The sequence below is a fragment of the Rhodamnia argentea genome, chromosome 3 (assembly GCF_020921035.1).
Source record: "Rhodamnia argentea isolate NSW1041297 chromosome 3, ASM2092103v1, whole genome shotgun sequence".
Taxonomy (NCBI): Eukaryota; Viridiplantae; Streptophyta; class Magnoliopsida; order Myrtales; family Myrtaceae; genus Rhodamnia; species Rhodamnia argentea.
In genome coordinates, this window is record NC_063152.1 from 23607226 (window position 1) to 23748723 (window position 141498).

The 141498-nt window shown below is 39.4% G+C and overlaps 12 protein-coding genes and 1 long non-coding RNA gene across 23 annotated transcripts; 6 read left to right on the forward strand and 7 right to left on the reverse strand.

Moving 5' to 3' along the window:
- Positions 1–3614: 3614 nt before the first annotated feature.
- On the forward strand, positions 3615–4983 carry LOC115728754 (E3 ubiquitin-protein ligase ATL4). Its single transcript, XM_030659127.2, has 2 exons — positions 3615–4643; positions 4727–4983. Exon 1 carries the CDS (start codon positions 3629–3631, stop codon positions 4637–4639), a length of 1011 nt encoding a protein of 336 aa, XP_030514987.1. The 5' UTR covers positions 3615–3628; the 3' UTR covers positions 4640–4643; positions 4727–4983.
- A 1610-nt stretch (positions 4984–6593) lies between these two features.
- On the reverse strand, positions 6594–9497 carry LOC125314411. The gene is made up of 2 exons (XM_048276542.1): positions 9376–9497; positions 6594–7287 (listed from the first exon to the last, which is right to left on the reverse strand). The coding sequence occupies exons 1-2, from the start codon at positions 9464–9466 to the stop codon at positions 6704–6706; spliced, it is 675 nt and encodes a 224-aa protein (XP_048132499.1). The 5' UTR covers positions 9467–9497; the 3' UTR covers positions 6594–6703.
- Positions 9498–12544: 3047 nt separating this feature from the next.
- On the reverse strand, positions 12545–16869 carry LOC115728756 (acyl carrier protein 1, mitochondrial). Its single transcript, XM_030659131.2, has 2 exons — positions 16590–16869; positions 12545–12962 (listed from the first exon to the last, which is right to left on the reverse strand). The coding sequence occupies exons 1-2, from the start codon at positions 16797–16799 to the stop codon at positions 12786–12788; spliced, it is 387 nt and encodes a 128-aa protein (XP_030514991.1). The 5' UTR covers positions 16800–16869; the 3' UTR covers positions 12545–12785.
- A 2106-nt stretch (positions 16870–18975) lies between these two features.
- LOC115728753 (probable purine permease 11) lies at positions 18976–38485 on the forward strand. Of its 4 annotated transcripts, none has more exons than XM_030659125.2 (4): positions 18976–19142; positions 21406–21486; positions 22686–23740; positions 23774–24054. In XM_030659125.2, exons 2-4 carry the CDS (start codon positions 21411–21413, stop codon positions 23810–23812), a joined length of 1170 nt encoding a protein of 389 aa, XP_030514985.1. In that variant the 5' UTR covers positions 18976–19142; positions 21406–21410; the 3' UTR covers positions 23813–24054. The 4 variants fall into 4 exon arrangements, 3 of the variants coding, with proteins under 3 accessions (XP_030514985.1, XP_048132497.1, XP_048132498.1); XR_007197909.1 differs by adding an exon at positions 38457–38485 and having other exon boundaries at positions 18978–19142; positions 22686–23930; XM_048276540.1 differs by having other exon boundaries at positions 18978–19142; positions 22686–24054.
- On the reverse strand, positions 33274–34668 carry LOC115728758. Its single transcript, XM_030659135.2, has one exon. It carries the CDS (start codon positions 34545–34547, stop codon positions 33549–33551), a length of 999 nt encoding a protein of 332 aa, XP_030514995.1. The 5' UTR covers positions 34548–34668; the 3' UTR covers positions 33274–33548.
- On the forward strand, positions 38033–49163 carry LOC115728757 (probable rRNA-processing protein EBP2 homolog). Of its 3 annotated transcripts, XM_030659132.2 has the most exons (3): positions 38034–38202; positions 47836–47878; positions 48012–49163. In XM_030659132.2, exon 3 carries the CDS (start codon positions 48021–48023, stop codon positions 48939–48941), a length of 921 nt encoding a protein of 306 aa, XP_030514992.1. In that variant the 5' UTR covers positions 38034–38202; positions 47836–47878; positions 48012–48020; the 3' UTR covers positions 48942–49163. The 3 variants fall into 3 exon arrangements, with proteins under 3 accessions (XP_030514993.1, XP_030514992.1, XP_030514994.1); XM_030659133.2 differs by lacking the exon at positions 47836–47878 and having other exon boundaries at positions 38033–38261; XM_030659134.2 differs by lacking the exons at positions 38034–38202; positions 47836–47878 and adding an exon at positions 38430–38537 and having other exon boundaries at positions 48165–49163.
- Positions 49164–54877: 5714 nt separating this feature from the next.
- LOC115729154 (NAD-dependent malic enzyme 62 kDa isoform, mitochondrial) lies at positions 54878–75258 on the forward strand. The gene is made up of 19 exons (XM_030659612.2): positions 54878–55265; positions 55995–56091; positions 58282–58400; positions 60181–60348; positions 61341–61469; positions 62182–62242; positions 63850–63953; positions 64044–64127; positions 65240–65346; positions 67127–67238; positions 68547–68660; positions 69125–69190; positions 72008–72080; positions 72173–72259; positions 73369–73423; positions 73593–73664; positions 74023–74085; positions 74208–74322; positions 74804–75258. Exons 1-19 carry the CDS (start codon positions 55092–55094, stop codon positions 74876–74878), a joined length of 1875 nt encoding a protein of 624 aa, XP_030515472.2. The 5' UTR covers positions 54878–55091; the 3' UTR covers positions 74879–75258.
- Positions 69803–71110, reverse strand: LOC115729091. The gene is made up of 2 exons (XR_004013913.2): positions 70683–71110; positions 69803–70631 (listed from the first exon to the last, which is right to left on the reverse strand). It is a non-coding gene; the product is annotated as an uncharacterized LOC115729091 (long non-coding RNA).
- A 1187-nt stretch (positions 75259–76445) lies between the features above and the next one.
- Positions 76446–79869, reverse strand: LOC115729089 (phosphatidylinositol N-acetylglucosaminyltransferase subunit P). 4 transcript variants are annotated; one of them, XM_030659537.2, is made up of 5 exons: positions 79739–79869; positions 78356–78590; positions 77519–77591; positions 77024–77142; positions 76446–76780 (listed from the first exon to the last, which is right to left on the reverse strand). In XM_030659537.2, exons 2-5 carry the CDS (start codon positions 78567–78569, stop codon positions 76662–76664), a joined length of 525 nt encoding a protein of 174 aa, XP_030515397.1. In that variant the 5' UTR covers positions 78570–78590; positions 79739–79869; the 3' UTR covers positions 76446–76661. The 4 variants fall into 4 exon arrangements, with proteins under 4 accessions (XP_030515397.1, XP_048132647.1, XP_030515398.1 ...); XM_048276690.1 differs by having other exon boundaries at positions 78356–78563; positions 79739–79863; XM_030659538.2 differs by having other exon boundaries at positions 78356–78563; positions 79775–79826.
- A 6268-nt stretch (positions 79870–86137) lies between these two features.
- LOC115729092 (endoglucanase 12-like) lies at positions 86138–89522 on the forward strand. Its single transcript, XM_030659540.2, has 6 exons — positions 86138–86359; positions 87195–87608; positions 88100–88186; positions 88406–88558; positions 88714–88995; positions 89184–89522. Exons 1-6 carry the CDS (start codon positions 86138–86140, stop codon positions 89499–89501), a joined length of 1476 nt encoding a protein of 491 aa, XP_030515400.1. The 3' UTR covers positions 89502–89522.
- A 22015-nt stretch (positions 89523–111537) lies between these two features.
- LOC115729340 (putative ABC transporter C family member 15) lies at positions 111538–120910 on the forward strand. Of its 2 annotated transcripts, none has more exons than XM_030659877.2 (11): positions 111538–111544; positions 113951–116301; positions 116426–116512; positions 116704–117354; positions 118012–118176; positions 118352–118646; positions 118920–119134; positions 119298–119603; positions 119910–119973; positions 120053–120292; positions 120398–120910. In XM_030659877.2, coding segments are annotated over exons 1-11 (4503 nt in total). In that variant the 5' UTR covers positions 111538–111543; the 3' UTR covers positions 120526–120910. The 2 variants fall into 2 exon arrangements, with proteins under 2 accessions (XP_030515737.2, XP_030515736.2); XM_030659876.2 differs by lacking the exon at positions 111538–111544 and adding an exon at positions 113317–113358.
- Positions 120911–123374: 2464 nt separating this feature from the next.
- LOC115729342 (ribose-phosphate pyrophosphokinase 1) lies at positions 123375–130237 on the reverse strand. The gene is made up of 9 exons (XM_030659880.2): positions 129944–130237; positions 129543–129719; positions 128784–129032; positions 128558–128701; positions 127842–128009; positions 126142–126211; positions 125701–125782; positions 124206–124365; positions 123375–123750 (listed from the first exon to the last, which is right to left on the reverse strand). The coding sequence occupies exons 1-9, from the start codon at positions 130052–130054 to the stop codon at positions 123712–123714; spliced, it is 1200 nt and encodes a 399-aa protein (XP_030515740.2). The 5' UTR covers positions 130055–130237; the 3' UTR covers positions 123375–123711.
- A 3864-nt stretch (positions 130238–134101) lies between these two features.
- LOC115729341 (protein NRT1/ PTR FAMILY 7.2-like) lies at positions 134102–138902 on the reverse strand. 2 transcript variants are annotated; one of them, XM_048276588.1, is made up of 7 exons: positions 138753–138902; positions 137115–137244; positions 136308–136525; positions 135274–135836; positions 134266–135148; positions 134175–134215; positions 134102–134136 (listed from the first exon to the last, which is right to left on the reverse strand). In XM_048276588.1, the coding sequence occupies exons 1-6, from the start codon at positions 138783–138785 to the stop codon at positions 134207–134209; spliced, it is 1836 nt and encodes a 611-aa protein (XP_048132545.1). In that variant the 5' UTR covers positions 138786–138902; the 3' UTR covers positions 134102–134136; positions 134175–134206. The 2 variants fall into 2 exon arrangements, with proteins under 2 accessions (XP_048132545.1, XP_030515739.2); XM_030659879.2 differs by lacking the exons at positions 134102–134136; positions 134175–134215 and having other exon boundaries at positions 134222–135148.
- Positions 138903–141498: the final 2596 nt, after the last annotated feature.

Here is a 141498-nt window from a genome sequence, read left to right on the forward strand (position 1 = left end):
ACCCTTAACTGAAAGTTTCTTCGTGACCATTCAACGTTTTACCATTATTGCCTTTGCCAGAGGGTACAACGGCGAGTGGCGGCAGCGACAACGAGGTGTTGGTGTGACTGCTCATGATTTTCTAGGCTAATTCTCTAGAAAAGCACCAACTTCAGGTTCGGTGACGATTATGGCCGGAACTAATTTTTGTCTCGGAAAAAATCATCAACTTTAACTCGAGTCCCAAATCCGGCCCCCCTTAACTTAGAACAAATAGTTGTCCAACGTGGCAATTCCAAGTTGTCAATAAATCCACGTAGCTTGCCGACGTGGATTTAAAGCACTATTCATATCTTCTTAGCGCGAAATCCCAAGTTGTTCGTCCCCTTCACCTCAGTGAGACAACGAATCTGCCAAGCTCAAGACTAGAGCCTTTTATTTATTTATTTTTTTTTTGGAACAAGCCCCACCCCCCGAAGCTTCAAAACAGTAAGGCAAGGTTTTTTTCAAAGATATTATTTTGAGGAAATTGTTGCTAAGCGCCGATGATGCTGTGGCCACATCGATGATGAACAGTGACATAAGTGAAAAAAAAAAAAAAAAGACAAGGAGAAAACTTGGCTTATTATTTCGAAACTTTAGGGGAGGGCTTGGGCTTGCATCCAAAAAAAAACCTCTAGTCTTGAGGTTGGTGAATCTCGTCATAGCATCTCCATATTTCTGGGAAACGAGACAAAGTTGAGACTACAATGAGAGAGAGAGAGAACTAAAAAGAGATTTTGAGAGGACAACAATGTGTTTGCCCCTAGAGATGTTTGTACTTATGGAGGGAGAGAGACAGGTCCATCATGTGATGTACAGACATTGAGACTGAGGACGGTCCCTTTGGCACATTGCGTGAACTCTTGTTTTTCACTTTTTTTTCTTGTAGTTTCCTGCTAATTACCTAGTGGAAAATGATGTCTTAATTGACTCTAATACTTAAAGACCGGAGCCTTCCGTGCGTGTCTTGGATCAGCCATAACACAATGTGAATTTCAATTTTTCTGCATCGTTGGGAGAAAGGGGATTTTATGATCCATGTGCTTTTTAGCTCGCGTCTTGAACTGGCCAATGAGATTAGTGTTCTTGAGACGAGGATTTACTTATTTAAGGTGAGCTTACTTGAATGGACGCGTAAAAAAAAAAAATTAGGGTTGGTATCATGGAAGAACTCCAAATCGGTACACATGATAAATTTACCCTCAAACTAATTTTTAGGTAGCCAAAAATTTTAAACTTGTGCACATGTAACAAATTTATTCAAAACTAATTTTTAGGTCACCAAGAACCCCAAATCGGTGAACGCGCGACATGTTTACCCTCTATTAGCTTTCGTCAATTTTGCCGTGAAATTGCTGAAATGGACGACATGTGATAATAAGTAAGTTGACCCGACAAGTCCACGTGAAAATCTAGAAGATCAACAGATTGATTTTCAAGCATATTTAAGCGGGACCTTCCACTTGGTTCATAAAAGCCTAATGATTAGAAGATTGTTGCCTTTCCTTCGCCAAAAAGCACGTGAGAACAAATAGATTTCCCATTTTACTTGCCAGGTCAACTGAGTTATCCTCACGGGTTATCAAACTCAACAAATAGATATCTCTCTCATTGTAGTCTTTTTTGTCCGATTCGATCTTGAGTTATGCGTTTATTAATTGCAAATTCTTACCTTTGTAAATGTTGTCCCCACCTTCATGGCACACGGAGGGAGAGAAGAGAGGAGAGACAGTCTGGCCAAAGGTCGGCAAGGATCATTGGACATGATCCATCTTGCCGTTCCCTCTCGGAATTTTAATCTTTTTTCTTAGGATTTTCAAACTAATTATTTTCTTAACATCCGCATCAACAATGAGTTAAACGAGCACGCTGACGACGTCGCATTAACATGATCCATCGCGTCGATACCTTCGTTCTTACATCGAAACCTAAATATAAATTTAAAAAAAAAAAGGGGGGATCAATATGTCGAAAAAAAATAAATGATTTTACTCGTTTTATTTATGTTCTAAAAAGATTCAAGTCAAGTCAAGGATACCTCTATCGATCTTCAATTGGTCGTTGTAGGACGGTTCGAAATAATACAACACCTAACCGTCGCAAAAGTAGGGACCCTGCTTTATGTCTTTTGGAGTTAACAGGACTAAACGTAGGGCACGATTTGAGGCTGGGCAGCATCATTATGCGCAGCTCAAATTACGACATCAGCTAAAAAATAAAATAAAAAAACAGCCGATGTCCTAAGATCAAAAGGAGGAGCTGAAGTTTCACCATCCTAGCACACCGACAGATAGGCCGAATTGGGGTGGAAAGTTTCGGATATAGGTCCCAAGGTGGAGCCGTTTTCTCAAGACTGCACGTAATTCCCCGAATGTTTACATCGATGGTTTAGAAAATTCATTATCCAATCGGAGTTTCAGGCGCCGGCATGCCTGTAACTTTATTTATTTTGGCAACTCTACTATATTCCGTCGGTAGTAGACGAGAGTTTCTATTTGAGGATCGTAGGCGTCAAAACTATTTCACACCAAAAGCGTGGGCATAATGTCCTGTCAAAATGACTTCTGACAAGAGAACGTTCCTGTAGAATATTAGGCGTCGATCAAAATCATTTCGCTCGACTCTAGCTAAAAGCAAAAGGGCATGAAGAAAAGTACAGCATCGGAGGCGAGTTACGCTAACGAGTCGGAGCTCGCTCGATTAGAAATCTCGCCTCAGTCTCCAAATCAATCGATCGCGTGCATCGCCGGAATCATTGATTTGCCTGGAGGGAATTTTGGTGCCGATTTCCAGTTCGAGAGTTTCGCGGACAAATTGAATCGAAGTGAAGATGTAACGAACTCGAGCGTTCGGAATTTCCTTTTTATGCAATTTTTTTTTTCCTTCCTTTTTTTTTTGGGGGCGGGGGAATGTCGATTTTATGAGATGTGATGTGTTGCCTGTAGGTTCGACAACGAGAACAAACTTTTACCTCGTCTGGACTCAAGTCATGAAAGAAACATGTCTGTCGCACCATCTCGCGGTCGCGAAGGGAAAAAAGGAAAAAGAGAATGCACGGACGATCCCTTGTTTTGTCTCCTTCTCTCTCTCTCTCTCTCTCTTTCTCTTTCTCGGCGACGCGGGGACGAGGAGAGAAGGTTGTGGTGCCACGTGCGCCACTCAGCGCACGTTAGCCAGCCCGTCCCCGCCTTCATTCATTTTTCCATCTCCCTCTCTCCCTGTGCAATTCACAGGCGCTTCGAATTTGCTTAGCTGCATTTACTCTCCCTCCCTCTCTCGTTCAACTCGCAACCACAGAGCCATTTATTAGAGCTCTCTCGGAATTCTCTCCTTCGACATCTCATCGTCACCGGGAATTATTGCGCCGCCGCCTCCTCCTCCTCCTCCGCCATAACCTCCGCTGCGCGGGGGCGCTCTCGGCGACAGCTCTCCGTCCTCTCTCCTACGCTCCGTCGCGTGCCACTCACGTGATCCTCCCCCTCCTCTCCTCTCCTCTCTTTCCCATTGCTGTCGTCGTCGTCGTTGTATGTTCATATATATCTCTCTCTCACTCTCGTACAACTGACCTCCTCTCCCTCCCTCTGTATCTCTCCCCCTCTAGAATAAGATGTCCACAGGGCCGCCGTTTTTCCTCAGCGACGAGACGCGCTCTCCTTCGCCGCCATCTCCTCCTTCGCTGGCCAACCTGAGCCCGAGCATCATCATCACGCTCATGGTCCTCTCCGTCACCATCATCGTCACCACCTGCGTCTGCCTCCTCTTCCGTCACCTACATCGCCTCCCCCTCCCTCCCTGCCTCCTCCACCGCCACCCCTCCCCCTCCTCTCCTCCTCTCCCCACCTCCGCTCCTCCTCCTCCTCCTCCTCTTCATCAGGACACCGCCCATAGCGACTCCTTCATCGACTCGCTCCCTCTCTTCTCCTTCTCCTCGGTGACGCGCCGCTCCTCCGGGGCCGCCGACGGCGACTGCGCTGTCTGCCTCTGCAAGTTCAAGCAGCACGACCTGCTCCGGTTGCTTCCCCTGTGCTGCCACGCCTTCCACGCTGAGTGCATCGACACGTGGCTCCAGGCTAACCGCACGTGCCCCCTCTGCCGATCCAACGTCCACGCCTGCGAGGCCGACCTCGAGGCCCTGCTCCAAGCGTCGGCGAGGATCAACTCCGGCGATGGCGGAGGATCAGGGAGCTTCAGGCTCGAGATCGGCTCCGTGAGCCGGGGCCGATCCTCCGTCGACGGCGGCGGAGTCGAGTCGCGGCGGTCCTACTCCATCGGCTCCTTCGACTACGTCGTGGAAGCGGACTCAGAGGTCGCGGTCGCCGGCGATCGGCGGCACCGGAGGAGCCTCTCGGACAAGGAGGACGGCGCGGCCCAGCCGGCCTTCGGTGTGGACGAGAGCCTCGCCGCGGACGTCGCCGCAGGGAGGAGCTGGCTCGGAGAGTACATGGATCGGCTCTCGGCGACGCTCTCTTCGCGGACCGCATCCTTCCGGAGCTCGAGGAGGTTCTTCACGGGCAGCAGCCGCCGGAGCGAGGTCTCCGGCGTCGGCGAGTGGGACCTGGAGGCGAGCCGTGTGGGCGAAGAAATCAGCGAGCTCTTCCGATGGGTCTCAGGGGTGTAACCGGTGAGACGGGATTAACACACACAGACCAATCGCACTTGCTACGTGCCACTCACTTTTTGCTGACGTCACTCCCACCTCACTCGGAGCTCATGTAGCAAAACCGGGCGCGGCGATAGCAGAAACGGAGCCAGAGGGGCTCGTGACTCACGCGAGCTCCGCCCCTATCGCCGGGGGACCAATTAATTCTTTTTTTAAATATTTTTTCTTGTCAATATGACTCTCCTTTTTTTTCCCTCTATAAAAATTTCCTACGAAGGGCCGAGATCCACTCCCTGTAGAGTTCGGACGGCCGAGATCAGATATAGAAGACATGACGTGGCACTACTTACTGTCGCTGGAATTTGCTAGAGGTAAATGAAGGACAACAGCGGTGACCATTAATGGATATGATGGGCGCGCGCAACGGGATAGGTCACCAACCACTTAATAACAAGAAGGGTGCAAAATTGATTGACAATACCAAAAACCGCACGGCCCCAATTTAATTCCGTAATTAAGATTCTGTCCTGTTTCTTTAACACCTTTTTTTTTTTTTTTGGGCAATTGGGTCCCTGCCCTCTATGTTATCTTCTATTTTCGGGCTAATCTGGTGAATATAGAAGGAATTGAAATTGGAATTGGAATTGAAATTGCTAGATGCCGTCATGAGGAGAGGGAGAGGGAGATGGGGTTGTTTAATTAGGATTTTTCTCGATTTGTTCAACAAAACGAAACCGAATTGGCACGAATTTAGGTCACCACGTCTGCTTCGAGGGTGATCGGGACACCTGTACTCTCACTTGCTCGAGGCTTGTTAGTTATGATTCTATCTACTGAATCTAAAATGCTGCATCAAAAACGGCAAACGGAACTCTAATTAAAAATAAAAATAAATCCATTTTACGCGTGACATGGAACATCGGTGCGAAACACGGGCCCAAACGTTGCGGATCGGTTCGTTCTTACACGCAAATTGTCTTATCGTGCCGTGTCGTCTTTGTGGTTTCAGTCTATACTGGGATTGAAGGGGAGGAGGAAGAAGACGCCTCCTTGCATGAGTCTTTTTAACTCTTGGGCAGTTTTCCATCAAACGATCGAAACTCCGAGCGAGTCACGGGATTCACCCCCGGGCATTGTCTGCTTCGGATCCTCCGCTGCTTTCCGCTTTTTAATAACCGAAAGAAGGTTCCGACCGACAAAAAGGGAAAAATAACCGAAAGAAGGAAACGAGGAAAGAAAGAGAGGAAAAAACGCGCGAGCTTGCTTGTGATGCCTCTCGACGAGATCTCGTCATGCTATTGGTTCCGAATTTGAATCCAAGGTCGACGGGTAGTCCAAAAAAATAGGCTGTCCAAACTTGCGGATGAACAGTTCAATTAGTCACGGACCGGGGATCGGAGAAGTTCTCGTTTTATCGTCGATTCGAAGTTCCTCGGTGCATCCGGCCAATGTCTTCCCGGTTCAATGGATTCACCGTTGGTCGAATGGCGTTACGGTCCTTGGTTCTTAGCACAGGAATTGGAACGCGGGCGCGGGTGCGGGTGCCTCCGTCTTTTTATGTCCAAGGATTTCACGTATTGTGCTCGGGTTTGGCTGGCGTGCCGATATCTTGTTTGGTATGCCGGGTTGCCCCCAAGAATGCGTATGGAGGGAGGGCCGAGGTTTCGCAGGCTTCCTTCCTTCCTCACAAAGGAAAGCCTTGTGTTTGGTCGGTCCCGGACTGGTGATGTGGGGCGCTAATGCAGGAGTGCTTCTCGTAAGTCCACCCGGGGACCATGCGAAGACACAGCTTTTGTTCTCGACTTCGAGTTCTCCCGAAACAGTTAGGACGAAGATGATGCCTCTATAATTAGACAAGAAGTCCGGAACCCTAAATTAGACAGTGGCTCAATCATCAGCTAGCTGCAAATTCTCAAGGATAAGATCTGGAGTTTGTCGCTTGTCCCTTTTATCTGTCCATCTCAAGATCAGGTAACATTGAAGTGCAAAATCTATTCTGTCCCTTTGATAACAAAATTCGTGCATTCTCTTCTCGGGCGCTCCACATTGCTGTCTGTAAGTAGAGAATACAAGGCATTAGCATTACAAATGCAACAAAAGAATGCACAAACAGTAGAGCGTCATCATTAAAGTGTTCTTCAGCATTGCGGTTCTCTTCAGACCGCCGCTGCAAGGATTGCTACTCCCGCTGAAGCAGCCCTTCTTTTGTTTGATCCCGACGCCTTGATCTTCGAGAACAAACGTGGAATTCACATGGTCGCTGCTGAACAAGACGCACCAGAAGAAGGGGCCTTTGTGAGCCCCGACTAAGCCGACTCCGACCTCTGTGTGCGACTTGTTTCTCAGGAGAGAGAGGCTCATCTTGTCTTTCACTAGAACCTGTGAGAAGGCCAGCGACGGCTCGAGGTACTTGGAATGGCAACCCACGATTTGACCGGTTAGGGTACCGAAAGTCGGTAGCTCGACGCCACAATTCGGAGCAAATATCTCGGTGAAGTCGTCTTCTGGTACTTTGCAGTGCGGAATGTTGTTAGTGCAGTTTCCCTTGCATAGCTCGATGTATTGCAAGGCCATGCACCCTATACCCGGGCTGTCATTCAGTGCTGGAAGCTTGAGGGCCGTCCTGTTCTTGTTGATCATGTCCACAAGATCATTCGCTGGGTTTCCTGCTGGATCTCCACCGTTAGAAAACTGTGAAAGACATATGCCTACGCCCTAACGGCACAAGCTTGATAATATAAAGTTCTTTGTCTATCTTCCAGTGTAGTCGTTCATTTTGCTAGAGCAACATATGGACTTTTGGTATCACCTGCACAATCACCCAACTTCAAACCTTATGTAGCTTTTGTTTTTTGTTTGGCGAAATCCTGAACAAAATCAATACGTTGAATAGCTCTTTCCCTTCGTCTTATACTACTTCAAAGTACACGACATCGTCTGAGTCAATCAATAGTTGTATATTGTCCATACTAAACCACTCACAGATTTTCAGTAATAATGCATGTATGTGCTTTCATGAGATCATTGGAACAACATGTGCTTTTACATACGTGCAATGAAGCAGATAGAAGGAAGTCTTGACTACTTACGGAAGTTCCCATATAAGAAGAGATGCTTTCCAACTGGGTCATGCATTTAGACTGATGCAGAGATATAAAATTCAGTTTTTACTTTTCTAAGATGCTTTCCAACATGTTAGAGATGAGCAATTCTAACCATCCCGCAAATTAATTCTATCTAATAACTAATCTAGAAATGAGCACATGATCTAATCCATGTCCATCTGAAACACTACAGGTGCTGCTTTAGCAATGCTCTGGTCGCCGTGATCGGCCATCGAAGATTTATTCTGTCACCAATCCCCAATCCTCGTTCAGGTACTTATGCCCTGACCTACTCACCAAGTTCATAAACCTTGGTAGCTTCCGGTCAAATATCAGATTCCTCTACTTAATCCTTCGCCAAACGGCAAATGTCGAGAAAATAACAGAAAGCAAATAGCAAATTGTCTCAATGTCCAAGTGCTTAGGGGGAAAAAGGATGCAGGAGGTTTCACTTTTTGAAAATGGAGGCAAGCCTCAAGAGTCGCCTGTGGACGACAACTAAAATCCTTATCAACTTGAGTAGCCTAACATTTGAGGGACGACTTATCGACTTGAGTAGCCTAACATTTGAGGGCCAGCGGACGACAACTAAAATCCTTGTCGATTTGAGTAGCCTAACATTTGAGGATCATGTTCTCTTATCTTAAAACAGAGAAGATGAACAATTAATCAAAAATAATCATGGCTTGTTTGCTTTTGGGATGAATAGAGATTAAATGATCCCTAAAGCCACTTTCAACTGATCTCGGAAGCTGCATCTGATGCAACTTGGGATATAGATCAGATATAGAGCTATAAAGCTTGTCCATCCATGGTGGTGAACTACATAGGTCATTGTTTATGAGAATGAATCTCTTGACCAGTGAAGAAAAGTAAGTGTAGACAATATGTAATACAACTCCGTCTCTTCAGACGTGGCATATTCATCTACGCAACACCAAAACGCCAAGGACAATTGATTTGAGTATATTCACCCTCCCCATTCATGCTAGATTCTTTACAACAGTTTCCGTAAGATTAACTTCTTGAAAGGTCGTTGGCAGTCCTAGAAAAGGCCCTGACTTACAACCAGCAACTCCGAAAAGCGAAGCTGCTCTCCACCGTCCACAATAGTTAAATAGATAGTGCCCGCAGAAGGCTACTTGCTGAAGCATCCTCACTGTTTATTTTCGGTTGAAAGTATTTCTATTTTTTCCACGACAAAAAGCACATTTTTACTCTTTATTTGCATATTGGGCACCAGTGGACATACTAGAGCTGTGTCTCCTGTCTCCTCAGATGGCGAAAATGAAGAAATCAAACTTTCCATAGCAATTGACAAAACAGGTTCACACCTTTTTACTGGAAAAACCAATTACTTTGGTTATGCCGCCAAGACAACACTATCAGGATACTACCCTTTTACTTACTCCCAAGAACGAGTTCCGTTGCCGACCCCAATTACATTGGAGTATAACTGAGCGTATGCACTTTTATAACCCATCGTATTCCTACGCACAATCTACTCACATCATCTTCACAATCACGCCAGTACAAAGCAACGGAGGCAATTCATCGGAGCATCAAGCCCAATTGGCCGATAGGCAAAGTCGAAAGAACGCCACGACAGAATCCATTAAACGTGCGATGGTAACAAAGGGGGAAGCTCACCGTGATTCTTGGAGCAGACCAGAGCCGCGGCGAGCAGCGAATGACAAAGCACAGCCCACGCGCCCGCACCGCGACTCGGCTTCATCGCCATCTTCCGCCCCCACAAAAAAAACTCGTCCGGATCAACAAAAAGGGCGGGAGTGAAGTGGAGGTGATGCAGGGGGAAAAAAGGCGAAGAAAGAGGAAACCCTAGAGCTTGAGAGAGAAAATGTAAAAGGGGGTTCGATCCCAACTCATATTCAAAGAAACAGAGCGAAAGGTGAGGATTTGATTAGGGTTTGTTTACATTGTTGGATTGCATTACAGGACATGATTGAATGATTGAGCTTCTTTGTTGCAGAGGTCCGGAAAGTGGAGGAGGGAAGGTGGTCCCTACTAGCCGTTAAGAGGGGAAGGAAGAAATTGCTGGACGCTTTTCCGACCTCCTTTTTGTCCGAAAGGGAAGGAAAAATGGAGCGAATTCCGAGGTTTGAAAAATTGCCGGGTGGGGCCCACGACAAGGCCCGACATTCATTTGACTGCCCAAAATAATCCAATGTTGGACGGCAAAGAGGTGTCCTCGTCGGCACTACTTTGGAAAGGATAATTGATTCTCGGATTTCCGAATTTCAATATAATCTCTTAACTATAGTTCAAAATTTGATATTTAATATTGTTTCTAAAATTTTTATCCTGAATTTTTTTAGACATACTCAATTTAGTCGCTAGACCGTATGAAAATATTGAAAAAAAAAATTGTCCTTAAACTTGAATTAGTGGAAGGAACAATCCAGAGATAAAATTAAAAATATACCGAAAGTTAGAGGATCACATTAAGTAAATTTAAAGTTCAAAGAATTCATTACACATGGGCTAAAGTTCATGAATCATTTGTGTTCTTATCCTATTAGAAAATTGAATATCTTCTTACTAAGAATATTAAATAAGGCATTCGAATGCTCGTTATTAAACACTTTTACCGCCATGACGTGCAACAATCATTGTTTTGGAAATGGAATATTTTCTTATTGAAATGTTAAATAAGTGTCTCGACTACTTCTTATCAAGAACATTTTTGTATCGCGGTGTCTTATGTGAACTTCCCGCTACTGAATTGTCGAGGTGGCATCCTGAACGTGGACGAATAGACGATGTAGCTTGCGCGCATTTAGCTTTGTATCTACCTTTCATCAACAGGATTATTTGATTCTTGGAGTACAGACAATTTCGACGTAAAAACTCGATTTTTCCTCGTGGATAAATGAAATCACAAGTTATAACCGTGGGATTTTCATGCTGTCAATATCCACTATATTAGGAATGATCTGTTTGGTGTTGTTTGGGAACTAGGATTTAATGAGAATACTGGAAATTTGGGTAAAAAATAATGAGAATTCTAAAATCTTTGTGAGTATGGAAATGACGGTAAATCTAAAAATTACCGGAAACCCATGTCGCACGCGTACAAGTCGTGCGTATTCGCAGGTGTAGAATTCGATGTGATGCAATGAGAAGCAATATGGTGTTCGTGAATTGAATGGACATGTAAAATTTGACATGGGCTGATGCGTATTGGAAACACGACAATCTACGCATTCATACTTGCAACAGGAGAATCAAGTTGTTCTTCGCATCTTGTTGAGCTTCTATTTGGTGTGACACTTGATGATGTTCGTTTTGGTACTTCACACGTCCGATTTGGGTTGAGATTCCTTCTCACAAAATTCCATTGATCGATAGAATGAATGTGGCAAACACTGGCCTCAACCATCTATAACTGGTGTACAGTCGAACAGTCCTCGAATGCCCTCGAATGCCTCAACTCATCTCTCTCTCTTCAAGCTTAAGGGAAAAACATAAAAAGAAGAAACTCAGCTACATAAGTGTGTGCGTGTATACCCACACACACACACAACAAGGTCGAAAAACTAGCCAAACGGGAACATATTACAAAAAGACTAGCAAACTTCAGAGTGACTTGTCCAATTGGAAAGGTAAAAAGTAGTCCATGGCTCACCGTTCCCCACCTCTATCGCCAAAGTGTGTTCCTCTTGCATTTCGTAACACCAACTAGGAAGTGATGACTTTTTGTCTAACTGAAGGTGATGGTGTACCTGTCCAGTCGCCCTTTGGTGCTTGAGAGTAAGATGAAGACGAACACATGTTGAATTGAGTATCACAATGCATCCTTGGTTTTCGGATACTAAATCCAGAAGCGAAAAAACCAAAAACTTCTCGAAATGGTTTCTTCAGCCCAAGAAAAAAAAGAGCTAAACCAACGGAAAGTGAGTCATCCTAAGCTTTTAAACACAAAGGAGTGAACATTTCAATAGAACTCAAGATGTTGATTCGCTATCATCATAATAGCGGATGCAGAAGGCTCGAGTTTTGACAGGGCTCATCTCGTGAGACATGATGGGCAGCTTCAAAACTCGAACCTTAAGCAGCATCATACACAAGATTCCGGAGTCTCCTTTGCCACATCCTTTAAAGTGGTTTAACATGGTGGTTCCTTATAACTTCACAAGCACACAACCACTTTATGAAAGGACATGACAATGCAGCGCTTGGGCAAAATATAAAACGGAAGCACAACTAGTAAAACACATTTACGAACGAAAAGAGATACGAAACAATAAAACACACGCAAAGCCATTTTGATGTCATGTTTTTAGCTTCCCATCCCTCCCATTTTGCTCAATTAGTTTTGCAGCCAGCTCAAAGAATCCAAGAATAGACACAGAAACGATAATGCAGTGCAAAATGGGCTATCCATTAGGTTGTGTTAACCACACCAATCCAGCAGTCACCCTCAACGGATGGGAAATCTATGCAAATAAAGAAAAAGATCTACACACTCACAAATATATGGCACGAGGAAGAATTTGATTACAAAAATCAACTCCAAACACATACGATATCCATTCAATCATTAATGTCAACTTTTTAGCTTCCTATCCCTCCAATTTTGCTCAATTAGTTTTGCAGCCAGCTCAAAGAATCCAGGAACCGACACAGAAACGATAATGCAGTGCAAAATGGGCTCTGCATTAGGTTGTGCTAACCATACCAATCCAGCAGTTACCCTCAACTGATGGGAAAGCTATGCAAATAAAGAAAAAGATCTAACATTTGCTTTTATCATGCAAGTACATTCACATGCAAGCTAAAAGGAAAGTATAAGCCAATCTAAAATTGCAAGTGCAGACAAATGATTAAGTTATTCATCATCATCAATTTCCTGTGAAAGATTGATAGTTTGCACAAAGGCAAAAAGAGGATTTTAGTTCCTAGGTGGCTAATCTTTTATCACAAAAGTTGAGATTATTTTCCATCCAGTCCTTCACCTTCAAAACAAAGCAAGCAAAGAGGAAGCTGAGCAGCTCATTGTCTACACGATACAGGATAGCCAAAAGATGCATCAGCTCGAATTAACCAGCCATAGGATGATTGTAGATGTACTCAATAGCAAGACGACAGGAGTCAATTTTATCAGCTTCCAAATCTGGGATTTCGAGCTTAAACTCTTCTTCCAGTGCCATTACAATCTCTACGTTGTCCAAGCTATCCAGACCCAAATCATTCTGGAAATGAACATCAGGAGACACCTGCAAAGACAGAGAGAATCCCGTCTTATGAAATCCTTGCCAATTTGCAATGTCACTCTTTAATTAATCATCACACGAGATTGGCAGAGCTAAATGTTCTACATACAGCCAACACTTCTACTTTTGTACAGGATTTTCCAGTTGTGCTTTGGCACCCTTTTGGTGCCCCAAAATAACAGTTTTGTATGGAGAAGAGGAAGATAGTAATCAAGCACAAAACCTCCTTAATAAGAGGATACAAACAAGTAACTTCACCTCAATAGTGTGCTCGAGCTCCACCATCAATTTATATTAGGAAGCAAATATAGTGATAACACAGAAATTGAAAGCACTCAAGGAAATGAGAAACATGAACATATGTTTCTCATAAAGAAATAAAAAGGAGGGGAAAAGAAAGAGATAGATAACGAATACATATCATCAGCAGCAATACATGAGTATTGAAAGATGAAAATCAACTAACATTCACCAAAAATAGAGTTGTGACAAAAGAAATTAGAAAGCCAATTGCAATGGAATCAATCAGAGACTCTCGAATTCCATGTGTAAATCCTTTTCAGAAATCAGCCAGACATATTTCAGAAGCTGATGGCAAAAAGCTGATCTTTGCATTTTCAGTGGAACTCCAACATCTTTCAAATAGCAAATCATACACATATTTGTGGATTGTAACTTTTGAATTTTCCATTTCTCACTCAACGACGGCTCGTGCGAGTAGGAAACAGAAAATATCTATTCTAGTTCTACCCCTTGGAAATACAAATGATTATCCATTAGAACTGGTCTTATTCAAAATTCCCGGAAGCACCAATCTGTACTAATGTAGTTTAAGGGACATCCAGTCCAACATTCTATACATTTGAAATTTAGGCTCTTTCCTCTTCCTCATTTTAGTTCTTCCTGTGGTTTCTCTTGTATCCAGTGTGTAAGTATGAAAAATTTTACTTTTACTGACAGATCTCGCATAAAGAAAGAGGGAAATTTCTACCAAAATGCCATCTCCAAGGAACAGGAAAAACAGGTGATTTTTTCAATTGCTGGACAGTTGATATAATTAAGGCTGAGTCATTAATGTCCAGCACGACAGAGACCTCTGGAACTTTGATAAAAACGTAAAAAAAATAAAGAAGCAAGTCATGCTGCTGGTCTTTAACGCAGAGATTCTTGACATTAATGTTATCATGGGTGAGAAAAACAGCACCATAAGAAAGGAGGAAACTAGCTGTACAAGTATTGGAAGGGGAAGCACTCAGCCCCTCTTTAGTTTGAACACACAGATACAGAGGAAAACTAACTTCAGATCACAAATAGTAGCCAGAAGCGCCAAGTATGCTTAAGATGAGATTTACGATTCTATAAAGATAATCACGACAGATCTGTCTGTTTCTGCTTGTTTACCATAATTGCAATAAACTTCATCACTGAAGGCAATCGCCAAGAAAGCTTATCATGGGCCAAAAGAATTGCTTGGTTGGGTTTGCATTGGGACAAGCACAGTCTTTGAAGAAGTGAAGCAAGATGACCATATGTACCAGGTCCAATGGTCAACATATTTGGGGGTTGCCATAGTTGCAAGAGCTTACACTATGCGGGAAAACGTTTGACTGTTCCTACAAATAATTTTGGGTGCCTGCAAATTAATATCTTTTGGTTAGGATTTCAACTTGAGCATTCTCCTGCCAAAAGTGAACCAGAGAACGTGTTAAACTGAAAACAATGATTCCCTCATCAGCTTCTTGCAGGAGCTTGAATTTCACTAGTAAGAAGGAGGAAAGATCTGAAGGACATTAATGACGGAATGCACTTGAGATGTATGTGGAAAAAATGTTTCATCGACATGCAAAAGATACCAAGAACTCATCATTCCCTCCTTATTGTATTATAAGAGTTAATCCTCTAGAAGCAAAAGGCATATTGACCATTATAAAAGCGCAAAAAAAGAGCACATAAAGACTCTACAGCAATGTACACACATGAAGAATATCCTCTTTATTCAACTTATAAAACCTGCAATGCCAATCCATTCCAAAACAGCAAAAAAATTGACAGATGTTAATGCGGTGCAACTAGCCATGGCTTCTCACAGAGCACAATACCCTGCTAATGTCTCATCAGCCTTCTTGCAATCAAGATGCATGAAAAGGAAAGTTTCTAATGCAAGTTTCTGAGATGGGGCTCAGATATTTTGGGGGAAACATGAAATTTTTAGGCTGATTGCATAAACTCACTATCTTATGGCCCCCTTTTCTTTTTAAGGTCATCTGAGATAAGGAGCCTTATCATGTTGATCCCCAGAAAAGCAAAACAACCTAAGGAATGAATCAATTGAGAAGAGGATTTAAGTCAATAGATTTCATAAGCATACAACATTGCCACCAAGTCTTAAGTATTTCATTTGTCTGATTTGTCTGACCTAGTATAATTAATCAGTAGCAATGGAAAGGCTTCACTTTCGATCAATCTATCTCCAACCATGTCCTTCATGACCTCTCTTTATCTAGCTAGAGGAAACAGCCAACTATTGGGTCTGAAAGAAGCATTCCAACACCTCAACTCATGCCAATGAAGTGGCATTGCATTCTCCTGGATGACGTTGCACTGCATAACAGAAGTTATAAAACAATCTGAAGCCTCTGTTCACACAATACCACCCCTCCCTCCATTGTCCCTCCTCCTATACACACCCAAGAGAATAAAGAGCATTGACAATTCCCCCGGAAGCTCTCTGCTGCATGATGCAACTGTTCTGAATATCATTTCACACGCTACCCCTCTCTTTCCCATGAGACAAAGAGGACGAAATAATCCTAGTTTGCGGGAAAAAAATTCCACATTTGTTATGCAATTATTTCTGCGAGCATACCCAGACTTTGTCACCCCAAGGCTACGTTCTAGAGTAGCTTTCCCTATGAAGTATCAAGCGGGATCAGAATAAAGGGATGCCTACCAACTGACTCCCAAAATGCTACCGAGGAAAAAAAACTACCCTTGCAGGACTTTGGAGACAAGATCAATAATCCAGCTTCAGCCAAAAAGCTACCTGTAGAGGCTGTTCAAACAATCATCACATGAGGGAACCTTGTCAACAAAAACCTATTCTTTTCTCCAAAATTGCTTTCATGGGAAATTACTTCTTGAGATTTCTGGTGAAAAAATTATTTCTCCCTGAGTAGTATATCTCAAAAGTAATTTGAAGGAACGAAATGACGTCCTCACCTATAATTCACACAAAAAGCAAAACAAAAACACCAAAGACACGGCAGATTTTTCAAATTCGCCACGAAAATAGTAAACTTTCGAACCCCCCCAAAATTCAATAACATTCTACTTATCTACCGAGATGGCAATGATAATGAAAAATGCAGCTCCTCCAAGCTAAGAATTGAATCGCAGCCTCACCGAGATTGAGAGAACCAAAAAAGAATTACACCACAGTATTCGCCTGCAACATCTTAGGCATCAGAAGGCAATGCGAATTAGCCAACCTCTAAATATAACCCAGGTCAAATAGCTCCATTCACTCGAAGAGTGACAGAAAGCTGACGAAACAATCGAACGTGACCTCAACCCAATCGCTGCAGAAGAAATCAAGCTATCGCGAAAGCGCAGGCGAGAACGAGAGCTGACCGTGGCGGGATCGACTTTGGGGAAGCTCTTGACGACGGCGAGGACTCTCTCGGCGACCTCCTCCTTGGTGAGATGGTCGTCGCCGTGCGACGACATGGACCGGGACGCGGAGCTTCCGAGGAGACTCCATTCCCGCGATCTCGGGCCGGCTAGGGTTTGGGCTCGCGCGGGGAGGCGGATGTGGCGGAGAATCGCAGCTCTCATTGCCATCTCTCTCTCTCTCTCTCTCGCTCTCTCTCTCTCTCTGTGTGACGGCAGAGGATGGAGGAGGCAAGCGTAGTAGGATGCTGCAGCAGGAGAAAAAAAAAATTTCGAAAATAATTTATTTTTCTTTATAAGAATTACTTGAGACGATCCTACCAAAAAAAAAATCATAAACATATTTTACCGATACCAATTCAGCCTTAAATCTTTCAATCGTATCAACTGAACCTTAAATATTTTCGTATTGATACTAATTGAGCCCCCAATCAATTTAGGCCGGGAATTAGGATATTAACGGTTTTATGTGATACGAAGATACGAACGACGCTAATGTAAATATTTTTTTTATAATTTTTTATTTTTTTGGTTAAAATTTTTCCCCACCAAAAATCAAACGAATCAAATAACTTTTCCTCTTCGACCCAAAAAAAATAATAATAATAATAACTTTTCCTCATCAACCCAAAAAAAAAATAATAATAATAACTCGTCCTCACTTGGGTGAATTTTTAACTCGATTAAATATTTTAAATCAGAAATAGTGAAATTTATCAAGCACATTAAAAATTGAAACTTAAGCATTTTAATAGAAGTTACCGATGTTAGGTCTGCTTTCAGTATAATTTTTTTCTAACATTTATGATTGAATGATTGTCATATTTGTTTGGAGCTAGCTTCGTAATCGAATTCTCCCGCGTGCCATTTATTTGCGAGTGGGTAAATAATTTCTTACACGTGCAGTGGACCTAGTAAAAATTCTTAATTAAATTTAATAAATTTAAATAATACTAACTGATTTTTGGTTAGAAGACTCGATTAAGAGCTTGCTTTTTTAAGCAAAAGAAAAAAGAACGCGATTTTTCCATTTCTTGCCAAAATATAAATTATTATTCAGATTTCCAAAAATTATGACCTATGTGAATCTCCGGATCGGCATTTAAATCTTGAGAAAGTTTCGGGTGTCGTGGATTTAGAAAAAAAAAAGTCAAGCTGCATGAATTGTAAATTTTCTATTAAATAAAATGTAATAAGTAATGAACGATTTATTGTCTAATCAGCTACTTCGTGTGTCTTTTGACCCCAAAAAAAAAAATGCTTGTGTCTGAAATTTTCCAATTAAGCAAAAAGTAAATACTCTTAATTTGTTCCGGAAGGGAGGGGCTACCAATTTATATAATAAATTATTTGGTCCGCACTTTGCACGGTTAATAACTACACTAACATAAAGATTGAAGCATATGAAAATAGATTTGACTAATTGAATTAGCCTAATACAGTTAAAATATAAACCTTTGATGAATAGGAGGGCAGAAAGACACTCTGTTTCAATAAGTTGGGGAAGAATAAAGGGACAACATTGTTGTATATTGACCTATATTATTTAGAAAAATAGTGGTTTTGATCTGCTCATAGATACCGTTAAAACCTTCATTTCTAAACATAGAGCAGTCGATTATGACACGCCAATTATTTTCTACTCTGATTATTAACTTCTCCCAGGACTGAAGCAACAAGATTTATAAGTCACAAATTCTTGCATGGAATTGTAAATTAATTTATTTTGTTGTATTCTTTGTTAGATAGCTTGAAGGAAAACAAGCTTGTCAAGCGAAATTCAAAAACAAGAAATCGAATGTATAAAACGATGGAGAAATTATCTCTAAAAAATCCATGTTTATTTAATTCAATTCCATTGTGAATTCACATCAATCTCAATAACTATTCATAACGAATTTATTAAGTGAATTTATTTCAATAATAACTATCGGTGTAATCACTTAGACTACTAGTCGGTTGCATTCAAAATAACCTACGTTGTTTAAAATTTTGTTGCAAGAAGTTTTTTTTTTTTTCTTTTTTATGTAACAAGGTGATCCGGCAAGTTTTCGCGCTCGTCGACTAGTTTACCTTTTCAAGAGGGTGTCGCGTGGCAGTTGTGCATGCAAAAATATGATGTAAAGTTTCACTTGATAAACATAACCATTTAAATTTTTCTTAATTTTGGTTTTAGCTATTTGCAGTAGATTGTTGACAAATCATTCGAGATGTCGTCAAGCCCCTTTTAAACATCTTAAATTAGTGGAAAGCAAAGCAAAAAGTCCAAAGCTCAGGGGCATTCAGGGCAATTATCCCAAAGTCGAAGGGCACGGATTGCAATTTTCCGGGAAACCTGTGAAGGACAATAAGGGCGAGTAGGAAGATCGCGAGGTTCCCGCTAAAGGGAACCAGACGCTTCACCTGACGTCACCCAGGGGTCGAGATTCTGCCGTGGTCGACCTATGCTATAACGACCGAGCTCGCCGCCGCCGCCGCCAGCCTCTGTGTTCATCGCCCTCGCTCCTGCGGGAGGTAAGAGCATCGTCTTCATTTACCTGCGTTTCTCTGCTTTTTGCTTCCACTACGTAGAGAATGAACGGTCGCGACGCTTCTGGGGTTTGTTTAGGCGCGGTCAACGAGAACGCACCTTCCATTTAGTGGGGTTTTGGAATCCTGTGGGCCGATTTCGATCTGGGTTTTCATTTGTCTGATGTAAATTTGTTTCTCGTGGACGAAATTGGTGCATAGGATCGTCTTCGGAGCGAGAATGGACCTTAGTTACGTTGCTGTCGCCGATTGAACGGAAGAGTTTTGGACGAGTAACGGGCTTTTTCTTAGTTTACACGTAGACGGAGCTGTTACAAGGGATTGCGTTGGTTTATACGAACGCCCGTTGTTTCTTCTGATAGTTGCTGAACGTACTTTTAAGAAGACATTGTTTCAAGCCCATGATGTGGAGATTTGCTCTTCCCTATCACCAGTTGCTGATACTTGTTGTGAATTGTGACTAGTCATGGCTTTTCTCTGAAACATGATATACGCAGAAGACCATGGTCTAATATTCAACAATGTGGACTCATTCTTGTTGCACATCCATGATTTAGTCCCGGTCAGTTAACTAGCCTTTTGGTTTTCTTATCAAATTTTGAACATGCAGCAAAAAGTATCTGCACAGCTTCCTAAATTGTACGATGAGTCTAATTCTCGATCAATGTGAAGGGAAATTTGTCTCAGCCAGAGCCAGTTAATTAGGTTTCTGGTTTATTTTGTCAAATGTCGCACATGCAGCCAAAAGTTTCTGCATGGCTTCCTAAATAGTAAGTTTAAGCTTAGTATATGATCCAAATCACTGTTGAGAGGCGTTCCTCTCGTCTTGGAAACTACTGCTTTGCCTGCTTTTTTCTGGGAGATTAGGAATCTTCTGCTAGTGTTGTATTCATAAGTAATTGGGGACTAAGGAAGTGAGCTAAAGCAATGTGGTTTTTGAGATTTTTGCGATTATGATGACGTCTTTGAACAAGTCTCAATCGAGACTGTGGAATTTGGGTAGTAAATTTGTAGTTGCTTTTCTCTGTGAAGCTCATACTTTTCTCCTTCAAGCGATGTAGAGCCCTCCGTCCCCTCAAACTAAAAAAGAGGTGATGTAGAGCCAAAGTCTCATCCTAAAATTGTAATGAAGCCTTTCAAATATGATGGGGCATTGTCCTGAATTATTCAGGCTATGGGCTTGCTGCAAGGATGGATGACGAATTAACTGTCGAGAGCTATCGTGCGTTCAAACTTGCAACAAATTCTTGCTGGTCTAAACATTTAGAACCGAGGAAGTTGGTGTCTGCTAAGGTTTGATGTGAGAGGCAGAGTAGGGTTGTTTTTTGTGGTCATGGTTTCAAAGTGGGGTCAGGTTAAGCTTATTATGATGGAAGGATCTGTGTTCAGCACTTTGTATGTTGAAGACAGTGCTGAGGATCCACTTTAATTGCATTTTTGAAGGAAAAAATCAAATAATGATCTGGAAATTAAAAGTCCTGTGGGATTTGGTCCTAGGCCCTTTCATGAGGATTACTGAAGGGAATTGATAAGTGAAAGCAGGGCAATATATTGTTAATTGTTCGTTGTTCTCATGAGGTTATGGTCCCCTAGTATATTACCAGATTGGAGAGCAAGATAACTTTTTGTAAACAATGCAGTTTCTTTGAAGCTAGTTTGTGTGAATTTTTTGAGCCAAATTTTACAGCCTTCTCCTTTTGGTGTGTTATAAGGGGTGGAAGAACTCATCCTGAAAAGCGAGCTTGCCAAGACCCAATCCATTTTAAGCCCCATATATCTCCTTAGTTGCCCAATGTGGGACTTTTTCCCCGCATCATCCTCCCCCTCTTCAGGATTCTGTGACCGCACAGAATGGCCCTGAGGACGTAGCCTCGAGCCCCCACCAGGAGTCTGCAGCCCGAGGATAAACTGCCGGAAGGTGGGCGGCCAAGGAGTGGGTTTGATACCATGTTGATGCGTTACAAGGGGTGGAAGAACTCATCCCAAAAAGCTAAGTTGTCAAGAGAGGGAATCCAACTTTTATAAGCCGCAGAATATCTCCTTAGTTGCTCAATGTGAGACCTTTGCCGGCATCACCTTTAGTGTATTTGCCTGTGATTATGTGACTTGTTTTAACAACTATGCATATGTTTGACTTTTGGTCCTAAATCTAAAGACTGAGAAAAGTAGAAGTACCTAAAACAAAAACATAATGAATTTTTAAAATTTAGTATTATAGACCTTTTCTTTTTTCTTATTTTCCTTTCAGATTCCATGGAATTTTCTGCAAGTATTCAAAAAGCATTTTCAACAGCGGAAGTCACTGGCGGAGGATATTCAGAAGTTAGAGGTACCAAGTGCCAAAATAGTGAAGTCCTCTTAAGGAAATTAGTTCAAGTTTACCATGGAAAACACAGTGTGAAGGCATGCCGTCGCTTGCTATCCCATATCCTCTTTAGATCTCTTATCTATTCTAATAGACAGAAAAAGTTCGTGTACATGTGAATTACGGTATTACAGGGCATGGAAGTTCTTTTTGTGACGCAGATGAAGATTAGCTCATGCATGTCCAATGACCAGTTTCCAAAAAATATGAAGGGAAAATCAATTCTGGGAACTGGAAATCAGTGTTTTCTGTGCTGTTCATGGATATCGTGATTTCTAAAAGTGTTACAAAGTTTCATTTTTGTAGAAAGTTTAAGGGAATATGTATGAGTGCATGAATATTTTTAAAAACTGATTTTTCCTTTTAAGATAATCTATTGGGCTCAAATTTACGTTGACTATAATGATTTGCCGACATTTCTGTGGACATCTTCGTAGTCTTCACAACACTTTCGGACGTTATTAATTTCCCTAGGTCGTTTATACATTTTAGTGGAGAATCTTTTATCCCCATGTACAAGCTCCATAATCTGTTAGTTTATATGCCAATCCTGAACTTACCATTAACAAATATATCTAATCATCAATACTATCGGAAACTTCTGTCAACATGATACAGCTATACGAAATGGTATTGGGGGATTGGCTTCTATATTCAAGACTTATAAACTATGGGCAGTCATTTCCTTCAGTGGATTCAATTTAAGGAACCAATTTCAAGAATACAGATTCATCTAGTTGCTTGGATTTTCCTCTCGAAAGTTCTCTGGGCTTCTGGGTGTTTTCATTAAGTCGGTCCCCAAGTATTGTTGATTGACTTCCTTTTGGAATTTTTGTAAACTTGACATTCTATGGACTATCTAGCTTACATTATCATAGGCTGCTGCAAAAACTGAACCGTGTCTTTCAATTTTCACATATTTCCATTTGTGCACAATCTTTTCACTTGGGGATTATGTGATTCTAAATTTTGTATTCTATATAACTAGTGGGATATATTGTACTTCAGATGGTAGTGATGGGATCTACATCTAGATCTCCTGTATTTTCAATCTTAATTTCTGTGGAGAAGCCAAACAATATTTTTATGTTACGAATAGTGCGTCAAGTAAGACGTTCGTGTCATTTGTTTGCTGTTTAATACATGTTATTGTTCGTTGTCAGATCGCGAGGAACCAATCATGAGTGATGATGGACCACTCACTAATGAACTACATTTATCAAAGCTTGGACGCTCGCAGTGGTGGATTTTAGTCCTCGTCAATATTTTCTTCCTCATCGCAGGACAAGCTGCTGCTGTTCTTCTCGGAAGATTTTACTATGATCAGGGTGGAAATAGTAAATGGTTGGCAACACTTGTTCAGACCGCTGCTTTTCCAATCCTTTTCATCCCATTATACCTTATACCATCATCACAGAAGGCTTCAGCTTCTCCTAGTCCACCTTCTTTCAGAATTCTTGCCTCGGTCTACTTCTTCCTAGGAGTGCTCCTAGCTGGGGATAACATGTTATACTCCACAGGCCTATTATACCTCTCTGCCTCTACATACTCCCTTATCTGTGCTACCCAGTTGGCATTTAATGCAATTTTCTCGTATTTCTTGAACTCTCAGAAGTTTACTGCGCTCATTCTGAACTCTGTGGTTGTTCTTTCTTTATCTGCGGCCCTCATCGGTGTCAATGATCATTCCGAGGGACCATCTGGAGTTTCTAAGTGGAAGTATATCATTGGCTTCTCATGCACCCTTGGAGCTTCTGCAATCTACTCTCTTTTGCTTTCCCTCATGCAACTCTCTTTCCAGAAGGTCCTTAAGAAGGAAACGTTCTCAGTAGTTTTGGAGATGCAGATATGGACATCCCTGGTTGCTACCTGTGTTTCTGTTTTGGCTCTATTTGCGAGTGGGGAATGGAAGACCCTGCATGGAGAGATGGAGAGTTTTGGAGAGGGAAGAGCTTCTTATGTGCTGACTCTGGTTTTCACAGCCGTGTGTTGGCAGGTCTGTTCAGTGGGTGTTGTGGGATTGATATTCATCGTGTCTTCTCTGTTTTCCAATGTCATCAGTACTGTTGGTTTGGCCGTTACTCCAGTTGCTTCAGTGATAGTTTTTCACGACAAGATGAACGGTGTCAAGGTGATTGCCATGCTTCTGGCTCTTTGGGGTTTCGCATCCTACATATATCAAAACTACCTCGATGATTCTAAAGCAAGGAGAATGCAGCGCAACGTGGATGGAACTCGTAATGATTCTGTCTGCAACGTGGACGAAACTCGTAATGATTCTGTGTGCTGATTGTTTTCCTGTTGATTGATCTTGTAAATAACTCTTCAAGTATTGGGATGGTTCCTCATTACTGCTAGTGAATTGTGGTTGGCAACGTTCTTGGATTCGAGCATTTTTGTTTCATTCTGTAATTCTGCTATTTTCTGCACCTCACAGTGGGCTCTCATTCCTCTTGGCAAGATTGCCCAGTTGTATTATCTTTAGGGACCTTATGAGTTATGTAAACAATTGGATGGGACGGTTGATATTAAGAGACACGAAGAGCTGGCGATTCACGTTTCGAGAGAACCTTTTGTGCAAACGATATATCTACACTCAATTGACCTGAAGCAGCTTTTGTTTCTCTAATGGTGTAGGCAAGTAATAGAGGCATATGGAACGTTTTTATATGGTTTAAGTACTAATTTAAACATGTTCAAAAGTTCAGGGATCACATTGAATAAATTAAAACTTCAAGGGTCACGTTGAACAAATTAAAACTTCAGGGATCATGTTGCACAGTACGTTAAAATTCAGGTGTTATTGGTATAATTATCCCTTTTTAGTCTAATTGCCATTCTTGTGCAAATTGATGGTTGGAGGACTGAAGAACATGCATCGATATAGCAATCCAAGATGGGCAAAGCGTCTGCTTATCCGCAGATCGCCTACGTTCGGTTCTTACTTCATATATTTTTGCTTCTGCTGAAAATTTTGATGTGGGCTCTCGGTGTGAAAGTGAAATTTCGGGCGGAGTAATGTTCCTGTGGCGCTTTAAGAGTACCTAAAAGTTTTCTAGCGATTCATTGCATCGGAAAAATTATTTAAAAAGTCACAAGCCCGTTATACGGATACTAATTCAGTCATAAATTTTTCAATTTGACCAATGTCCTAAACTTTTTGATAATTTATCAATTTAAACCTTATGGGGAAATTGATCGGAATTCGCTGAAGTGGACGGCAATCGTTTTATGTGGCATGGCCGGCATAACTAGTTGGGTCAAGTCACATCAAACTTTTAATGTGGGAGTTAGGACGAAGCCAAGACTCATGGAAAGATTACAGAACAATTAATGAAGGGAGGATATGGAGCTTAGAAAATCTGTGCGGCCTAACAATTCGATTTATTTATACTCACGATAAACAATTGGGTCAAGTTACAAGAAAATAATTCCTTCAGAATTATATAATACAAATTATGGCTGTCAAAAATACCTAAATCAGACCCAACCGAAACGAAAATTTCGTATCTTTTATAGTAGGGTTCCTTCTGATTCAGATAATGGTTAAAAAGAAAGGTGCAAAAGCAATTCCGATCGTGACCGAACTGAATCTAAGCATTTTAAACCATACATTATTCTTCCTCCCGGAGAGCACCCTCCAAAAAAGTCTCGTTCACCGTCACTTTTTGCGCATTGACCCAAACCGACCCGACCCGAGCCGTGTTTTGGGCTTGGGCTCTAGACCATTCAAATCTCAAGCACCGCATGTTCGGGTCGGTTCGGATGCCGTGGGAGTCGGAACTGTCGACACCCCTGGTCACTAACGCAGATCGCTTGCCTTCGATTGGAATAGTGCAATAAAGCTGGGCTATGGTTTTCGACCTTAGTGTCAGATAGAATTCTCCAGCAAATTCCTTATGTGTAGTTATGTTTGTCGTTGGATTGCTTCAATCATTGGTTGAAGGGACTCGGGTAGTAATTAATGATTGCAGTGCCAGCTACTTGAATTAATGTTGTATTTAAGGTGGTTTTTGGGTCCAATATTCAAGCATCAGAGACTAATTAGGTGTCGCTAGTTCAGTCGTGTGGGAATGTGACGTCCATCTTTGGTTCAAGGAGGTCATGGCTGTCTTGATCAGGTTTGAAATCTACATGCAATGCGGCATTACAATCTTTCAGTGGTTATCGAGAAGTTCCCATGTAGAATTTTGATCCAGTCGATTATGTCGATCCGGCCTCAAGAAACATTGCATAAATTACTAGTATTGGTATCAATTTAATCATAAATTTTTTACATTGGCACCGATTCGGTCTATCCGACCAAATTGGATGAAAACCACTGACGTGGACTCCGTGCATCTTATGTGGTATGGCCCAGCAATGACATTGACATTTTCTAAATAATACTTCAATGATTCTTTTTGTTTTTCTTTTTTATTATTAATTTATTTTACTTTGTTCTTTTTTTTGCCCTTTTCATTTGGCTAGTGAGGGCCAACAACCCCTCACCCAGGGCCTTCGCGGTCCTGCTGACCACAGGCATGGTGCCCCTCGCCCAGGTTTGAAGAGGGCCATCACAACTCCATCGGCCACGAGAGAGATGGCCCTTGCTGAGTAGGTGGCGACCCTCACCGGTCAAAATGAGAGGGAAATAAAAAGAAATAAAAAATAAAGAAAATAAAAAAGGAAGTCTAAAAAAAAATATTAGATTTTATTTAAAAATATCCACATCAGAACCGATCATGCCAAATAAAATTCCCAATGTCTACCGCAACGATTACGAGCAAAATTGGTACATATGCAATAGGTTGAAGGTCGAAAAATTGTGAAAAAAAGTCCTAAATCTATTACACTTCTGCTAATTCAATTCTAAATTTTTTACATTCCTGCCAATTCAGTCCTAAATATATATTTTTTTGTCAATTCATTCCATTCGACCAACTTTGGCTAGTTGACGCTGAAGTAGACGCTAGAGTTTACGTAGACAATTTTTAATAATATTTTATGATTTTTTTCTTTCTTTTCTTTCTCTTTTCTTTTTCTTTCTTCTACCTCCAACCGGCGAGATCAACCAACTTTCAGCGTCGCGCCACCCAAAATTGGTCGGATGGACTGAATTGGCAAAACAAAAATTTAGGAATGAATTAGTTTAAACGTAAAAGGTTTAAGACCGAGGAACAAGGACATTGAGATCCAACATGAACCTGTTCGAGTCGGGAGCAGTTGATCATTTTGATGCATACAAGTATTTTTATTGGAACGTTGACACATAATTAATAGAATACTTAAAGTATCTCCATTGTCCAATAAAATAATCTTGCCAGTATTGGTATAAGTGATCTTTCCAAACGTAAAAGGTTTAAGATTTTTTTGACAATTTTTTCGGCTTAGAGTTTTTTTGATACTTTTTACTCATTCTCAATTTCATCAAAATACTCCGACCGAAAAAAAAAAAAATCATCAAAATGCACTACTAACACAGTAGTGCACCACGATCTCCTCCGTCCACCACGTCATCCGTCGAATGAAGCCATCCAATTGTCTTTTTTCGGACATTGCTTCCTCGTGTCGCGAATCGGGCAATAGTCCAATCCACTAACACATGTTCAATCCGGCACATGGGCTAAAGGAAGAGTATCCAGTCATGACACACACCTCAACTTCCGTTTCAAGCGTTCAAGGATTCATCCCATCCTTGTTTTCCCCATTTAAAATCATTGCGAGCGTGCTCGGGAGTCGGTAGTGAAAGGTAAATGAAAAGACGGTGAACCAGTCATGACAACCCAAAGTCAAACTTTTCGTTCGTTCACCTTCCGAACAAAGGCTAATTTGGATATTTTTAACTTTTAATTCGTTCGATGCGGTACGTACGTACGCAATTCTTTTTGTTTGATCGGAACAGGGGAGGAAGTCGACCGCAAGCCCTCGAGCTATTGCGAGATATGCAATTTAGTCCCTGAAATTTCAATTTATTCAATCCAGTCTGCAAATTTTTCGTAACAAAGTCGGATCTCGATTTTCTTTTTGGATACGAAGCGAGGGAGCCGGGCATGGTGCACTAAAACGGCACACCTACCCACTTAAATCTGTACATGAATATGGTGGATGCTGTCTCACTGCCTCATTTTATTTCTTGCATTAGATCTACCCACCACAAGAAGAACAAAAAAAAAAAAATCAAAAGTTCGGTACCCCTGCATTAAAACTCCTTACTCTTAACGACCCACCAACCTTTTGAATTGTGTGGGTGAGGGGTGGTGGCAGAGAGGCCGCCATTTGCTCCGCCACCAGGACGTGGCGGCGCCGGGATGCGCCACCGACAGGGGAGGAGGGGGGGAAAAGAATAATTCAACAGCCCATTAAATGAGGCCATGTGATGATGGTGAATGTTGCTCTCTAGTTTGAAGACTTTCACAAAAGAATGAGGTCCTCTCTTTCTCGACGTATTATGCGAGATCTATTCATGTTTACGGCAAGGAAAGCCATCCAATCGGTCTTAAACTTATTGTACGACGACGTAGATTGTTTGCTCTTAATTTAGAATCATTTCCATGCTGGAGCATGGTGAAGTTTTCAGCCCTAGTTTTCCTATCTCGTTAAAGCGTTGTTGCTACTCCCCGTTAAAAGATTTTTAGCCCATTAGCCCATGTACGACAGTTTAACAACTTAGCCGATGCCGCCTCTTCCCATTCGGGTATCACTACTGATTTTAGTGCGCTGAAAAAGAAGTGGTTTGATTCAACACTGGCATCATAGCAAATTGAGTTTGTTTGGCTTTTTATCCATGGTCAATCTCCTAATTGCTGCTATGAATCACAGGGTCAAAGTTTGAACTCGCGATGTCAATTCATTTCTAAATTTATCGATTTTTGCTAATTCAATCCTAAACCTTCACGCGAAAACCCAATGTAGTCCTTCCAGTCAGTTTTCACGAAAATCACAACGTGGCGGTTTGCCACATAGGACGGCTGGCGATGATTAGGTCGCCACGTAAGCAATTTATAACGAAAATTAGCCGAAATGACTTCCTTGGAACTTCGTACAAAGGCTTAGGACTAAATTGGTAAAAACCGAAAAGTTCAAGACCAAAGCGGTATCCGTACAGTAAGTCCATGACCGATCGGGTGATTTTCCTCATAAGCGACTCATGCCGAAACAGTTGTCGAAAACTCCGAAAGATGTCGTAGCCTCGAAACTTTACACGGGATCGTCGACAGTCGTCCGAAATTTCAAGCTATCAAAAGAAAGCGCAGCTTAATATGTAAAAAAAACTCTAAAAAAAATAGCTAAGGGGCGCAATCATAATTAAGCAAGAGGGTTGGTTGTCTGTCTAATTAGACTCCACAATTAACTCACTCCACAATTAACTCTATATGCTAAGAGAGCGTGTGCAGTTGACCTTAATCATTTCGAAATCACAAGACATTTTGTTTTAGTAAGGTTCAACAACTATGCATGTAACATATGTTTAGAAACTTCAATATTCCGCCTTAATTGCAGCATTACTTAGTACGACATTTATACTCTTCCATACCTCATCATTTAAAATAAAATACGCCCTTCATTTGTATATTTATATCAATAGAAATTCAAACTGGTGAAGAGAAATCTCAAACCGGGCGAAGTTGACCCCGAGGGGGTACGATGATGATGATGATGATGGTAAGATCGTGTTCTTTAACAATACGTTTCCATCATTCGACACGACCACACCGCGACATGAAGGAACGAGAGAATCCATGCTGCAAAATGGAGGATTAGAGAGAGAGAGAGAGAGAGAGAGAAGGCAATCGGTTTGAGAAGAAACGACAGAACAATTTGCAAAAAATCGAAGCGTATGCTGCCGGTGTAAAGAAAATTTCAGAGAAACGGCTTCGTCCATCTTTAATTGTTTTTTTTTTTTTTGTCAGGTTCTATACTATCCTATTTTATTTTACAAGCCACACTATATGCGACATGTGCTGTGTGTAGGTTACGAAATCCTTCTTCCTCACTCAGGCATCCCCACTCCTAACCCCCCGAGAAGGTGGGGAATCGAACCCTCCACCCCCCTTCTTAAATGGAAAGACCAACCTTAATTAGATGATTATAATTGTCCGCTTTCTTGAATCAACGGTGTATGACTGAGAAGGTGGGAAATCGAACCCTCTACCCCTTCTTAAATGGAAAGACCAACCTTGATTGGATGATTATAATTGTCCGCTTTCTTGAACCAACGGTGTATGAGATCGCTCGCGTAGGAACAATTTCCCACCGGCCATATTCAGAATACTTTCGAGTTCGTAAACGGGGATGTCTCCTAGACGTTACATCATAGTTGGGAGGTGTGATGAAGTCAAAAAAATTTAGTTAAATCTGACAACCAACTTCACATGGGGCCACCTTAGCCATCTTTGGCAATTGCGAGGGTTGCAAGAGAACTTTGGAGAGAGGAATTCTCTCTCTCTGTCTCTCTCCATTTCGCCCTCGATGATCCTTTGGTTCGAGCAAGGCTCGATCACCCTTTGCTAGAGCTCCGACAAGTTTGTACCGACCCCGACTGAAGATTGGGCAGCGTGGCAGCTCCAATGCCCGATAAAAGCGAGATGACCAAATTGCAAAAACGCCGTGAGCTAGGAGGATTATAGCTAAATCCGATCCCTATATAGACATTTTCGAAAATCCAGTGGACGGGCGGATGCATATGTAAACGACCCTATGTGAGACACAGGAATGCCATCAGACGGCAATAACTTCTACAACATACTAAATCCGTTCTCAAGATGTGTAAGTCCTTATGACTTTCGTAGCCCCGAGAATAATATCTTAGGGCCTGCATGGTAACCATTCTCATTCTCCGATTCTCATTACGATCCGGAAAAACCGATTCTGGTTCAAATGAATTTTTTGATTCTATTCTTGAATGAGTTTTAGAGAATCAGAACGTATTTGATAACTGCACAAAATTTATGTTTCAAAAAAGTGATTCTTTCCCTATTTTTTTCATTTAAGTCAAATAACTATGCGGTTAATTCATAAAATTTCATCCTAAATTAAAGAATAATTTTCAATGCACACTCAAATAATTTAAAATACATTATTTTTTAGCATGTCATGAATGAAATACAAATTTTAATATATGATGTTTAAAGTTCTTTAAATGTTGCGTTTTCTAAATACATAGAAACATCTTGTGACGTATGGCTACCAGTATGCATGTTGGATGCTCTCATTCTCTGTAATATTCTTTGTAGGAGAGTGAAATCTATAAAATTTATGAAATTTAGGCCCAACTTTAAGAAAATAAGGTCAAACTAGCATAATCTAAGCTTTTTCTATTTTTTAGGATTTTCTAAATTTTTTGTTATTTTTTTAAAAAAATTATTTTTTATTTTATTTTATTTTATTTTTATTAGGTAGAGGGGAAAAAATGACGAGAAAATTACAAGGAAAAAGTAAGAGATGTGAGACTTCATTACGTTTACTATTTTCAAAAGTCATTCTTTTTCCGGAAGCAACTTTTTTTTGCTTCTGGATTTTACTCTAAAACGATTTCGATTCTCCAAAACTGATTACGGGAACAGAATCAGAATCAGAATTATTTATGTTACCAAACGGCATTCTCATTTTTTTACTGTTCGGAATGAGAATTAGAGAATGAGAATGGTTACCATGCAGGCCCTTAGAGTTTTCGTTGCGAGTGCTTTCGGAACAATCCCGTTAAAAATTCGAAACACGTTGAGAATGATTAGCGTATCGAGAATTGCCATTCGGTTAACAAACCAACCTATCGGGGACCATAAAAGGAACCACGGTGAGGATCCCCAATTTTTCCAAATCGAGCGCATCGAGGAACCTTGAAAAAGGCTCTCGGTCAAAGCGGACAACGATGGAGGGAGGAGGGGGGGAAAAAGACGCAGCAAAATCGACGCCCGAGGCTTGAAATCTAATCCAATCCCCATTATCTGGGAGGAAAACATGAAATCCCCCCTCTCTCAAGAACTGTTCCCCCGACATCTATTTTCCTAATCTCCTAGACCAGTCTTTTTCTAAACATCGTTCTCCCCGAACAAAAAAAAACAAGGCTGCAAGAAAAACAAAACGGAAAATTCAAAATTCAAAAGAGCAAGAGGGCATCTCTCGTGGAAGACAACTTTACAGCAAACCCCACATGGTTAACGGTCGAGACAAGTCTAATAATTCATGCAGTCTGATTCATGCAAAATCAAGTCCAAACGACTCTCACCCGTGGAATAGGCACGGTTAAATATGGGAATGAGCATGATTCTAAAGTAAAATTGAGAGAACCAGAGAATCGAACTGGTGAAAACATGATACGTTTCAAATTTCAAGATATGCAAAGCATGTTTCGGGATTCAAAAATTAGAAAATAGATTTTAAAAGACGGGTTTCAGGTTCCATCTCCCGAAACGTGAAAACGAACTCGAAATTTGGAACGAGTATTTGTATTTTTCTTGTTCTATATTTTCGCGCGATCCCATGGTATTCTATGGCTTTTGATGATGAATGTGTAATTTGGAACCATTAGTCCGAACTTCCATTTTCGGCTATATGCATGACCGATGCTTTTACTTTGTCGATATTTCATATTCTTCATGTGTCTAAACATGATTTATGATCAATGAATTGTAAAAATGAGGTGATAATTCACTACAATCGTTCAATTAAGAATACGAGTGAAATCTGAATAAACCCTAAAGCAAATCTTAAAACCTATGTTAGAGTAAATTTTAGGTTCTAGAGTACCTCGGGAAAAAAATCGATTTCTATGGGTGCTTGAAACTCAAAACCGCTCAGCCCCAATTAAACGGCACAAACCTACGACATCCACGGGGGGGCCCCAGCCCGTGAGCGAAGCGTGACGTGCGCGCTGCGCAGCGGGACTCGGCACGGCGACAATAAATGGTGAAAGCCTCAAGTCCTCCGGCCATCATTATGACTCAAGTCCCTCACTGGTGACCGTTAGAAGGGCAAACCCAAAAAGGACGACGATCCATGAAAAAAAGAAAAAAAAAAAGAAAGCAATTCAACGTGATGGGAGCGCATCGACTACTCCCCACCCAAGCTGCAGAGCCTACCTTAAATTCGTGGGCCCCTCCCCTTCCTCCTCCCTCCATTGACGACAATAAATGGACGGCTCCGATGCTGCCCACCCTCACCGACCCCGAACCCCACCACCACAACTCCGATCAAAAGGCCTTCCAACCACCGTCGCCCACCCTCCTTTAAAGTGGCAAGCAGCATCATCCGGACGTTGCTTCCCCCCTAAGATGTGTCGCTCTTCCCATCACCAATTTAAAAAAAAAAGACCACTGAAATTCATACCCCCATAGTCTTCGTTTCTTCAATCATAAAAAAGCACGATATGCAGAAATTATCGAACGAAAGGAAAAAAACATTATGGTTTTAGCAAATGGCTTTCGATTTTTTTTTTTTTTTTTTGGTCAGAAATTGAATCATCCCTCTATGTAATTTAACGAGTGGGGATTTGCTATTCGGAAACTGAATCGGGGGATCACCTGACACGTGTCCGCCGCCACTTGTTGCCAAGTGTCCCTCGACGGCTTTTCGATGATATTCTGAACGACAGCAACAATGTCAACAGGATGCAGAATTGACGCGACCACCACGTTCCGACAGTAAAATTCACCAGGACTAGAGTCTAGAGCAAGAACATCCGTGTGTACGAAAAAAATTAAATACGCAGGAGAAAAGAAAAATGGGTGAAATCTATTAGTTTTTGTATACCTCGTACATGTCATATCGTAAAGGAAGCAAGAGAAAAAGAAGAGGGCAAAATAGAGAAATCATCACGCCAAGGAGCAGTGTAGCTAAGCCGGTAATGGAACGATCACTGTACATGAGGTAAGGGCAAATCCCCAAGTATTGCCGTTGTGTGAAAACTGAGCATTTATGCAAGACGGGGGTAAAGGGTAAAAGATTCTCAATCCAACCGGTGTTGAAAACGCAGTAGAAACTCGGGGTCAGAAATCACCGCCGCTGTCGGAGGGGTCAACGTCAACGCCGCGGCCGGACGACGCGTCCTAACGCTTGGGGTTGACCCTCCCGAAGTCCGCGAGCTTCCGGGACCGGTTGCCGCGGTACGACGCCGCCGTCGACAGGTGCGGGTGCGCCGGGCCCCTGATTTCGCCGGAGTACCCCGTCTCCGGCTGGAACCCGCACTTCTGGTGGTTCCACTGCCGCGCGGGGCTCGGCCTCACCAGCGGGCTCAGGCAGAAGCTCAGCCCGGAGACGTTCCTCGAGTGCAGCCCCGTCCGCGCCCGAAGCGGCGGCCCGGCGGGCGGGGTTCTCCGCGGCCCGCGAGACGACTCCGACGCGTATCCGCTCCCTAGCGGCGATCGGTTCTCGCGGTCCTCGTCGTCGGACTCCTCTCCTCGCTCCGGCGACATCCCGCGGTTCGATACCGGGCGAGGCCGCCGGGATTCGAAGGCGGAGACGCTGTCTTCCGCGGAGAATCCTCGAGGCTGGCTCTTCCCGCGGCGGTGGAGGAACGAGAACCACGACGACGAGGCCGGCGTCGCCCGGCACGAATCCCGATGGCCTCTGTGGCCAGGATCCGAATCCGAAGAGAATCGGGGACCCAATTCGGAATCGAACTTCTCCGATCTGGACTTGCTGAAAAGGATGGCGAGCAAGGAGAACTTGCCTCGCTTCTTCTTGCGCGGCTCGCTCGGGACGAAGCCTCCCACGGCGTCGCTGTACCTGTAAGCCGGCCCTACTTGCGGAGTGCTGTAGAAGCGGTGGTGGCCGCCTCCGCCGCCGCCGCGAGCGCACACGGCGGCATCGGACTTCCGGTGGCTGATGTAGGGGGAGACGGAGTGGGGGAACGCCTGATGCGGCGGGGGCTGCGGGTCGGGTTCCAGGCGATCGTCGGCTGCGCAAGGGCGGGCGCGGGGGCGGGCGTGGCTCAGGGCCTCGGCTTGGGCCTGGGCGGCGATGAGGGCGAAGAGGCGCTCCCGGAGGCAGGTGGCGCAGACGCCGACGGCGCTGCTCAGGTCGACGGGGTGCTTCTTACACTTCATTCCTCGCTCGATCCCCACGCTGACATGCGGTCGCTTCTAGAAGCTTCTGCGTTTCGCCATCGCCTGTGCAAACCACCGCGAGCTTCGTCCTCCGAAACGAAAACGAACGTTTGAGAGCGAGCGAGAGAGAAAGAGATACTTTATGGACTTTGTGCTGTCTCTGCCTGTTGGGGGTGGTACTGGTGGCACCTTCTTGATTTAATTGTAGAGAGAGAGAGAGAGAGAGAGAATTTTTTTTTTTTTGGAGCAAGAAAGATTAGTCGCATCATGGTTATTTTTACTTTATAAATTATTTAATACATTTCGACATATGCGCTAATTCAAAACTCATTCCCGTTATTCAATTTGGCTATACCCATCGAATTCGATCGGTTTGAGATCCTTCCTCGCATTCGAGCAGTGAATTCGATTCAGAACTGCACTCTCTCGTAAGCTGTCAATTGTCTTAGTCGATATGTCTTAAAAAAAAAAAAAAAGATGTATTTCGAGTTCACTAACAAGTTGGTGGCTAGCCCCTTTTTCTGAATTTAGGTCCGGTTGAATTTTCGCGAGCATTCGTCGAGTTAGCTTAGTAACTTCTCTTTAGCTTGGCGAGTGAAATTTGAATTTGAAAGCTAAATATGGAAGCATTTAGCAAATGGGTCTACTTTATTTACTTTGAAAATTAATTGAATGATGTCGATCCTAGGTTGAACGATGATTTTTGTTATTTATTTGTTTTGTTTTTTTCTTTTGGTGGCAAGTTGACGATGTGACTTTTGTGCGTTGACTTTCTCTTTCGGTTTAGTGGAGTTTGAGGATGATTGCATGACCCCAGCAATAAACAAAGATAAGATTTCTTACCTAAAACAAGCCTTGCTTTCATCAGGTTTTCCTGCCTTTGCCTTCCCTTCTCATTTTTTTTTGTTTTTGCCCAATCGGGGGCTCTCACTTTTAGTTATTTACAACTAAGGACGTCGTCGAAACGCCTTGGCGACTCTCAAAACCAGAACGAAATCTATAACGTTTATGAAGATTAAAGCGACTCTAATAAATGGGATCGCATCTAAAAAAAATTTCGTATGTCCGATACTAAATCTACGCCGACGCTAAATACTAAAAGCATAAGGGAAAAGTAAAAAAAAAAAAAAAAAGTTGCTTCATAATTTTATGGATGGATTACTTGCAGCATAAAATATCTATCGATTCTTGAAATCGGGACGTGATTTTCTTACGCTCGTCCACTCAATTTGCTAGAATTTGTACGTAAATACCATTTCGAAGCCAAAATGGAGTAATAAGCAGCTTAGAGTTAAAAATGGAAAATTATATTCTCAAATGGGCACGAGTACCACCCTCATTATATTGTATAATGAGGGTTGGAGAGGTTTTCACTTTTCACAGATATCTTTTGAATTATTACGACGATTAGACCTCGGGACCAATAAAGTGCCATACTAATCTCATGGCCTAAGACGAGAAAAGTAATTTTTTTTTTCTAATAGTTGATGGTGGGGAGAATAGAATTGCTTTCGTAGATTTGATGCTTGGCATGGAAGACGGTTCTTTGGCCACTTTAATTATGCATGCATTAGGTTATGTCATTTTCTCTGTTGCGTGGAGTTGGAAAGTTTATTGCCGTGCTTATTAGCAAGGGTGTTGATGGTTCGGTTCGGTTCGGTTCGGTTCGATTTTTGGAAAGTCAAATCGAACCGAACCATTAGGGTGTAAACTTGAACTAAACCGAATCTCACCTTAAACCAAATATGAACTGAACCAAAAATTCGATTCGGTTTGATTCAGTTCGATTTTTATTCTTCAAAATTTTTATTTTTATTTCTTTTCTTTTCTTTTTTCCTTTTTGGTTCTAATTCGACAAAGCTGTCAGGACCCCTCGTCGAGGTTGGCAAGGATGTCGCGGCCCTCGTTGTGGCCGACGAGGGTAACGTCTCTTGCCTAGGCCCTTGCCGGCCAAATCGAGGACTGCGATCCCTCGCCCACGGCCAAAGCGAGGGCCTAGGTGAGACTAAAAAAGAATAAGAGAAAAGAAAATAAAGAAAAATAAAAAATAAAAACGAATGGTTATTTTGAAGATTTTTTATGTGTTTTAGTTAACCGAACTAGAAAAAAAAAGTGGTTATTATTCGGTTACCTGAAGCTAAAATTGAACCGAACTGAAATGCCTAACTGAAATGCATAAATTTTCAGTTCAGTTTGATTTCATTTTTCAATTCGATTTTGATACCCCCTACTTATTAGTATTGTCGGACCAAACTTAAACCTAGATATAGGGCGACTTGAAAATAAAAAATAAAGAGCTTTTATAAATTAGTGATTCTATTGGGATAACCGGATCAAATCATCGCGGAGCGCAGCCATATCTCTCAACCATCAATCGATTAAGCAAACGAACGCCATCAAAGGCATTGTGTTAGTGAGAAAATCAAATCGGCAATGTTTTGAAACCGGGCTCTAACTAGTCGCCCATGGTGGATGGGCCGATCGGATTGAAGTTGAAATGCCTAAGCACGATCTCACCATGAGGTCGCAAGTCGAATGAGTTGACGCATTGGATGTGAGTTGCAAAAGAAAGAAAAGAAAAATTACATCCATTATGTTATCTCAAGATAAGAACCCCGACAGGGGTTTCTTATATAGACATTCTTAGTGAATTTTTTTTAGGCTTATGAATAGAAAAAACGGTTTTTCGTAGTTTTTATCGAAGAAAATCATCGTCTCTTCCACTCTCAAATGCCTACGTATGGTGATCAAGCACAATTTAATTAACTCTTTTTTTTTTCAATGATATTTGAAATAAATACGTAAGGAGTTTTTCGCACCCGAAAACCCTATTTATAGAAAAATAATGTACTAATCATTACGGACATCGTTTGTTTATTTTCGGGTTGTACATTAGTATAACAAAAGCATTTGATTTTGACTTTCACTTTGGATTTCTTATTTTTCGCAAATCTCGCGACGCACATGCTTTGCTTAAATCCCAATTTTTTCTTTTGACAATATTTAAATGTTAACTTGCACATTTGTACGTAATTTTTTCATACATTTTTACGTTTTGAGCGTTGTTTTATATTTTAGTGGGGAAGTGAGAAAATTTCTTTGTCACTTCGGCGAACCTCTTCTGAGGGCTTATTGAACACCTTAATAGAGAAATTTTATTGTTTTCAACTCATTGTCAATTTAGATTTTTAGTGCGAGTATCTTCGGAACACTTGTTAATCATATCTAACGAATAAATCATATTTTTATTGGTAATGTACTTGTAATACGAGATGGATTAACGAATGAATATTTTTATTGTTAATGTGCCTTGAAAATGGAAAATTTTAATTTTTGTGGGTATTTAACAACCCCAATAAAATCCATAATTACAAAATAATAGTCTCGTTCTAAAATCCGAAGTGAGAAAATAAAATCCTAAACCCCAACATACCATCTCTATTTTAACCTGGCCCTTAGCCTGTCTCTCCGTCTCTCTTCTCTCCTTTAGCTCGCTGGCAAAGTCGGCAACCCTCGCCGCCATCGTCGGTCCTCTCTTGGTCTCCGACTCGCTCGCTCAGCAACCCAGTTCGCCTCCGCCGGTACCACTCCTCTCTCTAGCCCCGCAACGACCTGGCTCCGCTTCTCTCGTTTTGTTGCAGCTCGCCGACTCCGAGTCGCTACTAATCTTTGCCACCGCCGCACCTAGCTCTCCCATTTGCCGGCGGAACCGAGGTGAGTCTCGTCCCCATTCTGCTCGTGTGCTTGTCTGTTGCATAGGAAACCGTTGGAGAAGAATTGGTGGGAAGTGAGATTTCTGACCGCGCGTCCTGATCGAAAGTGGTTGCATTTATCTTTCTCGATAGTTGTGTTGGATGGCCATAAATCGAGAGAGACTGGGTATTTGATGAGGACGATATGCCGGAGGAGGAAATGAATGATCTCGATGATGAAGCTTCTGATTTTGAACCAGAATCAGACGCAGAAGAAGAAGATGTGAAGTTGCCCGAGGCTAAGGAAAACGTCATATACGACGGAGAAGGTATAATGGATAAGCTAACTAATGGCTTTACCGGGCGTGCCAAAAAATGTTGCGTCGGAAATGTCTGCGATGAAAGGTCTCTCGCCAAAAAGGGTAGAGCCTTCGAATTTATTCTTTAAACGGGTTCTTGTGACGATTTCAGACATGAAGTAAAGTAAATGGCAAAGAATAAACAGGATGATAAATATAAAATGCGATAAAAGGTAAGGGCAAGTAAGATAAAATTGTGGAGTAAAAAATAAGTGCTTTTATTGATGATTGATAGGTGTAAAGCCTGTCTCCAACTACATATAGCCTAGTAAAAAGTATAACCTTATGTTGCAGTTACTGTTGTGCACTTTATCCCTAAATTTTCCGACTGGCTTCAGCAACTACTCTTATTATCCTTTTACCGATTTAAAAGTGTTGACTTATTTGCTCCGTGTAACTATCGGTGTGATATACTGATTTTATAGTGTCATCAACGTTTTACTTAATTGGGATCGGTTTGCCGTGCTTTCGGCTACCATCACGTGTTTCTTCATGGGCTTCTATACGAAATGACATTTTCATGGGTTTTATAACCATTTAAGGCCCGGGCCAATTTTCGGTGTCAACACATGCCCAATAAAATACATTAAAAATATAATAATAATAATGGTCTCGTTATAAAATCTAAAGTGAGAAAGTGAAACCCTAAACCCCAAAATACCTTCTCTCTTCTAACCTCGGCCTCAGTCTGTCTCTCGGTCTCTCTTTTCTCCTCTAGCTTGCTGACAAAGTCGGTAACCCTTGTTGCCATCGTCGGTCCTATCTCGGTCTCCACTTAGTTTACTATAATTTGTACATAAGAACTTCGAAATCGAGCAATAATTACCTTAGCGATAAAAATGAAAAATTATATTCTCAAAATGGGAATGAGTACCACTTCTTCAATGTGCTCAACAATTTAATGTTGATAGCCAAAAAAATTTCATGACGAGTGTAAACCTTGGGACAAATGAAGTGCTTAGCCTCTTTAATCTCCGATTAATCATGCTTAACCAGAGATTCCGGTTTCGATCCCCAGTGGAATCGCCAAGTCTGTCGCGACCCACCTCGTCATAGGATGGAGTTGAGGGATGATTATCGGTTTCTATGGATCCGTGGTGATCCGTAAGTTGATTTGGACTATCCCAAGTTCTCACTTTGCGCGACAACGGGATTTAAATCGGTGTCGACCTTTGGTGCATGGTCGGGTGGCATGTGCATAAATGTACATGCTTCGAAGTCTCCACCAATCTTTGGAGAAGGTAGATTGGAAACCTTGTCGGCCATTGGGAGAAGTCGTACGACTCATATGGAATCAGAAATTTGGGAATGGGGACATAGCTGCGCCAATCTTGCCATCGACGTCCTTTACGTATCTAAGTGGAATTATTTTCCTAACTATGGATTTCATGTAGACGATTTGAGATGAAGAAAGCTTTAGAACCTAAGAGTTCATGCAGATGAGAATATCTAGTTATCAACCACAATCGGTAAAAATAAGTACACAAATCAAGGATCCAAACACAGAGATAAAACACATGAATGCAATACATGACATCCCTAGTGAAGCTCTAATGGCTTAGAGAAGAGGTGTTTGGAGCTTGAAAAGTGTTTAGAATAGATTTGGAGGCCATTTGCCCATAAGGGGCAAAATGGTTATTTTCAAAAGATTTAGGAGGATTTAGAGACAATTTACTCATGAGGGAAAAAATTCGCATTTTCGAAAAAGATTTGGCCAATTGAATATGCTCATTTCCTAATTTTTGAGATTTTTTTTTATAGATTTTTGGAATTTTTGGAACGATTTGCCCATGAGGGGATAAATCATTATTTTAGGAAAAATCGGAAGGTAAAATCACCAAAAATAGGATTAGCCAATTAAAATGACCCATTTCTTAATTTTGATATTTTTTTGGAAATTTTAGGATTTTTTAGAATGATTTGCCCATGAGGGTCAAAATCATTATTTTAGGAAGAATCAGAATGCAAAATCACAAAAAATAGGATTAGCCACTTAAAATTTCCTAATTTCCTAATTTTTGAGATTTTTCGGGAATTTTTAGGATTTTTCGAGACCATTTGCCTAAAAGGGGCGAAATTGTTATTTTTTGAAAGAATAAGAGCGTAAAATCATCAAAAATAGGATTGACCAATTGAAATGACCCATTTCCTACTATTTGGGATTTTTTTTTTCAGAATTTTTGAGTTTTTTCTAATTTTTTTCCAAAATTTTGTAATTCTTTTATGAAATTTCTATTTTTTTAATCATTTCATGATTTTTTTTATTTTAGAATTTTTTAAAAAATATAATCCAGACCGAGTTGGGTTGACCTAGCCCACACCTCACGGGCGCCCGGGTCGGTCTACGACAAAAACGATGTAGTTTTTGTGTTTTTTTATTTGAATTTTTGAATTTTTTATTCATTTTTATTATTTTCCTGCCCATTTAAGCTAAAGTCCCAGATGTGCCACATAGACAGATATCAGCCGTTGGATTGGAAGGGATTTTGAATTTAAAAAAAAAATATTTAACTACTGAGATCGTTACGCGTGCCCAACCTTGAGTCACACGATCACAAAATGAATTTTTATTTTCAAAAATCAATTTTAATTTTGAAAAATGATTTTTATTTCTAAAAATTCCAGATCTCGATGCGTGGCACATTGCACCGTCGATCTGGATTTTATTTTTATCTTCAAAAAATCATTTTTTATTTCTAAAAAACATTTTTATTTCTCAAAAAATCCAGGATCACGCCATGTGATCAAATCGCGGCCATTGATTTGGTTTTATTATTTTATTTTATATATGTTTCATTATCCCGACGTGGCGCCTACGTGTACGCCACGTGCGGGCCATGTGGATGGCTTCGCTTAAGAAGATGAACAGTGACCAATGACTGCCGACAGTTACTGTTCCGGGCAAAAAAAATCTTGCGACCTTGCCGGAAAAAACCAAAAATCACCTAAATGAGCCGCTTTTTTTTTTTTTAATCTAATTGAACCTAATCTGCATGACTAACATCCCTATGCCTAAATCTATCCATTAGAGGTCTTGCAAGCTCCCCGCAGCCACCGGTGACTCCGGCCAAAAATGCAGATTTCGGCGAGCAGATTTGTCCTCGTTTTTAGCCGTTTATTCTTTGATTTCTAGCTATGAATCAGTAAGGTTTTGAGACTTACCTGAACAGTTTTGACCGTTATTAGCCGTTCACCGAAGTTCAACGGGTCGCGGCTCTGGAGAGGTGACCGATCTCTCGATTTCAACGTAAATCAATGCACCAAAAGACAAAAGACTAGGCTTGGCACGATCGAAATCTTTCCAAGCCAAAATATCACAGCAATGCAGGACAAAAATGGAACTCTGGACTGAACTTTTTCCGCTGGCGGCACGGCGATGACGGCAGCAGGTCTGGCTCCTCTCTCTCACTTACTCTCGCTCGTAGTCGAAGTATTTCTCTGAAAACTGAATAACCTCCCCTCCAAAACCGACCCCTCAGATTTCTTTGTTTTTCATTCCCTCCGTAACAGATTTTTTTTTGCCGTTGAAACCATTATGCACGCCGGTCCAGGACAGCTAGATGTCGCACGAGTTCGTCGGAAATTCAAAATTGCTTCCAAAGATCGGCTTCAAGTGTTGCACAAATCTGCCCCGTTCTTGCGTGCGCGCAAAGAAGAAATCTGGGAAGCGTTTCTGTGTGTCTTCTCGGGTTGACCGGGTCGAGTTGACCGGACCCGGTCGACCCGGTTTCTCATTTTTAGCTCAATTCAGTGTCAGTCTGACCAATTTTCACAAATTAAAGCTGGAATTTGGACTCAACAGCATATGTATTATCTAGGAATGACAAATTTGAATCAAATTGGTTTATTTTAATATAAAACTCCCAATTTTCTATTTTGACCCAATTAACGAAATTGTGCAATTGAGGTCCAAAAAGACAAAATCAGACCAAACCAACCTCACCATCGTGTTCAGAATGTCTAAGAACCTAGGAGTAGTGGTTTAGATTTGAATGAAATTCTCTAAAAATTGACTAATTACACTTAGAGCGAAATTCGGGGACTAAATTGAAAATAAAAAGTGCAATTAAGTCCTTTTTGCTAAAATTGCTCAATTTCATGCACAAATGGACTGAAATGCAATATAAGGCATTATAGCCAAATATCATGACTTGAAAAATGTGAAAATGGAGAATAAAATGACTCAAAATGTAATTTTTTGACTCAATTTGAGTTTATGTCTATGAAGACTTTTGTAACTCCGAATTGAATTCTCTAAGTTTTAAAGGGCCAAAATGAAAAGGGAATTAAAATAAAAATGTTAGCTATTTTTCCATATTCTTACCGTCAAGAATTCTATTTTTTTTGTTGTTGTAAATTTTAGGTATTTTTCTAATATATGAAAAACATTAAAAAATGCGAAAAGACCAATAATTATTTTTGCTTCAAAATTGGTTCCTTAGGCTTGGCCAATGCTTCCAATGTTGATTTTGAACTTTCATGAATTTTTATGGATTTTAATGATTTTTCTAAAGAAAAACCGATTAAGATTAAAAATCATGTGTCAACAACGTGTCAACTTTTGAGGGTTGATCCGTGCAGCTACTAAGGCTTCTTAGGATCGTTGGAGCACACCTAAATTTTGACTAATCTTTGCATAAAAATTAGAACTAATTTTAGTTCTAAATAAAAGTCATCTCGCATAATTTTTTTACATTGTATTGACATGTAATTGGACAGGCATAACATTTGAGCTTAATTTAACAGGCGTTTTGATTAGACATGGGATGAAAAATGCACCAAGAAGATTTGAACTTGAAAGAAATATTTTCTTAGAGACTAGATTGCAAATACTTAAAACCTTAGGACTCGTATTACAAATACTAAGAACTTTAGGGATCAAAATGCAAATACTTAAAATTTGAGGGTCTATTTTACAAATACCAAGAGAAGGGAAGATTGAGAAGGGAAGATGGTGAAGAGGAGATGGAGAAGGGAAGATGGTAAAGAGATGATGGAGAAATTTGGCTATAAAAGAGAGAGTTTTTGAGAAAGATGAGAGTTTTGGAGGATAAAAAATTTAGAGAGCTCTTGAGAGGAGTTTTAAAGGAGAAAAATTTGGAGAGTTTTTAAAAGGAATTTTCATAGAGGAAAAGAGAATTCTTGAGGAAAATCAGAGGAGAAAATTCGAGAGTAAAGAAAAGAACGTCGGTCGAGCACCATGTTCGACAAATTTCGACATATGCTTTGTCTCTTGCCATCCAGCAACACCGTTGTTTGCCATCTCCGGTGACTTGCCACGGTCGTCCAGCTCTGAAATGCCAAAGCGAAACTACAACTTGCCCTTGTGTAAGATTTCAAGCAATAGAAGGTAGTTTTCTCTACTTCGATATATAAAGATGTAATCGTTTGATTTGAACGTTTGCTTGTTCATTTTGTGCACGTCGCATATCCCAAAATTTAGCATCAAGTAATAAATTGTACGTTAATTTGTCTTGTAAATATTTGTGATAGACTACATCTTCTTCTTTTTAAAAAAAATCATCGCATGTATTGCGCAAATTTTAATTCTTTACATCCTCATAAGAAAAAAAAAACCCAGAAAATTGCATTTTTGACCTTTAAGTAGAATTCATCAAATTTGCCAAATTGAACCTTTTTTTTTCTCATAAAAATGGTAACAAAAGGGCATTAATTAAAAAATAATGTAACCAAGTCCCCGGACTCTTAATCTCTAGTTAGTATGAATAAAATAGTTCTCTCGCTCGCGACCTAAAAAAAGGAGTTTCTAATTTTAGGTTAATGGATTACCGGATTAATTAATTAGATTAATTAACCTAGTTTGAGCTCTCCCAAGCTTTACCAAATTGCAACTTATGGTTCAGGTGATTATCATGCAACGTATTTTGAATTGAGAGACGCCACTAATCATTTACGGTAGGTCGATTAGAAACCTAAATAAAATATCGGAAGAGCTATTTTATTTCTACGAACCAGAGATTAAGAGTCCAATGACTTGGTTACATTAATTTTTTAATTAATGCCCTTTCGGTACCTTTTTTATGAGAAAAAAAAGGTTCAATTTGGCAAATTTGATGAATTCTACTTGAAGATCAAAGATGCAATTTTTTGGGTTTTTCTTCTTATGAGGATGTAAAGAATTAAAATTTGCGTAATACATGCCATGGATGATTTTTTTTTTTTAAAGAAGAAGATGTAGTCTATCACAACTATTTACAAGACAAATTAACGTACAATTTATTACATGATGTTAAATTTTGGGATATGCGACGTGCACAAAATGAACAAGTAAACGTTCAAATCAAACGATTACATCTTTACAGATCGAGGTAGAGAAAACTACTTTCCATTGCTTGAAATCTTACACATGCGCAAGTTGTAGATTCGCCTTGGCGTTCCGGAGCCGGACGACCGTGGCTAGTCACCGGAGATGGCAAGCAACGGTGTTGCTGGATGGCGAGAGGCAAAACATATGCCGAGATTTGTCGAAAATAGTGCTCGATCGACGTTCTTTTCTTTATTCTCGAATTTTCTCCTCTGATTTTCCTCAAGAATTCTCATTTCTTCTATGAAAATTCCTTTTAAAAACTCTCCAAATTTTTCTCTTTTAAAACTCCTCTCAAGAGCTCTCTAAATTTTTTATCCCCCAAAACTCTCATCTTTCTCAATAACTCTCCCTCTCTTATAGCAAAATTTCTCCATCCTCTCTTCACCATCTTCTCTTCTCCATCTCCTCTTCTCCATCTCCTCTTCATCATCTTCCATTCTCCATCTCCTCTTCACCATCTTTCTTTCTCCATCTCCTCTTCATCATCTTCCTTTCTCTATCTTCTCTTCTCCATCTTCCATTCTTTTGGTATTTGCAAAATAGATCCTCAAACTTCAAGCATTTGCATTTTGGTCGTTGGAGTTCTTAGTATTTGCAATACAGTCCCCGATGTTCTAAATATTTATAATCCAGTCATTGAGAAAATATTTCTTTCAAGTCCAAATCTTCTTGGTGCATTTTTCACCCCATGTCTAGTTCAAAAGCCTGTTAAATTAAGCTCAAATGTTATGCCTGTCCAATTATATGCCAATGCAATGTAAAATAAATATGCGAGATGATTTTTGTTTAAAACTAAAATTAGTTCTAATTTTTATGCAAAGATTAGTTAAAATTTAAGTGTCAACAAGCTCTAAGCCTTTCTCGGGAATTGCTTGCTTGTAGTGTGCTCTTTCGTTGGATGATCCAAATAAGGGGAGGACACCTTTATTTATACTAAATGGCATCTCATTACAGCTGTTGATCATCTTTGGGTCTAATGGCTAATATTGCATCTCCTCATCTACTCAACTACCGACGTTAAAGACGAAATTATAGTATCGCTCGCCCCTAAAAATACTTTAGACTACTCAAAAAACCCTAAATGGCAAGACACTTTAAGTCTTGAGGTTTATTCGGGCCATGTGGTCGGGCTGTTGCATCACGAAAACCTTGATCCATGACACATGCATTAGGTTATGTCCTTTTCTCTTTTGCACGGGGTTCGGAATGTTATTGCCGTGCTTATTAGTATCATTGGACCTATCTTGAACCTAGAGATACCCACCAAAAGAAAAAAAAGATACTTGAAAACATACATTGGAAGAGCATTTATGAAAGAGCGACACTATTAGGATGATTGGATCAAATCGTCACGGAGCAACACCGTATCTCTCAAACATGGATTGATTAAGCGAACGACCACCATCGAGGGTGTTTTGTTGGCAAGAAAATTGAACCAGCAATGTCGAAACGAGATTCCAATCAGTTGCCCTTTGTGGACCGGCCGATCGGATCGAAGTCGGAATGCCTAAGCACAACCTCAGCATGAGGTCACAAGTTGAATGCAAACTCTAGGTATCGAGATCCGCCGTTGTGGGCAACGTTGCCAATGGCCGCTACTGTCCCCATCAGTAGCGGGTGGCCTCCCCCCCTCTCTCTCTCTCTTTTTTACCTCCGTTTAGTTTTCTTGATTTCTCGTTCGTTTCTTTCCAATAGTAATCGTTCGTTAATTTGAAATTTGTTCAACTAAAATGAGTTCGAAATGGGTAATTGTCCCAACCCGTTGAAACCCAGCCACGTCGTTTTAAAGCTCTGGTCTTTGAAATCCATTTTGGCCCATTCTTTAAATTATAGGCGATTCATTTTATCATTCGGCCCATTAGTTATGAGTTGCAAAAAGATTTCTATATCCATTTCATCGCCTCTAGATAAGGATTCTGAAAATGGATTTTGATATATATATTTTTCATGTTTTTATTATTATTATTTAGGATTGTGGAAATCGAGAGCAGATTTCGTAGTTTTCATAGAAGAAAATTATCGACCACCCTCACATGCGCACGTGTAGTGATCAAGCACTGTCTAATTAACATTCATTTCTATCAATGATGTTTATAATAGATTGGTAACGAATTTTTTGCACCCAGAAACCCCATGTATACAAGAACAATGTGCCGATCATCGAGACATCGGTCTATTTATTTTTAGATTGTACCTTCCTTGTGATGCTTACGTATAAACAAAAGCATTTGATTTATTTATTTAATCTTTTATTTTCTAGAAATCCCGCGGTGCACGCACTTTGCTTGAAACCCCCAAAATTCTTTACAATACTTAAATATTGCCTCGCATATTTATATGTAGTTTTTCATAGGTTTTTGTAATTGCGCGACATTTTAGATTCCAGTGGAAAAGTAAGAAAATTATCTTTTGACTTGTGCAACGAACCTCTTTCAAGAGACTCATTGAACATCTCGACGGGAAGATTCAGTCGTTTTCAATACATTGCCATTTTAGATTTTCAGTGCCAGTATTTTCGGGACAATTGTTAATTATATTTAGTAAAGAAGTAGTTTTTGTTGTTAATGCACTAATTGTGTGTACCACCAGATAGAAAGTGCTTTGAAAATGGGAGATTTTTATTGTTTTGGGTACATAACAAGCCCAAAAAAAAAAAAAAAATACAGGCTATGAAAATGGAAATTTCGTTTATAATTTTTTGCGTATTTAACAAGCCCAACAAAATACATAATGAAAAAAACAAAAATAATAGTTTCGTTCTAAAATCTGAAGCGAGAAAGTGAAACCCTAAACCCCAGCGAGCCCTTCTGGTCTCTCTTCTCTCCTCTAGCTCGCGTCGGCGACCCGGCTTCGCTTCTCTCGTTTTTCGTTGCAGCTCGCGGTGCTCCGAGTCGCCGCTAATCTTTGCCGCCGCCGCCGCGCCTTGCTCGCCCATCCGCCGGCGAAACCGAGGTGAGTCTCGTTTCCCCTTCTGCGCTTGCGCTTGTCTGCAGCATAGGAAACCGCTAGAGAAGAATTGGTGGGAAGCTGAGTTTTCTGACCGCGCCTTCTGATCGAAAGTCGTTGCATTTATCTTTCTTGATAGTTGTGTTGGATGGCGATAAATCCGATAGACACCGGCGTATTTGATGAGGACGATATGCCGGAGGATGAAGTGAATGATCTTGGTGATGAAGCTTCTGATTCTGAATCACAGTCAGAATCAGACGCAGAAGGAGAAGATGTGAAGTTGCCCGAGGCTAAGGCAAACGCGATATACGATAGAGACGGTATTATGGATAAGCTCGGAGACATGAGCTGGCCGCAGGATGTGCCCTGGATTCACAGGCTTTCCGTCGATGTCGATCGCGGGCAAGAGCAAGAGGTCGACGTGAATGACGATCTCGCCCGGGAGCTCTCTTTCTATACGCAGGCGCTCGAGGGGACGAGGGAAGCCTATGAAAAGCTCCACTCGATGGGCCTGCCCTTTCTCAGGCCTTCGGACTATTACGCCGAGATGGTGAAGACCGATTCTCACATGGAGAAGGTGAAGGGCAGGCTTTTGGCTGAGAAGAGGAAGATGGAGGAGGCAGACGAGAGAAAGAAGGCGAGGGAGGCTAAGAAGCTGGCGAAAGAGGTTCAAGCCCAGAAGCAGAAAGAGAGAGCTAAGCAGAAGAAAGGGGAGATTGAGGCTGTGAAGAAGTGGAGGAAGCAGAGGCAACAGAGTGGATTCTCGGGAGGGGATAAGGACGGCGATCTGCCTTTTGATTTCGAAGATGGGAAGACTTTTGAGAGGACGGGGAAGAAGAGGCCCGGTGTGGCTCCTGGAGATCGATCCGGAGGGAAATCGAGGCAAGGTGGCGTCAAGGGAAGGAAGGGAATGGACAAGAAGATGAAGAAGAGGGAAACGCGAGACTCCAAATTCGGGTTTGGGGGGAAGAAAGGCATGAAGAAGCAGAACACTGCCAAGACTACCGATGACTTGAGGGGCTTCAAACAAAGTGATACCTCAGGAAATAAGAAAAGGAAGAGGTGATTGCGTTCTGGTATCATTCTGTTCTAGGGGGTCAATACGGGAAGCATATGCAAGACAACTGTGGTAGGGGAATGCTTTTTGAAAGCTCGGAGCATATGTTTTGTAGGGCGCTCGTACTTAAGCTGCTGATGCAGTATAAGAAGTTTGGTTTCACTTTCACTCACTTGATTTGATTATGTAGAACATAGCCTTCTCTATGTGAGTTAGTACTGTTTTTACTCATTTGTGCCGTACTTTTTGCGTGGTTAGCCATTAAAGTATTATGCTCTTTGGCTCAGCTTGATCGTAGTTGTTTTAGCCTTTATCTCTATGGGCTACTTGCTGATGTCCCCTTTTGCCAAGGTTGCTGGACATTATCTCTGAGAAGTAACCTGCACTTCAAGTTCTTTGTGTGCTCACTTCTCGAATCAGCTGCAGACTCCTATCGAGCTCCTCCTTTGCATTTCCCCCTGGTTTGAGCCGTCAATGATGGATTTGGATGTTGCTTATTGTGGGGATTCAAGCTAATGATTTTAAGACACGACCATACTTCGATTGACCTTTTCATGGTTGTTGCTATACCTCCTAGAGGTGGAAAGATTTTGGTTTACCAGGCAAAATGTGATCTGCTGACCACTTTCATCTACTTCCTTGCATCATTCCTTGATGTTCTCTCATTCGCAGTTACGCCGTCTTCTTAACGAGCATCGAGCCTATACGGAAGCCTCTGATCAGTTGGACAGGTGAGCTCGTCATTGTCTTCTATGTTTGAATTGATCTTATGCTTTTGCATTGCATACAGATGCTGGGTTATTTATCTGACTGGCTGGGCATCTATTAAAAACCTGAAAGTAGATTGAAAATCTCAAGCAGAGCTTGTTCCCTCTTGGATGATGAAGCTTTTAAACCTTGCCTTCTCACGTTGGATCTTGATTCTCATCAGATGGGAATCATATGTATAGAAAATGTATGAAAATGTATGAGCAGTTATTTGGTTTGGCTGCTCTTTTAGCCTCCAAAAAGGAGTTGCTTAAGCATAGATGTTTGGTCATTTAGAGTTGTTGCCAATGGTATTGCTCAGGATGATTTGTACCTCGTCAGGATGATGCATCCTTGTTGCTCGGGTGACCCATACTAGACGCGGCCGGTTCGGTGGAACCGCCGGTTCCGGTTCGGGAACCGGCGGTTCCGGTTCCACGAAAAGGTGGAACCGGAACCGGCCGTGAAAAATGGCGGTTCGGGCGGTTCGGGCGGTTCCGGCGGTTCGGGCGGTTCCGGGCCGGTTCGGGCGGTTCGGTCTTCCGGGCCGGTTCCGGTTCGGAACCGCCGGTTCATTCCGATTCATTTTTAATAATAATTTTTAAAATAATAAATAATATAATAAATATAATAAATTATAAATTATAAAATACAATTAAATTGTACATTGTAATAAAATATGGGAAAAAAAAAAAGAAGGAATGGGCTTGAACTTAATGAATTATCATTAAGCGACCTACATATCTTCTTGGGGATAGAAGAATCAAAGCCCATGTAGTTCTTTTTACCTTTGAGAACCCCAACTTACCTCATCGTCAATCGTCACTACCCGTTGTGGTACCCGTGGCGGTGGTATCTCCAACATCATCGCTAAAAAATTCGTGTTCACGATCTAACTCTTGGTGTCGATATTTCGCCCTCGTCCAATCGCCGACACAAGCTTGAGCTTCCACGAGTCCGGGCTTAATCTTGAACGGCGAGAGTCCAAAATTAATCCTCCGGAACTAAATGCTTGTTCAACCGCAACCGTTGAAGAAGGGGTTGTTAATATTTGACGAGCGATGAGGGCGAGAACCGGATACTCGATTTGGTGACTCTTCCACCACTTCGGGATTTCGAAATCGTACTATGTTACGCATCACGAAACTCAAATTGAGTGGTTAAATATTTTTCTAATTCGGAAATATTACCTGTTGCCCCTTTTTTTTTTTTGCCTACTCTTAAGCATATTATACCCTCTACTAAGTGAACTACCACCTTCGCTACGTGAGGCAAGTAGATTGTAAAGATCCGAATCACTTAAACCATATCTACTACAAAATTCTCCATATAATGCTACTATAGATTCTTTAACATGTCCTAATATATTTAAAATATCTATTGAATCATCCAAATGTAAACAATCATGATAATACACATTCAAATAATCTTGTAAACCGTCTAATTTAATACGTGGATCAAAAACAATACCAACTAAATAGACAAGAGGAATTTGCAAATAATAATGCAACCATTTTTCTCGCATTACTAAAATAGTTTGACCTAATTCGGTATCTTTTTCATATTCACTAAAAACACTACTAATATTAATACACTCTATTAAAAATAAATGCGTTGTAGGATAATAAATACCAGATAAAGTCTTAGTAGCATCATTAAAAATTTTCAAAATATCTAAAATTTTCTTGCAAACGTCCCAATGTTGAGGAAGTAAAGTAATTTCGGGAATATTTTGTGAAATAAACATACATAATAAATCTTTATATTCAAAAGTTTGCCGAAGCAACTCGTACGTAGAATTCCAACGAGTCGGAATATCTTTTGGAAATCTTCTTGGCCTTCTCCCATTTTGTTTACAAAATTTTCCCCATGATTTCATACATTGGGGACGACTCCATAAAAATTTAATTGCACTTTTTATTGGGGCGAGAGAAGTGTCAAGAGTTCGTAAACCATTTTGTACACATAAATTTAAAACATGACAAGCACATCTAATGTGAAAAAATTGTCCGCCAAAAGTGGGTTTGCAAATATTTTCTAATTCGGGAATAGAAGCGGTATTTGCGGCGGCATTATCAAAACCAATTGAAAATACTTTATTTATTAAATTATATTCTTCTAAAACTTGCCTAATTATTCTATAAATATTATGAGCCGAATGGCTTTCATAAAAAACTCGGAATGCAATAAGTCTTTTTTGAATCATTCAATTGTCATCTATCCAATGACACGTGACACCCATATAAGAATGAATTTGCCAAGGATCACTCCAAATATCGCTACCTATATGCACACGTCCATTGAATTCCGCAAAAAATTTTGCTAAAGATTTTTTTCCTTTTTTATAAAGATGAAAAACTTCCCGTTTAAGAGTATTTTTTGGAATAGTTGGCGCTTGAACCAACGCAAGTATTTATCAAATATTTCATATTAAAATTTTCACCAAGGTATTAAACGGAGCATGATCAAGGGCAACATATTCACCTAATGTTTGTTTATAAAGTGCTTCGGTGAAACGAAATAAAGGATGAGGCTTAGAAGTGGCGTACCCGGAAATTTGTTGTTGCGTATTGTCGATCCCCGCTTGCGTTGGATGTTTTTTTCGTCAAATGCCGACGGAATGTTCCGTAACCGTCTCCTTTCGTGAATTTATAAGTTTGCGAACAATATTTACATTTTACATTATACTTACCTTCGACTTCATCACGTACCTTGTCGAAGTGTAGCCACAAGTCCGATGTATTATCTCGGCCCTTCCGTTCCGGCTCATTTGCCGTTGACGTTTCTTCGACACCGGTGGGGGAGGATGAAGACTTTCTTGTGTTGGGATGTGCTCGACGTTCGGAATCGGGACATAGTTGATATTATCGTCGTCGTCTTCCCAACTTGCATACTCACGAGGATCGTATTCATGAAAGGGATAGTCGGAATCTCCCATAGCCATCTTGCCCTTGTCGGCATTTCGCTTCCACTTGCCATTTTTTGAGAGAATTGATCGGGATTGAGAGAATTGGGAGAATTTGAACGATTTGAGAGGATTTCGGAGAGAATTCGAGAGATTGTTCGGAGAATTTGTGACAAAAATGAAAGGGGAAGCATATGTATTTATAGGCAAGAATCATTTTTTTTTATTATTTTTTTTAAAAAAAAAGAAAAGCAACGGCCCAAAGCGGGCGCGGCCGCTGGGGGCCGGGGCGAGAGCCCAAGGGCTCTCTCGCCCCCGGGCCCACCATCTTTTTTTTTTTTTTTTTTTTTTTGCGGTTCGGAACCGCCCGGAACCGCCGGTTCCCGCGTTTCCGGAACCGTGGGCCCGGTCAACGGGCCGGTCAACAGGCCGGTTCCGGGCCGGTCAACGGGCCGGTTCCGGGCCCACGGGCCCAAATGGCACTCACTAACCCATACTGCTCAAGGTATGCTAGTTGTTTGGACAGCTGAGGCCCTCTTGGGTTCGTGAAATGTCTTCAATTTCACTTTTGCCATCGAAAATTAAAAACGGAAAATGAAGGTTATCTACTCAATTAATTGATGTTAGTAAGTTGATTATCAGCAATTAATGTCTTTCAGTTGGTGGTTTGGAAGAGAACTACTGTTTTTTACTTGCACTTTCTGATCTTCAAAAAGAATGATAGGCCAAGTACCGAAGAAATTTTCTGACAAAAAAAAAAGTGCCAAAGAAATGCACAATCTTTTTACCATATCGACATATTTTAACACAAACCTTTTAAACATACAAAAAAAGGGCAAAAGTGTCCAAAAGGTTCCAAATTTATTGTATTGGTATCAATTCAATTTTGAACCCTTTTTTTATGTGTCAATTCGGTCCTAAAACTTTTGAATCGATGTCAATTCGGTTATAAACTTTTTATTGACGTCAATTTAATCCTAAACTTTTTATGTTGGTACCAATTGAGTCAATCCGATCAATTTTGATCGAAAATCGCTGATGTAGACGTCGATTGTTCTACTTGGCAAGGTTAGCATTGATGTTGATATTTTTTAATATTTTTTTAATTATTTTTAATATTTTTTTAAAATTATTTAGAATATTTAGAAATATTGAAATAACGTAGAATAATTAACGTTCACGTTAGTGATTTTTGAATAAAATTATCCAAATTAACTCAATTGTTATAAATGCAAAATGTTGAGAATTAAATTGGCATAAATTCAAAAGCTTAGGACTGAATTGACATTAATAAAAAGATTTAGAACTGAATTTGTATAGATTTAAAAAATTTTAGGGCTGATTGGTATTAAAAATTTTTTTTGATTGGATTGATATTAATATAATAAATTTAAGATTTTTTGGACACTTTTTCCAACGAAAAATGGCACGAATCTTTACCAATGGAAAAGATTTTTCCGATGCGTTCGGTCTCGTTATCTTGTCCACGTGTCAGCACAGGCTTAGCTGACTTTTACTGTTGCTGACGGCTAATGAGTACGGTTTTAGCTCCAAGTACAGTCAACTGCCATCTTTATATCCGAGTGGATGGGCTCAAGCCGCTCAACTCAAGATTCGCAAACATTCGTAAACTTGTCAGGACAATATAATGCCATATATGTCAAAACGCTTTAGAATATCTTTTAGGATTTTTAATGCGGTTATCTTTTAGCTTTTACATTTTTTCGATTTTCGTTTATTTTGTAAAAAATAAATAATTAAGAAATGTTTTGCTAAAAATAATTACTTGTATCATTTGAAATAATTAATCAATGAATGGTGTATATATTATCGACAACAATTTTTTATTTAAATATTTTCGTAAATAATAAAATTATTTATCATTTATTCATTTTTATAAGTAGCACGAGTGATTGTTTTTCAGAAAAGTATTTTCTAAATATTTGACTTTTCGTGAAACAGGAGAAACTTAAAAGAGGATTTTATTGTCTACCATCTCGGCATGCTGGCGACGGACGCTCGTGTAGGGTCACAGGCCAATAGGAAACGGAGAGCAGCGTGCGATCACAATCACATGATCGGCGGCTCTGGCCGATTCGATTCGAGTGAACCCGGGTCGAGACAAGCCCGGCCCGCATCGAATAGCCTAGCCCCCACTCCCGAGGGAAAAAAAAAGTGGAGAAGATCCCATGTCGAAACGAGAGAAAGCAAATATCCCCTCGGGAGTTTCCTCGTTGGACCATGCAGGTGCAGCAACGGCAATTTTTTATCCTCCCACTCCCAAAAGTTTGACTTTGACCCAACCAAGAAAGGAAACCAAAACGGAAGGGATCAATCGAGTCATCGACCACCATGGCGCCACCAATCACGGACCTTCTTCTTGCTCCGTTCCTACTTCACTCCATCCACTGTCACTCCTCCTGAGCTGAAGTCGCCCCCTCTCTCTCTCTCTCTCTACGATCTCTCCCGATCTCCGTCTAGAATCTCCTTCTTCTCGACCACGCGCGATGCCGAACCCGTCGGGCCAGATCAGGGCGTCCTCGTCGCTGATCGGGCGGCTGCTGCTGCTCCGGCGTGGAGCCGCGAGCCCCGCCCGATGCTTCACCACGACGGAGGGGCACCGCCCGACCATGGTCCACAAGCGCAGCCTCGACATCCTCCACGATCCCTGGTTCAATAAGGTAATCTCTGATTTGTTACTTCTTTCGGCGATCGATCCTAGAGCGCTTGGGGCCGAGATGATGCGCCGAAGGAGTTGGTGTTAGCGCAGGTCGGATTATGTGGAGCTTGAAATCGCTGGAACGCAGTGTTTGGTGGCGTCTTCATGTTCTGTGCGTTTGTAAAACCGAAATTACTCCTGTTGTCCTTGTTCATGAAGAAATGTTCAGCAAGCAGTTTAGTTTTTGGTCGTTCTGATGGACTGTTCTCCTTCCTCTGCTTAGTTTTTAGTATCATGTTAAGGCCTATAGTGTGGGCGACTGCTAAAATTCAACTACAGACACGGATTTGTTAATTGGATGGTCAGGGAGCTGTAGTTACTCCAAATTCCATTTTGATGATGATTGTATGCTCTTACAATTGTAAGGTTTTCCATCCAAGGTTTAAATTCTAGTTGCTTGGTTTTTTCGAGTAAACCGATAATCGGATGTCCTGTGGCACTGCCAGGATGCTGAAATTCAACAATTTACGAATCTGTTATTCAGATGGTCAGCTGGAGTGGCAATTACTCAAATCTTCTTGTAGATAATAAATTTTGCTTTACATTTTTAAGGTTTGGCTTGGAGGGGTTAAATTTTTGTTCTTTAGGTTTTCCAAGTAAATAATTGCATCAGCATTTATATATTTTCTACATTCTAGGTTGATTTCATGATTGGAGTTGGTATTATGACTGACCCATTTTGCATTTATAGGGGACAGCATTCTCTATGACAGAGCGAGATCGTCTTGATCTTCGGGGTCTTCTCCCTCCCAACGTTATGTCTTCCGAGCAGCAAATTGAACGCTTTAGTATGTTCGGTTACTTTCGTTTCCCTTTCAGAAACTGCTTTCATTCATTTAATTTTGTAAACATTTGTCGCTGTACCTCTGTCTCATAAAACCAGATTTTCATCTCTCAAGTTACTTTGATATTCAATTTTTCTGCTGGGTGTTTCACTTATATAATGCAAATTAGATGAGAATGCCATCTTCAGTAGAACCTGATGATTTAACAAATTATGCCTGGTAGACAGTCCAATAGTAGATTGGACACTGTTATATCTGACCTACTAAAAGCCGCATTACATATTGGCTCTCTCCTGTCAGTTTTATTGAGAATATCTGTAGAATGTAGACGATCCAAAAGTATAACGAGGCTAGTGGAGCATATTCTACTTGTTTATGACTTTTATTACCGTGCTGAATGCTTCTCCTTGTTGTTAGTGCAATTATGTTGGGATCGTGTTAATTTTAGCTGTCGATGGTACTAGCTTCGAGGAAATCTGTTCTCTAGGTGAACATATAAGCAATCTGTAGTTTCTTGTGCTTTTTCCTACATTTCCTGATAGGACTTATTTATCTAATTTCAAAATCTGTTATACCGCAAATGTATAATATAAAAAGTTTGCTGCTCACCAAAGTTAGGGGCTGTTTATGCTTATGCAATTGAGGCTTCTCAGGCTTAATGATCCTCAAAGGCAAAGTAACCCTCTATGTGGAAGCTTAAGATGTTGACTTCAGATGGGTGTTATGTTATGTTGCATGTACATGGAGGAGATGCTTAAGGACCGAAGTGTCTAGGCCCTGTCATAAATGAAATAATGCATATAGCTTCACAACAAGCCTGTTTGCTCCAAGCAGCTGTTTTGTGGAAATTATATCAACATGGCAAGATCACCTATTTTGTCTGAGCAACTCTAATAAAAGAGGTTTCGCGCACATCCTTATAGATTCTGCTTCATTCACCATCCACTGTAAAAGCACAAGAGGTCCGCTTCATCACTGAGTTCGTGGCTTGATGACTTTGTGAAAGATACCAAGGCTATTTTCTCCAATCAGTATTTGTGGTGGATATCAGATCCCCATGGCAAGATTACCTTTTTGTCTGAGAAAATAAAATAAAAACCTTTTGGGAACATCCTTTTAGATTCTACTTCATTCACTCTCGAGCACAAGAGTTCCACTTCAGCACTGAGTTCTTGGCTTTTTGACTACATGGAAGATATGAACTTTGCTTTAATACCTATTATTCTCTTAATACTGGAATCTCCTTGTGGGAAGCAGTTTCTTACATGTTCTACTTAAATTCTTGAGAAAGTAAGCTTTATTGACTAATTAAGAATGAAGATATAGTTGATTGGAGGATAGTGAAAATGAGCCATATCGGAGCATTGATTATAATTTTAAATGTGCACTGATGATTTTCGCTATTATAATAGCCTTTCTGATTGAATAACTCTTCCCCGAAATCCAGACTGTCAATTCTCAATTCCATTTTACCAGCACTTCAACCATAGATGCTTTTTTGAACCCCCCCAAAAAAAAAAAAAAAAAAACGCACACAGAGGCTTGTTTAAGCGGATTGATGAGATTTCCAACGGTCTGAATTGTGGATGGGACAAAAGTGGCAAAAAGTTTTGGCTGTAAAGCTGGAGTTTCAGGCATGATGACTATGTATATTCCACTTTGCTTCTGGGCTTGTCTAAGAGATAAGTGCGGTGCCATAGAGATCGTAAAGCTAGAAAACATTTTCTACCTTGAGAAATTGAATGTTGGGTGGATTAAATTCTGCAATACATTGTTTGAAAACATATATGCTTGTATTCCATATTGGTACATTGAAATGGCTATTCATTCATTTCTGGTTATTAACTGGATTGAAATCTCTGATGTAGTGGTGAACATAACCTTGAGTTCCTTGCTTATACTTTGGATGGGATGTTCTAGCTGCAATGTAATGATCTTGGCAAAAAATTCCATAGCTTGAGTTATGGAAATTGGGAGTAGAGTATTGGAGAGGCTCTTCATTAGTTTGGCGTCCCCAGTAATGTAGCTGGCTTGATAAGGTGGATAGATAACTGTGTAAACCATCTAGAAATATTAGTTTAAGTCATTTAGCTTAAGGTTAGCAAGTCTTACTGTAATTGGATGTTACATTTTTCCAGCACGTGGTTTGCTTATGTTACAGTGCCACATTAATTGAAAACTGTCCATCAACAGTGGTTGATTTGAAGAGGCTCGAAGTGCAAGCAAGAGATGGACCAGGGGATCCAAATGCTCTGGCAAAGTGGCGCATTCTTAACAGACTACACGACAGAAATGAGACAATGTACTTTCAGGTGATTTAATACTGGATTGTCTATGTCACAATGTTGGTGTTTGATGTGACATATATTCACTTTCTTCCTGCCTTGTAAATATTGCACCTTCTATTTGACAAAATGTATAGATGATTAGTGGTAGATGAAGGAGGATTAGCCAAACTAAACAGGGCACTGTGTATGTGCGTGTTTTGGGGGGTGGGGTGGCGTGGGGGGGGGGAGAGTTGGGGAGGGAAGTCTTATCATGACTTTGTATTATAGAGTTACTGGGTCATTACAGATTAATCTAAAGAGAGGTCTCAGCCTTGAGTTTAGTGCTTTTATGTGACTAGATTTGTACAGTTGGCATATGAAAAGACATTGTGAAATCTTAAGCATGAACTGACTGTTCCTTTGATGACGAAGCTTAAGCCTTGCAGTCTCACTTTGAATCTTGACCCTATTAGATTGATGTCACATCTTGTGTATATAGTATAACTTGATTGGTGCTCTTTAGCCTCCAAAAAGGAGTTGTTTCGATAGATATTGGTAGTCTTTATCATGGCATTGTCCAAGGTATTGCATCTAATCAGGATCATGCATTATTGAATTGATGGTACAGTGCTCAGGTGAACAAGGTATTCAAGTGACCCTTCATTTTCCTCAATTGACCACCTTTTGGCCACATTCCTTGTTCTTGATTAGAACTGTAAACTTCTCTACGAAATTCCCCTTCCATGGAAATTGCTAACAAGAAGGAAATTAGCAATAGTAGTTGTCGTGTTCCTGCCAAAATATTATCCTAGTTTAGAAAAAACTATGAAATGGATATATGTGGAATATATGTATCAATAATTCATATTATGGAAGTTTCAAGTGGTTAGGATTAAAAAAAGTTTAATTGCGTTCGTTGTCGCAAGATTTAGATTAAGCAAAAAGCAAAAAGTAAAAATCTATCTGGACATGCCTTTAGCTCTTTGGCCATGTCTCCAACTTGGTTTTAGCATCTAGTAACACACCTTATGGATCTATCATCTGGGTTTTCTATCGGTGATTTGGCCTGTTGATGGTTAGAAGGACCTATTTTCCACTGTCGAATGCATAATAGATTTTGGTTACTAAAGCTAGAGACTGTTTCTAGATATACCTTGTTTGTGGTCTTCTTTCCACCATTGAGCAAAGATGGTTAAAGCATTCAGTTGATCATCTAAATGCTGGCTAACTTCCACTCATGAGGCAATTTTCTCTCCTATCATTGAGTAGGCATTGTCATGTTCCTGGGAAATTGTTGATACTCTTTGTCTAAGCCTTAACACTGCAACCAATTTATTAATTGTGTATCTTCCGCTGAAAATTTTTACTGGATTTTTCCATAATTAGTTAATTTTCATTGTTCTTTCCTTTTTGCTTGAAGAGGCTGGTACTGATAGCAGGGACGAGCTCCATTGTACAGATTATTCCAAGTATGGAAAATTAGCGTGATTGCATATGTATGATGTCCATTTATGGCTTTCACTGGATGTTAAATGAATTCCAGGGTTAAGAACAATCATTGAATTGACAACTTGTCAAGGTACTCCACCTCAAATAAGGTTTCAGTGCATCTCACTGCTTTGGTTTAGAGCATCCAATTTAGTGGTCCTAGTCTAACTTGGTCTAGTACTTTAAATTATATTACTCTCTAATAAAATACTCCCTTTAAGCTATTTTGCTCTACTACCTTGTCAGCTTACATTTTTCAAATAGAATTTGACACAGGTGAAGACACTCTGTGAGACTCTGCTTAGACTGACGATCTAGCAACATACTCTTCAAACAGGTTTTAATTGCAAATATTAAGGAATATGCACCTATCGTGTATACGCCCACTGTTGGTCTTGTTTGCCAAAATTATGGTGGCTTGTTTAGACGGCCAAGGGGAATGTACTTCAGTGCTGCTGATCGGGGTGAAATGATGTCGATGGTTTACAACTGGCCAGCTGAGCAGGTCTGTGGCATCTTCTAATCATTCTGTGGATATTCTTTTCATTCACTATTATAAGTCAATATTGCCTAGCGGTCACTTATTCATAGGTCATGTCTCAGCCCCATCTCTTTGAAAAATGTCACATTGTCTTTGCCCAACTCGTTTTATGGCTCTCTTGCTGTTGCCATATGGAAATTGCACTATCATGGAGTAATCTGCACAAGTAGGTTTATTAAAGTTATGATATTATCTACTATACTTTTCCTGAATGTACTTTTATACATTAGCGCGCTCTCTCTCTCTTCATAAGCTATAACGCAGAGACCTTAAGACTCAGAAATAATCATGAGAATATAGAACTGTTGTTATGACACCCAAGGTTCCACTCCCACACGGTATTTCCTTCTCTTATTTGTAGGAGTTAGTCCATGTGGATTCGGGATGAGTAGTCGCTGACCTCCACTTTATCAATCCTATATCACCTTTTGCACCTTTTCTTTGAAAAGGTGCTTTCTTATGATCAAGAATCGAAAAATGAAGTTAGAAATGAATCTCAGATGTACATATAGTTCTTGTGATGAAGAAAAAAGAATGAAGTACAAATGAAGCTCAGATGTACATAATTGTTACAAATGAATCTCAGATGTACATAATTGTTACAAATGAATCTCAGATGTACATAAAGCATTTTTATGTTGATGCAGATTAGGGGTGAGTAGTCGCAGTGGTATTAGAGCCGGACCTCCACTTGATCAATCCTATATCACTTTTGGATGTTTTCTTTGAAAAGGTTTTAACCTTTGTCGGGCTTTCTTGTGATCAAGAATCACAGATTGAAGTTAAAAATGAATCTCAGATGTACATGAAGAGTTTTTATGTTCCTTCATGCTGTAATTGGGTACATAGATCAGTATTTACTTTTCTTTCATGTTATTTTTTTGAGACGCTTGGCTTTTATCAGGTTAAATAGGGTAATGTCACCACTACGAGTGCTAAAAAGGTCCTTTATGCAGGTTGACATGATTGTTGTCACAGATGGGAGCAGAATATTGGGTCTTGGAGATCTTGGAGTTCAGGGAATTGCAATTGCAATAGGGAAGCTAGATCTGTATGTTGCTGCTGCTGGAATAAACCCTCAAAGGGTATGTGCATACTGCTTCCATGCCCAAGATAAAAAATATTACTTCTGACTCTAAATTAGCACTATTCACCTAAGCAAAGAGAAAAAGCTGGATTTAAGACACACATCTCATCCTTAAGAATATTCTAGTTTAGGCTTATGAGACTCTTGGTTTTATTAGGGTTAAGTGGGGTAATATCACCACTATAGTGGTAAAAAGGTCCTTTGCGAGCAGAATATTGGGTCGTCCTTCAAAATACCATTGTTAGGTTTTTGAGATCTGGGTTTTTATCAGGTGAAACGGGGTAAATATCACAACTATGCGGTAATATCACAACTACAAGTGCTAGAAAGGTTCTTTATGCAAAGCAGAATATTGGGTCTTGGAGATCCAATATTCATCCTTCAGAATCTTTCCAACTCTGATTTTTCTTGAGAAAAGATTAGTGACCCTCTTGTTAGTCTGTTGCAAATGTGCTCTCTTAGAATGCAAGATGTATGATTAATTTGTGTATTCTTTCTTTCAAGGAATCGAAAATTGATGACTCCAGCCAAAGTCATGGCATTCGTTTGGAGAGCTTGAATCGCCATCTTTTTGCTTTAATGTAGTTTTCAAGGTTTACTGTTAATAGTTAATATTCCAAATTAACATGTTAACTGACCGCTTTACATGATGAACTGGGTGAGATTTCATGCTTGACAATTAGCCTTTTGACATTCTTTTCGGACTGCAGGTACTTCCTGTAATGATTGATGTTGGAACCAATAATGAGAAGCTTCTTAAAGATCCATTGTGTAAGTCTGTTGTCACTTCACTGGATCTTTATAGAATATGATTGATAAATTAAAAAATTATTATTCACGCTGCAAGATGTTGCTAGTTCTCAATAAAAATCTTATTTGTTTCCAAAAGATCATGCAGCTCTTCTGCTAGACTTATCCTGAATCATTCATCATTATGCTTTAATGTTTTATTGTCATGCTTTGTCAATGTGGGAGAAGATCGTGCTGGTGCAGTTGTGACTAGTATATTTCATGTAGATAAAGCATTAAATAAGTGACATGAGGTTCCCTTGTAGGATAAGCATTCAATGTAATGAAAGAAGTTAGATTAAGCAAACTGGCTTCTTACTGTTGAGATGAAGAGAAAAGCTCCCATGTGAATTCTTTGATGCTGTTGTTGAGACAGTGAGTGAGCATAATTTGTCTGCAGAATCTATTTCCTTGGTTCCCTTGTAGGATAAGCATTCAATGTAATGAAAGAAGTTAGATTAAGCAAACTGGCTTCTTACTGTTGAGATGAAGAGAAAAGCTCCCATGTGAATTCTTTGATGCTGTTGTTGAGACAGTGAGTGAGCATAATTTGTCTGCAGAATCTATTTCCTTGGGTAACTATGATTCAGACTTGTTTTCCTAGTCGTTTGAGAGAAAAGCTGACATTGGCTTATTTAATCCTTGGGGAAGATATGCTGCTTTTAGTTTTGGTAGTATTTATTTTACTACTGAGGTTCAATTGTGAAGAATGACAGCATATATCAGGATGAAGCAAGTAGATATGAGACGATGAAAATAAGTTCTTGCAGCGAATTATCTCCTGTTGAGCTGCCTTGGTTTTTTTTTTTTTTGCAAGGGCAAACAAAATTCTATAAATAAAGGTACTGAGGTGGGTATTGCCCTACAAATAACAACTTTAGCGGGGAAGTTGCCCTTATACAGAAAATTAGGTGCAAAAGAGACCATCTCAGTCTTTTGCTATAATGGCGTGTAGAGAATGCATGTTACAACATGAGTCCCAAGGGCATCCAATTTCCCTGATTACCAAATAAGTAAATAAATAAATAAAATTGAAGACCCTTCCATTTCTGTCTGGGATTTTAATTATTAACTTGGACACTTAATTCCTCCATAAGTATAAAATCATACAATGCATTGTCTAGGATTATGGTTTTTACTAACAAGAAAGATATGTGGATTGTTTCCGGACATTGTGCATGATGCTCAATATTGACCTATTTAGACGGCTCCATGTCTGAAGCTCTGGCTGAAGTTGCATATTTTATTGAACTATGTGCTTTTTTCTTTTTGAAGCTTACTAGATTTTAACTATTCTTTTTTTTTTTTGTTGCTGCAAATTCTGAAGCTTGCAGAAAACAGTTTGAGCAGATTGACACATTTTATGATTGGCCAAGAAAAAAATTTATATGCATTTTGTATGTGGTTTCCTAGTCTGTACATATGCATGGTCACTTCATCTTATTTGATATTATCTTCAATTGTTTTTCTGTCAACTAATTTTGGTTACCTCCTTTTGGATTTCTGCTTCTGTATTCAAGTACATGTATATTTTTGGTTCAGTTTCCATGTGAAGAACCGGCTTGTTTACTTTTGTTTTATTAAAATAGACTTGGGCCTCCAACAGCATCGTCTTGATGGTGATGAATATATCGCGGTAATTGATGAATTTATGGAAGCAGTGTTTACTCGCTGGCCCAATGTCGTTGTACAGGTACTAAATGTACTTATCCAAACATATAGAAGCTAGTGAAAGAAACAACCTCATTATAATTTCTTTCTGAAGAAATAAATCTTCATGTAGTTTGAAGATTTTCAAAGCAAGTGGGCTTTCAAGTTATTGCAGCGTTACCGATGCTCCTACAGAATGTTCAACGATGATGTCCAGGTATTTCACCACTCCTTATCTGTATAGTCACGGTGCTCAAATCACCTTGGTCCATATATCGAAAGGATATTAAATATTGGATTGCAATCTTATTCTGCTTAATATATGTGCTCAATAAATGACAAACTCCAAATTAAAATGGCACTGAGAAATCTGGAGGCTGAGTCATGCTTGTGCATGGTCACCGGGGTGAAGTTAGTTTGCAAAAGCTTGTCCAGTCGAGCATTTACTCTGGCTCCTCTTTTTACTATTCCATGTGCCTGATGGGGACGATTAAGTTCTGTTGGATTTTAATTATTTGTCCTTTGTGCCACCAATTGGTGAGGAGCTTCCAGAAGGATTTAGAGAGCACAAGTTTGATGTCTATTTAAAGACGGCACGATTTGGAGCTTGGGAATAGTTTCTGATTATTTTTCCTGATCATTCCCTTCCTTCTTGTAATTAAAAGTTTTCCTACTTTGCTGGCGCTCCCACTCTATCTAATTTTGTTGCACAATGCATTTTCTGGTCTATATGGGATAATCTTATTTGTGAGAAAGAGATACTGGTTCTCCTTTTTTTGTGGATCATGAGTTTAAAGAGGAAGGGACTCAAGAAAGCTTGGGAAGTTTATGCACTGATATCGAGCAGGTGAAAGAGTGTGACTTCATCATATTGGTCACATGCTTTAGGCCAATGAGTTAAACCAAAAGAAAGGCTGATGTAAGATAAGAATGGCATTAAAGGGTCGCAAGATATTATTGAAAAGGAGCTGCAGGTCAAGTGAAATCTGTGGGTCTTAAGGTAGCGCTTGGAGAAAGGAAATATCACCTCTGTAATGAGAAACAAGCTCAGTTAGGTAAAAACTTAAGAAGAGCACCAGTACTTTGCCCTATGGAATACCTTGGTTGACCGTTCAGTTCAAGTACAGTAAAATGTAGACTCAACTAATTTCCATTTGACATTTTCTCTGTAACTATTCCCAATTATTGTGATTCACATTTACAGCCTGCTTCTATGCAAAGTTAGAAAAGATATGCATTGATTCCTGTGCCTGGGCATCTTTTCTACTTTGCTGTTGGGACCCACTTCCATCCTTGCTTATTATAGCCTCGAGAAAAATGTAATGGCAGGGAACAGCAGGAGTTGCACTTGCTGGTCTTTTAGGAGCAGTTAGAGCTCAAGGAAGGCCAATGATTGACTTTCCAAAAATGAAAATTGTCGTTGCTGGTGCTGGAAGGTCAGTCCCACCGCTTTTCTGAGTTTTCACACATCAGGACTGTCTGACCTTGGATGCAACAGTATATATACGGGTTCTGTTGAGTGTTACGAAATATAATTCTTCTTTTCAAGGGATTGCTAATGAGGAAAGTGCAGTAATTTCTTGAATAATAAGAACATAAAAACATCCAGAATCCATTTTCATGGTTCATGAAATGTTGCTCAATAAGTGCCATGAGGGCTCTTGTTGACATTGTCCTGTGTATTTTAGTGGCGGTTTGTATCTCCATTCTGCAAACTGTGAGATTCTGAAGTTTGGTTTTCCCTTACTTTTTTTTATGAAAATAACTGATCTTCATCTTGGCTCTTAGAAATTCCAGTAGGGACCAGTAACTTCTGTAGTTTTGTGCAGAAGCGACTTTTCTAGTGTGTTAATGGTGAAGTGGCTATAATTACTTAAGCCAGCAGCCGGTTCACAAGCTCACAAATAACGTTCTTTAGTGTTTGAACTTCCTATGAATGGCTCTCAAAGCACTCAGCACCCCTGGAGCAATATACAATCGAATTTAAGAAAGGGATGTATGCATCATAAGTACTAAAACTCATACCCAAGTGCAATGAAGTCCTAAAACTTTCAAATCTTGCAATTGAGTCCCAGAACTTGCATAATGTATGTCCATTAAGTCCATTAATTTGTGCAATCATGTAACTCCATTTAAGTCCGTTAATTTTAGATGACCAGAAAACCTGATGCGAATTATTGTATTATTTTCTCTATCCTAAGGTCTATTTTTAAGGACATATTTCTTGTTTCGGTACTCAATGCTCTTTTGTTATCGAGTTAGTGGAATTGGGAGTCTTATTGCTCTCTCTTTCAGGTGGAAAGCTAAGAAAAGGGACCATATTTCACTTGAATCAGCTTCTCATATTCTCTTATTTTGGAGGGTTTCACTACTTTCCTGAATCTATTTTGCTAATATCTTTTACTTCTTGAATATCTTGAAAGTTGAGCATGCACGCAGAAATCATCCGGTAACCCACCAGGACTGGTTAATAGATTTGACAGAAAAACGATGACGTTTTGGGATAACTGTAATTAGTGCACTGAGAGGGAGGGAGGATCTATGTTCTCTTGGAATTAGTGTCAACGACATTTCAATGTTTTTGAGAGTTTCTAATTGAAAAGCTATGAGAGAAAGAGGAAGGAGAAAACAGAGTGAGAGGTAGAGGGGTTGAGCAATGATAGCAGCTGCTGAGCCACGAGCCATGCTCTTCCAATGGACCTATGCTAATGTTTGGATGGCCACTGCTGTTGTGCAACCCATCACCATCTTTCAAATTAGCAATAGATCATTTGAAAGTTCTAGCAATTCATTGCACTTCACATGTAGGGATTTGACCATCAAATGCACTTATCCCATCAAAGAAATGCTTAAGGAGAGTGTCAAACTTGAAAATCGAGGAGAAGATACAAACTTGTTAAGTCATTTGTTGGATTCCGGTACTATTTTCTTTTGCACATTGGTACTATGCTGGACATTTTACTTACATTCTCAACACTATTCTTGTTCATTAGCTAAATAATCTACCAACCTTTCTGGCGACATAAAATCTTTTGCAATCTTTGAGCTGCTAACTTTTTTTGGGCGGTTATCTTTTGTATTCATGGCCATTGTGGTTAGGCCTTTGCTCAATGTGAATACTGATGCTTCTTGTAGATATACACACATTAGAATTCTTAAAAAAGAGACTTTTGCTGCATGTTTAACATAAGTTATCAAATTGTCATGCTGTTGCAGCGCTGGAATAGGTGTTCTCAATGCTGCTAGAAAAACCATGGCAAGGATGTTGGGAAATAATGAAACTGCTTTTGACAGTGCAAGTAGTCAATTTTGGGTGGTTGATGCCAAGGTTAGTGGTTGCATTTATCTGTGCAATATTGGAATTTGATATTTCTGGACAAGGCCACAGTTACAATTCTTCATATAGAAATTGACAATTGAAAAAATGGGGCCTGAAAATCTACGGCAACAAATAAATGATAGTTTGACAGGTCTTGTTTGGCAGAGTCTGTGCGCTATTTAGCAGATGATAGATTACTTCTGCGATAGTCATTCTATTATGAGGGTAGAAATAAATTTATAGCAGTTAGTTACACTTTTTATAGAAAAATCTTTTGGCTTATTATGAATGATTGGCTATAAGATCATGGAAATGTAAATTATCCTTAAATAATGAAGAGATAACACAAAAAATTCATTCATTTGATCTTGCAACTGGATATTGGTAAGAAAAAATGCAAGATATACACCTATTTATTCCTTTTCACGGTTTCTTGCAATTTGATCACGGAGTGTATTAGGGCATCAATGCCATATATATGTGCTTAGTTTAATACATTGTTCTCCATTCATCTTAGGAGCATTTTCATCATGGAGAATGCAGTTTATGTACCCTAATGGCTATGAAACCTCTTAAGATATTGTAATTAGATTTAGCTGACATTGTAGACTGAATTGTGAAGTAGATGTTATTACTGATAGAAAACTAGTATTTGTAAATGTGAGAAACGTAGGGAGCTTTCTCACTATTTCTTAACCTGGTACATGAATGTTGAAAGTAAAGCATGCACTCACATCATTTAGTATTAACAATTTGGATCAGAATTTTCAGTTTACTTAGCAAGCATCTAGGTTTTTCACTATAGCCCTGTGAAGTTCCCCTTCTCTTTCCATGGCTTCTTTACGGTATACATCATAAAGTTGTGGAATGTAAACTCACACAGATGTTCTTGCTCCAGATAACAAGGCTTAATAATGCATGCTTAATTTGCTACCCAGAGAAATGTCGACCTATTTAATCTGACTAGACATATCTATGCTGATCTAAGAATTTTTATTTTTATATATTTATATTTATTTTTATATTATTATTATTTCTTTTCTCTCAATCGGTTTTGCTTTTATTTTATTTATTTTTGGGTTTATCGACCGCCGGCCCTAACTAGTTTGGGATAAAAGTGATGTTGATGTTGATGTTGATGTTGATGTTGTATATTTACTTTCTCAACTTTTTGGTTCTTTGCTTCTGGTTTTTGTATTATTTTTATATCCATTAATTACTCGTTGCAGAATGACTGCTTCACTGATAATTGTTATAGCATTATTGGTGAATGCATCTTTATCTCCGATTTGACTTTTCTCTTCTATGCACATGTAGGGTCTAATCACGGAGGATCGTGAGAATATTGATCCAGAGGCTAGGCCATTTGCAAGAAAGGTTAAAGAAGCTAATCGTCAAGGTTTGAGGGAAGGCGCATCCCTTGTAGAAGTGGTTTGTATCAGTTTACTTTCTTTATTTGTACAATAAGCATGATAGACCATGTTGAAGTTTTATCTGCTCTTTACATCCTCACAATGATGTTCAGATTATTCTCCATTCAAAAGTTCGTCCTTTGTGCTTTATCTTTCGTTGAAATTATCCTTTGTCCTGGCACTTCTTGTTATCTTTGACATGCCTGGAAGATGATTGAGATTGATCAATGGAGGGTATCGTGCAAGATCACCCTCATTGTATCTTTCAGGGCCAACTTTGCTTTCCTGTTGGAGATTTCCTACTTCCTGCCAAAGTTCTTTGTCAACGACGTCCTTAAACGTTACTGGAGATTGTCTATCATAAAGATTGCAATTCTGATTTTTATACATATGGATTTTTCCTTCATGAAAATATCTATTTTTTGACAATTAACTTGGATTTTAGTGTCTTCTCAAGATCCTGGGTACCTTTGTGCTTGCCAGGTGCGAGAAGTCAAGCCTGATGTGCTACTTGGATTATCTGCAGTTGGGGGCCTTTTTTTGAAAGAGGTACGTAACTTTTTGCCTTATAGATTAGTTGCCCAGGTTTATGAGGTTGGTATGTCTTGAATTAACATAGGGGAGTTCGACTAGAACCTCCTAGAACAAAAACTTTTTTAACCAGCGAAGAAGCTGTTAGTTTTACAAACATGCACTGGCTGACTGCATGGTAGTGGGGTGCAATTTTGGTGGGCCCATACCTCCTATTTACTAGTTGTTCCCTTGAAGTTTACTAAGTGTATCTGATTTTCTTATTATGTGGAAATTTTGAGTGCAATACCTGGACCTAAAATTCTGGGCCTGCCATTGCAAACACGATAGGTTGTTCTCTTCCTGTGGATGGAAGGTACTGTCAATCAGTAGGCGAGAACTTTATTAATTAAAAGAAAAGTATGATACTATGCGCTAAAAAGGTCATGTAAAAGCTTATACCCTGCATTAACCTGCTGTTCATGGTAAATTCTTCTCAACCAGTTCCGTTGGTACAAAAAATCTGCTGAAGCAGTTCCTGTGGGTACAAAGTCGGGACATAATATTCAAGAAAATTAGAGATCGTTGACTGAGTTTCTAACACTTTTGTCAGATAAATTTGGCTGTATCAAGTCGTCTTCTTCATTTTTCAAAGACAAGGGCCGAGAAGATTGCAGTCCTCTCAATTTGTATTTATTTGGTTGACTGTGTATATAGAAGTTGGATGTATTTTGCATGGGTGAACTCATGAGAGAAGATCCAAGGTCTTTCTTGGGATGCTGGAGCTGTCTGTAGTGTTTTAGTTAAAGTTCAACAATAAATTTATGCATCATATGATTTCCTATAGCTGAAAGGTTCATTTGACCACTTTAGAATTTGAGTGGACTGTCTCTTAGACTCAATTTCCCAGCATTTTATGGCTGACCTTTACTGCCTACACTTCACGATCCAAATCAACTGTCCAAAACATGGGTTATCTTTCAAAAGTGGAAATTGGCCTGATACACGTTGCTTCTTTCAGGCTTTTAAGTATATTCTGGAAACTTCCGCCTATTCTTCTGTTTGTTATCTGCCTCGAAAGGGCTTTTCCTGCTGCCATCAATTTTGATTGTCTATATGTATCTAGTAGAAGGACATTTACTTTGTTTGAAAAGACTACAACCAGTAAGGGACCACAAAGTTGAAAAGATGATGTATCCATTAGATCTGTGGCAGACCCAAGATTTGCAAGAAGTGGGGGCAGATTATGACTAAGTAAAGGGTTTCTATGATACACACGATTGATGGAAACTCTTTCATGCATGAGCGGTGTGAATCAGAATTAGAAGTCTCACATATCTGATTTAAGCAAGTACTTGTTCAGTTGTCTCGCATTAACACCAGTTACAGAGAGAAACTTTTCATCATCATCCTGAATCGAACTTGTGTTTCGATTATATCCATGTAAGCTTGTAGACGAGATACTTTGATCATTTCTAACCTTGTTATATCCATGTAAGCTTGTAGACGAGATACTTTGATCATTTCTAACCTTGTTATGTTGACCATAGATGAAGTAGAAACTTTAACTTGGAAGATACCTCTTTAATATTTCTTTTCTGCTTTTATATAGGTACATAATAAGAAAACGAGTGATGGTGTGATAGACTTATTAGGGACTGTCTTCCTTTCAAATGTTACTTTCATGGGAAAAGGTCCCACTTGTATCTGAGTATTCGTAAGAGAAAACACTTATCCTAAGAGGTTCGCTTGGGAATAAAACTTCATTCTCCAACATTACCCATATGGCAGGCAATTTACATGGCATTAGCTCAGCATGTACAGATTGAGCTTAACCGTGTTCTCATCATAAACTGGTCATATCCACGAATTATAAACGTGTATTTCAATTTGTTTATGAAATGCTTAGACAAGTTTAGTTAAATAGGCTAACATGTTTCGCTTAGTCATATTTAGACATGTTAATGTACATCTAGACACTTTCTCACATAATCATGTAAGCTTTTTTCCCTCAAATGTGTCATGTCGTGTAACCCATTTCATAAATATGTCCTTCTCATGTGTTAAGGATAGACACGATAATGAACATGTGATCATGCTTGGCTTAGCCCTAAATTTGATGCCATGTGATTATGACACGAATTGCCCTTTTATCTGCTTGGAGAGGAGACATAATTTTGGTGAGGTTCAACTGTCAAAGGAGTAGAGTAGTCTATTTGCTGGTCAAATCTGATATATACCTATTAGTATCAATCATGTACTTTCAATCATTGTCTGGACTTAGTGTTCTGAGAAAATTTTGCCTTGTTTTGCCTGTCACTTGTGTCATCCGTTTTTAACACAGCTGAAGATAAAAACAACACATAATGCCACTTCTTCCTCAATAATGAAGAAATTTCACTCGACCTTTTTGCGGGCTAGATCGCATGTGAAGTTTGATATCTCGTTGAATCAGTATCCTCAACACCGTTGTCCCCTACTTTTACCTTATTTTGTCATTGAGGGAATGTCAGATTGTTCTCTTCACAGTGCGATCACGAGAAAACGCTGTCCTTGGACATATATGGTTCGCAGAACCTTTCCTTCCACTGGAGTTTGGTTGTTTGCATGGCTTTAAGCCATGGCCCTCTATAGTGGAGGAACCATACCTGTATTGTCTTCCACCATTGTATGTGGTGCAAAAATACGAGGAGAATCATTTTGTGTAACAGAATGTTCTCCACTAAACAATTTTAATGTCTTCGAGCTTTAGGCAACTGCCTAGTTTTTGAAGAATTCTATTGACTGGAGTTAAGATATTGAATTGCTATATGTTTTGAATGAGATCAATGTCATGATGCATTCACCTTTCATCAGGTATTGGAGGCTATGAAAGGGTCAACATCCACTAGACCAGCTGTTTTTGCTATGTCAAACCCTACGAAAAATGGTATAGAGCTTTCTGTGTTGCCATATTCTCTTGCATGGAAAAGTGGTTCACCATTGCTTTTCAAGACTTTGATTCCTCTCTCTTTCTCTTAGCCGAGTGTACTCCTGAAGAAGCTTTCTCTATCATCGGGGAGAATGTTATATTTGCAAGTGGAAGTCCTTTCAAAGATGTAGATCTCGGTGGGTACTACACGATACTGATTTATCGTTTATATTTATCGTTTATATTTAATTCTAGCGCTCTATTTCGTGCTTTCTTTCCATCAAATTTTCCGCAGACCTGCCTCTAATTCGCATCATGTTTATATGTGGATAGAAGCTTGTTTCCTTTTATTCTTTTAGGTAATATCAGATGGTCCCATTTTCTTTCTTGGAAGGAGGAATTTTGTTTTCTTTCTTTTTTGTTTTATTTTTTTTTTTTTTTTGGGTGGGGGGTGGTGTGTGGGGGTTGGTGGGGGTGGGGGAGAGGTGGTGAGGGTGTTTGCTTTGTTGATGAGAAAGACACATTTTATCCGTGCTTCTCTGGCATCCTTTCATGTAGGATAATACATACTGAGTATGTGCTTTTGCAGTTTTCATAGTTCTTGCTGATGGTTTTCGAGGAATTCGACATGAATCCTTATGGGGTTCTGCCACATACTTCATGCTTTTGAACTTGGATACAACTCCTTATATATGTGCAAAGTTGAGTACATTGGAACTTTCTCTCAAGGAAGTATTGTTTCGAATAGTCAAAGAAAGTGAGGAATTTTTTTTTTTCTTTTTTGGTAGAAGAAACTAAAAAGACAAGCATTTGTGATCCACATTTTGGCCCAACTAATATACGGGAAGTCTAAAATTGTATGTTTTGCTTTCCTATGATGTACAAATTGCTTGCTTGCTTGTGGCTGTGCTGCTTCTTCTTCTTTATGGCGTGGAACTCCAACGGAGGTGGGTAAACTCGGGTTCTTGGAATACCTGCATTAAACTAATGGGCCACGTAAGACGTGGACTTCAACCAAAAAATAAAAGGGGATAAGACGTTGACTTGACTGTTTTGTGAGTGGCCTAAACATGAAATTGTCTACACTTGGTGGTGTGAGGATTGAACTTGTGTTATGTGTCTAATCATATATATAAGCTTGTTCCTCAACCACGAGGCCAACTCCATGAGTTTAATTTGCTGTCTGGGTTCTCCTCATGCTCCTCCATTTCAGATTTTAGAGTGTAAGATGCAGATTTTCCTTGGATTTACAGTTTGTAGTAGAATCCTGTTCAACTGGTCATTTAGATTATTTCTTTTTCCCCAGGCAATGGTCATACCGGGCACTGTAACCAGGGAAATAACATGTATCTTTTTCCGGGGTATGTTTTTCAGTCATGATCTCTTCGAGGATTCCATCTGCTTCATGGATTTGAACATTTTTCTGATGGTGCATAATATTTGTTTGTCAGGTTTTTTTCCCCCTTTTGGTTTACTATTGGTTATGTTGACTGACTATTTTCTTAATCTGTCTATTTGTTATATATGCAGAATTGGGCTTGGCACACTTCTCTCTGGATCTAGGATTGTCTCTGATGGCATGCTACAGGCTGCTGCAGAATGGTATATCCATACTTTCCTATAATAGGTCCAGCTTCACGGGCATTGCCTCGCCCATGAAGGTCATTCTTTTTCAAGGAAAAAAATGTATGAGGGCATCTTTCCGTTGACTTGTTAGTGTAGATATCAGTGGATGTCTGCTTCAAACATAAGAGAAGCTACATATACATGTCTGGTCAAGATGTCTTGGGAAAGATAGGACGAAGCCCCACCTTCTTCACTCTGAGTGCATTCTTTTGGAAACAAGGAATTTGCTTTCATATTTTAACTGAAGAATATTCAATAATATGACTTGGATGTTGGAAAAGCTGATCTTTTAATTTTCTTTTGCATTTTTATGGTGTTTCCAATGTATTTGCAGCTTGGCCGCTTACATGACTGAAGAAGAGGTCCTTAGAGGGGTGATATATCCATCGATATCTAGGTTGTGATGATTTCTAATCTGGACACTCCTTCTTGATGCTTAATTAGTACCCCATGTTGAGCATCCAAAAGAATGCTTCATTAACACTTCTCTGTCTCTGCTTATTTGACTCCTATATGCAGCATTAGAGATATAACAAAGGAGGTTGCCACAGCTGTGGTGAAGGAAGCTATAGAAGAGGATCTAGCAGAAGGATACCGTGAAATGGATGCACAAGAACTTAAAAAACTAAATCAGGTGCATATTTATTGCGAAAATGGATTTACCTAATCCATGTTGCTGATTATCTGTTGTAAAAAAATTCATCTCCACTGTTTGGCAGCTTAGGCATGTGTTCTTTGTCTTGCACTGACAGTTTGAGTGTGTTACCAAGCATTTAATGTATTGCATGTATGGATTTATCTGTAGCAAGAATCTGGAAGAAGATAGGTAGCCTTTGATAATTTGAGTTCGAATGCCTACTAAGCATCCCCAGATGACCTGGTAATTCTTGTGAGGTGGAGAAAGTACCTAGTGTTTGCTGACAGTAGTTTCCTGCTAAAAAGAAAGATCAAATAGAAAGCACCATGGTGCCTATTCTGTCTTAAATCCCTAGTGCTCAGCTGTCCTAGAACAAATTTGTCACTCTTCTTCAGCTTTTATTTTCATTGCCTACTACTCAATTTCTTTTGGTCGCATTTTCATGTTCTCATGCAATGAAATACTTAACTATCCGCAGGAAGAAATTGAAGAGTTCGTGCAGAACAACATGTGGAGCCCAGACTACCCTTGTTTGGTTTTCAAGGAACATTAATATGCGCCCTTCCCTCATTTAAAGACATACCATTGAAGCTGATGACCAAGACGCTGGAATTGTGCAAAAGTACATTATTTTGGTGCTGGGGCGTACGAATCTAAGGGCAGGTTAACTCTAACGATTGCCGTCCTATATTGTCAGTTCAAATGTTCCGCCGTTTGGCTGATTACCTCATCTGAGTCTGGCCATTCCATGATAGTAATCACAGTAAAGTTGGTGCACTGATTTGTAATTTTGTATGCACGTAATTGTTGAGAATTTAGTGAAGCATAGACCACACAAAAATAAATATGAGGAGACATGCTGATGCTGCTTCATCAAATTATGTTGTACAATGTGGTGGACCTGGTTTTTCAGTGAGAAGACGCTTTATGGTATAGATATGGCCAGCCAGAATGAAAAGATGCATATTGAATGCTTCCTTTTTTCCAAGCTAGTCGTCATCTCCGTTGCTATCTTTCTTTACTGGAAAAGTTCCCTCTTAGTTTGCCCGACGCCTTGGCATAACCCAAGCATTTCTGGCTCTACTTATTGGTGCTATTTTGCCCTTCCGATTATCATGATTTTCGGGCACTCCTATTTAATACCTCTGTTCCTCCCTACCACTTCTTGCGTAGATTAATCGATCAATCATTCATTTGCCTCTATTATACAGTACTAGCTATCCGTAGGCTACGTGTATCTTTAGTTATATGGTGACGGAAGTGTCATCTTGAAAAGATTGTGTTTATGAACAGTCGCGAGCCTCATCAGTAAACAAGCTGTACTTGAGGGGAAGAGTGAACCGGAGAACCATGATTCAAGGCTATTTGAAAAGTTATGGAGAGTGAATTCGAGAGTGACTATATTTTGCCGTTGTGATTGTATCAATTGTTTTTTTTTTCTTCCTGATTCTATCTTATTTTTATTATACAAGCCACCGTGTGTGCTGTGTATTATGTACAGATTGCGAAATTTTATTTCCTTACTTACGCGCACCTACCACCAGCCTCTCGAGAAGGTGGGCAATCAAACTTCCCACCTCGCCCCTTTTTAAGTGGGAAGAATGGCCCCTTGTGATTGTATTAATTCTGTTGTTTAACTTCTAGATATTCAACTAGAACTTTCCTGATATCGATTCGTCTGTGAAAACAATGACTGCGATTTTCAAAATTGTGTTATGGTAATTGGTAATTGACAATCACAATCATCGCCTTCTTGGAAGGTTACTTTCACTATTCTTGGAAGTTGACTTTCACTACTCTTGGCATGTTCGTTCGCCTTAGATAGTTTACCAATTATCAATCTATTTCGCAGTAGTTTTCTCAGTTTCCCGGTGGATCTCGGGTCAAGGGTTCCCATGTTGAACATCATCGAAAATGTGACATTTGGCGACAAGAGGAAGGGAAGGAGTTGATTGAGAGTTTCATTGCAACAGCCCTCTGATGAACGTTGTCATACCTAGCTAGTCATATATCATCATTGATCAAGTGGGAGGAGAATTCATTGACATAGAAATTGTTGGTGGTATAACAAGCAATAATAAGCTGAAAGAATCAATAGATCACTAGGCTAAAGGGAGGCCTAAGCAATGCAATACGCCGTTCGTAGTGATGATAGTAAGATGGTATATGCGTTTGTGGCAGTTTAAAACCATGAGACATATTGCCTAAGCTAAATACGCGATCTTTCCAAATAAGACTGCCATTGGTTCCCGATAATCTTCCATCTTCTTTGATTTAAGGCTGTGTTTTCACAAGCAAAAAGAACAAAAAGCATTACATCCGAGCCAGGAGTCACGCTAATCATCAAACATTAGTCTATTAATTTCTTCGATGGGGATATCAGCTATGGGTTCTATGGGCAATTCGTCTCCCTCTCCCAAAGGACTGAATGTTGATGGGTCTCTAGTGAACTCATCTGCGAAAATGGGAGCGGAAATGTTAGTGTATACTCATTGACCTTTCTCATATTCGCTCTATGGAGAGATCGATAACATATTCCATATACTTCTTAAACCCAGTCTCAAAGGTGAGAAAAAACATTTAAGCTCCAGATTTGATTGAACAATGGAAGGAAAAACCTATGACGTTGAGGAAGTGACTTCAGTCCAGAACCATCAGGTACCACCACAAATAGCCAAAATGACAATGCAAGGCTTACCGAAAAGTGTATTTAAGGATGTCGGAGGAGGGGTTGAGAGGAAGTTGAGACCAATATAAAATGCCAAAGCCAACGCAACTGTCACAACAATATAAGTTGGCACTGCCAGAGCCCAATATCTGCAAGGGGCCAATGCAGTGAGATCTAAAGGGGAAAGCAGACCACTTGAACCATCCACATGTTCCACATGTCGTTAAAGAACATTAACACAAGCAAAAATTGCCCATATTACCCGAAGATATTCTGATAGTATATCATGTATTTGCATCACAAAGGCATTCTGAGTCCACCGTCTTTCTTTTATTTGCATATTCAAACAAAATAACTGGTTGAAATAGGTCAACCTTCACCGCATTTGTAGAAAAAGAAATTAAAATTTGTGCTGCACACCCATCTTGTGAAATAACTCATGTGGAGAACCTCATCTCACATTTAAGGAACAATAGACTCGAAGCTCAACAAAAATAAAGTAGGCACAAGTATTGGCTTACCAACCTGCTAGGATAGTAATAGATCCCAACAGCATGTAGCCAATGCTCAGGAACGTATGCCCATGTGAAGAAAATAACTGCATGAAGCATGAATTGGGATAAGTTAAACAGCTCTCCAAGTCAGTGAAATCTATAATATTTTATAATCCATTCAGACAGGCATCTTGTTCCAAATTAAATAGGGAAGACCTCTCTAACGTATTACAGTACTAACTTCGGCAGTCCGAATTGGAATTTTCTCAGCTTTTTTTTGGTAAGGAGTTCACAGGATTTACATAGTCATCCCATTTCCCCATCCCAGATCTAGATCATCCTATTTTCTTGGCACACGTCACAGGTATCTATAAGTACCTTCGTCAACCTATCAAACAGATAAGCAACAACCACCTCGTAAGTTTGCCTTCATTTTGTCGGATGCAGCCTTGCAGTATAATAGTACCACGAGGTCTGTCCTAGTCCTAGGCAACTAGATGTTTTGTGAATCACATAAACCATGTGAGTATCAACACAAAAGAAACACCAAAATTATCCAGCAGAAGTGTCCATATGAAATTCGTGAGTGCTCTGTTTGCAAATTGAGGCACTCTTAAGAACTGTTCGTTTAGAAGCCAAAAGCATTTATATGGGAAATTTACTTGATAAACCAGATCATGGTTGACGACATCCCTAACTCCAAAAACCTAAAGACTAGTGAAGGATGCTCAATGAGCCAAAAAAGCAACACAAAATAAAATCCCACTCCTCCGTGTTCCAATGAATTCATCACATAGTCATATTGATAGATTAACAAGAAAATAGAACTAAAGATTCACATTCTATTTGTGAAGCACGAGTGATGGACCTGTAGCCACAATGATCGTGATAGATCCTACAAATCCATAAACCTCTGAAGGTTTGGGACCATGTTCTCCAGACAATCCAAAGCCAGAAGCTTTATCATCTGAATCTGAAAAGGAAACGCTTGCTCGTTTCTTCTTTGATAGACTGAGAATTCTTCTTGGACTGCTAACTGAATGAGGTTCTTCCATGGCTTCTTTCACAGTTTCATTCTTCATGCATCGAAGAGCGCCAATACTCTGGATAAGCAAGAACCAAAAAAAAAAAAGAAGGCCAAAATGGACATGCGGACATAAGATCAGATGAACTTGGGAAAACTTTGTGAAAGAAGAAACAGAAATGCACAAAATACAGAAACTGGCCTCAATTTAAAGAGCTAATTATAAAGCAGTCGACAAGATACAATAAAAAATGACGGAAATGCAAAATGGAAAAGGCATTTCTACTTTTTTCCCCCTATAACCTATGTTGAATGTCATTGCACTATAAGGAGAGCCAAGACCGACGTTTTTAAATTGTACCGAAGTCCAAAAACTTTTGATAGGTCAGTACCCGTTTCAGTGCTGATAACATCAGCATGATGTAGTTTTCTATGTTCGAAAAATAGATAAAAAAAGGAATAGAAGGCAGCAAACTCAGAAAAAAAGAAGTGGAAATGTGCAGAACTTGGGGAAAAAAGACACAAAAGTGTATCTATCTTTTTCCATAACAGATTCACAACGACATGAGAACTAGGAAATGAGTCGAATCTAAGTTCAGACCACTTTGACCTTCTCTGTCTTCCATCCTGCTAACCATCAGTTCACCAACTATCTGCCCAAACACGTTGACTACAATCAACAGCTAAATGTGGTTCTTTCTTGACTCTGCCAAAAAATTGACTCCCATGGCTTTCCTTTTAAGGTCTAGATATTTCACTCAAGCTCACTTGCATCGCAAAAGGAACATCTTTTGGAAGTAATTTTCACATGGACCTACATCAGCTCTTATGCGGCGTTGTTCTCGTACCGCAAATTACCTTCTTTACAACAGACAAAAATACATACATGTTTCTTCTTCAGGACTCCTCACTCCAGCACAACGTACCCATTGCCGGGTCACTCATTTGCCTAATAGTACGTGAAGTTCCAGTACTAACTTCGCCTTCTGGCCGACGCTGATCGACTAGGATTACTCGGGTTACTCAAAAGGTAGAGGATCAGCTTCAGTCGCAACAACATGTGAGGTTAAGAAATGAAGAGATCGAACCGTGAAATTGAGCTAGCAATCACCAGCGCACAATCAGAACTGCCGTTCTGTGCGTACGGTAAAACCGCAAAACGGCTCATACTCTGACTTGGTGAGAGAGAGAGAGAGAGAGAGAGAGAGAGAGAGAGAGAGAAGGAACCTGCTCGTGGTTGGGTGGCGCCTCCGTTGAGCAGACCTCGCAACTGCCTCCGGGCGAGCGTCGCTGTGGCGGGGAGAAGCAGATCGCAGAGAGACTAACCGGAGAGAGAGAGAGAGAGAGAGAGAGAGGTGACGAGACTTGCAAACTGTCAAGTTGAGCTTATTGGGCCCATGGACCTGACCCGAAACAGGCCCAAAATTAGGCCCTGAATAAACGGGCCCTGACTGCCCGGGCCAGCCCGGCCTGGTGGCCACCCCCATGCAGTGCACAACGCAACTCTGAGCTCTCTCGTTTTCTCTCTCTCTCTCTCTCTGGTCGACGGCTCCCGCAATCGCATGATGGCCATGGAAGAGTCGATTCTCTTGCCGATTCCTAGTCGGAGCCTCCGTCAGGCGTCGAAAGGAAGGAATCGACTCTGCGAAGTTTCCAAAAGATGCCCAAATTGCGTATGAGCTTGTAATGAGTGCAGGTGCTATCATCATCTTCATCTTCTTGTCTCCTTTCAATCCCCTGTTTGGCTTAGCGATTCTTTCAGGGGAGACCACGAAGGAAGGAGGTTGATGACGACTCAGTTCCATCTTTTCCGAACCATCTTTCGTTACGATTAAGTCACATTTTTCCTTCGCTTCCACTTCTTCTGGCTGAAGTGCTCCATTGTAAAGAGTTCTTGAATGCTGGAGTCAGCGGTTTGATCTCTTCTAGCAGATGATAGGTGTGTGTTGAATTTTTTCCCCACGTTTCACCATGAAGTGCCATACGACCAAACTATTTCGATGGGGGGACTATTAGTAGTGGCGGCTGCGATGACGGAACTTGGTGTTGTCATTGCTCACTAGATGAATGGTGGTTAGAGGCGGCACTAGGAGTGGCGGCGGCTGTGGCGGTGGCAGCACTAGTTTTTGTAACAAGAGTGATAGAACTGTTTGCTCGGGATATGGTAAAGTTTTCTCCGTCAAAATCTTTTTAATGCAAATCGGCAGGCGATCTCCGGACTTCGCATTCTAATCTTCTTTGGCATGGTCGTGTTGAGCTCACGAGCGAATGACGGCATTCGCATTCCTCAGGAACTTGATGGCGAGGCGAGGACATGTCGGAAACTTGGATTCGTCGTGAAGGAAGCCGAAGTCGAAGCTCCAGGGGCGGCGAACGAATCTAAGAGGACCGACCGACAAGTGATTCTGCGGATCGCCGATAGAAGATTCCTAACTTGGATTCACTAAAATTATCTTCCCATGCTGTTAAGTCAACTTAGCGCGTGTTTTATTAAGGATGATAGCTACCTCATTAGAACAAGAAGCCAGTCCCAGGTGACAGAAAATGTAAAGGAAGAAGAGACATTGAAAATGTTCTTGTTGTATTGCGTATTCTGTACGTGCCAATATTTATAGTACAAAGAAATGGATCAAATAAAGAATACATGATACATTTTCCTAATTAATCCCGATTGACTGAATCAATTGATTCTCAATCTTCGTGATTAGTATCAGAGTCAAGAATCAGATCGGATCTTTCTCCAACACCAGGGCCGAGCAAATCTTCATCCCCGCACGTACGTGTCGAATCATTAATACGTGAAAATTCTCTTATTAACGGAAGTTAACAGCCGCGATATCGAAAACCTTAAGCAAATTACGTAACCCAGGATGAGATAGTCGTACTGTCATGACTTTCATCCTTTGTATGTTCAACGAACATCTTCAGTTCTCCATCACTCGATCTTGTTTCTGTTTTCTCGTATTGTTCTTGAGAGAGTGATCATCACTCAGTACTTATTTATTTTTCTGTGTTCGATTTATTTCCTGAATTTTTACGTGTTGTGAAAGATGAGAAATTATTGCGTACAGGCTATGTTATGGCCCGGATATAACATGTAGATGGACATTCTTTTATCTCGAGAGCTTACGTATTCCGTATCTCTATACATGTATAAAAATTTTCCTACGGAGAAAATGTCGTCGTGACAATTTTGACATATGAGCAAAATCGGCAAAACATTTGAATGTAGAATTTAATGTCTCGAGCACATATCTTAGCAGAATTTTGCATGAAAAACTCTAGGGAAAAGTACAAAAAAGTCCTAAACTTATCGTATTGATACCAATTCAGTTTTAAATCTTTCAATTAGAACAATTTAGTAACCTTTTTGTATTAGCACCAATTCAATTCATCCGACCAATTTTAGCCAAAAATTAATGACGTGCATGCCGAGCATCCTACGTGGCGCGGCTTTCATTTTAATTTCTTTTTCTCTTTCACTTTGGCCAGCGAGGGTCTTGACCATCACCCCCAGCCAAAGTGAATGAACGAACAACAATGACAAAAAAAAAAAATTACTAAAGAATGTCCACGTTAGCGCTAGCCCACGCTACGTAGGATGGCCGACGTCCACATCGGCGATTTCTGACCAAAATTGACCGGATAGACTGAATTGATATCGATGCAAAAATGTTTAAGACTAAATTAATTCAATTGAAAAGTTTATAACTGAATTTATACTAATGCAATAGACTTAGCACTTTTCCGATACTTTTCCCAAAATTTCGTGCACTTATATCTTTGCTCCAAAAATTTTAGGTCGACCGAGTGCTTACTTCTTCACGTTACTATGACTTGTCGAATTAACCTGATTTTTCCTAGATACTGGTATCATATATATCCTTATATGCCATAAGAGATCTTATTAAGCTCTTCATTATTGCGTCAAAAGCAATAAAATATATGCACGGGGAAGTTATTTTTCCGTTTGTGAGGCATGATTCAAGAGACTTATTGGCTTAATTTTGGGATGAACTCAATACCAAGAAGACCCAACTATCCAATTTCCTAAACCTTAATCGTGTCCTAGATTCCAATCACTCACTAATGTCTAAAGACGATTATGGAAAGATGGAAAGATGGTTGAATCGACTACGTTATCTCGTGCGGGCCACTATACCATGCTGTTGGAACAAATTTAGTTTCCAAAATGCACAGAGAAAACTAAGGTTTGAGGGCCTACTTTTGTTTCATGAAAAATAACTTTCAAGAAAATATTTTTGGATTTTTCGGACTTTCATTTTATGAAAAACAAATAAATAAAGGAAATCATTTTCCACCCGTGGAAAAAAAAAAGTCACATTTAAAAGAGAGGAAAACTATTCCTCTTTTGGGCAGAGAAAAACATTTTTTCCTCATCTTTCCTCCCTCTACTACTTCACATCCCTTTTCTTTTTAATTATTTTTATTTTTCTTTTCTTTTCTCTCTTTTTTGATTTTTTGATTTTTATTTTATTTTCTTTCCTTTTTCTTTTCTTTTTTTCCTATATCGGCAGCCAGCCATCGGAGAGGCACAAGCTTGCCTCCGAACATCGCCATGGCCGTCGATTGATCGAGGAAGAAGGGAAAAGACAAAAATAAAAACGAAAAGCAAAATTAAGAAAATTCAAAATTTGACAAAATATACAGGAAAAAGAAAATAAAATTAATAAAATAAATTTTTTAAAAGGATTGCATAGAGGAAAGTCAAATATGATTTTCTATACGGAATGGCTATAAATAGTTTTCAATTCATCTTCGAGTTTCAGCCGAATATCGAAAATTTTTATTATTTTCTTGGAAAATAAATTCTTGAAAATTTTTTTCCATAAGCATCTCATTTCCGCAAAATGAAGAAGCCTTAAGCTTATTCTTAATGTTTTCTTCTTCTTTTTGTTTGGTTTCTTCCTCTACTATTACTAGTTTCTATTTGGGATGAAACTAGTATCCCTCTTTTCCAAAAAAAAAAAAAAAAGTTATAGTGCATCTGACAAATAACCAACTAGTTATTTTGCTAATGAGTTGTTTATTTCTTTTTTTTTTTTTTCATTCTCTACTAGGAAACCATTATTCCAAAACAATCTTAGTACAAGTAAAAGTGAAAAGAATCATTTACTACTTTTAATAATGGATTTGATTTGATTAACAACTTAATATATGTGATTACCTCAAAGTCCGTGCATTTTAACTACTCTGTTAGAAAGTCTAATCTAAATCTGATAGGTGGAGGGGGATCAAAAGAAAGCATATAATAGCATATAAGACTCGATATCGGGCGATGTTGGACAATAACAAAAGAAAGCTGAGCTAAATGAGAAAATTGGGCCTCAATAATAGCAAGACAATCATCCAAAGACGAGGGTGAAGTGGCACGATCCCCAAATGGAGAAGAGATAGATGCAACTAAGCATGATGTAATTACAAAAAATACGTGAACCTCGCTAAGTAGAGGCATGCTGGGAACCACGCTAAGAGGAGACAGACTGGAAACTAGGTTGAAAACGATGATGAGAGGGGCCAAACTAAAAACCAGGCTAGGGGGTGACTTGTACAGCAAAGGAATCTAGAGATGGAGGAGCACAAAAAATTCCTCATCTAGTTTCCTCAACTTCAAATTCATTGACTGCATCAAAGAGAGATGAAGCAGGATAACAATAGAGAATCTGTTTGCGAAATCTCTTAAAATCTGGTGAGAATTGCATCAAGAATTCGTAGAGACGATACTTGTTTTGATCTCCAAGCTTGGATGTAGCACAAGGAGTGCAACCGACACACGTGGGACATGTTGTGCAAGCCAACACATCAAGTTGAAACTAAAGAGATGTCATATAATTATAAAAATCTTGAACATATCGTGTGCCCTTGGTGGCACGCCGAAGTTTCTGCATAAGATGATAAATACAAATAGAACCTATCCGTGCAAACATTTCAGTAATATGATCTCATAACTGTTTCGCCCTAACCATTTGAGAAAATTGGAAGGAGGGGGGAGATTAGAGCTAATAAAACCAAATAAAATTGTCCATGCTTTTTTATCAGCAATATGCCAAGCCCTAATTTCAGATTCGCGTTGCACAATTTGATCAGCACTAGGTTTGGGCTCAACAGTATTGGACAAAGAAAATTATGGCTTGATTACGGGGAATAATTAGCTGTTGACAAGAAAATTATGGCGATTGTAATTGCATTATAAGACAGCCCATTGAAATCATTGGCAAATGTATATTTTTTGTTAATTCGAAATGCATTAGAATTTCCATAGAATCAATAAAGAAAATAAATTGATCTTCATAGCACAAATGTACTGCAACAGTTAGAAGTTAGATATGCAACTTAACAAAATAGCGTCCATTAAACTGTTTGGCTCCCCTGAAAAACTCTACTCTCTTGAAAAAATATGTTTTACCCGATTTTCCCTTTCATCGTCAACAGATACATTTGAGCAATTTGGGTCATCTTTAATATTGCCTTTCGTAGTGACTGCACCACAAAAAAAATAATAAAATAAAAGATGAGTAAAATTATAAATTAAAATGAAAAGTTTCAGCCATTGATAATTGAAAATATTGAATGGATGCCGTGCTTAGACTTTTTCCTACTTATACATGTAGTTGTAAGGATCAAAGTCTCTTGGCTAATAACAAATGGAATATGAAATGCGTGCATGGGTTCGATGAAAAAAGCACCACGGGAAAATTATCAAAAAAATCCTAAACTTATTGTAATTTGGCCGATTTAGTCCTAAACCTTCTTTTTGCCAATTAAGTCCTAAACCTTTTATATTTGTGCCAATTCAGTATATCCGGCCAACTTTGGCCGGCATGCACTGACGTGATAATTTTTAATAATATTATTAATTTTTCATATTTTCTTTTCTTTTCTTTTCTTTTTTTCCTTCTTCTTCTTCTTCTTCTAGCCGGTCGCCGGGCACAATTACAATAGGGTATGACTTGTTTAGGTAATTTTCTCCATCAACCACGATATTCAATATTTGAGCAAAATTCTCCAAGATTTGTAACGGACACGAATGTCAAAAGATTCACCAGCATAAGAAGAATCCGAGGCAAATAAAATGAACAATGTCCAAACAATCCTTCCTTTGCTTCGGTTCGGTGCGTGATTAATCCCTCCTAAGGTTACAAAAAGTGGTTAAAACTCTCATGCTATGTGGACGACGGATAATAAGTTCATAAGAAGAAGAAGGACAAACGTGGAGGAAACTTTGAAATAGAACGGCCGGAGTCACCGGACCGCCGAAGAAGCGGCGCGAGGTTTAAAAAAAAAATGTTGTTCGAAAAGAGCAATGGTAGTTCTTCTTTTAGTAAAATGGAAAGAGAATCCATTCGAACTATCTCTGGCTATACTTGGAATAAAAAAATGCATGAGCCTCCAAAGAATCTCCACATATTCGGAATGTACAATATAGCTCCAAACTTATGGAAACCAATCGATAGATGTATATATTATATTTCCCTACGTGCATATTTTTCCCCGTTTTATACATGCAAAGCGAAACCTTCCGTGGAAATGACATGACTTCCACCTTTATATATTCCACAAGCTCGTGTTTTCTTCTTCCTCGTACCTATTCTTGGGAGAGTGATCATGGCCCGACCGAGCTGCGTCAACGTTGTCTTCATCTCTTCGTTGAGCTTGATGATCCTGGCGTCCGAATTCGCTGTCCGGAGCGAAGGGGGGAGTGATTATGGGGCGGCGCTCACCAAGTCGTTGCTGTACTTCGAGGCTCAGCGATCAGGCAAGCTGCCTCCTAACCAGAGAGTCCAGTGGCGCGGCGATTCCGGGCTTAAAGATGGCGGCGACGCCGGAGTACGGATATATTTTTGGTTACTTTCCTGCATTTTATTTTTCGTTTGTCTTCTTCATTGTCATTGGCCTAATTCCCTAAAAACAACCTCAAGCTTTAGGTGTAGTCCTGATTCTATCCCGAACTTCTTTTTGTGTCTTGGAAATAATCCTAAACATTAGGTCCGGTCCCAAATCTACCCTAAATATTTTTTTTATTAACAGAAAATACCGACTTTCAATACATTGCCAAATCTACCCCGTGGCATTTCCACGTCGATAATAAATCCATATCAGCAAGGCAACATGGAAAATTATCTCCAAGATGAAACCATTTTAGGATATTGATATTAGATCTAACTGACGATCATTTTTTGACATGAGGCTTGGGGGGGCAAGATTCGGAGATGAGGGTGAAAATTGGTTAATTTTATCTGAGATAACAAAAAGTTTGCTGTAAATTTGGGACTTGATTTAAAGTTTGAGATTTTTTTAGACAAAGAAAATTTTGGGGCAGATTTGAATAAGACTTAAAGTTTAGGGGTTTTTTTAGACAAAAAGAAAAAATTCAGGGTGAAATTGCGACTCGACCTAAAGTTGAGAGATTTTTAGGGAATTAGGCCAATTTTCACATGCTGTGAAATCTTCGAAATTATTGCACAAAATTTCGTTCGGAGGATGTCGCAGTTACAATTTCACATTTGAGTAAAATTGCAAAAACGTGTTTTACTATAATTTCGCATGCAAAATCCCGTGCACCTATATTCCGAATTAATCTGATTTCGCTGAATGCTAATAGTCGATATCCTCTTAGATTCATGTCCGCTATCCATTTCAATCTGTCTTTTCCGACGAACAGATCGATCTGACCGGAGGATACTACGACGCCGGCGACAACGTCAAGTTCGGGTTCCCGATGGCCTTTACGATCTCGATGCTCTCGTGGAGCGTCGTGGAGTTCGGAGCCAAGCTGCAAGCGAAGCAGGAGCTCTCGAACGCGCTTGGCGCCATAAGGTGGGGCACGGACTACCTGATCAAAGCCCACCCTCAGCCCGACCTCCTCTACGGCGAGGTGGGCGACGGCGACTCTGACCACTCGTGCTGGCAGAGGCCCGAGGACATGACCACCCCCCGCACCACCTACAGGATCGACGACCAGCACCCGGGGGCCGACCTCGCCGGGGAGACTGCGGCGGCATTCGCGGCAGCTTCCGTCGCCTTTGCCCGAAGGGATTCTAGATACGCGGCTGAGCTTCTAACTCATGCAAAACAGGTCTTCTTCTTAGTTTCCATATTATACTCTATGATTATCATTCTGTGGATTCGAACGTTAAATCTGTCAAATGTTTTGACCTTCTTCAATTAGCAATATTGGATACATTCTAAGGCTTCATTTGTTTTACGAAAAATGAAATGATCGCTTGTATCACGTGAAATAATTAACCAATGACAAAAATTCATTGTCAAACAAAAAGTTATATCTAAATGTTTTCGTTAACAATCGAAAATTTTTCGTGCAATTCATTTTTCCAAGCGATATAAGCGCCATTTCTAAATTGATATATTCTTGTGCAATGATTTGGTCATAACTTTGTTACCTAGCAAGAAGGTTTTTCATTAATTAATTTATGTATTTATTTCGACTAAACTTTGTGTTAAATTATTGCTTTCGTCGAAACTTTGTTACCTAGCAAGAAGCTTTTTCATTAATTAATTTATGTATTTATTTCGACTAAACTTTGTGTTAAATTATTGCATGCACAGCTCTTTGATTTCGCTCGGAATCATCCCGGCCAGTACCAGAGTAGCATACCTGTAGCGGGAAAATTCTATTCTAGCTCTGGATATCAGGTACTTGCATGTGCATTTGTAGAAATATATATGTCATGTATATGTATATGTAGAAAAATACAATTCAATGCACATATTTCAAAATATAAAATATATGTACATGTATTTCGAGTTCGGTACTGTTTAAAGTCACGTCGTATTTGGGTAAAAGATAGTGTATTCAAATTGAATTACCAAGCATGTTAATTTCTAAACTTGTGTGATCACATGATGACGCAGGATGAACTGCTGTGGGCTGCTGCATGGCTTCACCGTGCGACCGGGGACAAAGCGTACCTCGATTACCTCGGTAGCTCGGGCGACACGGGGGGCGGTCGGACCGAGTTCTCGTGGAACGACAAGTATGTTGGCGCCCAGGTCCTCGTGGCCAAGGTATATATCACATATTGTTATGTCAGATTGGTTTCATTAACAAAGTACTGCATGCGTAGGTCTTGAACTAAATTTTGACTAATTAAATATTAGATGTGCTCTAAAGAAAATTTCTGACCTAGGTTTTGATTTTATGCACTAAATGAAATGCACAGCTAGTGTTGGAAGGCCAAGTTGGGAACTCAGGGCCATGGGCTCAATACAAGAGCCAAGCAGAGCAGTTTATATGCAATTGCCTCCAGAAAGGCAGCGGCAATTTCCACATGACCGCCGGGGGACTGCTGTGGTTTCAGCCCTGGGACAACCTCCAGTACACCTCCACCGCCGCGTTCGTCGCCGCGGCATACGCTGACTACCTCGCCCCCAAGCGCGCCTCGGTCCAGTGCCCCGGCGGGATCGCGTCGTCCTCCGATCTGATCGCGCTCGCCCAATCACAGGTACATATGGTCATATCTATCGTAAGTGCGAATTGCCTCTCGGTTCGGTTTTTTTTTAGTATGGCTGGGGTGAATTCATAGATTACTCTAACAATTAAGTATCATATGAGTGAGAGCTCAAAGTGTATCAAACACTTGATAACACCAATTTAATTATCATTCTCTTTTTTTTGGTGATCCGATTCAAGGCGGACTACATCCTCGGAGCGAACCCGAATAAGATGAGCTACATGGTCGGCTACGGGTCGAGATATCCGACCCAAGTTCACCACAGGGGAGCCTCCATCATCTCGATCAAGAAGGACCCGGCGCCTGTCTCGTGCAGCCAAGGCTTCCAGTTGTGGTTCAATGAGAACGCCCCAAACCCGAACGTGTTGGACGGAGCGCTCGTCGGGGGCCCGGACGGGCAAGACCAGTACACGGACTCGAGGTCGAACTTTCAGATGGCCGAGCCCGCGACCGTCAACACATCACCTTTCGTCGGGGTTTTAGCTAGGCTTGCTTGAGCATAGTTACCAATTACCATGTTCAGTCTGATCTTTCTTGCCTTTTATTGGCTAATTGTAATTACATATAATGCATGCTAAGCAATGCTTGATGAGCCAATAGTCATACAGAGTTGGCAGTTGGTGTGCCCAAAGGTCCAAAATTTAAAAGTTTGGGCCAATAAATTGCGCAAGCCCATACTTAATACACTTACTAGGAGTGAGTTTCCGGTCCGGTTCAACTTGAATTCCGGACCGAATGGTCAAGAGCCGACCGGTCCAAGGGCGGTTCTAAAGAAAATCCGGTTCCATGAACCTAGAATCGCCCTAGAACCGGTTCGGCTCCTCCAGGTTCCAAGGCCAATTTCACCCGAAAGCAATCAGTCTAGTTCCCGGTTTTTGAAGTCTCTTTTAGAAATAAATGATGCATTGACAACCATTGAGAACCAAAAACATGGGTATCAATTTGAACAAACATTAATACATCCACTTGTTTTAGGTCGTAAGAACAATAACATAAACACTTGGTTATTATAACTTTTCACAGTGAAATTGCAAAGAAGAAGGCGACTTTTTTTTTTTCACACAAAAAGAGTCAGCTTTTGGGTAAAATCGAGAACTGAACAGGATCCGACAACCAGAGAACTGGCCGGTTTAGATTCCGGCTTCAAATTTGGTTGAACTAGGAATTACAGGGTCAAATCCTGCGTTTGCTCGAAATCGATCCACCTCGAAATCGATCGATCTCTCCCAACCCGATCGACCCCCCCGGACAACTACGGACACAGTTCACGTATCTTTGTGGGGACAGGAAGGGAGACAAAAACTGGCTCGATATCTCTCATTGTCATCAATCCAGCATCTTTTGCAGAGCACCTTTTTTCTCACCTAATTATATTCTCGCTATTATTCAATACAGATTATAAATAAACGGACACTATAGTCTTTAGAGCACGTCGCGTTTTGCCCTTTTGCTCCACACGTGAATTCGTGCCCCAAAGCTCCACGCGAAAAGACGAGACGAACGCTTCTTTTTTTTTTGTTGGATTGAGTTGAAGCTGCCTCAGAGGCCATTATTATTGGCTGCAATCATTCCGGACCGTCAAATCCTCCATCTTTTCCCACAAAAAAAAAGGAAAAAATTCAAATGAAAATCGGAAGTTCACTCATTTTTTTTTTTTAAATGAGAACACGAAATGAATCGTATTTTAAATAAAAGATTGAAGTGAAGGCCTACAAAGGGTATTTTCGTTATTTATATTTTTTTATATTTTTTCCTTCTTTTCATTTTCATCTTCCTATTCCTCGGTGGTTGGCCACTGGCTAAGGCTGGGAGGCCTTGCCTGTGATCGGCTCCTGCAGTCCTTGCGCTGCCCAAGCGAGGCCAGCCCTTACCTGTGGCCGTCGAGAGCAGCCTTGCCCTCACCGATGCCTGATCATTGCTTGAGACCGGTCACCGAAGGAAAGTAAGGAGTAAAATGGAAAAAATAAAATAAAGAAGGAAAAGAATCGGAAAACGTAAATGACGAAAATACCATTAATCAGATCATTCTTTGAGATAATGAATATGCTTTTAGAACTTATTTGAAATAAGATTTACTCCAGATCTATATTTGAAAAAACGATAACACTTTAAATTTTCATTTAAAGTTAAAAGAAATAATGTAAGTGTGTCTCCATAAAAAGGTGGGAAGAACGCAGTGCCTTTGGCCAACGTGATTCCCATCTCTTCTGGTCTTCCATCACCGAAGCCCCTTGTCCCCCACGAGCCACTCCCGGCTTTTCCTCACGAGATTAACTTTGATTTAGCTTTCTCTTGATTAGTCATCATCGAAGATTGCAAAGAGAGACAGACAGAGGGTCTTTGTTAGGTCCGCCAACATTTCTCAATTTTGAGATTTGATTAGTGTGTGCGCTTCAATGATTACTCACTTTTTTGACAGCTGCTGTCCATTTTCCTTTTGGGTTAACGCCAAAACATTCCCTGAAGTGGACTTACGAAACAACTAATAATAATAATAATAATAATAATAATAATATTATTATTATTATTATTATTATTATTATTATTATTATTATAAAAAAGAAATTTGAAAATGATCCGACACCAATATACGAATATGTGTTTCACGCGAATTCTTTGATGCCCAACAGACACGGCATCCGTGTCGAAAATCCGAAGTGTCGTGGCTCTTATGAAAATACATTTGTAAGGACGAGCGCCTAAATACAATTTATAAGAGATGAAGGCACGGCTTTCATCGGCCAAAAATAATCTCTATTCTTTCGGATGGCCAAATAGGCGCATAAGAGCGATAACATGCATGATGTGTCCTTAACTTGCTATTCTTGCCTAGGGCGCGCGTGGCAACATTTATACTCTAGAAATCAAGTTCTGATCAGAAGTCGATTTTTCTATTTTTGGAGAAAATTTTTTTTTTACTATTTCAAGTGGCTTCAAAACTACTTCTATAGCAAAAAAATGTTCCGAAAGTAGAAAAATGGAGTTGCGTAACCAAACGGACTTATATTCCAAAAATACTTTTAGATCAAAAATTTTATTCCGGAAGTGTTGTCATGCACGCCTTAATTCTTCCGGACGGCCTAACTAAGCGCATAATTATTTGTTAGTCTCGAGGGAATCGTCCTATTAGTACGCCTAACTAAGACCCGCATGCTTAGGGTTTGATTAACTAAAGACCGATCCACATGTTACTACTCATAATGCCCCATAAAGATTCCTGCCATTTGTTATTAAAATCGAGAGAAAAGCAAAAGATTCCTGACATTATCGTCCTCTTCTGCCCGGAGATAATCCTTAGATAGCCATGATTATTTACGTAGATTACCTTCAATTGAGTACTCGGTCGATTGCCTCAAATCCAAGGCTCCGTTTTATTTCGAAGAAAATAAATGGCTTGTAAAATATTTTTTTCATAAAAATAATTGCACGTGTTGCTTGATATAATTAGTCAATAAAAAAATTTTCACTATAAACAATAATTTATATCTAAATATTTCGTACACGATAAAAATATTTTTTATTTATTCATTTTAAAGCAATATGAGTCGATCAATTTCAAAAATTATTTCACACGTTGTTCATTTTTTTCGCGAAACAAATAAAAATTAAAGATGGTCAAATAGTGACACGGTATATATGTATCTACATACTTCTACATGTTCTTTATTTTATTGAATATAGTTTGCTTACATGATTCGATGTTGCTTTCCTTTACTAACATGATAATTCTTCTTAACATCTATGCACCGGTAAGAACGTATGAAAGAATTGGGTGAAGCGATCACTTTTTTGGCAAGATTTAGCGAATATCCACAAAATACAAGATACGGTGATACTGGCATGTGAACAGGAAAATGATGATGTGGTCTTCTCAGGAAGTTTAGTTGATTTTTTTGGTTTCAATTTGACTTTCAAACTTAGGTAAATGAGAGACAATAAAAAAAAACCTAGGTAAATGAATAGAGTTTTTGTCAGTGTTTGGCTATAAGAACATTTACAGAATTTTCAACCGAGTTTCCTCTCTTTTCCAGTTTTCAATTATTCAATTTTCAAGTGATTTTGTTAAGTTCAATAAGTTTAAGACTAAGCTAATGATGTTTAACATATTACCCTATGCATTATCTCTTTACAAACAAATTTTCTCTATTGCTCATGAGAATCGTACGGCGGAATCATATCCTGACATTTACGATCTTTGTCTATAATCACATCAATATAGTTTTTGTCGTGATATGCAGATGTTAACGACAAAAAAAAAAAATGTCTGATCTCCATATTGCAAAATAATGTAAAAAACATTTTTAGCATACACACTGTGGCTGTGGCAGCTTTAACCTGGAAAACAATAAGAAAAGAAATAATGAAGTCGCCGTACTGCGCGCCCTTTCTAGAGCAATAATGTTTGCGCGAGCATTACTTTGATCATTTTCTTCTTTTTTTCTTCTTTTTTACATTTACTTATATTTTGTCGAAAAGATTTGTTCTTGAACAATTCCACCCTAACCCACTAAGCTGAGCCACTAATTGACAGGATAATTATTAAAAGATTCATAAATTTATTATACGTTACCAATTCAATCTTAAATATTTGATTGAATTTGACCAATTTAGCCTAAATTTTTTGACAATTTATCAATGTAGTCATTCCGATAAAGTAAATAAAAAAGTAAAAAAATAAAATACTTAGACTATATATATATATATATATATATATATATATATATATATGTATAATTTGTACAAATCAACGTCAACTATGCTATGTAAGACGGTTTGAATCTGAATCGGGGATTTTTGATCAAAATTAGCCTGACTACATTGGCATTACTATGTACCCAAAAGCTTAAGCTGCGAGATGTGGAATTTGACTAATGGGGGTGGATGCACGTTCGTGAAAGGAACAACAATGGCTTTGATGCATATTCGTGGAGGGAAATCATATGAATATAAAAAGTATATAGGATCTGTTGTCAAGCAATGTGGAATAACAACTTCAATTCTTTTTATACAAATATTCCAACGTAACCCTTCTCATCATTATTGATTGGTTTCTAGGAAATTTCCCTTGTAGACCTCATCCATCGACGCGATTCATGCGATTAACGATCCACTTCTAGGTAATTTGTTCTCTGAACCCGATCCCTTATAAGATCCATGCGAACCAAGTCCATGCAAAGTATTGAATTGGATATGATTTCGAGAGCGGGTTAAATCTCAAACCGACGGGCGCACGTGCCTTCTTTCTTTGTGGGAAGAACATAATACGGTGGAATTTGCAGCCCACACCGGCTTCTTTGACTTTGCCCTACTTCGGCCTCGCTTAATATGACGTCAGTTAAAGACACCATAAATATTATAATTTTTGTAGGAGACTCACTTGAGTGACATTAGTCATAATCTTTCGCTTTTTCTAAATTTATAACATACTTAGGCTTTATTTGTTTCGTTGAAAATATTTTCCCAAAAAATATTTTCCTCATTTTTCAGTATTTGGATTACTTAAGAAAAAGAGTCAACGAAAAATATTTTTAGTTGTCAACCGAAAAGGTCTTTCTACCAAATTTCAAATTCAGGAAAATGATTTCCTCTTTAGAAAATCGGAAATCATTTTCTAGGCTTGGACCAGTAACTCAGTGCTTGGTCACGGAGACCCCAAAACTCATTCTCGGGCTCTTGGTAGCGGGGCTAAGTCCTCCATGCTAGGGTCCGGGTCCACCTACCATGGACATGACCCGGCTTCCGCACTTGGGTCCTTCGAGGCCAAGCCTGGGACACCGATGCCCTTTGCCCTGGACGCCAAGCATAGCAATATCGAAGTCGAGCCCGTGAATCCCCGACGCATGTGCTCGAATCCATCGAGGCCTAATTTTTTTTTTTTATCATTTTTCTCTTTCTTCGTTTCCTTCTTCCTCCACCAATCCGCGGTTGTCGGGTCTCAACAACATCTGGCCACAAATGTGGGCCGACAAGCTCGAGCCTCACTTGAGGCCGGCGATCGGTGGAGGAAGAAGGAAAAGGAGAAAGAAAAAAAAGAGAAGAAAAAATTAAAAAAATCACTAAAATATAAAAAAAAAATTATCTATGTTAGTGATGGTTGTGCCATGTAAGAATTAACGTCAACAACTTCTGATTATGACAACATATAAATCAAATGAGATTTTCCTTACCAAACAACAGAAAATACTTTTTAGTTTATTTTCATGTCTCAGTCAAATACCCAAAAATATTGTCACTTTTCTAGAAAATATTTTCAAAAATATTATATTTTTCGCAAAATAAATAGAGCCTTTAAAAAAAAAAGAAAAAACTCGTCAAGAGAAGGTATTATCTCTACAGTCATTCTCAGTGCGAAAGGGTTCTAGCACAGCTTTTCTGAGGCCCCTCCTTAAACTTTTTCGTTTGCTGTGCATCAATAACCTTCAAACCATATATTTCACACGACATGGATTTTCCACGAAAAAATCGCCCCACCTCAAAAAAAAAAATTATCTTTCAAACCAAAAAAAAAAAAAAAAAAAAAAGACATTGGACAAGATTCATGTTGTAATTAAATTATCGTTTCGAAGAAAAGAAGGCAAGAAACGTTCGCTAAAAAAAAAAAACACTAGCATGACGAACGAGATGATCTATTATGCTGACCCTTCTCGTTTTCGTCACTATACTTCGTCGTCTCGAAGAGCAAATATACCAATATCATCAAATCAAACCCAAATTCTTCTACTGGCGGCCACCTCGAAGTCGTCGCTCTTTCACGTCACATCTCTCACATTGTGTGACCGAGTCAAATCAGTAAACTTAGGAAAATTCCAATGTGGGCAGACGCCTCGAGACGGGTCACACCTAACATTTCTATTTGGAAATTATTTACGTGGAGGTCATTAGTCCTACCTATCACGATCGCCATCGATATAGATAATTTTTTTAAATTTTTTCTTTTCCTTTTTCTTTTGCGCTTTGGGCCGGCGATCCCTACCAACCTTTCCGGGAAGATGAACGATGGAAAGAAAGGAAAAAAGAAAGAAAATAAAAGAAACGTAAAAAAAATTTAAAAATCATAATATTGTAAAGAAAAAAAAGAAACGATTATAATACCATCCTTAATTCATTGTGAGATTAATAGCTAGATCTGAGTCACAAAAAAATAAATCACAAATAATTAGAAATTACTGTGAACTTGTGGCTCACAATGTGTTGTTACTCTCATGATCGTCCAAAGACTGTTATACTAGCAAAGTAAAAAAATAAAAACAAAAAAATTACCCCCCTCAAAGATTACCGTACCACATGTGGACTGCGACATCCATGTTAGTGGTTTCCTACCAAAATTGATTGGATAACTATAACGAAAAATCGTCAAAAATTTTTGCACTAAATTGGCCACGCCGTAGTGACCTACGACTCCCGTGTGGAAGGGCTCTTGCTCAATGGGTCAAAGTTACGCCGGGGATGATAGGCTGATGACTCCCAAGAGCTCTTATCACTAGAGTTGTTTGGCATCTCGATGTCGACCCATCATATCCTAGAAAAGGTTCCCAAGGGTTCAGTTGTTCGTCGATCAAAGCGATACGTGAGTTGAGTGTAGTATGTTGTGAAATAGCTTAGGTCCTATCTACTTTGGTGTTAAAGGGAGAACTGCGACCACAAGACTCGATTGGGCTAACCTATGATGTACTGATTGTTATGCCAACAACAGTTTATTAAAATATAATATTCTCTGCACGAACGTTTTAAAAAAAAAATTCTCTACCCCCCTATAATTCTTATTTTCTTTTCTTGACAAGAAGAAGAACTCCCCTCTCACGTGGACAGGGAATTGCTCATGAATCTCATGTGGCGGAATCAAATCCTGACACTTAAGGCCTACATGGTAACCATTCTCATTCTCCGATTCTGATTTTGAGAACAAAAAAGTATGAGAATCCCGTTTGGTAACGTAAATAAATTTGATTCTGATTCTGTTTCGAATCGTTTAAGATAATCGAATCGTTTTAGATAATCATAATCAGTTTTAGAGCAAAATCCAGAATAAAAAAAAGTTAGTTCTGAAAAAAAGAATCACTTTTGATAATTACCAAACAAAATGAAGTTTCACATATCTCGCTTTTTTCTTTCAGTTCTCTCGCCACTTTTCCCTCAACCTAATAAAAATAAAATAAAAATTTTCAAAAAAATTGGAATTTTTTTAAAAAATCACAAAAATTTTGGAAAATCCCTTAAAATAGAATAAGCTTATATTAAGCTAGTTTGACCTCATTTTCATAAATTTGGGCCTAAATTTCTTAGATTTCATAGATTTCACTTTTCTGCAAAAAAGGTCACAGAAGATGATGACATCCAACATATGGATGATAACATATATACTTGTAGCCGTGTGTCATAAAATGTAAACATCTGCACGTAGAGCTAAAACGAAACACTCACTTGGATTTAGGATAGAAGCTGCAAAATGATAGTGAAGGACTTGTACTTCATATCAAGGAGGATAATTTATTTTTATTTTTTTGTCAGTGGATAATTTGATTTTTCGGGTGTTATGTTTGTATGTATTTTGGATAACACAACATTTAAAGAAAGAAATGAGTTCTTAATATGGGAACTGTCCCATGCTTCAATCGAACTTCAAATGTAATGTATTAAAATTTGTGTTTCATTTATGACATGCTAAAAAAATAATATATTTTAAGTTATTTTAGTGTGCATTAATTAGTCTTCAATTTAAGATGAAATTTTCCAAAGTAACTATATAGTTATTTCACTTAAATGAAAAAAATTTGGAAGATAAACAGTTTTTTGAAACATAAATTTTGTATAGTTATCAAACGCGTTTCTATTCTAGGAATATAAATTTTGGGTAGTTATCAAACACGTTCTAATTCTCTAAAACTCATCTAGGAACAGAATAAAAAAGTATTTTAATCGGAATCCTCGTTCCTATCCTTAATCCTCGTCTAACATCACATTAATATATTTTGTCTTAAGACTTAGCAATTAACGACAAAAAAAAAATGTCTGATCTGCGCATTTGAAAAAACATATATTCTTTGACCAAAAAAAAAACATATATTCACTCAAATTTTTTAAAAGAAGTAAGTAGCAGCTTTTATCTAAAAAAAAATAAATGGAGAAAACTCACGCGAGCATTACTTCGATCATTTCTTTCCCTTTTTTACCATAAATTTTCTTGTATTTTCCCAATAAATATTTGTTTGAACATGTATGCCAACGTAACCATTGTTTAGGCGAACTGTTACTATTTTCTTCTCAACTTTATGGACATTTTTATATTGGGATAATTTTCCAAAAAGTTCTAAACTTTTTTACAATTTGTCAATTTAGTCATAAACTTTTTGAAAATATGCCAATTTAGTCCTAAACTTTTCAATTGTGGAAATTTAGTCCTAAAGTCCATATAATCTTTTAATCATTGATCCAAATAATAGATTTAGAACTAGATTGGCAAATCGTTAAAAGGGTTAGGACTAAATTCCTATAATTGAAAGGTTTAAGACCGATGCGGCAAAACTTGAAAAGGTTTAAGACTCAATTGACCTAATTAAAAGTTTAAGGACTGAATTTAGCAAAAGTTAATAGGTTTATGATTTTTTGGACAATTTTTTCCTTTATATTTACCACTATTAAATAGCTTCAATTTATTTACCTAAGCCGGTTGCAACACCATCGTCGATCTTTACCTCTAACAACATCAACAAGATTAGAGCCATACCGTATTATTTGTGGAAAAACCATATTATACGTCCACGTATTATGGTTCTCTCTCTCTCTCTCTCTCTCTCTCTCTCTCTCTCTCTCTCTCTCTCTCTCTCTACACTTGTCTAGCGCATGAATGGAGTTCTTTCTCTCTTTTGCCATCATATAATTAATCTTGTTCCACGAAACATACTTTTGATTGCATTATCAATCTAGCTTCAAATTTAAAAACGGATAAAATTCCTTTGTTTTGGAAAAAATTGTCAAAAAAGTTGTAAACTTTTCACACTTTTGTCAATTCAATCCTAAATCTTTTCACATTTTACCTATTTAACCCTATTAGCCGAAATTTGCTAACATGGATGCCGGTATCGTCCTACATGGCTTCGCCGATCTTGACGTGGGCAAATTTTAATAATATTTTAATATTTTTTTGAATTTTTTTCTATTTTCCCTTTTTTTCCCCCTCTAGGACATCAAGCGAGGACCGCGCTCGCTGGATTGGATGAGGGCAAGAGAGGTCCTCGCTAGCCCTCGCTAGGGGCTGGCGGGAGTGGCCCTTGCTTAATGGTGGCGAGGGTAGCTGATCCGGTGAGTGCGCCCCTTGCCTAATGCCCAAGGGAAAAAAGAAAATAAAGAAAAAAAGGAAAGGAAAAAAATAAAAATAGAAAAAGAAAAAAAATTTAAAAAAATTTACAATGATATTAAAATATTATTAAAGTTTGTCCACGTCAGCATCGGCAGTGCCACATAGGAGTCCATGTCATCGATTTTTTACCAATAAGACTGAATCGGCAAAAAGTGAAAAGGTTTATGATTGAATCTACAAACTTAAAAAATTTAAAACTAAATTGACAAAAGTGTGAAATGTTTAGGATTTTTTTGACAATTTTTCCCATCGTTTTAATGTTGTGTAGTGAGTCTAGTGACATAATTTCCAGAAAGGGACATAACTCAGAACGATGCACGCACATGCAAACTTTATTTATGTGAAGAATATGCTAAGAGGAAATTTGCACCCCACACCAACTTCTTTTCACTTTAGCCAGCTTTAAAATTAAAGGAAATAGAAGAGATATGTTGGAAGAATTCAATAGAGAAAATGTCTAACCTCATGATACACGGCAACAGAATTATCGAGGGATATTAGAACGAATCTACAACTCTACAGTAGTTTGAATACAATCACAAGAAAAATATTCTTGTTCCATAGTATAAATACTGATTGCCTTCTCAAAGTAACAATGAAAATATTTTTGTGTTTATTTGATGGAGAGGAGAACATACGTTTTACTATATGCTTTTGTTGTTTTCTCGAATAGATGTTATGGAAGTTATTAACTTCCTCTATTTATAAGGAGACGGTGCCTCTCTTACGCACCCCTTCACTTGTCAAACATGCCCCATCATGGGTGAATAACCAAAATATAACAAGATATAAAGGCAAAAGGGAGAGAAAGAGAGCACGCATCGAGAGAGAATGGGCAAGAAAGGGAAAGAAGAAGAAGAAAGGAAAAGGAAAGGGAAAGTGGGCTTTGCACGTACACGTCAGAGGGACCTTGCCAAGCTGAATTTACTTCGATTTGCATCGCTTGGTAAGAATCTAAGCCTTTGTTCGTTTAATCGGAATAGTTTTCGAAAATGCAGCACACATTCAAAACTATGTGAATTTGATCTGAGAAGTCCGATTTTGGAGCCACCTAAAGTGCTAAAGAAATGATTAGAAAGTGGATGAGCTCCTTTTGACTCTTCTCAAGGATTGGTTGAGAACTGTCATATCCCCTATCCTTGTTAGATTTGGGGTGTGACACTGCCTATACTCATTCTTATCGTGAAACGGATCTAGCACGACTTTTCTCGGTTCTTTTCTTAAACCCTTCGTTTACTATCGCATCACTAACCTTCAAATCATATGCTTCATGCAATATGGATTTTCGACAACGAAATCGGCGTATCTCTTGGGAAAAATGTGATTCGTACCCGACACATATGTGCATCAAACGACATTGCACAACAATCATATCATAATTATTCACTTGTTTCCAAGAATACAAGGCAAGAACATTTGCTGGAGAAACCCTAGCATGACGAACGAGATGAGGTATTTTGCTGACATCATCGTATCGACCGAAAATTCTTCTATTAGCCACCTCAAAGTCGTTTGCTCGTATTATATTTCTCGCATTACATGTGATCCAGTCAAACGGTAAAACCTAGAAAAAGCCAAAAAGACAAAAAGGGAAGAGGAAAAGAAAAATAGGAGTCGTGAGCTCGAACTTAGATGGCCGCCTCGAGACGTGTGTCCCGCCTTACATTTCCATTTGATGAATAAGAACAGTGCTTTCTGACTCGAAAGTAAGCATTACACAAAAATGCTTTTCCACAAAAAATACGACTATAACTTTACACGCTTCCTTCTCTTGGAGACACCCAAAAAAAAAAAATTCATTAGTAAGCATTTCATATGATCTTTTTTATTTTTAATATAATTTTGGTAATGAGTGAAACTGTCTTGTTACTTTATTAGAAATAAGAAATTAAAATAATTTTGTCTACAAGTACTTTTGAAATAATTAGACAATAAGAAAATATTGCGTTTGGGCATTTGCTAACTTGGTATGCCGATTTATTTCGGAGCTCGTAGGCACGTGATTGTATTTGTGTATTCCTTTTATGGCTCCATTAGCGTTACGGGTTAGTATAGCTAACCTTCAAATCTTCCAATTGGAGGGAGAAATTTCAAGCCGCGTGACAATCTGCCTTATCAATTCACGGAGCGCAAGAATGTCCAAGTTGTAATAAGATATTTATTTCAATAAGTTTGGCCAGATTACTAAGGTCGTGTTTGTTTTAGAGAAAAATAAATGATTTGCAAACATTTTTTCTAAAAAATCATCGCTCGTTTCGTTTATAGAAATGAATTATATTTTTACTGTTTATGAAAATAATTATACATAAAATTTTGTTGATAATGAAAATATTTTGCATTGATTAATTATTTAACGCAATAGAAGTGATCATTTTCAGGATAATATTTTTTAAATAATTTATTTATTGTGAAACAAACGGAGCCTAAAGTTTATACAATTGTCACTCCTTATAAAATATTAACTGTTTGGAGCCCAATATGCGAGGGATGGGTATTGTATTGTCAATTAGCAAATACAAAATAATAATTTCTCTTAGTTTTGGAGTGCCGTGCACGTTCTTCCTCTTTTTTTTTTAATTATTCTCAAATTAAATACAAGAATTTTTTTAGTGTTTTACCATGCTTTTTTTTATTTCTCATGTTATTTATCAATATAGGAAAATTTCCCTCTTCCTTTTTCTTTCATATTATGTCGTTTTCTTTTCCTCGAAAATTTACGAGAAAAAAATCAGGGCGACAAAGGAATTAGAGGATCCAACCCGACACTAGCATCGGACTAGCGGTGCGAAGTTCTCAAATCATTAAAAAAATTGAATTTCGAGAACGAGATGAAGATATTGAACACGATGTAGAAAAAGTTCTTGTTATGAAGAGACTGGAAGCAAGAAATTATCGTGGGCACCATACGTGCAAAGAGGGTGTATGTTGTTATAATTTTCTAGTGGAAAAAAAATTAAGGCTCAGTTTGTATTGCGAAAATGAATGATGTAACTAAGACTTGCAGACCACGTTTAGCCATCAAGATCAACTTATAAGGAGGCACCTTGTCTTCATGATCAGTACAAGGACGTGATCCTCAAGAAGGATATGATTAACAAATTGATTTTCGAGTCATTTAGTCAAGGTTCAATCCCCTTAAATATCATCAGCGGCTAGCTTTGCTAGATGCCAAAATTAGAGTACATGGAAGAGACAATAGCGACCGGAAAAATATTACATAGACTCGGTCTATACAAACCATCACGGCATCTGTCCTCAATGAGACTCACATGATCAATAATTATGATGGTGTTAGTCTTTATGGATTATTTCATATGAGGTTGAAAACTATTAACCTTTCTTGGTAGATAATTTATATGATCTGCAGTAACTTTATCTTTTTGATATGATTTGCGGTAAATTTATCTTTTTGATTGGATATATCTTTGAGTCAATCTACTTTCAGTATGTCCGACGTCGGAGAGGACCACGCAAGCCCAAGTTTTACTCTCTACGGGTGGACGAATACATCACTGAAAGCCACAATTCACATCTTGGCACTAGGATTGCGTCCTTCCTTTCAATGGCTAAGATTGAACTTCGAATTCCATGGTCAAGGCTCCATTCATGTTATAAAAAGTAAATATTTTCCTGAAAATGATGATTTATAATTTTAAAATAATTAGCCAATATAAAATATTCTCGCTATGGACAGTAATTTATATTTGAATATTTCGTGGACTGTGGGAAAGATTCATATCCATTCATTTTTTGAATGATATAAACGATTATTTTTAGAAAAATATTTTTTAAATAATTTATTTTGCATAAAATAAACAGAGTCTAAAAAGACAAGTCAACTTTCACTTTCTTGAAGTCGATGCCCAAGATTGGTACTAGCTAGAGGTGTTAAATAGATTGATCGGGTGGATTTTACTAGGGTTGAATATAGTCTGACCCATATTAACCCCGTCTAACCCGTTTTGACCCATATTTAGTAACTCATATCCGATCCGACCCACAACGGACCCATACTTGACTTGGATCCGTACCGGACCCAACCCGACCTGTTTTGACCCATATTGCCAAAATTCACTAATATTCTAGAAAAACATATACAATTGATTTAACCTATTTTAAGCTCTTCACATGTGTATGTTACTTGAATAAAAACTTCACATCAAATAAAACAGGAAAATTGAAAAATAAAAAATTAGTAAATAAAATAAAAAATGATATTACTAAAATACTTTCATGCAGTAAAACTCTAGTGCAATATCGGCAGGAGGTGGCGGGCGCGGGCGGCGGCGGTGGCACCGTTGGTAGAGCTGAAGTACAAGAAGGCCAAGCGGGCGGCCGCTTGTTACTCGCTGGTAATGGAGATTCAATTGGCGATGTGCTTCTTCTTCACCGCTTTCTACGCCGTTGGCGTGCTGGTCAACGGGGACGTCCGGGTTCTCTCTCCCTCTCGACCTGGACCCATCCCCGTGGATTAGGTTTCATCACAAATTATTTGGCCATGTACAATTTGATTTCTTGTGGTTCCGACAAATTGGAATGACCGCGACATCTTCTCTCGCTACAAAGATCGAATTACTCGAACCAAAAACTCAATCTTGGCTTTTTCCAAGTCTCTTGCGAGACTTTTAACAGCTATTCGGGGTATCGTCCCCTTCTTCGAGAATCACTCAAACTAGAAACTTAATCTTGGCGGTCGGCGGCGGCGACCGGCGGCAATGGATGAATGTAATTTTTATTTTTCTACTTATAAAAAAAAATAAAAATAAAAAAAATATAAACTAATGTAATGCCCATTTACAAGTGGGTTGGGAAGCTGCACGCCATGGGGCTGAAAATGGTTCGAAAGTGGATTATGTGAAGACCCTTACTTGAATAGGCTTTATAAGCATCAACCCATATTTGACTCGTATTTTAAATTTACTAAACTCATATAAGACCCAAAAGAATAAAAGTGGATTAAAAAGTGGGTCAAAGACCTATATTAACGTCTTTAGTACTAGCTTAGAGCAAATAAGCCACGTCGCCCTGAAACCTGCACACAATTGCTCGATGCGATTCTGAAAAATTAGTTAAGTCTTTGAATTTCACAACATTAAGTCTTTTATAATGTGGACCTAGCTAGGTTACGCAGTGCTCGAGCAATCAGGATGATTTCAGGGAGTGGCACTACATGCTAGAAAGTAAGTCTCTGTCCCAAGATCACAATTGCCAAATTTAGAAATCCGACCTACCAAAGAGAAATCAATTCGAAATTTTACGAATGTATAGCAAAATTTAACCCATATGCAATTGGAAAATCTTAAAATCGAGTTTTAAACATTTTCATGTTTTACCAATTATGTCCGTCCAGTCAATTTCGATCTGGAATCACCGACGTGTATGCCGACCGTCATATGTGGCATGGTCTCATACGACATGAACAATATTAATGTATTAATACACGTTTTGAATTTTTTTTCTTTTTTTATGTTTTCCTTCTTTACTTTTTTATTTTATTTTTTTCCTTCTTCCTTATGCCGGCCATCGCCGGGCCTCATCGATGGCCGACGGAGGTCGCAAGCCTCGACTTTCGCCATATTTCATTCCCTCGGATCAGGTTCGACTTCATCCATCGACTTCCGCCTTATTTCCGCTCGATATATACCCCAAGATGCTTCTGGACATGCTTGCTCTAGTTCTCCCACGAATTTCACTCTTCAACTCAAAACACACATATACGAATGGACCACTGCACGTCTCGAAACTCTTTGGTTTGACCAGTGGATGTTAGGTGGTGCTGGTAGCAAAACATAGGCGTCGCCATGCGACAGGCACAGGTTAAAAAACACTGAGGATGGGGACAACACTCCGATAAAACAAAGGAAAGGCAGTGGTCCCGACCTTGGTCCACCAGAAGCCCACCTTCGTTGGAAACGACCGGGTGAATGACAAGCCGAGCTTCGGCGACGGCGACTGACGGCGACTCAAGAGAGACATCCCCGTCGTGCGGGCGCCACTCCAGAACGCCACACCTCTTAGAGAGATTGGAGAACTTTCACTCTTTTGGGTTCTTGGCCATCGGGTGTTTGATTTGGAGGGTCGACTCGCAATTGCATTGAAGAAATCCCCATGATTTTAGCATTGTTCGCGTGACGAAAAACCGTAGTCGAAGTATAATCACTGATGAAAATGTATTTTGAATTTGAGCCCGAAAAGGGAAGTTTCCTATTATAAGTAAGTTTTTTAATTTGAATAAGTTTCCTAATGGGTGATTTACTAGTTGGAGAATGTTTTCTACTTTGGATTCAATTCTTGCCTATAAATAACAAAGAGATGTTCTTTGTGAAGAGGATCAAAGAGGAGCTTCTGCTTGTGAATTCCACCTTGAAGCAATAGAGTGTTGAAGCCAATTAAATCTTATGAGTCAGATTTGTGAATTTCTTCTTGAGATTAAGATATTATTTCTTGAGGAATTGCGCGGCTAAGCACTTGTGAGTTATTGGCTGTAATTGGGGCTGAAAAACACTGAGAATGTTGGATTTACTTGAGTGTGATTGCAATCTCCATTGTATTGCTTGATCTATAGTGAAATTTATTACTGTTCTTTCCATGGACGTAGATCTCTACAATAGAACAACGTAAATTTGGTCTTCAATTTATTTTTTCTTGTTCTGTCTATTTTATTGTTTGATCGTTTGCTTTTGCGTAATAAATACGTTGCGTTGTAACTGTGTTGTGAAGTGATGTAGCTTTTATGTTCGGTTTAAAGTTGTAGCATCTCAAAACCGAATGAGATAGCTTCTTGAAAGCTGTTACAAGCTATCGTGACTTTGAAATGTGTGCAGCTATGAGCCTGCGAAGTGTTTGTCAAATACGTTTATTAACGTAATTAGTCAATGAAAAATATTTTTATTATCGAAAATAATTTATGTCAAAATATTCTCGTGAAATATTTTTATTTAATGTAGCATTGTAAGCGATATAAGTGATCATTTTCAAGAAAATAGTTTTCGGATCATTCATTTTACGTGAAACAAACAGAGCTTAATCCTTGCAGCTTGAACGTTGGTCCCAAAAACCATGTAAAAAACAACGTTACTTCAAGTAGCTCGCACTACCATCATGAATTACCATCCAACTACGGACGTAACAACACATAAAAGAATTTATAGGAGAATTTCATCTAACTGTAAGGTCGAAGAATCATTGCTCCCAAAGATCATCTTCAAAATAACATTAATTCAAGTAGCCAGCACTACTATCATTAATTCAACCCGAATCCCTTCAACCCAACATTGATTGAGGAAAATTTCATCTAACGATAAGGCGGAATCATAATCGTAGGCATTCTTTTCACGGTTGAAGTCGATACGGAGAAGTTATATCAAATAGTCGCTACAAGAATATTGGTTAAGGAAAGTTTTGATTTTTGAAGTACTGTTCAATATACGTTCAAAAATAACCAATCCGTTTAAAACTACAATGAAATCCTCATTTGATTGTTTAATAGGTGGTCTACAAGCACTTTTTGTTTTGTAAGGATGGTTATATTCTCCTCCATCTTTAGTTGGATGAAACTTCTTCTAACCACGTCTCAAATTGATGGATAGACATGATCATTTGGCAAGCCTGGCTTAGCAGGGCTCTAAGGTTGAGCCTGATGTATTGACTGATTTGTACGGAACATGGAATTCACATGTATAATTGTTCGGGGTAGCCGGGTCGGGGCCAAAGTCGCGCTAAGCCATGCTTTTCTCATGTAACGATGATGCAAGCCTACTATTTTGCCTTCCGGGTCTCTCAGGTCTAGGTGAGCCGAGTGGCCGCCAACTTGTCAGATCATCTTATACCGACGGATTACCAATCTTCCTAATAATGGTGGAGGAAAGTATCATCCTTAATTAAAATCCTTTTCTATAATAAAGGCTATATGAATGAGTGCTCTCGAGACACTTGTTAAGCGTATTTAATGAAGTATATTTTGATATTCAAAATACTTATTTAATTACCATCAGATACAGTAAAATAAAATTATATATATAGAGAACTTATTTAATTATCATCAGACACAGTAAAATAAAATTATATATATATATATATATAGAGAGAGAGAGAGAGAGAGAGGGGGGGAGAGAGAGAGAGAGTCGGAAAAAAAAATGCATAAATGGACAAAAGATACTCATGATTTGCAAGAAAGGAGCTACGACTTGGTGTCCAAGAAAGCATGGTGATAATCATTGTCATATTGTTCCGAAAACGAGCTCATGTATGAATTTGGTAGTGAGATGACTGCTTGAGGAAATTGCACCCACCCCGAGGCATGACGTGTGAGCCTACTTGGAAGTCAAATTTAATATAATGGCTTAGAGAACATAGAAGAGCATTCATCATTGTATTAGACATTGATTGAGCGGTTAGTTCAAGCCTAATATGGACAAGGTGTCGAATCACAATAGAAGAAGCTTTGGCTCATCTTGAGGGCCTCTTGTCTCGTTAATCATCCGATCGCAACATTTGAGAGGATTGCAAATATTTCAGGAAAAATTACCCAATTGATCCTTCGTGGGAAATTTCAATGCGGTCTCTTCAGCCAATTATCTAGTCATTATCGGCCACATAAGCAATTTTTGGCAAAAATTTCCCGGAAGGATCACATTGAAATTTCGTACAAGGTTTAGAACTAAATTGGCGAAGTTAGATATGTTTATAACTGAATTGACATTCGTACAATAGGTCTAGGATTAATTAGATAATATTTCCAATATTTTACCGTTTGCACTAAGTAGTTTGTGAGGAAAAAAATCTCCGTTCATAAGCATGATCAAAAAATTTGAGACAATAACTAATGAATGGTAGGTGAACCGTTCGGTAGAACAAGTAAAGCATCGGACAAGGTCGTTTAAGGTAAATTAATGGTAGATGCACTCGTGTCGAATTGGACTTAATTATGATATAGTACAATTTCGTAGAAAAAATGCACTGGGTGCGCATGCTGACCCTAGTCTGTTTCTTAAGGATAAACATACATTATTGCAAATAATTTAGTATTATTACAATTTTTATTATTATCACAGTCGACATCTTCCATCAAATGTTATGTCAACAAGATTTCGTGTACGAACTTGCAAGTCGCTTATCGGTATAAAAATGGAAACATCAACGGGCTCATTTCCTCGAAGATTTCTGGAAAATGCCACGTATAGAAAAGGACCCTATAATTTAAGTTGAGATATAACATAAATTCTCATCAGTCTCCTAATAATTTAATTTTTCTCTAAAATAAACGATCCTGCTCTAAGGGCACGCATGTCAAACTTCTGCTTTAGAAATCAACCTTTAGCCAGAAATTGATTTTTCTACTTTTACTTTTGAGTAGAAGTTGATTTTTCTACTTCTAGAGAGAAGTAGTTTTTTTTTACTTCTTCAAGTGGCTCCAAAAACTACTTCCGGAACAAAAAAAAAATGCTCCAGAAGTATAAAAATAAAGTTGTGTGACCAAATAGATTTCTGCTCCAAAAGTTACATTACCAAGCAGATTTTTGCTCCAGAAATATTGTCATGCGCCCCTAAGATTTTGACATAATATCGGGGTCGGAGATTTTATGCACATAAATTGAATTCCACACTGAAGTCATACACACATACACACATATTATGAGAGTCTCTATATTTATATCTCTTGGAATTATGCATATATCTATCATGATTGTGCATATTTCTGATTGATTATACTTCATATCGCCGTATCTTTCTACCTTCGATAGTTATCGTTCAAGTACTATAAATATCTCATGTACTCTTCGCTACGAAGTGCGCACGTCTATTCTACAATTTTCCATGTCGCAAATAAGAAGATGCACGCACCAAGATTCCATAAGATCCAAACTCATTCCGATCACAAAACACCGATATCACAAAGCTCCATTGCAAATTCTCACAAACAGACAGATGCTTGATCGAGCCTTGTGATAAATGGTATATTCCTTTTTTGTTATTATTATTTTTCCCTAGGCCTGTTTTAATTAAACTATTTTTTTTTTTACGCATCTAGGAGAGATATACCAGAGCTGGAATAATATTATTCATGTGGTCTATTAATCACCTTTAACCTCTGGTGTACCCCCCCAAAAAAAAAAAAAAAAAAACCTCTGGTGTACCATCGGCTAAAAGGTCCTTAAATCTTTATACTCATGGCCGCCCTTAGCCTCGGGAAACAAGCTTTATACTTAACCATCTTATTTGTACATTCGAATCTTAACTCGGTCGTGACAGGATATCGCGCAAAAAGAAAGAAAAAATTCTTCGAGTAAAGATCGTCTTTTCTAGTATGATTGGTTTCATTAATATGTCAATCATGTATGCGTATGCGCCTATGCGGGTAAAAAAAGTAGAAATGCATGCACAGAAAAGTTATGTAAAGAGTCGAATTAATTTCGGAAAACGAAGTCTTTCAAGAAAGTAGGAAAAAAATGAGTGTAGGTTAAGAGATACTTAGATCTAAATTTTGTTACTTAAAGATCAAATCAAATGTAACATATTTGATGTACTAACTTAGTTGTATTATAGATTTACTATCGCGCAACACTACAAGGCTATATGATGATTAATCATTGAACACTTTTTTTATTTTATTTTATTTGGGAAATCGTTGAGATTGGAAATTGTTTTAGCCTCGGTTTATTGTTTATAGTGAAGGATTGCATAATGGAGAAGAGATGAGGGCAGATAAGATTCGTGTCAAGTACATCACGCACCCAATAAAATTGCTCGTAAATAGAATAGGACAAAGGCCTCAATCTCACAATACGACGCTCGCGAATCTCCACTAGCAATTATTTCTGTAGAAAAACCAGTCCCAACAAAACTTGGTGGATGTGGTGCCCCAACCTCTTCTTTCGATTGAGTACTCTCATTTCACCTATTATACTTTTTTTTTTTGTGTTAATACTACGAAAAACCTTAAAGTGGAACGCATCTGGTCAATTTATCTCAAACTAACTTTTGGGTACCTAAAACGTAATTTGACGAATTTACCCCAGACGGATTTTTGGATCACCAAAAATCCCAAATCGATACACGCGTGACACATTTACTCTCCATTATCTTCCGTCGAAACTGTTGAGTTTGATAACCCATGACAATAACTTAGTTGACCTGGCAAGTAAAATGGGAAATCTATTTGTTCTCACGTGCTTTTTGGCGAAGGAAAGGCAACAATCTTCTGATCATTAGGCTTTTATGAACCAAGTGGAAGGTCCCGCTTAAATATGCTCGAAAATCAATCCGTTGATCTTCTAGATTTTCACGTGGACTTGTCGGGTCAACTTAGTTATTATCACGTGTCGTCCAGCTCAGCAATTTCACGGCAAAATTGACGAAAGTTAATAGAGGGTAAACATGTCGCGCGTTCACTGATTTGGGGTTCTTGGTGACCTAAAAATTAGTTTTGAATAAATTTGTTACATGTGCACAAGTTTAAAATTTTTGGCTACCTAAAAATTAGTTTGAGGGTAAATTTATCATGTGTACCGATTTGGAGTTCTTCCATGATACCAACCCTAATTTTTTTTTTTACGCGTCCATTCAAGTAAGCTCACCTTAAATAAGTAAATCCTCGTCTCAAGAACACTAATCTCATTGGCCATTTCAAGACGCGAGCTAAAAAGCACATGGATCATAAAATCCCCTTTCTCCCAACGATGCAGAAAAATTGAAATTCACATTGTGTTATGGCTGATCCAAGACACGCACGGAAGGCTCCGGTCTTTAAGTATTAGAGTCAATTAAGACATCATTTTCCACTAGGTAATTAGCAGGAAACTACAAGAAAAAAACAGTGAAAAACAAGAGTTCACGCAATGTGCCAAAGGGACCGTCCTCAGTCTCAATGTCTGTACATCACATGATGGACCTGTCTCTCTCCCTCCATAAGTACAAACATCTCTAGGGGCAAACACATTGTTGTCCTCTCAAAATCTCTCTCAAAATCTCTTTTTAGTTCTCTCTCTCTCTCTCATCGTAGTCTCAACTTTGTCTCGTTTCCCAGAAATATGGAGGTTGGCATGATTTCCAAGGCCGGCTAAATCCAGGGCCTATGTTGCAGAAAGCTTGGCGGCACTGGAGATAAAGAGTGAGTGCTTGAGGGAGAGAGACGGCCATAAGCTCAGCTCTTCTGGAAGAAGGAAAGGATGGCCGCTGAAGCAAGTAAGCAAAAAATTACGTGCACGGTGAATGGTTTGGCACCCCAAGAAATTTAGTGTTTCGTATCGAATTCATGCACGTCCGACCTGACCCCCGGATCCTCTGTCTCCCTCAACGTTCTCGCGGTGTGTCTCGAACGTGCCCCCCCGACCGTTCCGGTGCTCACCTTTGTTCTCGTGTGCATCAGCGAGTCGGGGAACCGGTCGAGACCCTGGTCGAGACGCCGTGCGGAGGAGAGGGTCCTCGTGAACGCACCTACGTTCATGTGTCACGCCTGCGTGGTTTTGTTGTGTTTGTGCATACATAATGCGAAATGTTTCGCAAGCAAAAGCCAATCTGACTATTGAGTTAAACTTAGAATCGAGCTAGACTTCCATTGGCCGGCGCGTGGCGAATCCGGCGACCCGGAAGGTAATTTTCTCGGGTTCTTGGCACCGGAAGAGATTAGCCGCTCATGAACAGCCAAGAGTTAACGGCTTTAGCTAGAGTGTCGGAATGACTGGGGATTTTCGAGACTATCTCGATCTGTGTTGTATGCGTAGGAGAACGACGTCAATGGCTAGATTTTCCTAGAAATTAGGCTGTGAATGTATAGGTGTTGTCATCCTTTATATTTGTTACAATGGCCAAAAGTCTAAGTCAAAATGGTGCTCCGTTAGCCTGAAAATTTCCAAGTTATAGATAGAACTTTGGGGGTGATCATGACGTCAATTTGGGGAAAGCTTTGATTATTTTACCCTACTCGAAAGTCTTCGTGTTTTTTATTTTTTTTTTCTTAACCATGCTACCATTCATATGTTCCGATAAAATTAATACGTGCTTCGGACAAGCGTGAACTCAATAAATCTCAATCGTTGTTTACGTGGATCCATATCGGATTTAGGTCATCTAAACTGTTGAGATCCATTCTATTCTCCCTTTTTTTTTTTTTTTGTGATCCATTCTATTCAAATGCACTTTCTATTACATTGCTTTAATCCTCAAGCACATATACATTGTCAACTTCATCAATGTTTCAACGTACGTGAGTGGATTGATTGTGGAATTCCAGATCTTGGCCCAGGTCAAGATTTGGACCACCGGGGCCCGCCCATTCTTGGCGGTATTATTCTCCTCGGAAACCTCGGCTTCAGGTCAAATTTCAATTTTTCCCGAATTTTGTTTTCTCTCTCAAAAAAAAAAAATCTCAATTTTTCACTTTAGTCCTAAATCTGTTCACACGTCTAAAAATCGCCACTAACTCCTTCGAAATTATCAACATCATGGCGAATTCGAGATTTTTTATTATGATCCGCATCATTTCAACACCCTCACCTTCGTAGTAGGTAGTGGCGATTTTTGGACGCGTGGGTAGACTTGGGAATGGAGTGAAAGTTGTGATTTTTTTTTTTGATAAAAAAAGAGTCGGGACAGAATTGAGATTAGATCTAAAATTGAGATTTTTTTAAGGGACTTGGCCCTAGTTACTACGGGGCGTCAAGTGAGAACATTCAACGAGTGGCTGAGATAAAGACGAGAGAGTTTGCAAAGCGGTTGCAACCGAAGCAGGATCGGATTCTCCACACAAGACAACAAACTGCACAGCACAGACCAGCTCATTTTTTACACAGTAAGCAAACAAAAGCACAGTCGGTTCGAGGAATCCCACGAACGTGTATGGTTTTGTCTTGCGAGAGAAGTAATTTGAGGCTGGGTTCAGTTTTTTTTTTTTTTCCCTTCTCTCTCTCTCTCTCTGCTGCCTTTTCGTTAGGTCACTTGGCAGTTTTCGTGTGCACGAATCTGGATGGTTGTCCTAGGGATCGAACCCGGGTCTCGCGGTAAGTCTCTGGCCCTCGAAAGTTTAATTTTCCAGGTCGAGTTTGGTGGTACATCAGTCATGTCACAAAGTTTTTTTGGGACACATTAGGCGTTTCTCTAGGACAGTGAGTTTTGGACAGGTCATTAGGAATGTTCTTTGTGTTGGCCATGCCTGTCTGCAGATGAAAGTAGTGTATGCTTCCAATTCCTGTGCTTCCTGGAGGCAATCCTGCCATGGTAGAAAACCAAAGATACACAGTGACTAACACATCGGACCTGTTTTGTATGCTTGTATTGTTTTTTACAACTGCATATGCACTGCGAAAGTGCAAAATCAGGAAAATTTACGGTTCCGTGTCTTTGGAAAACACTAACTACGTTCTGCATCCACAATTTTCTTATTATGTATGCGAATTTTGACTGCGGCATAGGAGCTGTCAAATAGTCCTTAGAAGCTAGAACATAATAATGTGTGGAACAAGCATAGCCAGTTCGATTATGAGATGAAACATAAGCACTTTTATTTGCTCTAATTTAGCAGAGTCAGCAATAGCATACCGATGAAGTTCTCACCTGAATGTGAGCTTGACCCTGTGTTGCATTGCGAAACAGTGTCGCGGATTCTTCAGGGACTTTGGACAGCATGGCCGGAGATGAACTCGCCTTGCCTGAGGGAGCAAGTCAGCATCAGTTTTCAACTCTGCTTCCTTGGAATCCTGCTACTAGTTTCCTTGAGGAAATTAGGGCGCTTCCTAGGAAAAAGGAGCAACGCTGCGGATCAGGCAGCGGACAGACACATGATCGGCAAGAAATCCAGCATAATATACAGATCGAGCATTGTCTGCACAGCGATAGTACTGGGGACGCATCTCTTAATGTTATTGATGTCGGTATATGGTGACAACGCCACATGTCGTTCCAAAACTCAAGCATTTTCATCGGAGATCATGCAAGTAGTATCCTGGGCAGTTACACTCATTGTACTGTACAAGATACCGGAGAAGAAGTGTATGAAGTTCCCATGGATTCTAAGGGCATGGTGGATGTGCAACTTCCTCCTGTCTATCTTTTGCACAACTCTCGACATCAACTATGTAATGACGTACCACGGCCACTTAAGGACACGAGATTTCCTGAACTTCTTGTGTTTGCTAGCCTCCATGGGACTGTTCAGCATTTCCGTTCGCGGGAAGACAGGCATCGTCTTCTCCAATGCCAATGGCATGAGGGAACCGCTTCTTACCGAAAAAGTCGAGAAACATGCAGAATCCAGGAGGGAATCTCCATATGGGAAAGCTACCCTCTTGCAACTCATTACCTTCTCTTGGCTAAACCCATTATTCGCCGTGGGGATCAAGAAGCCCCTCGAGCAAAATGACGTGCCCGATGTAGACATCAAGGACTCTGCAGCATTTCTTTCTCGATCTTTCAGTGACCGCCTAAAGCAAGTCAAGGATAAAGGCGGAGCCAAAAATCCATCCATCTACAGGGCAATCTTCTTTTTCATCAGAAAGAAAGCCGCGATCAATGCGCTTTTCGCAGTCGCAAGTGCTGGAGCATCATATGTTGGCCCATACCTCATAGACGACTTCGTCAATTTCCTAACCGACAAGAAGAGCAGGAGCTTGGAGAGTGGCTATCTTCTAGCGTTAGCCTTCCTAGGTGCGAAAATGGTTGAGACTGTAGCACAGAGGCAATGGATTTTCGGAGCACGCCAGCTAGGCCTTCGGCTTAGGGCTGCTCTGATATCTCATATATACAAGAAGGGACTAGTTCTGTCGAGCCAATCTCGCCAAAGTCGCACCAGTGGAGAGATCATCAACATTATGAGCGTGGATATCCAGAGGATCACAGATTTTATCTGGTACTTAAACGTTATATGGATGCTACCCATACAAATCTCATTAGCCATGTACATTTTGCATACTAATTTAGGTTTAGGGTATGTCGCTGCACTAGCAGCAACATCGACTGTTATGGCTTGCAATATACCGCTAACGAGAACTCAGAAAAGATATCAGTCCAAGATCATGGAAGCAAAAGACAGAAGGATGAAATCCACGTCCGAGGTTCTTCGAAACATGAAAACCATAAAACTTCAAGCTTGGGACAATCAATTTCTCAACAAATTAGAGAGCTTGAGGAGAATAGAGTATGAGTGGTTATGGAAGTCGCAACGACTGGGAGCACTTTCGGGTTTCATCTTCTGGGGTTCCCCAACATTCATATCCATTGTGACTTTCGGCGCGTGTATGCTAATGGGCATTGAACTTACTGCTGGAAGAGTCTTAGCAGCCCTGGCCACTTTCCGAATGTTACAAGATCCCATATTTGGTCTACCAGACTTGCTTAATGTAATTGCACAGGGTAAAGTTTCAGCAGACAGAGTTGCTTCTTACCTGCAAGAAGATGAAATTCAACAGGATGCAATCGAATATATCCCAAAGAATCAAGCACAGTTTGATGTAGAGATTGTTAATGCAACATTCAGCTGGAATCCTGACTTGATGACACCGACTCTGAGCAATATCGAGTTAAAAGTTAAGAGGGGCATGAAAGTGGCGATCTGTGGGACAGTAGGATCAGGGAAGTCGAGCCTTCTGTCATGCATCCTAGGAGAAATAGAGAAGCTCTCTGGCCAAGTGAAAATCAGTGGTACAAAAGCTTACGTTCCACAGTCGCCTTGGATACTGACAGGGAATATAAAGGACAACATTCTCTTTGGAAATCCATATGATCCCGACAAGTATGACAGAACGGTCAAGTCATGTGCTATGGTTAAGGATTTCGAGCTGTTCTCAGCGGGCGATCTCACAGAGATAGGAGAAAGAGGCATAAACATGAGTGGAGGGCAAAAGCAAAGGATACAAATTGCACGCGCAGTTTACCAAGATGCTGATATTTATCTGCTCGATGACCCTTTCAGTGCAGTGGATGCTCATACGGGCGCGCAACTCTTTGCAGTAAGTTTTAAAACTCTCTAGCAAGAATAATGATACGATGATGACGGATATTAAAATCAGATCCTAGTATGACGTCTCACATGCTTTACCACCAAAGTTTGCATTCTGAGTTTATTCCCTGTAGGATTGCCTGATGGGAATGCTCAAAGACAAGACAATACTCTATGTGACCCACCAAGTCGAATTTCTTCCAGCAGCAGACCTCATTCTGGTAAGTAAATTTCACGTAAAGTGATTCTCCATTTGACCACAGTGAATGTTCAGAAAGAGCAGATACTCTCTATTAACTAACCACCCTTGAGAATCTAAAAGTCCAGATATCTAGGTATTGAAATTCTGCTCCGGTTAAGCAACGTCTAAGCTCATATTTTAACTATGCCCCTGTGGATCTGACATTAACAGGTCATGCGGGATGGAAGAATAGCACAGGCTGGTAAATTTGAAGATCTCCTGAAACAAAACATTGGATTTGAAGTGTTGGTGGGTGCTCATAGCGAAGCCCTCGAGTCAATACTCACAGTTGAAAATTCAAGCAGAACCACTCAAGACCCAACAGCTGACGGCGAATCCAACAGAGACTTCGATCCTACAGATGAACTTCCACTGAGAAAGCATGACTCTGAGCATGATCTGTCCTTGGAGATATCAGAGAAGGAAGGGAAACTAGTGCAAGACGAAGAACGGGAAAAGGGAAGCATTGGAAAAGAAGTTTATTGGTCCTACATAACAACAGTGAAGGGCGGAGCGCTAATCCCGATAATTCTCATGGCTCAGTCCTCATTTCAGATACTTCAAGTATCCAGTAATTACTGGATGGCATGGGTTTTTCCTCCAACAAGTGATGCTGAACCAGTGTATAAATTGGATATCATCCTGCTTGTTTACGTACTTCTAGCTGTTGGAAGTGCACTCTGCGTACTTCTTCGAGCAATGCTTGTTGCAGTAGCAGGATTATGGACAGCACAGACGCTATTCACAAAAATGCTTCGCAGTATACTGCGGGCTCCAATGGCATTTTTTGACTCAACCCCAACTGGAAGGATCTTAAACCGGGTGAGCAACATAGCGCTGCTGCATTTCAAGTCTTAAGTTTGTCCTCATACATGAACATCAAGAGTGATAGCAAGCATGACTATTACTTTTTTCCATCATCCTTTCAGTTTCTTGTGAAGCAGATATATCAAGCGTATAAGCAACTGCAAAATCAGACATGAGCAATTAAAATGTCACTTAAAGACATGTATCTGCTTATCTGCAACTGTCAAAGATTACTTACACCTGTACTCGAGTGCAATAGCATTGCCTGTTTCTATAGAAATCTGAACAAATGAAACCTGTTTTTCCATAAGATTTTCTCTTTAGAAACTTAACACATATACCAAATCTTCATAAGGGTTAGGTATGTCCACTCCGTGACTGGTGGCTCTGCATGAACCCTATCAAACATTCAAGACAAATTCTTCAACATTTCAAAATTTAAGAACAACTCTACAGAAACAACTAAAAGACAGATTAAAATCATTTCAATCCTGGATTAAATAGAATTGCATTATTTTGAATTTCTGAATAACTTCCCACTACTCCGACGACTTATAACATGCCGTTGTATCATAAATTCTACACATGCGAATATTATTGAGCTACGCCTGAACGCGTAACAGGTACAAAGGCTGATGTTGGTGTGATGATATTGAACCATAATGTATGCAGGCATCTACTGATCAGAGTGTGCTAGACATGGAAATGCCAGGGAAATTAGGTTGGTGTGCCTTCTCCATAATACAGCTTCTAGGAACAATTGCAGTAATGTCGCAGGTAGCATGGGAAGTATTTGTGATCTTCATCCCAGTGACTGCAGTATGTATATGGTACCAGGTAACTCCCTCAATTCTTCTTAGGACAGATAGTTGGAAGCATGTGAAGCATACCGGCAATAAGATAGTCCATGCATTTTTAGTGTTTCAAATGCTAGATAACGTCATTTCCTGCAGAAAATGGTGTGGGTCATGGCCATACTTTAAAATGAAAAATTCTGCTTTCTTCATTTCAGCAATACTACATTCCAACAGCCAGAGAACTAGCCCGCTTATCAGGGATTCAACGAGCTCCAATTCTACACCACTTTGCAGAATCACTAGCAGGAGCAGCAACAATTCGTGCTTTTGACCAGGAAGATCGATTCAGTGATGGAAATCTGGGGCTTATAGACAACCATTCAAGGCCGTGGTTTCATAATGTGTCGGCAATGGAATGGCTTTCGTTTCGCCTAAATCTTTTGTCTAACTTCGTCTTTGCCTTTTCATTGGTTTTGCTGGTATCCCTCCCAGAAGGAATGATCAATCCTAGTAAGTCATGCAAATTCTCTCAGAATATCTCACTACAGCAAAGATTATAAGTAGTATGTATAATGCATATCACACACATCTCGTTTTTATTCGAACAATATCAGAAATCTGCTAGAATCAACAGTACATAACAAGTAAATCTCAAGCTGAATAATAGTCTGACAGCTAGTATAAATCATCTGTACCAAATTCGCGCACAGTCAAGTGGGAAGGACTTATTAGAACAGGATATATACAGGAAACACTTGAAAGATAATAAATTTTGTTTCGCAGGCATAGCAGGGTTGGCTGTAACATACGGAATTAACTTGAATGTACTTCAAGCTTCTGTTATTTGGAATTTATGCAATGCTGAGAACAAAATGATCTCATTTGAGAGAATAGTTCAGTACTCAAACTTGGCAAGTGAAGCAGCTCTTTTAATAGAAGACAGCAGACCTCCAAGCAACTGGCCGGAAATGGGAAAGATCTGCTTCAGAAACTTGCAGGTAAGCTAAACATCAAATTCCAGGTTCCCATAGCCGAACATTATTCTGGAATATTTAGCATTACCTATGGATAAGTTCTCTATAATTGCTATCGATCTCGCTCTCATCCTCAGGAATGTCCATGAGATGTCTTAGACTCATTCACACGTGTTTATTTTTGCAGATCCGATATGCTGAACATCTCCCATCTGTCCTCAAAAACATCACCTGTACATTTCCTGGCAGGAGAAAAATTGGTGTAGTAGGAAGGACGGGTAGTGGAAAATCAACCCTAATACAGGCCATCTTTAGGATAGTTGAGCCCAGAGAAGGAAGTATTATCATTGACGATGTTGACATATCGAAAATTGGCCTTCATGACCTTAGATCAAGACTCAGCATCATTCCGCAGGACCCTACAATGTTTGAAGGAACAGTAAGAGGGAACCTCGACCCATTGGAGCAATACTCCGATAGAGAAGTATGGGAGGTAAAACTTCTTTCCCCTTAAGCTTTGCCTCGTAGGTGAGAAGATCCCATCATCCAAGTCCAAAGTTATGGAAAAAGCACATATGGACACTCACACAATCACATTCTACCAGGTTAATATCATTGACACAATTTGAAAAGTAGACAGATTTTGCCACAACCAAGTAAAGTGGATTACGAGCAACTTCATCAATTTGCACTAACGTACAAATTTTCTCTCTGAGAAGCTCTATAAACACAAATTCATGCATTCCCCTGGGTTGGATCTACTTCGGATTTCATTATAACAGACTTTATGATTTTACAGGCTTTAGAGAAATGTCAACTTGTTGATATTATTAGAGGAAAGGAGGAAAAGTTGGATTCCACAGGTCTGATCCATTAATCACACCCTCCATACAATGTTGCAAGTTTTGTCAAAGTACATCTACTAATCATTTTTCCTAACAGTTGTGGAGAATGGAGAAAACTGGAGTGTGGGCCAAAGGCAGTTATTCTGTCTTGGAAGAGCCTTGCTGAAGAAAAGCAGTATACTTGTACTCGATGAAGCAACGGCGTCAGTTGATTCTGCTACTGACGGCGTGATCCAAAAGGTCATTAACCAAGAATTCAAGAACCGCACCGTGGTGACAATAGCTCACAGAATCCATACCGTCATAGACAGCGACCTTGTTTTGGTTCTTAGTGATGGTAAGGATATAAAACATTTTTCTGTAAGCACCCATTCTCTCTTGCCTAAACATTTCGATATTAGGATTGATGCTGAACAGCTCCTTTCATTCTTTGATCGAACAGGAAGGATAGCAGAGTTTGACTCACCCGCAAAGTTACTGGAAAGAGAAAATTCATTCTTCTCCAAGCTCATAAGGGAGTACTCCATGAGATCACAGTGTTTAAGCAGCATAGCACACCTAAATAGCTAAACCCTGAAGTTGCAACAAGAAGGGAAACAGTATCAAGGCAGACGAACAGAAACTGCAGGTGTCCTACAATTGCATCAAGACTATCAGTTTCAAGTATGCTGGAAATGCTCGTGTCAACACCGGTGCATTGAACACAAGTTCAACCATCTGTGAAGTGATCAGAGCTTCCAAGTTCCGCTCTAGGATTTGGCAAGCAATTATTTTTATATTACACTGAGTGCAGATAATTCATTGTCATTGGAAGTACCCATGCGAGTAATAATTCATTGAACCCCCAGATGATCCAACTTCATCTGAGACATATGTAGGTGAGTAACCTGAGTGTAGGGCATTGTCATGAAAATAATAAGAATCTCAAGAACAGAAGAGGAAGATGCTTTGCCGAGATAGCATTTAGCAACGTAATCGCTAAGTTGTGGCTCAATATTTGAATATTCTAACAGTCTCCCTAACACGTAGGTTAAACTTCGGCCTAAAACTAAGGTTCAGATTGTTTGAGAAAAACTTGGACCTAAAACTTATGGGCGCTGTACACAACTTATATAGTCTTAATGCATGCTATTGAGAGTTTAAACTTTAGGGTATATCTGATATTTTAATTATCTTCATCGCATTAATCAAGACGTATTGTGAGTATCAAAGAAAAATAACACTTAAATTTCATGTAAAATTGAGCGAAAAAGCAATTCAAAACTATGAAAACCTCAAATTGGCTCTTCATCTCGAATTCATTCACGAAAAGTTAATCCAATGTTTAGTTAATCGTTTGTAGATATCTAACGTGACCAGATAGAGCAATAAGGGCCCAATACCCAAAAAAACCTCCAACTTTAGCATTTGTGACAATTCTATCCAATTTTTTTTTTTTTTGTCTCATAAAAAACCTCCAACTTTTACATTTGTTCCAATTCTATCCCAAACTTTTGTTTTTGTCCCAATTATACCGGCCTAGTACAAAAAAAAATCCTCAACTTTAGCATATGTCCCAATTATATTCAAAAAAAATTTTGTCTCATAAAAAACCTCCAATTGCTACTTTTTTCCTAATTCTACCATCGTTAGCCTTCCGTCCATAATCACCATTAGTTAATCCTATGTTGCATTTTAACGTTATTAATAAATTATACTTAAGTAAAGCTGACATGAAAAAACTTTTGAACTTCTCTTCTATAGTTTGCTTCCCTTACATATTGTCGGGAGATACGGAGTCACTTAAGACACCACGTTTCGTATTCTTGTCGGCACTCCACAACCCAAAAAACGGTTAGATATGGAGATATTTGGACTAACGATCTAAAATATCATCATTCCCGAAACCTACTGTTTCTAAATTTCGAAAATTCATTAGTAAGTTCGGCAAGAAAACTCGAGCCACGTAAGATTAACTAATAGTGATTATGGACGGAAGACCGATGGTGATAGAGTTGGAATAAAAGTAAAAGTTGAGGATTTTTTATGAGACAAAAAAAAATAGATATAATTGAGACATATGCTAAAGTTTGAGGTTTTTTTTTTTTTTTTGTTATTATACATGTGGAATTGGGACAAAAGTAAAGTTGGAGAATTTTTATGAGACAAAAAAAAATTTTAATATAATTGTCACAAATTCTAAAGTTGGAGGTTTTTTTTGGGTATTAGGCAAAGTAATAAGATATTGAAATCGATAGAATTTCAAAGTAATAAGCCCGGATCGCCAAAACCTGGGTTGCACAAAATCCAAAGTTTAATTCGATTAAATGGTCCTAGTAGAAAGTTCGAATGACAACCTACAATTGATTAATTGCCGATGGTCTGGCTGCACTCAAAGAACCGCCCCAGGCGGATGAAGTGTTGGAAAGAACTTTAGCCTCTCCTGCTTAATCACATAGGGACTTTGGATAATTCATGTATAGAAGCAGAAAGAAGACATCATATGAAACTTTCCATTGGACCAATTGACTTTAAGAAGTCACAGAACAAGATCCTAAACAGGTTTCTTGTTCTCAGGATGTGTGGCGAATTGAATCCGCCATAGCCGCATTGCGAATCGAACGTGGCATTGACAAAATGTCAGATTTCTGTAATTACATTCGCTTAGCTTTCGGTAACTTCACGGCACATCAAAAATTCTTTAGCTCAGTTCGGCTTTCCCGTATGCATTGGGCAGTCCATGGACAAAAAGAACTGTAGTACTAGGTTTTTCCCATATCATGTACCCCACAATATCAATATTTCTGCAAGGCAAGCTGATATGATTACGTAAGATAACGCAAGACCTTATCGAATCGTGCACATGAATCACCTGCCCATGGCAATTTGTCCGAACTCGAATCTGTTCCTGGTAGTGATTATAACCGACTCTCTCATCAATAGCGCGTCAATTACCCAGTTCTGTCTATGATGTTTATGTTCCAATATCTGTCTCTGGAAATTCTTCTAAACAGCAGTAGCTCTGAACTCATTGACAGATATTTCTGGGAAAGAAGAAGAAAACACCCATTGCCTTTCGATGCAAAATGCATAGCCGATGTAAACAGACCCAACTGAAGGACCGCACGTTAATCAGAATCGAATTTGATTATACCAGTTCAGACAAATGACGGCGAATGGGACTTGTTACAGGACAGAGCAAAAATGGAAACAGGAAGTGAAGTTCAGTAGTGAATTGAAACAACCCTGTAAAGAGCTTCTTCTTTCAGGTAAACAAGCCAATACACACACATGAGGGAGTGTTGCAAGCAAAGCCCAATTAAATGGCGCAACACTCAACACACTTACTCAATCCTCACAAGCTGGGAAAGAGGAGCAAAAATCTAAGCAACTAAGACAAAATTGCATCAGAGGAAGCGATCATGTCAGCAAACAAGCAGTTTACAGACCCATTCAACGTACACTCAAGAATAGAATATTTACATCTCTATCATCCGACAACATATTCAGGTCGGTACATGCCACCTATAGGTGCTCGATAAGAGCATTTGAGCTTTCCGCAAAAATCCATGTGATCTGTTCAGCTAGCCAAAATTGACGCTTACCAATGATCCCAAGATCTCATAGGTTTCTCTATTACAACTTAAAAAGCAATTGTTTTCGCACTAAGACAGCTTAGCAAACCTAGTTTTGCCTTGTCCCACGTTACCCGGTTTGAAGATGGTAATAAATGGCGGTAATGAAGCTTGAAACAACACAACCACTGATGAATTATGATCAATCAATGCCCAAGCTGGAATAGGGTTCATAGCCACCCTGACAATCAGGAAAAACCGCATAGAGAGTCTGATCTCAGAACTATTGCCTCCAAGAGTGATTCATAAATTAAGAAAAATTATATACCCCAAATACATTTGAATCCGATTAATGCTTGCTTAGAACCAAAATGCAAAATAATCTATTATCAACTGCGGCAGGACATTGAGCAGGGGCAACATTCAACTGTAAAAATGAAACAAATAATTTGAAAGAAAATGGCTCTGAGCTTTGAATACTCCCCTTCCCATGTCACAATTCCATTGCTTCACTACTTCAGATGCCCTAATATGCTATGTTTAAACCTAACATGATGATCCCAACTCCAAAGACTCAAAGAATGCACTGTCAACTCAAGTAAGAGATGGCACATCACAGGGTTGGAGAAAGCCAAAAAGAACTAATTAAATTTTGATTATCCTATTGATTCAGTACTACTGGAAGATGCTACTCACGGAACAGTCATCATGAACACGCCATATTGTCTCCCCCAAAAGGTTTGCCACAGACAATACTGTCAACTGAGGAAAATAGTTCTGTTCACACATTGGGATGGTGTTAGTTATGATCACTTCTTGAAATAAACCGCTGGACAACCTCTCAATTGCAGGAGGACTGCAAGAAAAGAAGAGATAAAGATTCAGTGCAAACAAGCACAACAATTAAATATACATAATATGTAACCCACAAACACTGGAATTCTATTTCAACATAGCATTAGGAGTCAGCCTCAAAAATGTCATTCAAAAAATCACAAACTATTGCGTTGGAATGCTCAATCCAAAAGTTTTAAGTCATTCGATGGAAGGAGAGTTTGGAATAAAAAGCCCCACTGAAACTCCAAAGACAACCAATGTATGATAATTTATCAGCTTGTCTCATGTACAAACTCAACCGAGAATGGCGCGTTGAATATATGAACAAGGAGCCTCACACACGGAATCAATTTGGAGTGGTACGCAGCTCTAATACCATATTAAAAAGTCCAACCCAAAAGCTTAAGTCATTGGATTGAGGGAAACTACATGAATATAAAAACCATCCTAACCAAACAGACAAGTGGAATACTTAAATTAAGGTAAAAGACAATAAGAAACAATGTTGAATTTTGTGGCGCATTGTATTACGTCAAGCTCTGTCAGGTTTCTCAGCAATCTTTGTAACAGACTCACCCAAGAAAACAAAGAAGTTTAGCACCTAATCAGAAATTCATAAAAGATTTCATTTAAGTTCATCATAAAGTCAAACTACTGTTTAAGGCGTCAAACTTTGAAATTCACTAATGCTTGCATAGACAATTAATACACAACTCAAGTTCCCTTGAGGAGACTGAATACAATGAAGTATCTTCATATGTTGAGGGTTCATCAAGGAATGAGTGACCTAAGGCAATGGTCAATATAAACCCCCTACGTCTAGATGGAGTCAGCTTAGCTTTCTTTCAAGGAATTAGAACAGGGTATAGTAAAGGTTTGCCTAGGATCTTATGCGGTGAATTTATCGAGGATTTGCGCAACTCCTATATTCTCAGTCTTAATGGGAGAATGCTGAACACCTTGAAGTTAAATGTGAGACAGAAACAGGCTGAAAAAAAAAGCCTGCCTCGGCACTCAACTTAGCAATACCAGTGCAGAAGTGAAAGATAGAGAACCTTCACAAGTGACTGACCCAGCAGTCTTTCCGCCCATGAAGAGGTTTGGAATAGACAAGCTTATCGCTAGGGTTCCACCTGGTATGATGAGCACCTCAAGGGCGTGGGGTTGGTTTTTGGATTTCACACCAATTCACCTCTCGAAAATACTTGGAAAAAAAAAATGGCAAAAATGTTCGCACAACTATGAAATTGATCAGTATTGATCAGTATTGCACACTTGGAACTTACACAGTGAGTATGAACCATGAACTGCCAATCAAAAAAACTCATGTGACTACTTGACAAGCGAATCATACCTGAAAACGGCATGTGTACTGCATGCATAAACTTCTCTGGCTCCCTCTTGATGCAAGAGCTCTGCACCTTTGGCAATAGTCCCTATGTTCCACAGTAATAGCCATTTATACAGTGTGAGTGCGCACAAAGTAGCCAACCAGCTCGTAATAGCAACAAAGCCATTGGACCAGAGATACAGAAAGAATTAGGCAAGTGACATTGTCCAATGTACTTAATAAAACAAATAATCCAGTACAGTGATGAGCGATTCTACACTATTCAATGTACATTAATAAACTATTAATCCAGTAAAGTGATGAGTCATATTGCACAGGGTGGTATCCCATTAAAACGTTTTCAATGAATTTTTTCACGTGTGGATATGAGTGCGTGCGTGCACCTTGATTAAGAGAGAGAGAAAGAGAGAGAGAGAGAGAGAACACAGGATGCGGAAAACTTACCTGCTGTATCTATCATGTCATCTACCATAACTGCTACCTTCCCCTTGACATCACCGATCAAATTCATAACCTATAAATGGACAATGATTACAATCCATGCACAAAGTTAAAAGGAAATGCACAATTCATGTCACTGCCGTGCCAAGCAGATGTTAGAGAAGTTCCATTCAGAGCAATTCAGGAGTTTTCCATTTAGCCAGTAGACAAAAGGACCTTATCCAACTCAACCAAGAAGCTGCTCTGGTGGGACACCGACTTAAAGTACCTTTTCGGTGCTGCCCCAGCGTGCCGCCCTTGCCGTGGTGTAAGCGAGAGCTTTGGAAAAGAGAACAAACTCTTTGAACGAGGACTTTAAAATTGCACAAGTGCATTCAGTTTACTATGCTACTAAAATCTGCATACGCGAACTGTAACTCAAGGGACAAAAAACACACTGACCAATCAAAGGATCACCCATATGCTTTAACTACAAATGCAGTTTCCTTTGGAAATCAAATCAGTTCTCTTTGTAGGTTGAAAGACATATAAACTCTCAAAGCAGAATGAACTTTACCAAAAAAAAAAAAAAAAAACTCAAAGCAGAATGAATGGTACATGCAATGCATTCCACTTAGTCCTATTGTGTTTGTCACATTCACAAATTCAGCCATGGAGAGCATGCCTTATTTGTACTTGGGAGTGTATCTTGTTCCCCTGTCTTGCCATAGAATATTAATGAAAACAATATGAGAATTGTCACATTCAGTTAGAAGACTTTGTCAGAGGAATTCTCAGCAATTTATGTAAAGGTATTTGACCAAGAAACAAGAGCCATGATTGCAAGCCATCAGTCAAAATCAAACGTGTTTTTTTTTAACTTCATCTATATTAACCCAAACCTATGTAAAATTAGGCTAGTATAAAATCAACAAAATTCAATGAAATTATCAGCTTTATTTTCCAGGAATAGACAGAGAGCCAAAAAACTTAATCAAAGACATTAATAATGAGACCATAGCCAGAGAACTAAATATCCCATAGATATGATAACCTAATGAAGCTAAGACTGATTAAGCCTACATGTGACAGGGGTCAAGGAATCAGTGAAGGAGCTTCGATCTAATTTTCTTGCCCCCATTATCAAGTGTCATCAATAAAATGAAATGACAAGTCTAAATTTTGAACCATGCACGCTTTGAGAACGATCAAAATTTCCAGCAACTACATGGTCCTAACGTTACAAATATCTCAATACACAAAAAGGTGATATTCAATCCCATGGAAACGAGATGGTTCCCAAATTAAATCCAACAATAACGAGATAGCCCAACCCACAATAAAGCCATGCTTCATCGTCTGCTTCTATTTTATATTCACATCATAACTCATGAGTGTTTCAGTTCCTTTTGCATATGCAATTGAATAAGGACAATCACCTTATTGATTCTATATAATATATCTATATATCTCTCCCAAAGACAAATAAGATTGGTCAAATCATGTGCAGAAACTATTTAGAAATTGTTTGGGCTAAAAGACTTGTACTAGCTATTTAGGTCAAAAACATAGTCCAATAGTTTTCAATTCACAATAGATCGACAAATGTAACTAATAGCTGGCAAACTAATTTATGTTACAAAAAGTCAAAGACACTTAAAGAGTCAGATCTAAGTTTTGGCCCCAAAAAAAGTCAGCAGTTATCAGAGTCCATTTATCATTACCTCTGAAACATTATGAGCATGACGCCTTTTATCCACAATGGCAAGCGGTGCATCGGATAATTTTTTTGCAAAGGCACGAGCTCTAGCTACTCCACCAACATCAGGCGAGACCACAACCAAATCATCTGAGCAGATGGTCTTACTGGCAAGATAATCGAGAATGACGGGCTACAAGTAAAGAGGGCATTAAAACAAGTAAATCAGGACCAAAGGAAAATTTAAATAAATAAATAATGCACCCATTTTTTTCAAGATACACATGTGCTAATGCAAAATCCCTCCCTCTCTCTCTCCATATAATTGCCTCCATTATTGATCCAAGGTCAAGCCTTTTATACTATCCTCACTAGTAATTTCAAGGCTTCCTTCAGGAGACTCCCAAAACTCTCTAGGAAATACAAAATTTGGCGATCATTGAAGAAAGGGGTTGAACTTGAGAGTTCGGCTTGTTGATCCACAGTTGATGGGGATCTCATGCCATCCAGGCAACTTAGGCTGCATAGAAGCCTTACGAGTCTGATTAGTGACCCAAATCTTATAATGCAAGATGATGTCAAGCGAAGTGCACTACCATGAGTTCAAGCAACCCTGTTTAGTACGCATATATTTGGGATTGTTAGATTAACCTGGCACCCTTTTCCAAACACAACAGAAAACTACACCATTGTATCTGTAACGCTTGAAGATTTGGAATGATACTAATCAAGCATACCTACCTGACCATACACATGATCAACTGGAATATCAAAATAGCCCATGGATTGCCCAGAATGCAGATCACAAGCCAAAACACGATTTGCACCTGCTTCGGTAATCAAATTTGCAACAAGCTTTGCTGCAATGGATTCACGCCCTTGAGTCTGCAATGACATATATGAATAGGAGATGAACCTACCAAGTTCCCAACATGGAACTTTAAAGGCTGATTCTTCTCAAACATACCTTTCTATCAGCCCTTGCATATCCAAAGTAAGGAATCACGGCAGTAATGTTCTTTGCTGACGCCCTCCGACAAGCATCAATCATTATCAGAAGCTCCATCAGATTCTCATTTGCAGGAGGGCATGTAGGCTGCACTAGATACACATCACATCCTCTAACGCTCTCTTGCAATTGAACATATATTTCTCCATCGGCAAATCTCTTTATCTTTATCTTTCCAAGCTCTAAACCCATATAGCAAGCTATTTCCTATTTAACGAATGACAAAAAGGTCAAAAACTGGTGGTTGACAAAGTATCTGCATCTCATAATGCTCATGAAAAATCACAAATTATTAAACTGAGATGCAGAGTATCAAATTGCAAAAGTTAACAGAAGCAAAACTAATTTTGAAAGTAATTATATGACAATCTACAATGAAGGGGCATTTGCTGGCATTATCCATTGGCAACCCACAAGAGAGCTTTTGGCGGATCGTGGAAGTACACCTAAGTGTTAGATCCAAACTTTGGCATCGACTTCTTCAGAAACATATCTGCCTGCCAGTTTTCATGCGGCCAACAGAGCCAAATAACAGCACAAATTCACCACGGCAGAACCTAAAATTAAATTCAAAAATAGCTCATTCATCCCACAGCCAGTATAATTCGAGCCAATCAATATATCAAAGAGTTCCACATCCCCATAGCACCACAAGAAATGCATCAAGAGTAACAAAATATCCATAAGCAAATCCTCAGCGCAATAACGACGCTAAACCTGAGAAAGCGCAGGATTCGCTGTGCCGGAAAATATGCGGAGTCGGGTATCATGCTTGTTGATCGGACTATGGAGATGCGTCGAAGTTAAGAAACTCGGCACCGAGTGCTCGTTGTTGATGTGCGGAATGCAGGGCTTCCCATTATGGATATTCAGCGGCTCCACCACATTACACCTCTACAAAAGACATAATCAAGAACAATCAGTCAAGTCGAATCCTTCTACCAACAAGACGAAATAGGTTTCAGACACACCATTTATCAAAAAATAAATCACGAAAAGAAAAAGTTCCTGAGCGACGATATGCCATAGGAACTCTCCAAAAGCTAAAAAAACCGAGCTTTTAGAGTCAAGCTAACGATACCGAGACAGAGAAGAGAGAGAGAGAGAGAGAGACTCACGATGCCATTGTGGACCAGCAAGCGAGAGGCGGGCTCGTTGGAGGAGCAACAGGGGAAACGGACAGAGTAGCCGCCGGAGAGGTAAGAGGGCGAGCAGGTTAAAGAGGCCATGAAAAGAATAAGGATCAAAAGGGTTGGACAGAATAGAGGGTGCGGATCAGGTGATGGTGGAAAGTCGGAAGCTTTCGAGGTCGAGAGTCCGAGGAGGAGGAGGAGGCAGCAGCAGCAGGGGAGGGAGGGGGGAGGAGGGTTAGCAAGCGTTGCCGAACAGGAGCGATGTGACGATTTTGGTCGGAAATATTGTGAAAGAACAGGGAAATTACGGGAATCTTATTAATTAGAAAGATAAGGGCAAGCTTGTCCGATTAACTTACTATAAACGAAGTGGTCAAAAGGACGTTGACTTAATATTAATGTAGAAGGGAGTAACTATTGGATTTGTTTCCTTCCAAACTAAAGGAGACATCTGATGTTGTCCAGAGTTTTTAACATTGTCACTTTGTTTTCCCTTTTTGGGTTTTTTTCTAAAACTAGATTTTGCATTTTGAACACACACTATGCGTTATTTTCCATAATGAATATTTAGGTGTGAACTTTACAAAAATATTATGTATATCGTTCCAAATTTAATAAGAGAATAAAGATAAGGAGTTAATATGATTGGATTAGGGATAAGCATGGTACGGGTGGATCCGGTTCCCGAGGTCTTGAGGAACCATGGACCGGAGTGGTGTCCTTGGGCGGTCTAGTGAAACAAGATTGATGTGGTTCAAGGAATTGAACTTGGCTTGTAGATGTGCAGGCTTGAGTGGGAGGAGATTCATTGACGTTCACATATGCGATCCGCCGTATCAGGAGCAAGTATACCTTTCTCTCCAAATAACATGTTTTTGCCCTTCATTTCTGTTCTTCATCCTATGCACAAGACTCCCAGTATGGAAGTTTTTTCGAACTGGGGAGCTTTACATAAGACTCCTAACAATTCCACGGAAATAGTCAAATAAGAAAGAAAACATTGATCCGGTTTGAACGAAAATGGTTTCCCCAAATTAAGAATAGATCGCCCGAAAATCGTTTCAACCTTGAGGACTTGGGCGATCCTAAAGAGGCCAATAGGCCGGTTCGATCCGATTTCCTCTTTGAGGATTTTTTTAGTTAATATCCGAAAAATCAACCTGAGCTTTATCGGTTTACACCTAAACTATTTTTTGAAAATAAAAAACCTCAAACCGGTACACTTATAACAAATTTACCTCAAACCGGTACATCTGGGACAAATTTACCCTCCATTAATTTTAGTTAAATCTAATTGTCAATTTACCGAGTTGGATGACACGTGGTAATTAATGGGTATACCAGTTTAGGATTTTTATCCTTTATTTGTCACAAGTGTATTAACTTGAATTTTTTAGTGATATTAACCCAATTTTATGGAGGGAATTTATCATAGGTGTACCAATTTTGTATTTTTCATGGTTAAAAAATTATTTTAGGGTAAATTTATCACATGTATACCAATTTGAGATTTTTCGTGGTCAAAAAAATAGTTTGTGATAAAATTTCCCGTGTTCAGTTTTTGTGGTCAAAAAATAATTTGGGGCAAATTTGTCACAGGTGTACCGGTTTAAGGATTTTCATGGTATTAACCATTTTTTTTAATTTGATTCTATCTTATCTTATACTACTAGATAAGTTACACTATATGCGTTAGGGGCTCTGTGCAAGTTGCGAAACCATGATTCCTCCTCACGTTTCCCCATCTACTCCTCCAAAGGTAGGGGATTCCAATACCTCATTGGCAATCCCCTGTGCTTCTATTCGAGGAGTTGGTGAAGAAGATTTTATGTAACTACTAAAGATGTGCGGTGGGATTGATTAGAGAAAAGTGGTCCAAAAAGTGGAATTTTACTCTTTTTTCTATTTATTTATGTGAGCGAAAAGAAATTTATTTCACGCAAAATCAGGAAGGACCTAAAAATGAGACCAACCTCGCTTTTCTAATTATATACTAGATAGACATACACTCACCTTTTTAGGAGCCTTAATTTTCCCAGGAACTTTTCAGTGAACATTACTAGTCCTCGAGTTAGGATCCACAAAATAAATTTGTCATTAGGTTTTTTTTTTTTTGGTCGGATTTTGTCATTAGGTTAATAAGCATGAACATTTGAAATACCAAAGGCCAAATTAATATAACCATAGAAATCTCTCATGTTGATTAATCTCTCTTATGGCTCTAATTGTGCTATGAACAATGCCACTGAAATTGCTGTTCAAAATATTTGCATTCTCGAACCAACAAGTCTTAAACTGGAGAATGGATTGTCGCGTAGACAGTAATAATAATACAACTAATGACGACGACCAGGATGATGGCGGCAGCGGCTTTATTATGCAGCCAAATAAGGAATTTTCTGGTTTTTGATGCATCCCATGTGATTTCAAATCATTATTCAAATTATTTAAATACTTCTCATAAAACGTGCTTAATAAGTATTTGAAAAACTTTAACTAAAAAAGGTCCTTGAAAAGCACTTGTTAACACGGTTAGAGTTAGCTGCAGACTTACTTGAGAATCCAAAATTATGATTGCCAAGACTACATAAAATACGTTCGAAATTCGTCCTCGTGCTCTAAGTAAGCTCAACTGATGTTATTAAATACACCAATAGAAAGCTTATGGAGAGCACGACATGAACATAGGATCTTTCAATTCCTCAGATGTCATCGTGTCGTTGACTATTCTCTATACGCACACTAGAGATGAGGAGAGATGCCAGGCACTCCAACGTTGACATGCGAGCTGCTCTTGGCATTATTTATCTACCTGGGGGCCAGCCTCCGGCAGCCGGAAGCTGAACTTAGTGCTTCCTTCTCCAAAAGCAGGTGAGAGATTGTTGGCCGCGGCGACCATGGATCGAGGTCGGAACAAAAGATTAAGGATTTGGGGAGAGAGAGGAGGTTTCGAGGGTACAGAGAAAGCATGAAGATGATGAGTTTATGCTCAAACTCTTGAATCAGTAGGTAGCTTGAATTTAATTATTGTCCATACACTTTCCTCAAGAAGCATCCATGAGCTCCCTTGGGTGGCCATCAAGGGCATGTTTGGTAACGTTTCTATTAAAAAAAAAGTGATTCTAATTAGAATCAATTTTTTTTATTGTGTTCCTGGATAAATTTTTGAGAATTAGAACACGTTTGGTAACTACATAAGATTTCTGTTCCCGGAACAGAAATGCATTTGATAACTACACAAAATTTATGCTGCGGAAAATAATTTCTCTTCTCAATTTGTCATTTGAATGAAATAATTACATAATCACATTTAATGACTTTTCTCAAGCCCCACAAGTGCGATCTTCTTGCACCACGACATCTTATTACTCAAAATGAATAAAATCCATCTCTATCACATAGGTGGCTCAATTTTACTTTTGGATACCATGCGGATGGTCGTTGATGCAACATGGTACTCCGACAACAAATCATGCAAGGCTTAGAAAAATGGAAAGGAAAAATCTCCAAAAAATAGGATTGGCCAGTTGAATTGATCCATTTTCTACTTTTTGAGATTTTTTTGGAATTTTAGGGATTTTTTTTGAATGATTTGCCCATGAGGGGCAAAATCATCATTTGGGAGAACTTAAAAGACAAAATTGTTAAAAATAGGATTGGCCAGTTGAAATGACCCATCTCCTAATTTTTAAGATTTTTTTTTTTTGGAATTTTTGCAATTTTTCTGATTTTTTTTCCAAAATTTTTAGATTTTTTTTTATGAATTTTCCAATTTTTTGGATTTTTTTAATCATTTTTCGATTTTTAAATTATTTTATTAAGTTTCAAATTTTTTATTAAAAAAATTATCCGGACCAAATTAGGTTAACCCCGGCCCATGCCTCTTGAGCGCCCAACAAAAGTGAGAGAAGATGTCGTTGCCTTTTTCATTTTCTCAAAAGTGTTCCTTTTCTTGAAAATCAATTTTTTTTTTTGTTTCTCAAAAGTGATCCAAAAGTGTTCACTAGAGTAAAATCAAAATCAAAATTATTTGCATTATTAGACATGTTTCTATTTTTTTTTGTTTCGAAGAAGAGAAACAAATGAATAGAAACGTTACTAAATAGCGTCAAAATAGGCGTCACATGAACCCCAGCCAAGTGTCATAACTCCCCATTCAATTCACTTCCCTATGACCCCTTATCTTGTCTTCACGACTTACATTTTCTCTTCACACATTCTCTTGTCTTCACGACTTATCTATTCTCTTCACACATTCCCTTGTCCTCACGACTTATATATTCTCTTCACGCATCGTCGCCGTCGCCGTTGCCATCGCCGTCGCCGTCGCTTTTCGAGCTTGGCCTCACAAACTCGATGTATTGATACCATTTGGCGCACAGAAGATAGAAGACAAAATCCGCCGCCGTCAGCGCGGCGAGCAAGAAGTAAAACCTATCCAGGTGCCCTCTGTTCAAGTTCCTCGGGATCCAGCCGGGCATGTCGTCCCTCGCCGAGAACTTCATCACCATCGTCACCAGCAGGCTGCTCACGTAGTTCCCGAGCGAGATCGATGTCATGCACAGCGCGCTCCCGAAGCTCTTGAGCCCTTCCGGGGCCTGCCCGTTGAAGAACTCGAGCTGCCCCACGTACATGAAGACCTCGGACGCCCCGATCAGCACGTACTGCGGGACCTGCCAGAAGATGCTGAGCGAGCTCGACCCCTCGCAGCTCGAGCAGTTCTTGTCCGCGGACTTCAGCCTGAAGTGCTCGACGGCGCCGGCGGCGATCATGGCGAGGACTGCAACGATGAGGCCGATCCCCATGCGCTGCAGCTGGGTGAGGCCGCGGGGCTTGGTGCGGACCCGGGCCACAACGGGGTCGAGGACACGGCGGTATATGAAGATGAAGGCGGCGACGCTGAGGATGTCGAAGCTCGACATGCTCGCGGGGGGGATGTGGAAACCCCCGACGGTGGCCCTCATGGCGGCGCCTTGCTCGACAAAGAGGGACGCCATCTGGGTGAAGACGACGGAGTAGAGGATGGTGCAGAGCCAGATGGGGAGGAGCCTCAGGATGCACTTGACCTCTTCGACTTGGGTGACTGTGCAGAGACGCCATGGATTATTCCGGGGAGGTTCGAGCTTCTTGTTGTTGTTGTCTTCTTGAATGAAGTCACCTGGTGTGATGATTGCTGCTTTGTCCAAGAACCTGGAAAAAAATAAAAATGCAAACTTTAGTTTAAGCATTCTCCTAATGCAATAACTGCTAAGAAGCTCAAATTTTGTAAATTTCTCAGTTAATTAGGGTGGAAACAAAGAGTGAATTGCACTCACTTGAATCCTCTAGTGTGGAGAATCCTCCTCTCACCACCGGCAGAGCAATCACCGCCGTCGACTTCGAACAGATCTTCCTCCGACGGATCCATCTTGATCCTGCATTTCCTCGTCGCCGAGACCAGGACCCGGCAGAACCTGGAGAGAGGATTGCCCTGAGGCCGGAAGTGCCTGTACCGGGGAGTCCCGCAGAGGAACAAGACCAGCGCGAGCGCAGCCGAGGCCGTGGACGCCCAGAACCCGAGCGCCCACCTGCCCTCGTCCTCGAAGTAACCGAGGACGGTGTTAGAGAACAAGGAGCCGAGGTTGAGGGCCAGGTAGAAGTAGCTGAAGAAGGATACTTTGGAGCTCCCTTCCTTAGGGTCCTCCTCGTCGAATTGGTCTGCCCCGAATGTCGCGATGGTGGGCTGGTACCCTCCGTTTCCGAGGGCGATCATGAAGATGGAGAGGTAGAACACGGCAGTCTCGAACGTCGAGTGCGGCCCACATTGCGTCTGCTCATCTCCACATCCTCTGGGCTTCAGCAAGAATATGTATGATGACAGTGAAAGTGCAGCCAAGCCCTGCCATATACATATCACCCCCACGTCAATGTCATTAGTTTTGATGCTTTTGATCACTAAAGTTGCTGGAAACAATCAGTACGTCCAGATAAATGTGCTCCTAACGTGCTTTCGTAGATGATTCACATGTACATGTATTCGATTTATTTAGATTATTGAATCATATGAATCTCACATGGAACCTACATGATCCGGCTCACATAAAATGATATATTGGAATTCACCCAAGAATGGCCCGTCTTGATAGGATGTAGGCTCGAGCTTTGCATACCACACGGTAGATCTATGTCAAAGCCACCACGATACTTTAACAAGTGCATCAGTTCTCCCAATAACCATTCCATGCGTATGAACACAGTGATTAACATTCGCTTGCTTAATTCCCTCTTCTTTTAACACGACAAACCCTAATTCGATTAGTTTCAAACATTCAAAGTCTATATAGAGAGAGAGAGTGAGTGAGAGAGTTACAAGGACGAAGATGGCCTGGAAGGCCGCGCAGGTCTTGTATCGGCCCCAGTAGGAGTCGCTAAGGAAAGCGCCGAGGAGGGAGAAGATGTAGACGGTGCCCGTCCACTTGCTGACGTTGTTGGCCGCGCTCGCGTTGTCCTGGCCCATCACCCGCGTCAAGAACAGCACCAGGTTCACCCCCACCCCGAAGAACGCCAGTGTGGCCAGCCCCTGGTTCACTGTCGACATCAAAATTCAAAACCAGACACAGACAACAACTCACGTCAGAGACGAGGCCGCAAATGCATAAGAGAATCATTGGCGTGCTGCATCAATTATTCGACTTGACAGTGGAACGTGTGACTCTTGCAGCCATTTTGTTTATAAAATCATTGTAATATTGCATCAATATTCTACAAAACACGCGACTCGTGCCAACATGGAACTGTTCGAGTTGACGAACGTGTCCTAATTTATTTGTCGATGAGTAGCTTGATCATCGAGTCGACCATGTGGTTTTTCATTAAATGTTTTATCCCAGGAAAATGAAAATCGGAAACTCACAAGTTATTTTTCATAGACATTCTATCTTATTCTCACCTCACTTGCAAAACAAAAATCAAATGTCTTTCTTTCTATCGGTTCTTTCTTTTCTACTTTTGTACTTTTTTTCATCTCACCGTCTTTAAAAGTTGCTTTCAAACAATCTTTTAGAGCGAGGCCCCATAGACGTCACCAAAACATCGCATGAGCCCAGCAGTATGAAAATTTAATTAGATTTCACGTAATTACTGTGAAAAGAAATTCATATTGTATATGGAACTTTACCAAGTATCAAAACTCCGGCGACCCATGTTCCGGTTTTCCCTCGCACCGCTGGTTGTCCATGGCGGTCGACAGCTCCATCCCGGGTCAAAACCTCCTCCTCTTTCTTGATCTTTCCTTCTCCATCCTTGTTCTGACGGTGGACGCCAAAAAGAGAGATGATATTGTTAATTCCACTTTTGTAAATAGTAAGTAATTGTGGGAACTCACTTATACCAACTAAAAAGAAGTGAGGAAAAGCCGAAGAGGTGAATCGTCAAATATGCATTGACCATTTTTCAATTGCAATCGAGGTTATCAAGAGGAAAAAGCACTTTATTCTTTGGTCGACAATGAAGTATCCAACCAGTAACTTTGAGCAGCCAATTAATCTCAATTTGGATTTTAAGGGCGCCTTTGTTTCGCGGAAAACTCAAGATTTGGAAAACATTTTCCGAAAAATAATTGGTTGTATAGCTTAAAAAAAGAAATAAATGAAAAATATTTTCATATGCCCACGGAAATATTTAGGCATAAAATATTATCGATAATAAAAATATTTTCTATTGGGTAATTTTTCTAAGCAATATAATCAATCATTTTTCAAAAAGTATTTTTCAAATCTTAAATTTTCCGTGAAACAAATATGCTCTAAGAAAATAACTTTGGACTATTTATGTATATATGCACCCACTAGTCATTGCATGGGCCTCGGATACATGTTAAGTAGACAATACCATGATATAGTGACGATGTCTGAACAAACTTTTACATTTTACTTTTTGTTTAACCTAAATATTTTGAGAGGCACACTTCCAATTTTTCTTAACCGGAAACATCCGAAAAGCTCGTAACATATAAATGTTAGACACGTAAATTCACGTGTTATTTTGTCATAATTCTGTGAAATTCCAACAATACATGCAAATCTCGAAAGCTTTTTTGTTTTTTTTATTCTAATTAAAAACAAACATGCCTTTAATATTTTAGGTGATCGACCTATGCATGCGCAACATGCTATAATTGCCTGGACTATTTCTGGTGAACAAATCAGGGGGAGGACATCATTACTGACCGTTCTTTTTCGTGCGCCTCTTTTGTCCTCACACGACAAATTGGGATGACTAATCAGTTCATGCTTAAGGCGTGACGACATGGCATGCAATCAACTGTTCAAGACCGTAACGTTCTCAAACTGTTGCTGAACTTGAGCTAAAATCATGGTAACATGCAAAGGATCACCTCCGCCATCGTTTCAAGAGACAACGATGTTATAAATTATGGGCTTCAAGAAGAGAAGTTATGTAATGGGCGGTGTCATAAAGAAGTTACATGACGGTGGGATTGGAAACCGATGGAGTTTTTCAACCCCGATAATCAAAGAACATCGAAATCCAAACGAGATGGTACGAGCACAAAATTGAGTTCTTTTCATTGATAATAAATATTATCATCGTGTGACATGTTGAGACCTATTTGAGGTACTGTCAAATTATTTTCGTGCTCCGTAAGAACAACCATATGAGAGCTTTATTGCCTCATCGAGGACGAAAGAGACGATAATATGAGGAGCTCTTCGGGGAGACACTTTGACGAAAGTGCATGGTCGGATCTTAAAACCAATATCATCTTCATGGAATGAGAAAACACGCCATCACTCACCTCTCTGAATAGCTTGAAGCATTCCATCATCATCTGGGTGTCTCCAGAAAAGAACCTAATGTGCTCAGGAAATGCTGATCTTCTTGAGAGAGAGAGAGAGAGAGAGAGAGAGAGAGATTTATATTTGTAGGGTGGCAATCGAAGTGAGGAGAGTAGTAGGGGGAGAGTAGGTATTTATAGACAGTAGGTGACGAGAATGGACGGCCTAGATTTGATGCGTTTCGGGAGAAGGACAGGATTACAGAGAGGCCCATACGCGCACGCAAGAAAAGATGAAAACGCTCAAAAGAGAGAAAATAAAAATAAAAATGAAAAAGACATTAGAGGAGAAGAAAAGAGAAAGAGAAAGCGAAAATGAGGTTGTGTTATTGTTGAAGCAGCAAATTCTTGGAGTGGGGGACGAAGGCAAAAACCAAAAAATAAGAAATAAAAACAAACAAAAGAAGCGTGTGACGTTTGTTGGATGCAGTCGTACATAATGAAATTGGAAATCAACGACTAGAAATCAAGATGATGTCTCTTTCCCTCCAAAGCCCACTTTGTGCTGCTGAGGCTGTCCATGACATCGACATTGATTTGACATCACGCCTTCCATGGTACGATCTTGAAAAAATTTCAAATAAACGCCCCTAAATGCTTTTATTTTTTTAAATAATAATTTGAAATAATTCTTATTTTAAATAAGAATCTGAAATATTATCATTATCTCAAATAAAAATCTGAAGTGGCCATGACTTTTTCAGATAAAGATCTGACTTTGCCAGACTGCCGGCAATCCAGCTAAATATTTCGGCCAATCAAAGGTATTTTGGTCAAAATACAACTTTAACCTATTTTTTAGTTAAATTACAATAAAAGCTAAAAAATCTAAAAGTTTAAAAAGAAAAGGAAAATACATGCGGGAGGGTGAGGGCGGCGGCCCTGTGTTACTTTTTTTTTTTAAGTTGTTTTTTTTTAACTTTTCAAAAAGTGACAAAAAGGAAAAAAAACAAATAATAAAATAATAAAATTACTAAATAACTAAATATCCCTCTTGACTGATGAGTCAAGCCCTTTTTTGAGACTAATAAGTCCACTTTACACTATTATTTGAAAAAATAAAAGCACTTGAGACTCATTTTTTAAACTTTCCTTGGGATCTTTATAATTAAATTTTTGGCTTAATACCATAAAAGTTTTCAACTTTAGATTCAGTCTTAATTCTACCATAAACCTCCAATTTCAAGTCCAGTCTCAAATATATCCTTAACTCTATCTTTTTTTTTTTATCTCATAAAAATCCTCAACTTTAGTCGTACCCCAAATTTATTTTCTAGTTCCAATTTTACCCTAAAATTTTTTTAGTCTCGTAAAACACCACCAACTTTTACTTGAGTTATAAATTTGTCATGTTAATCCTTGTCCAAAATTTCTAGTTGGCAACCGAGAGATGGAAAACTTTCAAACACAAGTTGTTTGAGTGTCCCGAGCCACGTGTCCCGAGTGTGAGCTTTTCGATCATGAGAGATGAAAAACTCCCAAACATGAGATATTGAAGACTGAGCGCAAAATAAAAAATCCCCAAAAGAAATGGAAGGAATACTTTCTTAAGAGTAAGAGCAATTGAAGAAAGTCATAATCTAAAGTTGGGATGTTTTTTATGTGAAAAAAAAATTAAGATAGAATTGGGGACTAGAGTTAAAGTTAAAGGTTTTTTATAAGATATAAAAGGTTTAAGGTAGAATTGGGTTGGACCTAAAATTAGTGATTTTCTATGAGACAAAAAAAACTTTTAGGATACAATTGGAACTAGGCTAAAGTTATGGGTTTTTTAGGGTATTAGGCCTTCAATTTTACTAACAAGTGCTTCGAGACAGTAATTAGGTAGTCATATGTAAGAAAATGAATAAATAATAAAATTTAATGTAATTGATTTTTCTTTCTTTCGCGAAGTGTGTCCTCGATACACGAAGGGTGAGTATATTTCCTGAAAAACGAATAATTTGCGAAACATTTTTATAGAAGTGATCGCTTATAGTGCTTACAAAAATGAATGGACGAAAATTAACTTATTGTTCATGAAAATATTTAGACATATATCATCGCCCATAATGAAAATATTTTTTATTGACTAATTATTTCAAGCGATACATGTGATCATTTTTAGGGAAATATTTTTGAAACTATTTATCTTTTACGAAACAAACGGAGTTAAATCAGAATACTCGCCCTATATGAAATATGCGTAGCGATCGTCTTGGAGCATGCGTTTACGTAACATTTTCTAGTGTCATGCACCATGATACACTTTTTTGAGAATTGCTTGAGAACTTTCCTTCGTGGAATTTAAAATAGTGACCAGCTTAGAGAGAATAGAAAACAGCCTCCATCTCCTCTTGTGAACCCTACTTTTATTCAAAGGATCTCTACGAGGATATCTCGCGAATCTCTGCTAATGTGAAAAGTTAAGCACTGATTATTAATTTATAATCGGCTTATGATAATTAACAATGGTTAGATATTTGAGAGACAAGTTTGTTTTCTCTTCTAATTCGTTGCTTTTGCAAGTTTTTTTTTTTAAATTCGCCAATGGACCCACCAACGCAACAGGTCGCTCTCCCAGGAGATCTTCAAGGGCTAATGATCACTGGGAGTTACAGATGATCGTGGTCGATTGAGGGCAAATGAAGATGTTGGGTTGTGCAAATTATGGGTTGGGTATCATTTAGTTTATGTTAAAATGTTGTTAAATGGACAGCCACTTTGA

Excerpts from the sequence above, each read along its gene's own strand:
- LOC115728757 (XM_030659133.2), top strand. The coding sequence starts at position 48,021 with ATGGCGATAAATCCGATAGACACCGGCGTATTTGATGAGGACGATATG.
- LOC115728753 (XM_048276540.1), top strand. The coding sequence starts at position 21,411 with ATGGAATTTTCTGCAAGTATTCAAAAAGCATTTTCAACAGCGGAAGTC. Across the intron at positions 21,487-22,685 it reads AGGATATTCAGAAGTTAGAG|ATCGCGAGGAACCAATCATG; the intron begins GTACCAAGTGCC and ends GTTCGTTGTCAG.
- LOC115729154 (XM_030659612.2), top strand. The coding sequence starts at position 55,092 with ATGCCGAACCCGTCGGGCCAGATCAGGGCGTCCTCGTCGCTGATCGGG. Across the intron at positions 56,092-58,281 it reads GCAGCAAATTGAACGCTTTA|TGGTTGATTTGAAGAGGCTC; the intron begins GTATGTTCGGTT and ends GTCCATCAACAG. Across the intron at positions 74,086-74,207 it reads ATATATCCATCGATATCTAG|CATTAGAGATATAACAAAGG; the intron begins GTTGTGATGATT and ends TCCTATATGCAG.
- LOC125314411 (XM_048276542.1), bottom strand. The coding sequence starts at position 9,466 with ATGGCGATGAAGCCGAGTCGCGGTGCGGGCGCGTGGGCTGTGCTTTGT. Across the intron at positions 7,288-9,375 it reads GGTCTGCTCCAAGAATCACG|GAAACCCAGCGAATGATCTT; the intron begins GTGAGCTTCCCC and ends GAGATCCAGCAG.
- LOC115729089 (XM_030659536.2), bottom strand. The coding sequence starts at position 79,399 with ATGTATGTATTTTTGTCTGTTGTAAAGAAG. Across the intron at positions 77,143-77,518 it reads ATCTATTACTATCCTAGCAG|ATATTGGGCTCTGGCAGTGC; the intron begins GTTGGTAAGCCA and ends GGCCCCTTGCAG. Across the intron at positions 76,781-77,023 it reads ATCCTTAAATACACTTTTCG|ATGAGTTCACTAGAGACCCA; the intron begins GTAAGCCTTGCA and ends CCATTTTCGCAG.
- LOC115729340 (XM_030659876.2), top strand. The coding sequence starts at position 113,325 with ATGGTTGTCCTAGGGATCGAACCCGGGTCTCGCG. Across the intron at positions 116,513-116,703 it reads CAGCAGCAGACCTCATTCTG|GTCATGCGGGATGGAAGAAT; the intron begins GTAAGTAAATTT and ends TGACATTAACAG. Across the intron at positions 119,135-119,297 it reads TCTGCTTCAGAAACTTGCAG|ATCCGATATGCTGAACATCT; the intron begins GTAAGCTAAACA and ends TTATTTTTGCAG.
- LOC115729341 (XM_030659879.2), bottom strand. The coding sequence starts at position 138,785 with ATGATGATGGAATGCTTCAAGCTATTCAGAGAG. Across the intron at positions 137,245-138,752 it reads GCTTCAAGCTATTCAGAGAG|AACAAGGATGGAGAAGGAAA; the intron begins GTGAGTGATGGC and ends GTCCACCGTCAG. Across the intron at positions 136,526-137,114 it reads CGCCGGAGTTTTGATACTTG|TGAACCAGGGGCTGGCCACA; the intron begins GTAAAGTTCCAT and ends TGATGTCGACAG.
- LOC115728754 (XM_030659127.2), top strand. The coding sequence starts at position 3,629 with ATGTCCACAGGGCCGCCGTTTTTCCTCAGCGACGAGACGCGCTCTCCT.
- LOC115728758 (XM_030659135.2), bottom strand. The coding sequence starts at position 34,547 with ATGAAGTGTAAGAAGCACCCCGTCGACCTGAGCAGCGCCGTCGGCGTC.
- LOC115729092 (XM_030659540.2), top strand. The coding sequence starts at position 86,138 with ATGGCCCGACCGAGCTGCGTCAACGTTGTCTTCATCTCTTCGTTGAGC. Across the intron at positions 86,360-87,194 it reads AAGATGGCGGCGACGCCGGA|ATCGATCTGACCGGAGGATA; the intron begins GTACGGATATAT and ends TCCGACGAACAG. Across the intron at positions 88,996-89,183 it reads TCGCGCTCGCCCAATCACAG|GCGGACTACATCCTCGGAGC; the intron begins GTACATATGGTC and ends ATCCGATTCAAG.
- LOC115729342 (XM_030659880.2), bottom strand. The coding sequence starts at position 130,054 with ATGGCCTCTTTAACCTGCTCGCCCTCTTACCTCTCCGGCGGCTACTCT. Across the intron at positions 129,033-129,542 it reads CGAATCCTGCGCTTTCTCAG|GAAATAGCTTGCTATATGGG; the intron begins GTTTAGCGTCGT and ends TTCGTTAAATAG. Across the intron at positions 125,783-126,141 it reads TGACATGATAGATACAGCAG|GGACTATTGCCAAAGGTGCA; the intron begins GTAAGTTTTCCG and ends TGTGGAACATAG.
- LOC115728756 (XM_030659131.2), bottom strand. The coding sequence starts at position 16,799 with ATGGCAATGAGAGCTGCGATTCTCCGCCACATCCGCCTCCCCGCGCGA. Across the intron at positions 12,963-16,589 it reads CCAAAGTCGATCCCGCCACG|GTGTCTCCTGATGTTCATTT; the intron begins GTCAGCTCTCGT and ends CTGTCTTTGCAG.